Raw genomic sequence first — 121,896 nt, forward strand, 5'->3', positions numbered from 1 at the left:
TAAAAGGAAAGATTAGTGACTGCAGTGGAAGGACAGAAAACGCGATCTCCTAAACATGTCATGTCACCAGGCTCACGGAAAAGTTTCATTCAAAGAAACGCCAGACTCTTCTGCAGTGTGTCAAATACACGCTCACATTACTGGGGGGGATTGAGTATATTTTTGTCTCTTATAATGCTTCACTTCAATTCATTCTCCGCGAGATTGATGTGGCGAACATGCACCGAATGTTGAGCAGTTAACCTACATCGTGTTTGGACTAAAGGAAAAGTGGCAGACTCGGGTGTAAACGAATCACTTCTGCGAGTTCCAGTCCTAATTATTCTACAGAGGAACGGGATCTGAAGCAAATCCTGCGCCGCGTTCTCTCCTCCTGTGCGCACACCTTTGGTCACCGTGGCGGCGCAGACGGCAGCTGCAGCCAGATTGACTTCATACTGTGTACAAAACAATAACTTTGTTGTCATTCCAGCAGCCTATCTGTCTCGGCATCGTCGGCGTGTGAGGGTATAAGGAAGTTTTTGATACCTCAATTAAAGTGCGTCTGTCTCCTCTTGTCTCGTTTAGACTGTAGTTGGTATGATTGGCATAATCAGACCCGCTTGATTGGTGCCTCCCATTTAATTAATCCGTCTCACTGTATCATCACCTGTGGCTCATTAGTGTAATTAGAGCACATTAGGCAGCTAGAAGGCCTCTGTCTGGCTGCAGATGAGTGGGAAGAATTTCATTCGGAGGGATGAACGTGCACGCACATGCACCTTGGCGTCTGACGGCCAGTGGTAATGGGATTTGTACGGTGACCACAGCAGTAGGAGGCGGCTCTCTTTTCGTTTGGCCCAGCCCCCCCCTGCAAGCTGCGAACATGGCTCACTGTGCCAAATGCTGGGAGAACATGCTAGCAGACTTCCTCTTTTGAAAGGGAGTTCAAAAGAATGTGGAAAGACTGGGCTCCCCCAAGTTATTGCCGCGGCCCGTATGTGCATTCATGTGAGAGAGCACACGCGTGTGGAGCAGTACGCAGGAGGGCTTCCTCGCCAAGTCAGTGTTGAGGTCTCTCGAGGGAGTGTTGGCAATCTGTTCCAATCGTCTTTACAGCTGACCAGACGACCAAATGAACCAGGACAGGGACTGCTGCTGTGGGCCGGTCCAGCCAAGCCAAGCAGGGCTGTTAAAGCAATCACACAGGCATTACAGCCTACTTAATGCTTCCCTGCACACACCATAGTCCATCGTCTGCTAAACTAGATGGTTGCAGCGCTAACCAGCCATAGCCAGATGTAAAACAAATGGCACCGGAGCTAATGTGAGTATTTGAATGAATTGTCACCAATAATTTTGAAAGTAAAATGTTTCAAAGTCAGAGAAAGGAGATCCGGAAGCTTTTGACCTCAGACGGAGACCAAGCATGTTTACATTATGGTGAATCAGCAATACACTGCTGGTATTTGCACACCGACGGAGATATTGATTATATTTCTAGAAATATGTGCTCCTTTAAACATGTTTTATTCTGGGTTTTTTTTTTTATTGTGTTTCTTCCTGTCTTAATTATTTATTATTATTATTTTTGGGAGGTTTATCAGAGGAGCACGATGCCAGTCATTGATGTCAAACACGAGGAGAAGAACCTCAGTGGAATGTTAGATTGCAGAGCGTCCCGTAGAGCAGCAGTGCCTGAACTGAACAGTATTCCCCTACAAAATGTTTAGCTTGACCAAGCCAGCAAAACCGCTGAATCGACTCTGTTTGCCGATGATCCTTAATAAATCCCAAATGAGGGGGATGTACTGGTTTGGATTTGTTGGAAGCCTATATGGAAACAGCTTTCCATGGTTTAAAAAAAAAAAAATCAAATATCACGCTTGTGCTGCTGACCTTTGTACAAAATGAAACATGCTAAGCCCACTATTGTGCCCTTTCGGGCACTCCACGCAGTTTCCATTTGTGTTCACTGTCAGGACTTCGGATAGATAGTGACAGATGTCGCCATTCCAGTCGTTATAAAAATGAAAGGTCTTTAATTTAACCGCCCATTAATCTGGCTATCAGTTATCTTTAGTTCTGGCAGTAATAGCAACTGTGATGTCCTGTTAACTTGCATCGGGTTACTGGACCGATTGGGCCCTGACGGATCTCACTGCAAGACATTCCAACGAGTTATCCATAGTATCGATATCTACGGTGCGATTTAAGGGTAAATATCAACCAGTTTTAGCCAACCGTTACTCTCATACAATATCATTGACTTTAGAATATCATTAATATGCAATTGCATTTGATGGTCCCTTCTAACGATTGTGAAAACACTGTCAGAAGAAACCCCGGAACCTGTTCAAACCTGTTATCGTGTGTCCTCAGTTGTCCGATGTGCGCAGTGCAGGTAGGTGTGAATTCACCCACAACACACTTGGTCACACATCAGATCTGATCACTCGGACCACACCCAGGAGCGATCAGGGTCACTTGTAGCCGACCTCATTGTTTCTTTCAGTAGAGTGAACATGAGTCTGCGGACTAATTTGTGATAATTCTGAGCTTGTAAAGTCAGCAGATGTCACATCAAATTGTTTTTTTTCCCCATGTGACTATCCAGAAGCTTCTCACAAATGATTTCAGGCCCAGTGACGGCAGCTGATTGAGACGCTGCTGTCACAAATCAAACTTTGGTTTATTTCCATGAAAAATTCTTAAAACTAAATGATCACAAGGAAATGAAGACTCAATAAACTGCATTTGTTTTTCATTACTTAATTTGAAAGACGTTTCAACTAATATGTTACATGAGACTGTGTAATAAAAATTTAGGACACAAAAAATTTATTCACATGAAATCTTATATCAAATCGGACAAGTATAATATGACCACACAACTGTTAAACAAATCTGCCTCGTCTTCACATCCTGCGCTTTGGTTTGGCGCTGAAGTTCTTGAGCAAAATTGTGAAATATTTTTGGCATCCTTCCCATGCTTTTCGCTTCTTAAGTGGTTCCATGCTCATTAGATATTGTAGCTGATTTTAAGCCTGATAAACCCCTAGCATGGTGCAAACTCGCAACTCTGATTGGCCAGCTGCTGTTAGCTAATTGCTTAAATAGCATCATATTAGGTTCCTGGTTCAACCATTACAATCCTACTTCTGATCATCTGCACATGGTTACATGAAGCAGCATCGCAGTTAAATGGGGACACATTGAATATTTTAAAAATTGATGGAGACTATATCTAGCGTTTCTCCAGTTCATTCCATCATCACAGCGTTCATTCAGTAGTTCCTGGTTTGTTTGCTAAGGCCGTTTTCACACTGTCGCTGTTTGGTCCCCTTTAAACGAACCAGAATTTGTTTCCTCAGATGGTCCTCTCTGTTTGTGCAGTTGTGAAAGCTCATCCGAACTGTGGCGCGGTTCAAACAAGCGAACTCTGGTCCTGAAGACGTGGGAGTCGGTTCGCTTGCAAGAGAACCCTGGTTCATTTCGTTCGTTTCGTAAGCGGTGTGAAAGCTCACTGGACCAAACACAGGACCAAATGGTAATGGGTAACGCTACACGCAGTTAACGCTACACGCAGTGCATCTCCGGTAGAGGAAGCACAGTGCACACTCCAAGTGCGATTGCTCTGCAAGGGGAAGTGGTGAAATATGAACTGCTAGACTGAACGGTCATTGGATAAATGCTGGGCTTTGTCCCGCCCATCAGCGTCTGTGTGGCATGATGATTGGATGATCTGAGGCGGAATCCCTTTTTGATTGACAATGAAATAAGCGAATCAGCGATCTTGAAGTATAAAGTTTTTCATGCCGATGTTCTGAACTGACTTTGCCGATCCCCAACGACTTTGTCTTTGCTAGATACGACTAGCGTTGTTATGATGTAGGCCAGAAGAAAATAAGCTTCCCCTCCTTGAATGACCAGCAACCGCCACTGGCGCACTCCAAACCAAAACAAACATGGGAGAGGGAGGGACTTCCTCTTCTGCATTGTCCAATCGATGAGGGCCCCTTTAAACCACGGGATGCTGCTCCAAAAGTTTGCTTTGCATCAGAAATTGCAGTGTGAAAGCAGACCTTTTACCAAATTATAAATGCAATAATGTTGGGACTTTCAGCTCCCCAATCGAACCGAGTTCTCTTGGGCCGGTGTGAAAACGACCCAAATGGTGGCGGAGTTAGCCAGAGAGACACAACTGTTAACTGAGCGGGGCTGAACATGGAGAGGGACTGGGTGGGTCTGAGCTGTCACCCAGTGTAGTTTGATACCAGTTAGCCATAGAAGAAAAGAGTTGCAGAGGAAAAAGCCTGTCATGCACAAATGTTCACGCTATATGAGGAAACTGAAACAACCATATTGAACTCAGGAAGAAAAATTCCCTATACCAACCCTATATTTACACCAGGGTGTCTGAAAGGGCTGAAACCAAGACCAGAAACATAGGGAGACGACAGACATGTTTTCATGGTCATGTGTGTTTTCTGCACCAGCAGTTCCTAGTCTTACAGTTTTTTTCAGCCCACATTTTCAAAATTCAGGAAACCATATGCCAGGTGCTTCCTGTTCACAAACTTTCTTTATACAGCAAAAGTACACTAATGTTTTTCAGATTTTTTTTTAGCAACAATTAAGCAGTGGAGTAACGAGGCCTAATTTCATCTGCTCCGCCTTGCTGTTTATTTGGGTTTGGTGACACACCCATCTCTCGACTCTTCAAAATGTAATTTGTAGGTGGAACAGTAGCTCTAGTGTTGGCAAAGATACATAAGTTGGTGGGGGTGGGGGGCGGGGCTAAGAGTACAAGCAAAATTGAAAGTTCTGCGTTGTTCTTTTGTACATACTACCACATCTCAGTGCTACAAAGCTGGTCCAAGTCAGAAAAAGGATTGTGTGTGAACGAGAGGTAGGCAGCAGGGATTCTGCACTTGCGGATGTTTTGCCCCATCAGCAGAATGAGTTTAAAACCGGCCCCTGTCTGCTGATGTGAGCAGAGGGTTTGCTGCATAGTCGGAAGTTGACTGGATCTGAGGGTCTTTTTTTGTTCCAGACTGGGAGACCATGCCCATAATTACTTGTCCACTTGGCATTGAATCAATCCTCTTCCATGTGCGATGTGTTTATTTAGCTTATCTGATTTATTTATTTTGGAATGAGGATTTGGTTTCACTTTGGTACGGGCAGGGTTTTGGGAAGGGATTGGACAGGTCATCTGGGATTGGCACCATGACCTCCTAACGCAGCACCCTGGTGGAGGACGGCGGTTATTTCAGTCGGATGGAGTCCTTTGGACTTCCAGAAAACGGTCTTGATCTGACAAATGGATTTGACTGAAATGAACACTCATAGCATATCAAAGAACATTCAAATAATGCTAATAAAACATATTTGTTTATAGTTTATAGCTATTTTTATTTGACTTATTTAAACTGATATAGAACTATATCCTATTTTCTGTAAACGATGAGGCGCTAAAAAAACCCCTAATAAATAGAAGAGCTAGAGATTGCAGTGTTTCCACTGTAATTTTAGACCAATCTTTTTCCCCATACATTATGCTTTAATTAACAAAAAGTTTCTTCACATTGGATGCATTTAATTGTGTCCTGAGGTGTGACACGTGCACACACACACACACTACAATCAAAAGCCTGCACTCTATTACTCTCCATGGTATTTTACTTAAACAATCATTCAGTTCATGTATTCTCAGAGGGAGATTCTGTATTTTCACACAGAAACGGAGCAACTTGGATGATTAACAGCCCTATATCTTTGCTTTTGGGACATTCCTGAACCAATCCTGGCTGATGCTTAAATTTTGTGATGTCAGAGTGGTCTTTAAACGGAAGCCTTTCCACTGATAAATGATATTCAAATTAATAGGGATGGATCGATCGGTGCATCCCCAATTTGAATGTTTTTAGCAATTAAGGCTTTACGCTTAAATACGTCATCGTGATTAACATCTGGCGGCGACACACTAACTGGGCTAATCTTTACCAATATAATAATTACACTGCTAATCATGAACTGCTGGAGCATTCTTATTTTTTTTTATTTTTTTTGACAATTGATTTAACGTGATTAAAATTCATTAGGCCTCTCCTTTCATCAGGAGTTGCACAAGCTTCTGCACACGCTCGAATTCACTAACAGATAGTGCAGCTGCTCCGTGGCCGTGGGCCGACAGGCTGCTGCATCAACTGCTCCATGAGCAGCCAGCGCAAGATGGCATCTAAGCAAGTGAGCAGTAAAAAAAAAAAACAGACAATAATTTTAACGTCCTGTGCTACCGCGTAAAATCTATTGCAGATGATGGTCAGCCAACATTTGTCAAGTTTATATGGTCTGTTGGATAAAACGAGATCAGCACTGCTCAGGGAATAAAATGTAATGGTGATGGGGGAAAAATCTCCTAATTAGTACTTGATCGCACTATTTCTTATGAGGGCCGTATTTTCTTGTGTGTGTGTGTGTGTGTGTGTGTGTGTGTGGGGGGGGGGGGGCGCAATGTGAAGCAGTGGGCTGATGTGTACGTGAGTGTGTTCTGGGACCTTGTCAGCAGACTGAGCCACAAGGGCCCCTGTGGTAATGTGTGTATTAAATGATTAGTGTGTTAGTTAGCATAACGGCCCTTCAGCAGCATTTAATCACTCTCAGGGGTGGGCAGCCTCAGTGGGGGGGGTGGGGGGTGCAGACTGAGGGGAGAAGAAAGATTTAAAACCGGGGAGAAGGTACTGGCGGTTGGATGAGTGAGTGGATGGTCTGTAGCTAGTATGGAAAAATGAAGGGGTGGGGAGGGAGGGAGGGAGGGAGTGTGACGGAGGAGAAGAATCCTACAGAAACAGAATCCAACAGCACTCACACACTCAGCAGGGAGAGATCCGATCTTTACAAGGCCTGAACGTCTCGTTAATGTCAGCACTTGGCCCATCATCTGGAACAAGTCCCATAAATGGCTATTAATAACAATACAAAATGGACGTGGGTAAGGCAGCGCCTGCATCAGCCTTGACAACCCTACTGTTGTTGATAATTGTCCCGTTGCTGTAATGTGGCGAGAGGGGGAGCCGTCTGGTGCAGACACTCAATAATTGGTGCGTATAGCAAGTAGTGCACCGCGACAGAAATGGTGACTGATGGGACTGGCTTAGGTATTTCTTTCTCCGATATATTTGTATTTTACTGCTTTGGGTGGTTTTCCTGGGCGGGACCTCAGTGTTGTGGTTCTGTTCGCCGAGTTCAACGATGGTGAGTTCGCAGCCAGACCAGATGGGTCAGTGATTCTGCAGTTCAGTCATGAGACGGCCCCTGTCCTTTTAAGTACAAGTAATAAAACATAAGCTTATAATAATAATAATAATCTGCATATATTGTGCGACTGAAGCTAACTGAAGTGCCCTGTTCGTTTTACAGAAAGAACTAGACGCCACCGCCACGCAGCTTGCCAACAGACAGGACGAGAGCGAACAGACCAGGAAGAAGCTAATCGACCTGAGCCGTGAGTTCAAGAAGAACACGCCAGAGGTGAGGAAATCAGACATTCTCCGACACACACACACACACACACAGCCGTGAATTTAGCCCCGGATTCTTTTGACAACCCTGGTTGCCCCTGTTTCCACGCGTCTCTTCTCTTCCTGAATGTAGAGATGATCGTTGACTGAGAAAGCAGGAGAGGAGGAGAAAGTGCAGAGATGCAGCCTTGGCTCCCAAAATAGTCTCTCTATTACTTTCCCTGAAATCCTAAAGAGACAAAACAGAAACACCCTCCGGAGTTTGTACTATCTGACCTAGTTTTTAGCGAGAGAGATGGAGAGGCAAAGAGAGAGAGGGAGAGAGGGAGACTAACTCCTGGGATCAGGAGGGAATTCTGTCCTGTTCCTGTGTTCCCATCACTCCTCCTGGGAATATTTGTTTCGTCTCTGTTTCCAAGGCAACACATTTTAAACCACGCAGTGAAAACAAAGTATTGTTGTGTTGTGATTGGTAATGTCACCACGGTGAATTATTGATGCTGGAATGAATTATGTACGACCGGAGTAGACAGTGGATAAAGAAATAGTCAGTTCTGGAGTTGACAGTGGGGCCTGTTGTAGCTACCGCAGGATTAGGATGGGGGGGGGGGGGGGGGGGGGGCTGTTGACTTTTAGCTTGCAGCCCACCCAGTGTAAAGAAGTATGCAGCACAGGAAACCGTACCTGCATACAAAAGACACTAATTTGACATTCATCTCTAATCTCCTTTTCAAGTATGACCGCATAACTAGCAGCACACGGAGGCAAGGAAGGCAGGCCGAGGTGCACGCAGAGGAAGATCGCCGAGATCACAGAACAGGACACACACATTCATCGGTGTAACAAGGCTGTGATTTAGGAAGGCTCCTCTGGCGTCTGTGTGGCCCCTGGCATCTCCCTGGTATGTGGAGGAGGAATCTGAGCCAGGCCAGACGAGCGACAGGATTCATTACAGGGCTGTAACGGGCTCAATAGGAATCTGCACGAAAACTCCCAGCGTATAAGCATCAAGGCTGTCTCGCAAAGGGGCTGCTTCATAACATGTAATTGCCTGCGCTTGATTAAAAATGCACCGATCATCTCGTGTGCAATCACTGAGCTGTGTTTTCTGTCTCGTGTGTGTGTGTGTGTGGGGGGGGTGGGGGGTGGGGGGTTGACCGGCCTAGGAGCGAGGCTGTGGTCTGTACCAGTCAGCGGAGATCACAGTCACGTCAGATCAGACTGCATTAGGCTGAGCGGGAGTCCGTCTCTGATCCATTATTCAACGGCCAGGAGACGGCCCACGTTGACTGTGTCTCGTCTGCTGAGCTGTACTTGGTGTGAACTGCACTCATGGTCTGCATAATAGCACACACACACACACACACACACACACACGCACACGCACACGCACACGCAGGCCCGTGTAGCATTTTGGAAGTAGTGCAAAGAAAAGGCGGTGTGAAAACAAAGTTTTCATAATTCATTAGCACTGACACACCGGTTTATTTATTTATTTTTTATTTTTATTTTTTTAAGTCTATGTCTTTCCCTGCCTCCTAAATTGCCTGAATTATTCATCCACTTTCTTAATTTCCTTTTAGTTTGTCAAAACTCCTCCAGTTCTGAAGACGATGGTTGCAATAGTTGTAAAATGTCCCGAAGATAGCTAGCCAGAGGCAGTGGTAGTAAAACAACTTCCGTGCGTCCTCGTGTGTGTGTGTGTGTGTGTGTGTGTGTTTAGCTGCAGGGCAGACAGACAGCGAATGGGAATTCCATACTCTCTTGAGGATTCCTTGGGCTGGCCTGTCTGCTGTCTGCCGGCAGCTCACACACCAGCCATCCATCTCCCACTGCCCCCCCCCCCCCCCCTCCCCCTCCCCTTGACTACACACATGCACACACACTGATTGACCATGGTGTCTGTGTGCATTGTTATGTTATATGGTCATAAATCTTTGGAAGTGGAGGGGAAGCGGGGCGGAGCACCGGAGAGCGGACTGAAGGGGCAGAGCCTCGGGTCTTCCTCAGAAAGCAGCGGCTTGCCTCTGCATGTTTCTGTCGGCGCGGCGGCTAATCGGCTAGCCTGTCTGCGAGCTTATCAAGCTGCACCCCCAAAACGATAACATAAAACAATTATGACTGTTTAAAATACTGAAATTAAATGTAAATAATGAACGATTATTTACACCAACACACAGATGACAGAAACCTGACTGAACCAAGATGACATAAAAGCATTTTTTTGTGGTCATCTGGCCACTAAAATAAGGGCATCACCAAAATCTAAAGCAAATGACAGAACTCTCCTTTTGTATGCTTGAGAAGGCCTAGAGCAGGTTGTGGTTGTTGGGGGGGGGGGGGGGGGGCTGGCGGTGCTATTATCCTCGGCAGACAAACAGTCACAATGACCCCTGATGAGGTAACAATGGGGCGGGGTCACCAAGGTCGTGACCTGTCCTCAGCGCCAAACATGAGGCCTGTCTGGACCAACCAGCGATTAGGCCGGCCCCAGACGCTGGTCCCAGGTCAGTTAGGGATAGACGCTCCCTGCAGCATCAGCTCGGCTTTTAGGCAGAGGTTTCTAAAAGGCGCAGTCTCCCGAGCGCACATCTGTCGTTGCCCTACTTCACGTCTTCATTAGGCAGTTTTTGTGTGAGTGTGTGTGTGCGTGCGTCTGCAAACGGTGCAAATCAAATGTTCCCGTACAGAATGTCCTATTCTGCCGTGCTTTTTACTGTGCGCTCCAGTTCAGTTTGTCAGGATGGAGGCTCAGCTAACAGCATGGTGATTTGCATGTTCCCTTGGTATAAACTCGACTGGCTATCTAATCTGAAACCGCCGACTCGTACGGAAACGTCATGCAATGGGACTTTGGGGGGGGGGGGGAATGAAATGTTACTGCTTTATAGTTAAAACTCGGTTTGCTGAGACAATTTCGTGTTCACTGTCGGCCCATTCTGTGACTCGTTCGCTCTCCATGCACGCACTAGTGGCGCCTTTGGGTGGCCCAGGTGCTGCTGCACCTGTTCTGATGAGAAGCGCAGTCTGCCGGGGCACCTCGGGGTGCAAACCTGCCCTTCCTTCCTACCCCTGCGTTTATTGCTTGCTCACGCATTACTCATCATTAATTTGCTTTGACAAGAATGGTTGCTATTTTTGATTTTTAGTGGGGACTCATTTGATCGCGGTATTGTCTTGCTGTAAACTTCAGTTTTCATTGCCTCTGAATATCACGGCAACAACAAAGAAAAAGAATTATTGAAGCATTCAAATTCATCTGTTGTGATTTGACCATTTTTTAAAAAACATTTCTCTTCATTTCTTTTAGGATTTACGGAAACAGGTCGCCCCTTTGCTCAAAAGCTTCCAAGGAGAGGTGAGTGTTTGGGGGGGGGGGTTTCCACCGACATGCACAAACAGCATTTCAACAATGTATTTTAGAACGCCTGTTTGACATTTGTAGAGAGGTCTTGTTCCAGCTCTGTCCTCCGCTTCTTTTCATTTTCATCTTGAATCCGGTTCTCTTTTCACTTGCCTCTCTCCTCTTCTTTCTGCCATCTCCTTTTTTCTCTTGCCACTATCTCATTTCCCCTCTTTCCCCTCTCTTTTCTTTGCTCTCCTCTGCTCTTGATTTTCTGTCCTATTCATGAAGTCCTGTAGCCCGAGGGTGTGTTTAAATTGCATCCTGTAAAAAAAAAAGACAAATAAACGCCACTAAAGCCTGGCTCTAGCCAATCACAACTCACTGAATGCTATTTCCTCAGATTTTGTTTGCATGGTTCGATGGGGTCATTTGTTGGCTTTTGTTGATCTGGTGAATTACGGGCCATTTCTGTTCATTATGGCGCATTTATTAGCTCCGCCTCGGCGGAGGTTATGTAATCGTGGGCGGTCGGTCCGTCCGTTAGCACGATAACTCAAAAGGTTCTGGACAATCCAGAAGAGATCCTGGATTCTGGATCACTTTGTAATTTTCTGTAACATTGCAGTCAATGGAGTTTCAAAATTTGTTCCTCAATATCTCGGTTGTTTATTGACCGATGTTTATGGAATTTGACACGGTCGTGTTGGGTGGGGGCCTCTATCTCACCACCGTATTTCATCTGGATCAGATCCAGAGTGGACTCCCATTTACGGTTTCAAAAATCTGTTACAAATGCTATTAATTTCCACAATACGCCGTATTTTCCCGTCCGAAAATACGGTGAAACCGTATTAGCTGACAGGTGTGACACACCAAGAGCAATTTAGAACCTTTCGGTGCTGATCCAGATCACCATGTGGACGGTGTAAATCTAATTCGGAGGGGGGGAATGAGCTGCTCGGCAGAGGTCTGTGCTCTTCTAGTTTACTTTTTATGATTGAATGTCCTGCCTTAGGTTTTCTGGTACCCTGACCCATAAAAGGCGACTCTTGTGCGCGCGCTCCGTCATACTCCCACCATTCCCTTCTATCTCCTCCTCGATCATTTCGGCCTATTTCCATCATGACTCCTCCTTTTTGGCAGCCAACGCATTCCACTTCACTCCCAGATGTGAAAGTCAGAGGGTCAAAGTGGAGGCGGCCGGTTTAGACTGGGCCGTTATTCTGGGCTGGACTCGGTGAACGTTCAGCCTCACTATCTTCTCTCTGGTCTAGCTTGACCTCACAGAATCATCTCGATGGATAGTGACGGTGCTGCCGCGCTACAGGCCGTAGGATATTACACTTTAACCGAGGGTTAGTGTTCTTGTGCTAGCGCTGCAGCTGCTGCCAAGAGGCTGTGTCAAAAGGCTGTAATTTATAGTGGTTCGACCATGTTCTGCTGATGATCCACAGTCTATAATGAGAATAGAAACTGCAGCAACATAATTAGGGCTTTGTCAGCTGTTTCCACCGTCCTCGTGTTGACACACCTCGATGGCGCGCACACCAGAACACGCCGAGGCGCGTAGTGGGTGGTCGCGGAACTGAGAGACATTATCTTATGATTATTGCGATAATACTGTTCACCCGCGCCAGTCTTGGAACGGCCCCATCAATCAGTCGACTATTCTGCAAGCTTGCACGCCACAACACGCACAGCCCGGAGAATGTGTAGTTTCAGCCCGTCTTTGTTTGCTTTGATCAAGGACAAGACGGCAACAGGAACCAAAGGGGGCTTCCTTTGGAAGTCTCACAGTAACTCATCCTTTAAGCATTTAACCCAGAAGCCCGAATCTTTACTAAGTGAGTGACGGAACGATACAAAGTTTTAGCGCGGGAACTTTAAGGTCTTTGGACTCTGTTTAATCTGCCATTGAAAGGTGGACGCCCCCCGGTCACAATTATTACCAATAACACTACTGTTTCCACAAGGCCTCCGTTTGGTAAACGGGTTGTGTGTCTGTATTTGTGTGTGTATGTTGCACATTCAGTGTTCCTTGTTGGTCCATCGATCAGATAAGCTTTTCCATTATCCAAGGCTTCAGTCTCCGCTTCCCATAGCCTCCCCTTATCAGCCTCCACTGGGGGCCCGCGCACACGCACACTCAGACATGCGTGCACATGCATGCATGCACATTTGCAGGTCAGCCTGATGCCCTTCACACACTATGGGTTAGATAGGGGAGCCCAGGCGGTGCTGAGTGATGGTGGCACAAGATGCTGACGTATGGACGCGTGCGTGTTTGTGTGTGCGGACGCGTCAGGGTTACCATTTACAATCGCAAACACTCCTCATCGGTAACCGGCTGACGCTGGCGAGGTATCATTTGTGTCACTTCATTTGTTTTGCTTGGTGTGTGTGTCTGTGTGTGTGTGTGTGTGTGTGTGTGTGTGTGTGTGTGGGATTGGGGGGTAGGTAATAGCAGATGCCTCGGGATTGGTTCAAAGAGCTGCAGTTTGGAACAGCAGGGTTGTATTTGCAAATCCTGGGTGGTCTCCTAATGGCTCCGGTCCTGCAGTTAACCTGCCTCTAACTGTAGGGTGTGTCCTACATTAAATGTCTATTTCCTGCCTCCCATGTTGGACTATATAAAGCTGCCGTACCACTGACCTTGGCCCAGTCGGCGTACAGTCACGCAGCCTGCTCCCCTCACCGCCATCGGCAGATCGTTTTTCTGCGTTGGTTCACGAGCGTTGCTGCTTCTTTAACGTCTTATGTACACACACATGTACACACACATGTACACACACTTCAACATGAATGATCAGGACTAGTGCTGGTGTGTTGGAAGCATTAGTGTTCAACATCTGTAATCCCCCCCCCCCCACACACACACAGAGATTTGTGGGCTTGCATTTGAGGACCGCCATCGCTCACATATGAAGGGGGGGGGGGGGGGGGGGGGGGTTGCACATGATGCAGCATGACGTGAGAATGAGATGTAGTAGTGGGTCAGCGTGTGTGGGATGGACGGAGAGCGAGAGGGTGCAAAGCCGGAGCCCTGTGGATGCCAGATAGACATGAGTGTGTGACAGAAAAACATGTGAGGGAAAAAAAACGAGTCTGAGAACGTGGAAGTGATGAGAGAGGGAGAGAGAGAGAGAGACGGAGGAATAAAGGGGGAGGGAGGGAAGGGTTGCTGGCACCAGCGTACACAGGGCCAGATGTTTTGCGGCTAAAAAACTAGAGATGAATCAAAGCCATGTGAAGAGATTTATTGGGTTCCCATAGGAGCCCAGGCAGTATTACATGTAGCCTGCTCTGTTTACAGTGGCAGGAACCCCTTAACCACCTATCAACTACACTACTAGCTTGGCTGGGAATGTGAAGACTGTATATTTGGACTTATATAGGCTTTTGTCTTTATTCCCTTTCTCTCAGCGAGTGCGCGCTGGAGGAGCTGGAAGAGAAGCAGAAGGCTGTTTAGTCTGAGTGTGTGAGCCAGAATCGTCAGCTGTAGCTCTGCCCAGTACAGTAGCGCCTCCTAAATGCCTCAATATGTCGTGTTTCCCTCAATTTGAACCGGATTTCTGATGCGTTTTCACTCTGCCGCGGCCTCCTCACACAGAAGTGGGTCGTACAGAGTAAATCGGGGCCTGCTGCCTGCTCTGACGACAGTGTAAATGTAAAATGACTCCGGTATTAATCTCTTACGGATCCATTATAAGACTGTCCATTTCAATAATATCAGTGATGGAATGCGTGCCGTGCCCTTTTTGCGTTAATGGCGGCATCAGTCATGGATCCACGCTGTATTGCTGTGAAGAGCCGACTGAATAATCTGCCCCTGCTGTGGCTGGAAAGACTGAGCCAGCTGTTTAATGATGTCAGCGTACTGGAGGGGAAATGAACGCGCACACGCACGCACGCGCGCACGCACGCCGACCGACTTACAGACCTTGGCACATTCACTTTGAGGACAGAACGACGGTGACACGCACAGGCGCACGGCAAACGCAAAACATCCGTCATCGCCTGAACAGCTGAATCGACTCCACAGGAAGGGAGCCCGCTAACACAACCCCCCCCTCCCCCCCCCCCCGTAAAGACAGCCGTGATCACGAGCGACATATCGACGCTCCGAAAGTAGAAATATGTGCTGTGTGTGGACGAGGCTGCGAAATGAATGGGAGGATGTGACATTCAGATACGGGGCGACGTGACTGACGATGATTTTTCTCCCCTTCACTGTTCGCAGATCGATGCGTTGAGTAAGAGAAGTAAAGAAGCAGAGAATGCCTTCCTGAACGTGTACAAAAAGATCATCGATGTCCCAGGTAAGGCCGTGTCGAACGTCTATGTCTGAGCAAGTGTGTCCGTCTAGGACTTCATCTCTGTCACGGCACCCTGAACATCATCTGGGGTCAACCCAGTGTAAAATGTGTTTCCAACCTTCCTCTGAAGATGTTAATGGGGGGGGGGGGGGGACTTACTGTCAATGGGAGACATGAACCTGGGAGGATGCACACAAACCATTGGACAGGGTTTGGGGAACTACACCACCGATTGGTTTGGCACGTTTATGAATGTGTTTAGCAACGCACTAATGCAGTTAGGTGTGGATGGAGTTGTTTTTTTTTTAAGCAAGGTCGACACAGAAAAAACAAACACCAAACAAAGTGTAATCAAGCAAATCCCCTTATCCGTGTGGAAGAGGGGAAGAAGCATGGCACCGTCCCTCTGGTGCTCCTCCGCTGTGCACCCATGCACGTGCAATACTTTAATATGTCCCCACGTGATTCCATCCGCACTGGTGAAGCCTTTAGAGCCGTGAGCTATTTGTTATCGGGCCGCACAGAAAGAAGAACTAATTTATAACGTTGTATCGATTATTAGCGTCTAAAAAGGTGTTTTATTTTGAATTTTCTCCAACGTAACGTTCGCCTGTGAATTTCCTTGGTCACGTGATACATTACTGAAAACTGACGTGAACTAGCGAAAATTAATAAAAACAAACCAAAAAACATCTTTGAAGAGCTTCTTCGCTAGGGGGAAAAGTCCAACTGAGGAGGAAGGAGAAAAGAAAAGAGTCAGACTTAAAACACGGTTTATCAACAGCTGATTAGCTTTGTTAACGAGTCAATGAAGGGTTCAAACCTGCTTCTGCACAGAGACCAAGAACAAGACAAGAATGTGGAATTTATGAAACAAAAAACGTGAACACGAAGGACAGAAGTAATTATTGGGACCACAATTTATGGTGAGTAGATATTGGTGTAATACTTGTTTAATAGGTATTGCAAGTGCATAATATAAAGTTTATTGGTAAGACTATTTAATTACCCCCCCGGTCCGCGAAAAAATTGCCCGGCATGAAACCGGTCCGTGTCAGGAAAAAGGTTGGGGACCGCTGCTTTAGAGGGTCTTAACAGAAGGTGCGCCCTGATATGGATGACAAGTGCATCCCACGATTGGTTGTTGCAAAGTTCACACATTCAGCACACTGAGGCCATGGGGGGGGGGGGGGGGGGGGGGTGTTACAGAACACACTTACACAGTTGTAGAGCTACTGGTTGGAGATTTACAGCTGCATGGGAGCCTTGGAGGGCCCCTGCATATGGGGGGGGGGGGGGGGGGGAGTTCATCTATAGCGTAAGGAGGTCATCATATTCCCACATGGATGGACCTACAGTAATATCTTTGGATTGTACTGCTCCCAATAAGTCAGCGGCAGCTCTGACGGGGCTATTCTTAACTCGCAGCGAGACAATGATGTAATGCCTGATGCGCACACACACACACACACACACACACACACACACACACACACACACACGCAGACACACACCAGCCTGACTAATGCTGCAGTCTTGAAAGAGGAAACAGTGTGTTTTGTTCTGGCTTCTATCAGCTGAAGGCCTGGTTAGTCAGCCCAATGTGCTCTGCTTTAGATTAAAGGTGTCTGGCAAGAACGCTCGGCACCCATTGGCCCATGAGTCAAACTGCTTTTAACAGGCTGTACAGTCGATTTGGAGGGGGGGTGTGGGGGGGGGGGGGCGCAGGGTGCTGTGAGAAGGACAAAGATTCGATAAGAGGGCGAGAAAGTTGATTTTCAAGGGCACCAGGGGATATGGGAGTCCAAATTCAGGGCGACCGTGCGCTCATTGATGTTTGCACTGAGACTTCAAGTGTGCACGTGCGTGCTTGTGTCAAGGTGTGTGTCAGAAGTTAGCCCTGCACGGCGTGTCACCCCGACAGCAGAAAATCAGCATGAAATTCCTCATTTGTTCTCTGCTGATCTCTCATTAGCATCGTTAAGATATCTGACTGCATCCGACATGACACACACACACCGATACACACACACACACACGCACACACACACACACACACACACACGCATGCACGCAGCCCTCACCCGCAGCTGTAAGCTGTCAGTTCCTCTTATCTGTACAACGCACACAAACACACACACACACACACACGCACACACAAACTGCTCTTTTCGCCGGCATGCTGATGAGCGTCGCCTGCGTCTCTTGGCTGCCTGTCACCAGCCGGCCACCCATGAGCACCAATCAGATGTGATTGGTCTGACTGACAGGACTCTCTTCATCACACTGACAGTTAGTTAGCCCTGCTGCGTGTTCAGAGATGTGGGTGAAATGCTTCCGGGAAGTCGTCTTTCTTCCTCCTGTGTCTTTCTTTGATCTTTGGTATTTGCTTGTTTTAAGACTTTGTCTTTCTGTCGGCGCCCATGTTTCTTTTTTTTTCTTTTTTGATGCGACATCATAGCGAAACATTTCTACTAATCACAGCCCAGGAACATCTGTTGTTAATGCGTCTCATCTGCAGCGTCGTCTGCGTCGCTCCACAAGTATCAGCTCTCCTGCTGGATCAGCACAAGTTGTGTGACACTTCCTTTTTTTTATTTTCCCCATTAAAGTGCACGTTTATCTTTTAAACCTGACAATAGTCTCTGTTGATGCAGCAGCTGATAGCGTGTCATTCAGTAACCTTTACGGATAAGGTTGTTGATAGGGAACGTGAAAACGAGCCATGGCCTTTCAAAACGGGTTTTCTTACGTTCTAAAGATTTGTCAGTATTTCTAATAGAGCTCGGCCAATAACCTTTTTATTATTCATATTTTTTTCAGTTGATACTTATTTCAGAATCATTTAAGTGAGAATAGAATGCCCAGTTTTCAAATCTGTTACAAGTTCATGATGATGTGTCCAGGGTGGCATGTCAGATAAACCATAATAATAGAATAAATAATAAATACTAGTTGAAACAAAAAAAAAATGTCCCTTGATCAATTATTAATCTCTGTTGATCCATTATCAGATGATTATCAGACGATGGTTCTGCCAACTATCTGATGAAGCAGTATATTTACACAAAACTAACTTTAGCATAGTATTATTGGTGACTTTGTTCTTGGTCTTTACTGGCTCCAGTGATTCTTCATATAAAGTTCAAAGATCACGGTCAGCCCGAGGACAGTTCTCTCTGAGCTGCTAGAGATTCATTGCCTTGCTCAAGGACACTTCACCAGAGCAAACGCTTTCCCCCCACTGGACCTTGAGTGCGGTTATTCCTAGCTCACCTTGCCACCCCTGTTTGTGTAATTTGCTTTACGTTGTGTGTGTGTAACGCGGTGCGTTGTCTCCCAGATCCTGTACCTGTGTTGGAGCTGGCTCAGCAGCTGCAGCTGAAGCTCCAGAGGATGCACGACATTGAGACAGAGAACACCAAACTTCGAGAGACGTTGGAGGACTACAACAAAGAGTTTGCAGAGGTTAAAAACCAAGGTCAGAACCCAAATGCATGCAGGGAGCCACACGTTGGGACGTCCTCGCCTTTGAGCGGGGCTGTACAATTAATCACAGATTATCACAAGTTAAGTTCCCACCAGACTGTCTTTGTAGCGTTCATGTAGCATCATGCATTCGAATACTTTTCGGCTCCTGTATTAGTACCCGTTCCAACCTCTGAGCGTGCTGCGATGAGGAGAAACAAATAAAGTAGCTCAAAAGCACATATTGACATCAGCCTTTTTTTGACATCGATTTAACATAGCAAATAATTCAGACTTTTATCTCAATTAGGATGAAAGCAGTATTATTTAAAGTATGCTTTTTTTATTGTACACAGGACAAATGTGGCAAAGGAAGCATCGTTATTTCTAGGCATAATCGCGCTGTTCCCCTCCAGGGTTGCGAGCACTAATGGGTTGCAAACAAGTGACTGAAATTAGAATATGCTGTTTTCTTTAAGGACTGTCTTGAGGACATGCACGAGTATTCATTGAAGCAACTGGCATGAGAAAGATGAAGCTGGTTTTTGTGTATTTTCAGTTAATTCCTCACAGCTATTGTTCCGGTTATCCAACCAAGGTTTTTGTCACATGTACATGAAGTCGATCCAGTGCTCGTTGTCCCCATAGTAAAGGACAGAATGACCCGAACATGTACATGTAAATGTAGTTTTCATTGCTGTTTGATAAGTTTGGATCAATATCTCTAAGATTTTCTTCATGGGTTTTAATTATTTTTTTTTTTTTTTTTGCGGTATTGTCCTTGGAATGGTCAAAGAGGTGATTAGATTTTGAAGCAGGGCATTTTTGGGATACAAGTGCTCTTCCAGTTTTTATATGAATTAGAAATATTCTTTCTCTTTCTTTTTGTTTTTGCCTTTGCCACGGTGATACATCAGGATAACGTCGCCATTAAGTCTAGAGACGATGCAAAGGTCAAAGAAACCTTTAGAAGCCCTGTTCAAATGCAGAGCCCATATTTCAACATATTTTAAAGCTTCATGAATTTAAAAAAACAACAACAACTTTACATGGTTTTACATTTTGGTTTTCAGGGGACAAAAAAAAAAAAACGAGGCACAGTCACATGAATTAGAAATGTCAGGCTACCTCAGGGCAAAGAAAGGTGGAAAAACTGACAAAGGCAGAGGGATGAGTAAGAAGCCGTAATAAAAGTGGTGTCATTTCAGTCGAAAAGGAGGAATGAGTGAGCTCTCAGGGAATGTTGTGGAATCCCCTTTTCCTCAGCGAGAGTTAATTGGAACAGCTCGATAGCGGCGGGGTTCCATTCTGGTATTGATTTTCCTGTTCCCTCATCCTTTATCCCTCCTTCCTGCCTCAATAGATGAGGGATATTTAAACCCCAAAACACATTGTGGAACTCCCTCTCCTGTTAAACACGGACGCGGCCGTGCACTTTCACACACACACAGGCACACACACATGCTCACGTGCACATATAAAGAGTGCAAGGGGCATTGATCCCAGCAACCTAAATGTTTAAAGTTCAGTTAAGCAGTTAAGGGGTAAGAGGCCTCGGAGGGGACTCTCCTCTATTGATTATGTGTCACAGTGGTGAGACGGGAGTTTAAATCACACACACACACACACACACACACACAAGTGCTAAGAGCTTTCAGTCAAAGACAGCAGGCGGCAATGCTCTTTATCATTGTCTCACTCATATCTTTCTGGGAGAAACACACACACACACACACACACACACACACACAGCCCTATTTATTACCCCAGTTATGTGTTAGATTTATTTCAGGCTGCCCCATACAGAGCTCAGCTGTCAGCGCGTTATGCAGTTTCAGCACTAACGCAGCCTTAATGAAGACAACTCACCTACTGTTGGTGAATGTTGAATATGCTATGCTAGTCATGGAACGCAAAATTTAGGCTGGAGCCAAAGGGGCTGCGTCGGTGTTGGCAAAATTCACAAGCCGTTCATCACGCCTCGGAAGCCGCCATTGTTGTGTGTTTTCTTCACGGTTAGGAGAATGCTTGTGTTTTGAATGTTTCCTCTCAACTTTTACTGCTTTTACCTCCCGTAGAGGTGACGATTAAAGCGCTGAAGGAGAAGATCCGCGAGCACGAGCAGTCTGTGAAGAATCAAGCTGAAAACCTGGCCCAAGAGAAGCAGCTTCAGCTACACAACGACTATGCAGAGAAGGAGAGGTATAGCTTTTGTCTTTGTGTGTGCGTGTGCGTGTGCGTGTGCGTGTGTTGGACTGCAGCAGCTGCGTTTCAAGTAACAACCTCTGCATTATTTTGCCATTTAGTTATTTGGGTCACAGTGCCCTGAGGTGGAGCTGCCATTGATTCTAATCTTTCAGGGACAGGTTTAAGATTTCTGACCTTATTTAGCAGAGCTGTTCATGACTTAATCATTTCTTCTAAGGCAATGCTCCTTGGACTTCTTGGAATTATCAATTTAATCAACCAATTGTTGCTTACTGCTTCCTTGACATTTCCTGCCTTTTGCAAATGAATGCAGGAAAATAACCTGCATAAAACACACTACCAGCATTTCTGTCGTGTGCGTGTGCGTGTGTGTGCGTGTGTGTGCAATGGCTGTTCATATCATGATCGGAATGAACACCGCAGACTATTATGTACTTTGTTTTTGGCCATTTATGTTTGCACTTCATTTTAAACAGTTGCTTTCACAAACCTCTAATGTGTCTGAAAACATACCATAATAACCTAACTGGAAAAACTCCACTGTATTTTGATGCAAAGCAATATTCCAAGCCGTTCTCAGGACATTTTAAAGATCGTGCAACTTTCCGACACACAACAAAGCGTGCGACAACAATAAATAAGCTCAAACGTGCTGCCACATTATTGTTTAACTATTCAAACGATGTAATTAACTCTAACAAACGTGAGAATGAGTCACCCTGATGCTGTCTGTTCAACATAAATAAGCCTATTAATAATCGAGATAATTGATGTCATCACTGAAGGTGTGGCCAGTGGTAAAGTTGGTTCTCTTTCGTTCTCCGTGGCTCCGTAAACGCACACCAGTAGAATCTGCATTAAATGATGAAGAGATCCTGGATTATGGATCACTTTGAACTCTTCCTTAACATTGCTGTCAATGTACTAAGTAAGTAAATTCTATTTGTATGGCACCTTTCACAGACAAAGTGCTTTTCACAACACAATTTAAATACATACAAATAGAAAAAAGCAACATAGAATTTAAGCTGCCAAGACAACATCAAAATGTTGACTGAACACAGAGAGAGCGGAAGATCGTTCCAAAGCCTGGGAGATCTGTCTCCTCTGGTCCGAAAACGAGTGCGTGGAACCAGCAGCAGATGCTGATCCACAGACCTCTAAACCCTCACAGGGGAATAAGGCTTATCACATAATTTCATCCGGATCGGATCCAGAATAGTCAGTAAATATACAATTTTAACATTGAAAACCGCATTTATGGATTCAAAAATCAGTTACAAATACACATCGACTCAGATTCACTTTTACTTTTCATGGTTGGTGTATAAAGATACCAAGAACAATTTAGAACCTTTTCATGATGATCCAGATCACCATGTGGACGCTGTAAACCCAATTAGAATGGGAATGAGCTGCTTGGCGGAGGTCTGCGCTCTCTGAGCATGGTTTCCTAGTTTAAAATGTATTTCAAGAATTGAGCTGTCAACCCTTTATGTCGTTATTTTGGATAGTTATGCCTTCCAGTTTGAATTAAACACATTCATATACATGTTTACAGAGTGGTAAAGCACATCGGGCGGGGGGGCTTCAGTGTTGAAACATTCTCCAGTCATGTCTAAACCATGCTCCACCATCCAGATGTAATAACCTAAAATAGTTATAAGCTATATATGAATATTGTATGCCCCATCCGATGGGGCCATTGTGGATAATCCTCACCCCCCGTCTGTCCATAAACAACAGGGACATGTCCCTTCACTTCTAAAAACCCACCAGACAGATTATTTTCACACAGGCTTTATGGGCATATCAAAGGTGTGAACCTCATAAATGCTGTCTTCTATTTACAGTGTTGTACGTATTTGAGGTGATCCCTGCATTCCCAGCTGATAAGGCATCTTTGGCCTTGGGCACAAACTTTCTGCTCTAAAGAAGTGAAATATAATTGTTCACCCCCCCAACCCCCACCATATCAGTTTATCTGATTCCACAGGAAATTAATTTCTCTGTTGTGGCTGATCTTGTTATTGTAGTCTTTCTCCAAATTGTAGTTGAGACTACTTCTTTATAATTACATTATATTCTGCTTTAATTCCAGCCGACTGCTGTTTTTGCACTGCAGTCATTAAACACTTTAGGAGAAACCGCTCACTGATCATATTGATAAAAGTCTCTCGCCTGATTTCAGAAGTGCAGGATAGTTCTCACGTTTTGTCACGTGTCAGTCGACTTGACTACTTTGCTGCGCAGCTACGCGAGAGCTCACTCGCCCTCTCAGACATACAGTCGAAGATCAATTGTTCAACTGTATTTCCTTTACGTCAGTGTTTTATGGGCCCCTTCCTGTCTACGGAGAGCTGACTTCCTGTGTCTGAGAGGGGCAATAAATGGATGGCACCTCTGATACATTTTATCCTACAAGGAGTGAGGGAAGGAGGGTCGGAGAGAGATGAAAGGATGAATTAGAGGGCAGAAAAATAGCGACGACACGAGAGACAGATTGGCGGTGAAGGGGGGGGGGGCATCAAAGACTACCATAAAGATTGTCTGTGTGTGAGATTATTGATGTTTTTACACACAGTGGCAATTTCTCGTTAGAGCCCAACTTTTTATATGCTAAGAATGAACCTATTTTATCCTTGTGGTTTGTGCCCCCCCCCCCCCCCCCTTCTTACCCCAGCCATACTTGGGTGCAGTTTGCCCCAGTGGCCAGACATTCCTGCCTAATGGGGCTGCTTAATGAGGAGTGGGTTGTGTTGGTGAGGATTTTAGTGAAGAAAACACTTCAGAAATGGTGGGAAAATAAAGAATAGCTGCCATCGAGTGTGAAGCCAAGACTCCCTGACTGAGTATATCTACCTTTGACTTTCTGCACCATGCTTTTCTTTTTCTCCTCCTGTAGGAAACTCCAGGAGAGCCAAGACTCCATGTCGTCAAAGTTGGAAGAGGCTGAACACAAGGCCCAGTCACTCCAGACAGGTACCGACCTTCCAAAATCTCTGCCGATCCCGGCAGCAAGTTCAGGACAAATGGAAACCGTACCACTGAAAGGCTCTGAAAATATGTTCATGAATCTTTATTATTTCTCATTGAATGTTAACCTTCTTCATCTGCATGAGGTGGGTGTGGTTTGATTAGGCAGACGGCTCCACAACTAGACACGAGTTTGAAAAACACAAGCAAGTTCAGAAAGCGAATTCAAAGCAGTGACAATTATTGTATTAAATTATTCTGAAATAAGATATAAAACAAAGGTGACGTTAATTCACCTGTTTGTTCTCCTTTTTCTAAGTGAGGATCAATAAAGAACCGAATCGTTAAACGGAATCGAACGTGGAATTGGAATAGTTGAAAGCTCACGTGAAATAACACAATTTGTGCACATAGTAAGAAACAGTTTTCAGGACCTTTTTTAAAAAAAGTGGTGTTCATTGTTTGAAAGAAGTTCTTCATCTGACTGGCAACAGAAACAACAACCCCCTCCCCCTCCCCCATCTTTTTCAGCACTTGAAACAACTCAGGCCGAGCTCTTTGATCTGAAGACAAAGTATGACGAGGAGTCCACAGCAAAGTAAGTGGCGTAATGATTGATGCGTGTCGATGTGGGTGACTTCTCCCCTGGCCCCAGAGTCTGTCGATTGACGTGGCCGTCCTGTTTATTACGTCTCCCTGCGTGGAGCGACCTCGCGCACGAAGCTCAGCATGCTCCACATCCCATCGTTGCCCACGCTACCACCAGAACGATGCCTTTCTGTTGAGGCTGAAGACCTTTATGATTTGTCGGGGTCAGAACGGAGGAGAGAGGCTTGACGCCGGTTGCTCTGAGACCTCTAATAGGACCGGCACGATAAGGTGGCCTCAGTTACTCGAGCTGTTGGCATCTATCGTTATTGATCGCAGAGCGGTGGCGAGGATGAGAACGGAATCCTTTTCGTGTCATCGCTCCGTTTCTTGACGTGGAACTTAATGACACTCGCCCCCCCCCCTTTTTTTCCCCACGGGGATTACTCGTAGAAACTGGAAACACGAGACCGCCCAAAGCACATTAGGACAAGTTTATGTTCTGAGAAGAGAAACAAGGGTTTTGTTGATGTCTTTCGGAAGCTGGTGTGAAAAGATGGCTGCTTGAACCAACTTCCGGGTGCATCCACAAATGATCAGGGGAATCCTGTATGCGCCCTGACAAAGTAGAGTATCAACTTGCCTTTTAAGGCCCCCCCCCCCACCTCATCCGACACCATTTCCCATGGCCCAAACTCAGTGTCTCTCCATTAACCGAACTGTTGGGATTGATTGGCTGTTAAAAACAGATCGATCCCTCCTCTCTCTCTCTCTCCCTCTATTTCTCCCTCGCTCTGCTCCTTCCTTTTCTACCTCCCTCCCTCCCTACCAGACTTTGTCTTGTATCGTCTGTACTGTGTGGCTTTGTGAGTGAGTAAAGGCTACAGGAAAGTATTACATGCAGTGTAACGACACTAATCGATAGGTTTCAGCAATCTGAGCCCCCTCCCTTCAATTTTTCCAGAAGAAAGCCTTTTTCAAAGACATAGTAAAATACCCCCCCCCCCCCCCCCCATTTGCTTACAGAAGCCAATAAGCACATGCTAGCCCACATCCACACACGCACTCACACAGACTCGCTTAAAAACACACACACGCGCACTCATTGGCGAGCCCGAGGCAGGCAGGGTCCTTGACTATGTGGCGTGCTGTGATCTGAAATTTTAATGCAACGCTTTAAAGCACACACTAACCCTGCACCCTCCCAGTCCTTGGAGTCCTTCCCCCCGTTTACTGCTTGGCTGAGCAAATCGCCTGTATTTGGCTGAACACAACTTTTAACCCTTTGACTCCATATATTTTGGCGCTCCAAAACAGGAAGACCACACATATCATGGACTTTTCCCACACAAACATCGACACACAAAGGTTTCACTAATGAAGCCGTTGCGTGACAAAGCCCCCGTCCTCTCACCACATTTGGGGTAATCTGCCTTTTAAAAAAACACACACAAATTACACAGACGTCCACACACTCCCTTGGAATTTGGTCGATTTTTCTGAGGCCAGAGTGTGTGATCTTCAGCGGGAGGTGGGCCGGCACATGCAGCGTAGCCCCCAGTCTGTGTTAGCGCTGTGAGGGTCTGGCTGGATGTATTTTGCCCGTTTAGTCCCTGTTAAAGATTCATGATATATTGGCTACCAGCCCCACAGGATTGTGGTGTGTGTGTGTGTGTGTGTGTGTGTGTGTGTGTGAGATTGATCCTATTTTGGGGAAAGCATTTAATTGCTGATAATGAAGTAACAGTCAATAGGCTTTTAGTGTGTCCATTTCAAGCACATAAACATAAAATGGTGCACAGAACACACACACGTACAGACACACACGCTCAGCTAGCATCTTTTTAAGCCTCCCTGAAATCCCCAAGGTAACACGCTGTGAAAACGCAATGTGGAGAAAGCCAAGGAAAGAAAAGGAATGGAGTGATGAAAGCTAGAGGGCAAAAAGTAAGTCGGGCTGGAGGCTACGCCGAGGAAGAGGGGATAAGAACGTGACAGAGGAGGGAAATGAAAATCTAAATCAGGGGAATATCCTGCTGGCACCGAGGACAGAGGCTAAGGAAGAGGGGGTGAAAGATGAGTGAGGGGAAGTAGAAGGGGGGGAAGGGGGGGATGAAAGCAGGGAAAATGGAGGCCAATAGGAAGCGAAAGGATAGAGGCAGACAGAGTGGAAAAAGAAAAAGAGATGGGTTGAGTGAGGAGCAAGAGAGAGAAAATGATAAGAGATGAAAAGGCCTGTCTGAGATGGAGGAAGTCCAGTCGGGGCTTATGGGCTCTGGGCCTGTTTCTGACGTCCTGCGTTACTCACCGGTGTCACCCGTTGGCTTTCAAGCTACAAAAGACTGTGTGTCCTTCTTTTTGGTGCGTATGCAATTTCACGTACAGCTGTGCATCTACTCTATAGCTCCTCCATGTGGCTACTATTTGGAGTTTTGGTGGTCCGAAATCTCAGACTTGTAGGACCCTCCCTTTGCTGTTCCGTGTTTGATGAATTCATTCCACTGGGGTGCGTTGGGTGGCCACAGACGGCCCTGCCCACCAACCGACTGTATCAGGGCATGTGGAAAATCCCTTCCCTGTGATCTGCTTTGGCCCTCAGCCTCTAGCTTTGCCATTATAATTCTCCAAATACAGCCAAATCCAAAGGTTATTTAAGAAGACTTTGTGCATCTGTACTTTGATTAAATGATCACATTTGGAACAGGAGCCGTGGCGTATTTGGGTTGCATTACTATCCATAAACGCTCTCCATTACAAGCTTTTCTGCCTTGTTGGCTCTCTGACCTCGCATTTGTGTGTATGGGGAGTGTGATTGAGCGTGCACGGGAGTCCCGCACACCATAGCTTAAGACGGGATAAAAGCTGGTGAGGTAGTGTACTATTATGTTGCTTAAATGCACACTAGATCCTTTTAACTGTTAGGGAAAGAATAAAAGCGGAGAATGAAAAGCTCTCCCTCCCACATCTGATTCTTTTTTTGCTGCTTTGCCTGTGGCACAATGTTGACCTAATATCAACTGTGTCTGTTTTGTTAAACACATTCAAATCGGTAGTGCTCAAGTCTATGGGACACAACGCTGTTTCTCATACTGTGACACACAAATACAAAAGCAGCCGGGTTTATTGGGTTCACTATCAAAAGATTGCAGCAAAATCAAAAGGTCTTAATGGACCCAGCAGTGCACAATAGGCGCTCGTATCTTTGCTTTTAATGTCGCCTGTGTGTTCTTATCAACAAGTAATGGCTTAAATAAACACACATGAACGCACGCTGCGTCTTTGCACCACACTGAACTCCAACCAAGGAGTTTGGTCAGGACTTCATTGCATTTGTTTACTCTGGCTTCCTCATGTTTTCAAAATCTATGTCGCGTTTCCTTATCAATCTCCACATGAATTTCCCAATGACACCAATATAAAAATGCATGTTTAGAATGTGCTATTACGTAGTAGTAGTATTAAGTGAATAATAAAGAATTAAACATCCGTTGGTGCATCCTACGCTTCTCAATGCTTCTACCTGAGGCTGCCCCCAAAAAGTCGTTGTGTGATCCGTCAGTTCTGTTCTCTTTACCTTCTTTCCAGCGGCACTATACACATTATACACATCTGAGCAGCAGTCTTAGAAGTCATCAAACTGCATCCAAAAAAAACTTAAATAGAACCATAGCTGGGGTGAGAAATGGAGGGCAACGTGGCACCGGACAGCATGGGGATGGGGCAAAAGGGGTAGGATCTTAGTCTGTAACGATCTGAGTCATCACAAGAAGCAACAACAAAGACGTGGGAGGTGGTTTAGGAAAAGCCCCGCAGTATCCCAGCTGGAAACATGACCTGAACCCGAGAGAGCGTCTCTGAACAGATCTGAAATCTAACATAATAGTGTACATTATTAATAAATAAAAACAAAGCACTTTAGACACTCTGTCGTTGTGAATGATTTGTTACAAATTGTGTTGACAGGTATTCAGGTCAGTCAGAAAAGAAAGTTCCCTTACGTCCAGTGATGTGTGGCGTTATGTGGACGTCTTCTTCCTGCTGTCTGACCTCTAGCCAGAGAGGGGTGAACCACGGCTCCCATCCAGACCATTAGTCAGACACAATCACACAGCTTCATAGCAGATTAGTCTGCTGTATTAGGACTTAGAGCTCTATTAATGTAATCCCTCTGTTTTAGTGTGGCCTGGGTTTGGGTGCTTACATGTAACCACACTTAGTACATGTATACGTACACACACATGCAAGCTGTTTGGGTTGTGGAGTTCACAATCGATGGATTAAGGTGACATTTAGATCGTAGCTTAACGGGCACGGCGCTAGCATTCTGTGTACGCTGTCGTCTATTCGTCCTTTCCTTGTTTCCACTTGTGTGCTGTATTTCACTGAGCCTTTACAAACCGCCATCCAAACCTTTGTCCTAACATTGAATATCTTTCTCAGGGCCGATGAGATCGAGATGGTGATGACAGACCTGGAAAGAGCCAATCAGGTAACCCCTCTCAACCACCCAACCGCACCCTTTTTACAGCCCCCCCCCCCCCCCCCCCCCCACACACACACACACTGTCTGCCTTTCCAGGCCCCACCGTAGTTAAAATACAGAGAAAGGCAACCGAGTTCTCTTAGATGAGATGACGTGTGTGTTTGCTGATATAAGTAGAAGTGATTTAAAGGACCTAGTTTTCTGTGTTTGTCTCAACAAATGTATTAAACACTGAAACAGCCGATGAATCTACTCTGTTAACAAGTGCTGTTTCTGCATGCGGGCGTGATATATGGCACCTTATTGCACCGTTAGCTCTCCAGCGTCGTCCAAAAACTATTAAAAACACGTCGAGAAGCCACAAAGCTCCACTGGGTGACACGTTCCTCCATTACAATAAATATTGGCGCTGCACAGTGTTTGCCACAAGTTTGTTTTTATGAGACTGTGGTGAGGGGACCTCAGACTCTCTGGGGGCTCTACGCGCCCCTGGGGAATTTTGCACATTTTCAATTTCAGATTTAAAACTTTGAGAGCAGCGTCAGCAGGACTAGCTCATAGATGACATAAAATAATGAGAGTTGGAAAATAGAAGGCAGAACGAGGTGAAATGCAACTCGTTGTCTTTACAGTGGACTTTACTGTTCACTATAAACAAGCCTGTAGCGAAAGGTCAGTCATCAGTAGGCAACATTGGTTTTCCTTAGCTTAATCCTCAGCTGTAGCATGACCGGAGAGACTTTGCTGATGGCTGTTGTGATTTAAAGTTTTGCGTTCTGTCGTCCGGACTGTTTGTCCCGACACTGGTCGCTGCTGCAGAGTGTGCGTTTCATTTTGCGCGCGCCGACGTGAACGCACACTCATACAAGAGGTGCTGCTTTGACTTGGTATTTGTCAAACACGACAACTAGTTTTATTTTCTTAGGCTTGTCAGTCACACGATTTAAGAACCCAACCCTGACGGTAGCACAAACAGACGAGAGGCTGCGTGGCCAGTAAGAAGAACCGAATAAAGAGATGCGCTGCACGGCAACTCGTCGTCACTGTCGGTTACTGACGTCAAATAGAAAACATGTTTACTTGCCAATATCGCATCAGAATTATACTGCAGCTTCATCCTTTTTTATTGAAGCTGTTGACGTGGTGTATTTACGTTATCATAAACTGCTGTCTGATTGAAAAACTTGGCACCAAATGCATATCGATTACCGGTAGCCTCCGAGGAGTGCCGCATTTACTCTGCATTTTTCAAAAAGTAAACGACATGTTTTTGAAACATTGTACATCATCAGTCGGCAGATAACCAGGGAGGGAATCGCCATTTAATTCGTATTCAAAGGGTTGTAACGCAGTTGTAAAATAATTTCTAATGAATCTCGAGTCATCTACTTTGTTGTGTGTGACTACTCTTTAAACATATAGAATAGAAACAATGGAAAGCCTTTATTGTCATTGCATAGTGGATACACAGCGAGATTAGGAGTGCTGCCCCGTTAGGTGCTTAGGGACGCATGCTTATGTTAATAAAGCCATTATTTAAAAAACCCAGATCACTTTGCTCCTCTTCAGCCATTCTCACCTCGCTGCTTCCCTCGGATGGTAAATGCGATGCACGTATTTAGGACGGTTGTGTTCACGTTTCACCATCCGGCTGCCTCACTCATAAAAAAAACACACAAAACAGTCGAACATAATGTCGAGATGCTGGTTTTAACTTTGCTTTTATATTTTCTGGATTGAGATTTAGTCATTGAAAATGAGTCGGTGTTTCCCCACCCCTCGGATTAACACATATTTAGTGTATTTTGTTGTTAAATAAGATGATTTTAGAAAACCAAAACTACTGAACATTATCCTTAAAAACTCCTTTCCTGAGTTAATGAAATATATAAAGTGTCTTATATTAACAAATGAGTAGCTTTAATGTGAGGTCTGCTGTTTGCTTTACCAGTTTATCACACACCTACTAAACCAACAGAAATAAGGCCCCCAGCCTGCCCCCTGCCCGCCTGTCGTAAATATTCCTGTGGTATCTGGTAATGTCATTGTTGTTAACATTCATTATTAGCCCAACAGTATGATGTGTGGCTAAAGGGGTAGCATAGGCATGTAATGTTAATATTAGCTTGAAGGTTAGCGCACTATAATGCCACACACACACACACACACACACACACACTATTCACACTTCTGATTTGAGCTTTACGGAGGATGACAGCATGGCCTCCAGCTCAGTCACAGACTTTATACGCTTTTATAAGGAGAAAATGGAAAACAGGGTTTCTCTTTTGTGACTAGCAGTCCAACTCCCACCCAAGTCAATAGCAGCCCTCAATATGGTTGTAATTAAGTGCACCGTGGAATCGGCTCCCTGTAACTCCTAATTATGGCGAGTTGGCCCGATGATTCCCGACTGTAGCGCGGCAGCTCGGCGGGGCATCATGTCCATTTGAACCAAGTCATTTTCTTTTAAGGATAAATCCTCCCCCGGCCATTGTTCCTTCCACACATACTTTTCTTTCTCCATATCTTCATTCTGTAATATATGTTTGTTTATGCTGGAGGAGGAGGGGGGGGGGGGGGGGGGGCTTCCTTGCCTTGGTACATTTGGTACATTTTCCTCTTTTTAACAGAACATCTTTAGGTCTGGCATTCTCTCGTTGGTCTTTTCTCACCATCTACAAATATTAAGCAGGTTTTCAAGTGGGGAATACGACACCGAAGGAGCTTGTGACAGAGTCTGAATTAGCCGTTAGCTTCGCCATGTTGGGTAATATCAGACTCTCTCGTTCCTGATTTTCCTTCGTGATGGCAAAGTGGCCCTTTTCTCTTCCCAGCGAGCGGAAGCGGCTCAGAGAGAGGCGGAGTCACTCCGGGAGCGGCTGTCCTTGAGTAGCCAATCCCAGCAGCTTGGCAGCCCAAACGAGGCCGGCCCTGACACGGTAACACACTCCACTGCTTCACTGATTTACCGGTTGGCTGACGGAGATGTATTGATAAGGTAAAGATCAGCGTGACCTTTTTATGCTACAGGCGAACAGACGCTTTCAGCTTCAGGCACCGGAGTCTACAGATCAATGGGGGATTGGTGCATTGATCCCTTGATTGATTGGTGCATTGATTACTTGATTGATTGGTGCATTGATCCCTTGATTGATTGGTGCATCGATTACTTGATTGATTGGTGCATTGATTACTTGATTGATTGGTGCATCGATTACTTGATTGATTGGTGCATTGATTACTTGATTGATCTGTGTTTTGATTGTCATTTATTGGACATTGATCCCTTGATTGATTGGTGCATTGATTACTTGATTTATTGGACCTGCACAAGAAGTACAGAGCCTCACCGTCATGCCTGTGGAGGAGGAGGAGTCTTTCTAAATGATATATAACGACACGCAGCGCGGCAGCCGTCTTCGATAGGAACTCTGGGTGCTGTAGTCGTAATTAAGATAATCTGAAGGCAGGACTTTCATGCCGGTAGTTTTGTAACGACTTCTATAGGTTTCATTCTGTTTATTCGATGAAACTGCTATTGTCTTTGGCCTTTAGGAGCTAGCGTCAGAGGGCGCATCCCACTCGAGTCTGGAGGTGGAGCTCAGGGCCAAAGAAAGGGAGACCGCCCAGCTGGTGGAGGATGTCCAGAGACTGCAGGCCGGCCTGACCAAACTCCGAGAGACCACCAGTTCCCAGATCACACAGCTGGAGCAGCAGCTCAGCAGCAAGACCGCCACGCTCAAGGTATCCACAGAGTCAACGGATTAAGATTAAGACCAGTTCTGTGTTCTCGTGTTTGTTCTGCTGTTTGTGGACTCCGATCCCAGCTGTAGTTAGAGCCACGTATTTACTCGCTTTGCTCTGCTTATATGGTTAAACGTCTGAAATAAATACACGAAACATTCGGATCCAAGAATGGCTTTTATGATGATCATTTGTTCTGGTGTCATGTCATCTCTTTGTGATCTACAGGAGCTGGAGGAGAAGCTGCAGATGCAAGCTGACTATGAGGAGGTGAAGAAGGAGTTGAGGTGAGGAAGGCACACAGGAGGAGCGTGTGCAGCACAGGCCTTTATTTCGTGCGTTTGATGTTTTCAACGATGTAAACCAAGATATGCACATCTTTGTTTAATATTTGTAAGCAAGCTTCATAATGTGTCTCCTGCCCCTCCGTCCTTTCTACACTCTTAAAGAGTCAGATAAATTGGCTTGGTGTGTGTGTGTGTGTGTGTGTGGGGCGTTCATATCGACGTTCTCTTTGTCTCTCCTCAGTATTCTTAAATCTATGGAGTTTGGGACATCAGACTCTGTGCAGGTACATCCACAAGTTACCTTTAGGAATGTGGCAACAGCAGAAAGTCTTTCTTTTCTGACACATAATTTACTAAATATACTACATTTGTATTAATAATTGAGAGGTCGGCACAGACTTCTTTTCGGTTGGCTCATTTTAACTTCTGCCTCACTGGTCCCCCCCCCTCCATTAGGACTCAGCCAAACCTCTGGAGGTGCTGCTGCTGGAGAGAAACCGCAGTCTTCAGTCTGAGAGTGCTGCTCTTCGCATTGCCAACTCTGAACTCAGCGGTAAGTCTGTGTGTGTATATATATATATATATATATGTGTGTGCGTGTGTGTGTTTAAGTTAATAGTTAAAGCAACACACGCCTGACTGCCCTGGTGAAACCTTCTCAGTCCGGTTTGCCTGGGAGTTTAGACGAAGCTTTAAGCTCAGAAAAGATTACGGCAGGGGTATGCAAATTATGCATATATTCTTTTTCTCTGAGAATACTTAACAATTTCTTTGTGTTTTTTTTGTGATTTATAATATATGGTGATCAGTATACAAATAAATGCTCAATTATGGTAGAGGAAATGTTGTTGCTTTTGGAGAGGATGAAAATGTGTGTTTGAAATACCACAAAGTGTACAGAAATAAGGCCGGCGCACGACCGGCCCTGCGTCAGGATTCTGTCCATCTGCAACGGTGTTTATGGGTTGGAAATGTCATGGCTTAAGGCTTGAATAGCTGAATAGCTTTGAATTGATTAACATTCACAGAAAGGGGAGTTTACTGTCTTGTTCAATCATGTTAAATCTCAATGGTTATGCATTAGAATAACGTTTCTCCCAGCACTTAACATCAGGATGGATGCTCGTAGTAACAATATAGTTAATCCCTCCATTTATTTTTGGTGAATGTAAAACTTTAATGAGCCTTAACTATTCAGGAAGGCAATGAAACAAGGTCTTCACTCGGAGTCAGCAAACACTGTACAGGTTTTTTATTTTTATGACATGCGTCTGCTTCTTTGTTCAGCCATCAAAAACATCTTTTCAAGGAGTTTTATTGCTGCATTTCTGTTTCCCTGGATATTTTTTATTTTATTTCCGATGAACTTAAGTCTGTGAAATTGCGACTGCAATGGAATTGATCAGTGTTTAGGAACGTACCAAAGCAGCATGGAAGAGGACGCCCGTCGCCTGCTGGCTGTGTGAGGACACCGTTCCACTTCCTCTTTGCCTGCATCAGCGTGAAGGAGCCCTGGGCCGGGCTAATCTGCCGACGTGGCACAGTGTCCATTGCTTTTTTTTTGCTTTTTCAGGCTGTGGCTTACAAGAAAGGTTGAAATCACAAATGCATGGGCACTTTGTCCGGAGGAGGGGGGGGTTTGCAAAAAAGGAACAGTTCACCAATTTGACTTGATTAAGATAACTTCCAACTTATGTCAGGATTTTTTTTTTCTTTCTTTTTTTGGAACCCCTTTTTTGTTGACTCCCCCATAATGCATGGTGTGTTTGACCTTTCTTGTAGGGTCAGCCAGGCGAACAGGGAAAGAAGAGTCCACACCGAAGGAGGCGACCATGCCCAGAGACCCCTCTTCCTCGCCCCCGCCTCCCCCTCGCTCTCGTCCTGCCTCCTCCCAGATCCCCCTTTCTCGCACTCATGCAGACCCCCTCAACACTGCCACCACCACCAGCAGCGGCGAAACGCACCCTTTCACACCTACGGGCATTGGACAGGACTTTTACTCCCCTGTGTTCCCCCTGGTGGGGGGTAAGCTGGCTTTGAACTCCCTGATTCAGCGGCAGCTGCTCCAGACATTCTACTCCAAAGCCTTACAGGAATCCTCTGGTATCCCCAGTGGGGCTCTGCTCTTTACCCCCTTCACCCCAACCCTCAGCTCCATCCCTACTTCCACCCCTGGCTCTGGGTCTGCTGCCATCCCACTGGCAGCCAGCAGCCCCCAGCCACCTCCAGCCAGCCCAGACATGGCTCCTGTTAATGGGAGCAGCACTGCTGGCAGTGCCCCGTCTCCGTCGCCGAGTCACTCTGACGCCACCACGGGAAGTCTTTTGGACGGGGAGGATATGGACACGGCGGAGATCGCCCGGCAGGTGAAGGAGCAGCTGATCAAACACAACATCGGTCAGCGTGTGTTTGGCCACTACGTGCTGGGGCTGTCCCAGGGTTCTGTCAGCGAGATCCTGGCCCGACCGAAGCCGTGGAACAAGCTGACCATCCGAGGGAAGGAGCCCTTCCACAAGATGAGGCAGTTCCTCGCTGACGAGCAGAACATCCTCGCACTGCGCAGCATCCAAGGGCGGCAAAGAGGCGAGTCTGTGTATCTTAAAACGTGGCAGTGTGTGTGCGTCTGTGTTGCATGTGTGTGTTTGTGTGTGTCTGTATGTGTGTACAGCCCTGCACAGAGCCATTGATTAGCCTGTCAATATGAACTAGCCTTTCATTTTCCCCTCTCTCCTTTCTTACGCCCATCCTGTGCCCACACCTGTGTGTTTTGAGCCATTTCCGAGTCGCGCGCTGATCCCGCGAGCCGCTCCTCGCCATTTCAGTCGATGAAGAAACCTTTCACACGTCAATAGTATTGAACGGTGCGAACTATGTGGAAAGCTGGGGGGGGGCACTGTTAACTACGGGTAGATTCGATTACCCTGAACCTGCTTTTGTTGATGCATCAGGGCACTTATGATTGAAGGCGGTCTCACTGGTGCAAAAAAATAAAACTAAAACCTACCTCCGTAGTCGGTGTTTAAAAATACGGCTGCAGCCTGCATAGTACATGCTATTAAATATTTCATCTCCCGCCTCCCTGCGCTCGTAGATTCATGCCAGAGGTAGAAGTTTGATTTCCACTGGAGCCTCTGATGGCGAGGATCAATGCATTGGAAGGGAGCAGGGGACACATTGCGTATATACGCAGAGCATCACGGGGAGCCGTATAGTCTCCAGCTTTAAGGAAACACACGAGTGCTGTAACAGTGTGTGGTATATTGTGTTTAACAGAGGGCTCTGGCCAGCCCCCGCTTAGCCGAGTGTTTCAAGATGTTCCGAAGCGGAGAGCCTTCTCCAATACAGCTTCACACACAGGTCTGTCCCCTTCACACACAGAGATCGCAGCACGTCCTGTCTGTGTGGCATGTTTGTGTTGCTATGAGATGTATCTATGGGGGGGGGGGGGAGTGAGTGAGGAGAAGAGAGCGTTGCCCTTCGTTCTTCAGCTGGTAGGGACAAAGATGTCCTTGAGCCCTGAACGTAACGACACGGTGTCGGTGACCTGCGTCAGAGGGAGGAGCCAGCATGTGAACTTTAGGCGTCTTGTTGGTGGCGTTGCTCGGTGAGGAACGTTTGCTGTGAAACGTCTGCATGCGTGAGCTCAGGAGGGGCCGGAGTCCCCCCGGTGCAGCCGCCTTGTCGCTCGGTGGTGGGGGTGTTGTTCTTTACACGGTGTTATGTTGTAATTACTTGACGTCCTTGCAGGTTTTCTTATTGTTGGTTATCGCAGCGTTTTTTTAACGTGGCACACTTTTTTTTTTTTCCCCCCCTGCCCTCCCTCCCGTTCCTCCTTCATCTCCTCCCAGGTAACATTACTGCCCGCATCCGCACCCCCGAGGCGGGTTCAGATGAGGCTATCAAGTCGATTCTGGAGCAGGCCAAGCGAGAGCTGCAGGTGCAGAAAGCTGGTAAGTCATCTCTGGAGGAGGACGCTTTAAACATCATTTATAGTTTGCATTTCTCCTGATGACCCTTTTGCTATTCCCTCAACAGACTTGTCCCATGCCCAACCCTCGTATGCGGGACTGAAAGGAGGGGGTGGAGGCAGCACGGGTGGTGGGGGGGGCGGCGGATCGGACGAGGCCATCCGCTCCATCCTAGAGCAGGCTCGCAGAGAGATGGAGGCCCAGCAGGCAGCACTGGAGCCTATACTCAAAGCCTCTTCTTCGTCTTCCTCCTCCATGGCATCGTTTTCTCACAGGGACATCCTGAGCTCCTCGCTCACCGCTCCCCTCCCCCCTTACAACCCCCTGGCACTCTCCCTAAAGAAGCCTCCCAGCTCCCTCTTGTCCTCCCCCTCGTCCCCGTCTCCTATCCTGGACTTCAGCTCAGGCATCAAGAGGGAGGGCAGGGCTTCCACGGGGATCGACATGTCCTTGGACGGAGCCCTGAGACTGGGTCGCTTCTCTGAGGCGTCGGCTCGCTCCGGAGGTTCCGGAGGAGCGGGTTACTGGAGGGAGCAGTGGTGGAGCAACATGCCTACGGACCATCGCAGGGCCATAACCAGCCAGATAGGAGAGGATAATCACAACCAGGAGGACTCAAAAGAGGTGATGAGAGTGGGAACAAATACGTCGCGTCCCCTGCTCTTGTTTTTCGTATTCCGTTTTTACCGTTTGCTCGTTTGCTACGTGTCTGAGCCCTTCTCTGCTCGTGCGTTTCAGGGAATATTGAGTGACAGCCTGTCCCGACACAAACCGTGGAACAAGCTGAATCAGAGGAGCAGGGAGACATACCTCCGCATGCAGCCGTGGCTCAATGGAGACCAGGGGCAGAACGCACACAGCCAGCAAACGCAGAACCAAGGTAAAGGAATCGCGCACACACAGCTCGCAGTAAGTAGGGTCACACAACCGGGCTCCTTGGTAACGCCGGAGCATTACGTAAAGCCTGATTAAAGCTAGTGGCTTGTTGTTACCCCCCCCCTCCATCTTTAGTGCTGTGGTAGTGTCAGCCAGCAAGCTGCTGGTTCGTCATGTCACAGACAAGTTAGTGTTTCCAGCACCAGATGGCAGCTCTGCTTGTGTGTGCGTGCGTGCACGTGTGTGTATGCGTGTGTGTGTGTGTCTTTTTTCTCTCTGGGGGTGTAAACAGCAGCTAATGTACACTGACAGCTCCTCATGACTGCTCTCTTCCAGCCTGCTGAGCTGCACAGACAGGCAGGGAGACGAAGGAATAATAGGAACCTGCCTGCTCAAAACCTTTGCTGTTTGATTAGCAGGGATTAAATGAATTGATCGAGTATGACTGAAGTCCCTCCTCAAACCCAGTAGGGGGGGGGGGGGTGAGATGAAAGTCTTGTGCCGTGAAATTATCTTCTGACCTGTGTGACCCCCCCCCCCCTCCCCCCCTGTTATGCTTGAGCAGAGGGTACGCCCAAGACATCGGCCAGCTGCAGCCCAGCGCCCGAGTCGCCCCTGAGTTCAGCCGAGGAGTCCGTCAATGGTCTTGCTGGGGATCCTCTCTCCTTCCAGTCCTCCAGCCTCAAACCTCTGACTGACGATCCCTCTGGTGGGGAGTCTCTGCTCAGCACCTCGCTGCCTGTGCCTGGCCATTCAGGTCTCAGCATCCAGGAAATGGTTGCAATGTCTCCTGAACTGGACACGTATGCCATAACCAAGAAGGTTAAGGAGGTGCTGACTGATAATAACCTCGGTAAGTACCGGGGGGGGGGGGGGCACCTGCTTGATTTGGTTTCTCCTGGTCTTTGGCTTATTGAATGTTTTGAATCACTCCACCCCTCCGTCGCTTCCCCCCCCAGGCCAGCGTCTGTTTGGAGAGACTATTCTGGGTCTGACACAAGGTTCTGTCTCGGACCTTTTGGCCCGGCCCAAACCCTGGCACAAGCTCAGCCTGAAGGGCAGAGAGCCCTTCGTGCGTATGCAACTCTGGCTCCAGGACCCGCACAGCGTGGAGAAACTCATGGACATGAAACGCCTGGAGAAGAAAGGTGCGTTGAGAAGAGCGCCGTGTCTTTAGAGACGATAATAAAAGACCGAGGAAAAAAGATACGCCCTTCATGTTATCTAATTGTGTTTTTCACTGTAAGTATGTACGTTCACAAGAAGCAGCCTTTTAATTACACGTGCACATAGATCTGTGCACGCGGTCTCCTTTGTGCAGGACAGCAGAGCATGTTGTGCAGATCACAGTCGTCTTGGTGTGATGTCGGTACTAATCTAGACTGCAGACATCACATACTGTATTGGATGTGACAGCTAGGGGACTGCCGGGAGCCTGCTTTACTCAGTCATCAGCACTCCTCTTCATCATCGTCTTCATCGTGCTAATCACTAGTGTCCATAAACTCGTTTTTTTTTTTATCATTTGTTACCCCATGGCCCCCGCTCTGTCACTCCACCCGTCTCTATCCCCCCCCCCCTCCCTGTTTGAATGCTGCCCTTAAGGATCAGCCTCGTCCTCCCAGCTGCCCCGTGGTGACCCCTGACTGCTCACATTCTGTGCGCTCTACAGAAATGGGTTGCACATATTTGAACCCGCCAGTAGGCACAATCACCCAGGATCAGTTTTTACCCTCTTTATATCACAACGGTGCACAAGGGCAAAGAAACTGGAACAGAAAAAAACGGCGTTTGAGGCTTGGCTAGGTTGGCTTACCCACCATTCAACTTCACTTTGGATTATTGACCCTAAACTAATGCATCCAAATGCTAATGGAGGGGGGGGGGATCCTGTCCAGCAGCAGAGCCCAGAGCAAAGACATGGACCTGGTCTGGAGTTACCCTAGTTGATCTCTCACCCTTGTGGTTCGTGCCTGCTGGGCGGCACACAACTTTTCAGAGCGAGCTAACCTTGCTCAAAGGTTTTTTTTCTTGCAGCACTAATATATCTGGCAGCGTTTATTGGGGTTGAGGAAATGTCAACCTGCTAAGCTGCCACGAGCTGCTCATCTTTCAGCTGCTGGTGCCCAGAGTGGATAATACTGCTTGTTCCACTGTAAAATGGAAGAGAGGGCTTTCCTTGTTTGAATTCCTGAAACTACAGCGCCACTTAGTGGACAAGAATGGCCAGAATAGTGTGTTAGAATAGCTTTAAATCCATTATTCATTCACGCTTCTTTTTTGTGTCACTTCCAGCTTACATGAAGAGGCGTCTGAGCTCCTTGAGTGACGGGCATTCAGTGGACACAAGCTTAGTGGGGACCGACTACATCCAGGGCTCCCAGAGCCCGGGACACCAGCACCTGAAGAAGGCCAGGGTGGTGCTGGGCCCCGAGGAGAAGGAGGCCCTGAAACGGGCCTACCAGCAGAAGCCCTATCCCTCCCCCAAAACCATTGAAGAGCTGGCCTCCCAACTCAACTTGAAGACCAGTACTGTCATCAACTGGTTCCATAATTACAGGTCAGCTTTAGCAGAGGTTACGCTATTGAATATTGATCTATTGTTAGTTTGGCTTCACCCGCCGTGCAGCAAAAGGCTGGTTTGGGCAGCTGGTGTAGGAAAACGGTGTTGTGGTCATTATCTTATAGGTATAGGAGTGGATATTTATTTTAATGTATTTTCATTATAAATTGCCTTTTATAACATCTGATAGCGTGACCGTGTGTTTCTCTACCAGGTCGCGCATCAGGCGAGAGCTCTTCATAGAAGAGATCCAGGCGGCTGGGGGGATGGCGCCCGGCAACGAGCGGGGCTCCCCTTCCCTCCGCGGGTCTAAGTCAGGAGAAGGAGACAGCTGTGACGGGACAGAATCCGAGGGCACAGTGGAGACGCGCCAGGGATTGGGCATTGGACTGGAGGATCATAGAGGATCGTGCAAAGACCACGACATGGAGGCGGAGTCCGAAGCAGGGGGCTCTAATAACTCCCCTGCCGAGTTAGACTACACCACCTCAGGCTTAATGGGGCCGGGCTCCAGCTGCGGACAGGGTGGCATGGGGCTCTTTGGCCTCACGGAGGCATCCTCCAGTGGCTCCGCCTCTAGTACTAGCATCCCAGCCTCCGGCCCGGGCAGGAACCCCAGAGACAACAATCTGCGGAAGAAGAAAGCGGCAAACCTCAACAACATCATCCACAGGCTGGAGAAGGCGGCCAGTAAAGAGGATCCTTCAGAGTGGGAGTTCTAGCTTCCCCTGACCATCCTTCATTCCTCTCGTCTCATAACCTCACGACCTCTCTAACCTTGGACCCCCTCCTGCTTTGTTCCAGTCGGAGAGTGGACACAGCCAAAGTCAAGCTCAGCAGCCATTTTTATGAAATAAAAGCTTTCCGAAAAAGAGGAGAGAAAACAAAGAGCGGTTGGCAAAACCCTTAACAGAAGATTTACTGAAGACTTAAAAGAACAAAATAAGAGAACTTGTGTGGTCTCTTATCGTTTTGTTTTGTTTTTTAATAAGTTTTGTTTTTGTACTGAGAAAAGCACTTAGCCGTCCTGCTGGCCTCTGGCCCTGCTGTACCTCCCCCCACCCCCCCCCCCCCCCCCCCTATCACCAGCCACTGGTGCATGAGACTGGTCAATACCGAGCTGGGGTCGGAACCTGGACTCGGTGACACAGGCAAGGCCTGACACAGCAGCTGTCACAGTGATAGACACTGATCGATAAACAGGAACTCGTAGAAGGACTCTCACTTTCTTAGAGGAGATTCTTTCCGCTCTTCTTCTCACCTCCCAAGTGTCCACAAACCTCCCCTCACTCAGTGAGACGCCTCATTTTTCACACTGTAGAGTGACTGTTACAAACCCTTTGCCTTTTTTCACTCACTGCGTGTGTGTGTGTGTTTGTAAGTCGTAGGGGGGGGTTGTTTCGGCGTGTGTGTGTGTGTGTTTATATGTTTGTGCACACCCCGCAAAAGGGGGCGTGTGTTCTGTTTCTCAATGGCAGCATGTTTTCGTTCTAATCTCACTCCTACACCCTTCAGAGGGTCGTAGAAGGCCTGTCGGCTGAGCTGCCACGTTACTGACGGAAGACGTGAACTCCTGCCTGTTGTGTCCCGCATCCGATCCTGCTGACAGCCATGAGATGGCCAGAAGGGTCTCTTAACTCGTCACAAACACACACTCATCTGAAGAGGAAGGAAGGAAGGAAGGAAGGAAGGAAACCCTCTCTTTGCTTCCTGAAACCCTTCTTTTGAAGATGAAGGATGATCTCTTTCTTTTTTATAAATATTGCAATTTGGTTGCCAATAAGAGATTGCACAGTCTATTGACTCTAAAGAGTAAAAAATAGGGAATTTTAGCGAGCATTTTTAATTAGTACAAAAATAAGAACATAAAATAAGAGAATATCTCGTTACTGTTTTTAAACAAAAAAAAAAGAAACAAATTAAAATGGAATGATGATGCATTGTTGACATACTATACAATGAATCCACATAGTACTGTAGCTGTCTGACATGGTGATATTTTATATGTCTGTTGCTGTTTTAGGTTGTGCACGTCACAGCTCTACCCAGCACTGGACCTGCTGGGTGTGTGTGTGTGTGTGTGTGTGAGTGTGTGTCTGCACCGTCAAACAAATTTTCTCTATTCACAAAAACGCGTCTTTTTATAGGCCAAATCAGGAAAGAGTGCGTGTGTCGTGCACATTTGTATTTGCCTGCATGTAAGTCAGGGTCGAGGTCAATTCACTCCGAATCAAATTCAAGAAGTTGATCATCAATAGCGACATTTCTAACAGGGAAAAATAAATAAATAAATGGTTGTAGTGAGTAAATTGCAATTGTACAGATACCAGATGAATCTGTACTTTCTGTAGATTGTTGTCAAAGTGAATTCACCCCAACTCTGGTACAAGTAGTCGCCAGTCTCCTCAGCTCCTCCTGGATCCAGGGATCGAAGTCTCTTTGAATTCTACTGTATACACTACAAATTATAAGGCATATCACCTCCTCCCTGTCCCACACAAGCCCTCAGTGCCTGTCAGCCTACTGCCTCCCCTTTGTGTGTGTGTGAATGTGTGTGTGTGTGTGTGTGCACCGGGTGCAAGAACACACACACACGCCTGTCAATTACATGTGTGTGCAGTCGAGGAGTGTTCAGTGTTTCTAATGAGTTTGGTCATATTTCATATCTACTTGCACACACTACTTGTGCACAACTGACACCCTTCTTTAAGCTGTTTGATGCGTTACCATGACATTAATCTTCTCACAAAGTAGTGTAATACTATGATTTACTGTAGCTTGGATTCATTGCTATTTTGCATTTATAGTTTTGGTTTTTATTCTGCTTATTTATAGGTGCTGTATTTTTCATTTAATGTCTTATCATTTGAGTTGTCTATTTTTTAAGGGATTATACTGTTCCTGAGGGCAAGTAACATTTTTATTAGACGTGTAGACTGCCGGCAGTATTTGGTTAATATTTACAAAGATGTACTAGTTCTCATTTTGTTTGTATATTCATGAATCCTAAAGTTTAGTGTCATTTCAATAGGTTCTGAGAGAGAGAGAGAGAGAGAAAAGTAATGTGTTTGCTACAGTTCATGCTCCCATTAGCATAAAGCTTCTCCCACAACAGTTACGCTCTTAAATCGCTAGCTAGAGAGTCAAAGGACATATCAAGATCAGCGAAAATATGATCTCTTTACCTGTTTTCTATTCTCGGACGAGTTTTCTTTTTGTTATGTTTATTATTTTTGGCTGTTTCTCGGGCACGCCCGACACTAATGCGCGGCAGGGCATGCAGCTTTTCGTTTGATGGCGTTCGCCCACCCATTAATCACATTAAGGCGATTAAGCAGGTCCAAATGTGTACACTTTAAGTAGGTCAAAAGAAATTTCTTAAACTTGAGGAACGCATGCTAACTTGAAGGAGGTCATATCTGCCAAATTGAGATTAGAGAGGTGTTACCAGCTAGCAGGTGTAGCTTAAGCCACATTGATCAGAGAGCCAGCTTGTGATTATGCAGGATTTATATTGCAGTCCGTAACAAAGCGACTTGGACAGGGTCTGTAAAAACACTACGACAGAGTACGATCCCGGCATCCTGCTAAATGTATGCCTTTAATAAAAAACAAACGAGCACAGACTCCGCTTTCATATCCCAACACTAACATAAAACGGTTCGAAGTTTGCTTTGAGGATGAACTGATTCCTACGCAGCAGCCCCTTATTTCAAACAAAAAAAGGTTCATCGTAGACATCAGGAGTCCGTTTCAGTCCAAAATCTCTGACCCGCCCCTTTCTCTAAATATACACCAGGTATATTGAAAAACCCGCCAAAAGACACAGATAACCTCGTCGCTCGGTGGTGAGGTGAATCGGCTAAACCTGTTATCTCATCGCTCTAAGATTCTAGAAACACGGACTCCTCCGGTGGGACGGCTGGTGTAAAACATCCGTCTCTCGGCTGAACCTGCTCAGGCTGGACACCCTCAGTAGATTCCACGGTGACGAGAAGCTACCGTAACGTATAAGCACTTAACATTCACCATTACATAGCCGGATCCATCAGCTCACCCCCAAAACCACGTGATGTCATCAGATTTGTGCCTTTAACTGCCAAGCAGGGCACCAAACTAGTGATGTCATTGGACGCTGACGACCTCGCTCCCCATTTTGCTCATCACATATCTGCGTTTAGATCCAAGTTTATTTTGCCATCCGTCTTCCCAGCGGTACGCTCAAGTCGACTTGGTTTTCCCCGCTCTGCTGGAGCACAGCGCGCGTTCTTATAGCTGACCTCGGCGCATGCTTTGGTCCCAGGGTCTTATTTAACACAGTTATTTTTCCCATGATGCATTTCTTACGTTCTACAAAAACCTAACTAGCAGTGGAAGGCCAGAGCTTTGAATGAAGGAGGAAGCATGCAGAAACAGCGTTACACTGTAATAACACTGAATTTATTCATAGGGCATTTTGTATTGTTCTGTTTGTGTCAGGTTTGCTGTGACCTTTAAATAAGGGCGCTACAGGTATTGATGGTGACTGCGTGCCAATGCCGGCGGCTATTCGGAAGAGACGTGTAAATACGGTCGATCAAGTCGCCAACGATTCACTATTGTCACAGTATGCTTTTGTTTGAAGGCGGGAGGAGAGAAGGGACGATTCAGGACTTTTTCCATGATCCACAGATATTTTTCTACAAATTTAAATCAGATGATTCTATACACTGTTGAATAACATTGTAAAAGGTGTAACAGATGCTGTATATCGTATGTTTTCTGAAGTTGTAAAGCTTTACTGTGTATGATCTGTTTTGAAGTCGTGGTTATTCACTTGACATTAGTTGTAGTAATGGAAGCCTGAACAGCAGCACTGGTCACCGTATTCAGGAAAACGAAAACAGAAAATGAACGAAAGAAAGAAAAACCTCAGATGTTTTTTGTAATAATTTTAGAATATATCTTATGAAGTGGGTTTTGTAAGGAAACACTTTCTGAATCAGCGGTGCTGTATGCATAGCACACACTCAGTAATACATCATACACACGCAACGCAGCACAATACACTCATTCTTTAAACGCCCCCCCCCCCCCCCCCCCCCTACACTTTACGTGCTGTTTGCTTTCTTTTTTGCTTCTTTTTTTTTTTGCTCTCTTCTCACATTGACTTCAGCTCATTTTAAGTCTTAAAATATTTCCTCTTAACTGCCAGACTGTGCAGGTTGAATGCGCAGAGATCAACTTTGGAACAAAACAAAAGGATAGCAGACTTTAAAAGAGGAAGCAGAACGCCGAAGAGTGACGCCGTTATCCGTCTGTCAAAAGGCTGCTTCCGGGTTTTTATTTTTATTTTATTTTTTTGGCTACCTTGTGTCGTCACTTCATTTCACCCATAGCTTCGATGACAGAGTAGTCTGACAACCAAATGACCTGGGGAGATCTTCACCCCCCCCCCACCCCCACCCCTTCCCTTGTGGAAAGCTTTAAGGTGCTTGTTGAGGTTTTAGCAAGTTCAGAGTGTTTTTAGACAATTTGTCCAACCTGTCATCAACAATGTGGAAGTAATAATGCTCATAACTTTTCTCACTGCTTTTATGTGAGTGTGTGTGTGTGTGTGTGTGTGTGTACACGTGTGCTGTAGTACAAGAGGCTGCATGACTGTAAAGGGATGGTTAAGATGTTTTTTGAAAGCTGTTTCCCGAGCACTTCTGTCACTCCTGAGATGCTTTTTTCTCCTTCCGGGTCTCCCTCCCTTTCGTTTCTCCTCATGTATCATTGTTTCTTTATCTTTCTATTTACTAAACGTATCATGTTGTTTGTTCTCAGCACTGTAAAACAGTCCCTTCTACAACATTGAAAAGCAATATCACTGTATGAAACGTTCACAATGTATTTGTTATGATTGACATTTGATTCATCATCATCATCATTATTATTCACATGCACCCTAGGTGTGATAATTGAAGTAAATCTCTTTTATACAAATACTAACTGTGGTAGTTTCTTTCTTTCTCGCTTTGTCCGAGCTCCTGTTGGGATTCTGCTTTGTTCAAAACATGGATGATGTTTGTCGTATAAGTATTCTCAGAGAAAAGTCAGAAAGGCAGGACAGACTAGATTGCACGAATCACTTAATGTTGTGGATGTTGGACTTGCTTCTGCCATTTACAGCTTCCACAGGTGAGTTGTCATGGGAACCCGAAACAAAATATGACGCGAATCACTGAAATCAACAATCTAAAAATGATCCTCATCTCCCCCACCCCGCCTCTGCTCCCGTTAGGTCGCTACGCAGACCTGCAGGTGGAGTTTTCGTCTGCAGTGAGGACCAGCGCGGAGCAGGAAGCCCTCATCCTGAAGCTGGAGCGTGACCTGAGCACCGTTCAGGCCATGTCCTCCCTGCCACGCCCCGACGCCGACGGATCGGAGGTCGGCGACATGGGGAGCATCCCGGAGCCGATCAAAGAGGCCAGCGCCATGTTCACCGGTACGTCCACGACCTCGAGTCCGGTCAGACGTGGGCGCGTGTTTAAAAAGCAAGTCGTACGAGCCTTCTTTGGTTTCCTCACTTCATCATAGAGTTTTTAATTCTTAAATATAAACCTCAAATGTGTCCTCAGACATTAAGCAGTGACTTTTCCCCTCAATGACCGAGTGCAGTTAATCTGCTGTTCCATAAAGAAAAAAAGCAGCTATCAAAGGTCCTCGTTTTTTACTTATCACAAATTCTCAGTTGCAGTTTGCGAACAGAAATATCCAACGTCCCCTTTTCCCATCGGAGGCCCGCCCACTTCATACCTACAAGGAGAAGTCCAAAACAGAGCTCTAACTATAAAATAATCAAAACTCTACTAGATTTGACAGAAAGTCACGAGAAGAACCTTTAAGAGGAACGAACGCGTCCTTGATGAGAGACGCATGATAGGTCCAAGGGCTGCTTTTAAAAGTCCAAATATTCGGGTTAAATATTTGAACAATCTTTGTCTCATCTGAGTTTTGTGTTTGACACTTTCTTCAGAGCACGCCAACGTGTTGTCACTTCTCACAGTGAGGATGCTGATCATCTCTGAAGTCAAATAAACCTGCTGAGCCGAGGCTCTGTGGGGGGTTGGGGGGGGGGGGGGGGTCTGTTTAAATACTGCAAACCAGCCTGATTAGAGCCCTTCTGTTCTTCCATGTGACAGTCAATATGAGTCCTGTTCCTGAGCGTTCACTTGGCTTAAGATGGATGAAAACATCCAAACGGAGGCACGGTGTAAGAGCTGGTGACTTATGGTGTCTGTATGCTCTCCGTGTTATTTCCAGGTTCTGGCGTAAACCCCAATCCGGAGCTTCCTCAGGGGCAGATGGACTCTCTGCTCTCGATAATCTCCAGCCAAAGGGAGAGGTTTCGCTCCCGCAACCAGGAGCTGGAAGCTGTGAGTCATCGCCGCTCAAACGTCGTCTTCCTGTGGGTTTTACTTTTCTTTTTGGTCTGAACTCTAACGTCTCATCTATTTGTTTCCTCTGTGCCCCCCCCCCCCCCCCCCTCCCCCCTGCAGGAGAATCGCTCCATGCAGCAGACCATGCAGGCCTTGCAGAACGAGCTGGACAGCCTGAGGGCGGACAACATCAAGCTCTACGAGAAAATCAAGTTCCTGCAGAGCTACCCTGGCAGGGTGCGTGCGTGCGTGCGTGCGTGCGTGCGTGCGTGCGTGCGTGCGTGCGCGCGCGTGCGTGCGTGCGTGCGCGTGCGTGCGTGCGTGCGTGCGTGCGCACGTACGTGTGTGTGTGTCAGGTGATGTTCTTTTTTCTGATGTCCGGTTGTAAAAAAAATAAATTTGGAGTAGTATTAGTGTGTTTCTTTTTCCCTGCACTCTAGGCTGAAGGAAGTGACGACACTGTGATGCGCTACTCCTCCCAGTACGAGGAGAGACTGGACCCGTTTGCTTCTTTCGGCAGGAAGGTACAGGAAAACACACCGAGTATTTACACCTATAAAAAAAGCTTGATTTCCTTTTCCCTCTTTATGGACTCGCTGCGTTGGTTCAAGGGCTCAAACACACTTGTGTCATTAGAATTTGATAAAGGTGCTTTTGTCCTAAATGGGGAAAATGCACCTGCGATCCTGAGTATTTCATGCGTCTTGGGAACGGAGGAGCTCGGTAGAGGCTTAACAAACGCGTCACATGCAACCTCATGCGCAGATTTATTCTTTTATTCTATGTTTGTATCCATTACTTTCCAAATCCAGTGTTTTTGACTAGTTTCTGTGTTTACAGGAGCGCCAGCGCCGATACCTGAGCCTAAGCCCCTGGGATAAAGCAACTCTGGGACTGGTAACACACACACACACGCACACACAGACACACACACTTCTCTTCCCACAGTTCCTCTCGACTCATCCACCTCTTCTTTCGTGTCAGGGCCGTGTGATTCTTTCCAACAAGGTGGCCCGGACTGTCGCTTTCTTCTACACGCTGCTCCTGCACTGTCTGGTCTTCTTGGTGAGTCTCCTGAAGGGCTTCTCGTTCTGTTTCTGCAGCATCAGTGACAACTAAAACTGTACACTCTGCTTTTTCATGCAGGTGTTGTACAAGACTGCGTGGAGCGAGAGCATCGGCAGAGATTGCACTGCTTTCTGTGCTAAAAAGTGAGCGCATTCATCCTGCGGTTGAGGAGATGCTTGTTGTGGCGGCGGTTTTTAATTCATGTCTCTGTTCTACTTCCAGGTACGCTGACCACCTCCACCGCTTCCACGAGGACCAAAACCTTTAAGTGAGATTTAAGTGGTCCAAAGTCCATCTTGTTTTTACATCGTTGTTGTTACATGAAGAGGGGAGCTTTGCCTTTGTTCTTCTTGCAGTAGATAACATCTCCAGCAGGGGGCGGCTTAAAGCAGTCAAACGGTTCACTACTTGCTTTCGTTTACAAATTCTTTGATTTAATGAGGTGAAATGAATTTAGAAATCTAGTGAGTACAAAATTAAGGTTCCTTCTTCTTGCGTTAATAAATATTGACAGCCGATCACTTGGGGTTGATGAAGTGTGTGTCTTCTCACGCCGAAGGGACCGCCGTACTTTAGTGGAAGGAGGTCGCTGCTGTAACTGATTATATTTAGAGATCAATAAATATGGCATTGGTGATGTTATTATGGTTCTAGTTAATAATTGAGTGGGATATGAAGGAGGGGTGGACATATTTACAGGTTATGGTCACTTTGAATTGTTTCTTTCCGTTTGCTCCTCTCCTGATTGATGAGGCAGCCGCTATAAAATAATCGCTGCAGAGCGTGGGATTCTAGTATGGATGGAATACTGTGCATGTTTTACTTCTCTTTAATGATATATTCCAAATAAAGGCTATGCTGCCAAGTGTATTTGGTTTTTATTTTGTCATTCCATTTATATTAGATACAGATTTTATCGTACAGGAACGTTGGATTGCACATTATTCATTTTAGTCACATCCTCTGCTGAATCTGTGCTCACTGAGTTTGTCTATACTCTATTTGATGACTCTAAACCAGCTACCAGGTTAATAATAACAATGTGACTCCATGTTTTATGGTTAAGGGAGTCTCATTATGAGAATCAAACTGTTGGGGGACATAATGGGGACACTGAGTCGAGGCTTACGTCTCTCGATGATGTATGTTTTTCTTACTCTCGACCAGGAATGAATTTGTCCCGTTTACAGGTGTTGTCTGTGCAGCTCATTCCTGCTGCAGGTGCGATGCTTGGTGACCTTCTGTTCACCGTGGCACATGCAGGATGATGGATGAGCTTCCTTTTTCCACGCGATGACCATGCACAGTGTAGCCTTGTATTATTTTTCATCAGGATCAATCCTCATTTTGTTGCTGGAAGTACTCCGCCGTGCACTGAGTGAGATTCATTCATTGATAACAAAAAATAAAAATTACAGACTACAAATGTTTAATATAGAATATGCAGACTTGACCTTTAAGAAACGTTACATTAATATCATAATAGTATGTCTTGTATAAGTGAGAAGCGGTCTTTGTGCCAGAGGGCCCGTGAGGAGCGTTCCATTAATGTCTAGAAGCAGAACAGATTTGCTGATCGGTGGTTCCCGCTGGTGGCTGCTTGTGCTCGGGTATGACTGAATGCTGCATTATTCATGGGGGGCCTCTTAAAGAGCGCCCCCACTCTCAACCAATAAAGACTAGCGAGACTTGCAGACCACACACACACACACTTCCTCTTTCCTCTATTTCTAGCCCCTTTTCCTTATCAGTCGGTGCAGATCCCAAGATATCGGCACAATTACAGCTTAATTTTGTCCTCCACCTTCAACCCTAATTGGATGCGCACACCTTTGACCTCTCTTTATCTCCACCTCCTTCCAGCGACTATTCCCCCGCTCCTTCCTCTGTGTCTTCCATCTCTGCTTCTTAACGAAGCTGAATGGCCTGAGGTTATTTTATTTTTTTCCTGCGGTGTGGTTCGTTTCACGTGGACTGAGCTGTGCTTCAATGACAGCACACTGACAGGTCAGCATTTTAATTTGTGCACTGTCATGCTTATGTTGAGGCTATTCTCGGGCGTAAATGTCATCCCGGAGCGACCGATGCCAGGTGTACAGTAGGAGTTTGTAAAGTAGAGGTTTGGATCAGCTCAGCTCTGTTGTCCAGGGTTTTCATTTCTAGCATGGGTTCAGCAGAGGGCAGTCAAGTTTAGTTTTATTGTCGACATGAATTATTTAGCTAACACTCCTGGATGGAGTCCCTCTTGTCTGTTTGATTGCGTCTTCTTCCCGCATCTCTGAGCCGTTTTTATTAGAACCTGTAATGATATCTTTTTAATGCACCAACCCATTGTCCTCCGTAGCAACGGATCGAATCAGAGACCTTTTTAGAGTTGCAACCAATCAAACTTTCATTTTTATTTAATTGATCTATTCTTATTAAAAGCTCCTGCTTCCGATAGCTCATGCTGACATTTTTAATTTCCTTCCTTTGTCCAAAGACGGAAACTAAAGTCACGTTCTCTCTCTCATTTGTGTGATTTCGAACATTTCAGTCACATGCGTTCACTTTCTGTTTTTACTTTTATTTTGAAGAGAAATTCTGCTAATTATTAATGTTGAAATGTATTCATTAATAAACAGAAGCTAGTGAGTGAACATTTAATCACTGAATGTGAATTAAATGAGCATCAAGAGGTTAACTGTCACTAACAGGAAGTGTGTGGGGAGGAAAAAAACAACTTGTCAAAATAATTACTAATCAAAGCAATGGAATCATAGAATTTAACGAAATGTGGAATAAACCTGAGAACAAAACAACGTTTGATTTGAGGAAGTGTAAACGCTCCGTATGAATCCGTTGGCTTGGCATCGAATGCCTTTTCTTCCATTCACAGGATCGTCTTCATTCATTTCTCTGTGGCTGTGAAAACCTCATTCAGTGAACGAACGCACCATTCATGAGTTTTCCTCTTTGTGTTACTCGGTCCACAGAACAGTGAGGACTGTTGCGTGGAAACGGAGCGTGTGGGTGAAGGAGGGGGCTTTGTTATTTGTATTTATTTAATGCTGTATGTGCCTCCTTTTTGATTTGGACTGTATATATATATATATTCTTTCTTTTTATCTGCCCTTAGCTTTTCTTTCGTTTTCACGGAGCAGAGACACACACAATCTCAGTTCTCTCTGTGTGTGTGTGCACGTAGAATAAAGCTGACTTTGACTTTGTGTGTGTGTTTGAGAGATGTCTGTGATTTATTTTATGGATAAATCAGTAGCATACTCTGATGTCTCATAATCTCTGCTCTTCCTCTCTCTCTCCTATTCCTCTGTCTGCACGCTGGCGGTACGCCCCCTCCCTCTTTGGATGTTTCTATGGAAACAGGCCTCTGTCAGTCGGCTCCATGCTGAACGCCCTGATTTACTCTGACAAGGTCTGCCTGAAACACTCTCTCAGCTGAGTCCGATAGCTGAACATGGAGGAAACCGCCCTCCTGATTCTACTCTCATTCCTGCTCTGCTCCTCCTCTGAACAAGACGAGATGATGACACACAGTCCCATTATTTTGCGCGTATGGCAGGTGACATAAAGCCAAAGACAACATAACAGGCTTGCAGTCTTTTCCTGAATTTTGCTTCCTGCTGTTTCATCTCAATAAAAGTAATGTTTTCCTAAATATTTCAAGTTTTTGGATGTTTGAGCTTCACTGTACAAAAGAAAGGATTTAACACGGCACTTTGGTTGAATGCATGATTTACACATACGTGAATGACAGACAATTGTGTAGGACCCTTCTTGACCTCGACATCATTTGTGTTTGTATACAAGCTTATTTTGTTTGACATCAGGAACAGAAAACTGACAAACAGTTTACAGGTGATGTTGCTTTGACTTGATGTGTGTTATAATCATTTTACCGGGCTGGATTTGAACTTCACAAGATTGTCATCAAGCACAGTCTGCAAATCGCTGCATCCTGTTTTTATTTACGCTACGTTATTTATTTATACACAGCACTGTAATCTTTGGGAAATCAGGGCAGTAGCTGGTTTGGATGGAACTGTATTTGCTTTCTTATTGTTTGGTGGTTTTCTATAACTGCATCATATTTTTCAAGACCGTCTTTTCTTGGATTCGGCTGCAATAACAAAAATATTCTGATTAAATAAATAAATACAAATGTGACAAACCTAAGCATGCAGCATGCAAGTAAATGCGCATTCCTTTCACCTCCTCAGTATTTCGTGGATAGTGTCGTGGACCGTCTGGTTCGCTCTGCTATCTTGGGCTCAGCTCCAGAGTGTGTGTTTGGACAAATCGGGTATTACAGCAAACCCGTTCGGTAAAGAATTTTTTTATTTACTCTCTTTCACACACACGCGCGCACAAACACACGCACGTCAGTGTCAGTGGTGACTTATGGTAATAATAAAAGGGCGTGGCTCCTTTAAGGGCAGTCATCAATCAATGGCAGCTGAATTGATCATTGAGACACACCCATACACATGCAGGAAACTGCAGTCATTTAGCACACACACACCGGATATGGACGTACAAAGGCCATCCTTCAAAATAAGAGCCTGCAGAATTGCGTCAAAACGGCTCACGTCAACATCCATCCATCCATCCATCCCTCCATCCTTCCATCCATCCCTCCATCCTTCCCTCCATCCATACCTCCCTCCCTCCATCCATCCATCCATCCCTCCATCCATCCATCCATACCTCCCTCCATCCATCCCTCTATCCATCCATCCATCCCTCCATCCATCCATCCCTCCATCATCTTGTCTACAGCAGTGGCAGAGCCAGAACTTGGCTAACGGGTCTTCTGGTCTACTTGATGATGGTTTTGCTGCTATTCAAGGAGAGACATAGTTTTCTTCTGTCCACTGGACAAAGAGGACGGCTGCTCCCATCGTCCACCATTGGCTGGATCAATCGGCTGCGTGTCGCGCCATGGGTCCCAGTGACGCATCAACCAGTGACTGTATGAACGCAGACTGGAGTTGTGCGGGTTTTCGTGCCTTGGAACTTTATTGTGAAAGCCTTTGCAGGAAGTGCCGGCGTGTTCAGATAATTCCCGACTTGTCAGCAGCGCGTGGAGGAACGGAGTCAAACACGGAGCAGCGCACAGTGCGCACAGCGGAGCGATGGAGAGACGGCCTGGCGCTGCGCGTTTATAGAGGAGGAGGAGGAAGAGGAGGAGGAGGAGGAAGAGGAGGATGAAGAGGGGATACCCACGTTTCATCCACAGTAGAGCAGGTCCGCATCCACCGGAGACGCCGAGCAGCGCCATGAAAGCAGCCCCGCATTGAGGTGAGCGCCTTCCATGTCTTATCAGCGCGTCGTGTTGCGCAACAACAACAACAAACCTCCAGCTGATGGGAGGAAGAAGAAGAAGAGGAGGAGGAGGAGGAGGAGGTGAATCCGGCGTTATTAACGGGCCGGTTCGGGATCGCGCCTCGTGTTGAGGCGACGCGCACCGGCGAGGCTATAAACGGGATTTCTACTGGACAGCTCAGCGACCGGATGTTCCGGATGGTCCCGGTTCGGTTAACCGAGCCGCTCATGGCTTTCCATTCATCCGGTGCCTTCTGATCCAGGAGCTGTCAGCCATTCAGCAGGAGGTCGCTCCCGTTCCCATTCATGAAGTCCATTACGCAGCGCGCACGTCGGCGCACGTTGACTTTAAATAGGCTCCCTGGGCCCGCAGTGAACCCGCTCAAGGCCTGATATTGAATTTCTCTCATGTATCTTTATATAGGCTGGAGTCAGTTCATATGAGCCTGATTGTAAGGCCCAGATATACTTAGCAAATACTCTCATAAGGTTATTATACTGCGTTCTGTGACTTATATCTGTGTACCAAATGCAAACCGGGCAGTGTTTTATTAGAAAATGTTATTTTGCTGACACCTTTAAGCTGTAAAAACGTTTCAAATCAAGCTTTACGTAGACGCATTAAATGTTCCAATAAAAGTTCTGATCGTTAGAGCAGACTCCAGTCCAACCCAGCCGGACAGACACGCAGAATAACCAGAACACCCTGCAGTGTGATGCGGTTATAAATGTCACTAATAGAATGGGTTTGGGTTTAATGTCGCCAATTTGAATAATGTCAATAACAAAAATATTTAATGGATAATGGATGATTCAAATGCAGTTGGAGAACACGACACCTCCTCCAACGCCATCGTCATTAAAACCTGAACGACGTGGAAATAGATTCCATCAAAATAAAACCCTTTAGCAGAAAATCCTCATATCTGTGATATGTCACTGCGAGGTGGAGATACATCATCGAACCCAGGACATATCAAACACATATTGATGTCACCGTGATGACATCACATGACTCTGATCTACCTCATGCCGTGATTGAACAGCGTCCATCCCCATGTATTAAATCATCAGTTCGATAATTAGGCTGCGATTTTAGTTTTATTTTTTTATTTTCTCCAATGAACAAAAAAACAGTTTTTGCAGCAGGATGCTCACGCAGAGCGTAGAACACTTCTCCTCCCGGAGGCGTGTGGTCATCTGTGAAATTAGTTACACCTGGTGGGTGAGAGACGGCGAGGAAATGGAAGTCAGTGGCAGAATGTGTGTCTCCCACGCGCTACGTCCCTTATCACCGGCTGCCATATGGACGCCTGAGCTCACTCGGTGTTTACGTTGTCACAGCTTCCAAAATAAATCACCAGAGAGCGAGCAACAGAGAGAGAGAGAGAGAGAGAGCGTGCATTAATGAATATGTTTAATATCTGTGTAACAAGGCTCTGCTATCTACGCTGGATAAAAGAAACAGGCAGGCTGAGGAGAGGCAGTCGGCTACTGTTTGGGGATGTGGTGCTCTATCCTCTCATCGGGCTCCTGTAGAGAGTGTGTGTGTGTGTGTGCGTGTGTGTGTGTGCGTGTATCAGGGTCTGGATCAGCTGCATACCTAAGATCGTCTGCTCTGACGCATCGGCACGAACTCTCATCAGGGAGGGACGAGGTTATCAGGGTTGAGGTCAGAGGTGATCCGTTCTCAGTGAACAGATCTAAAGTTGGTAAAGAGGAGGTCACTACTGACGCCTCCAACCTCTGCCCCGTCTCCGACCGTGGCGTCTGGTCCCTGTCCCTCGTCTTAACGCCACGTTACAGCTGTAAATATATATTAGCAGCTATATCCACAATTCCTCCCCCCGGGGATTTTTTTCTCCGGTGTCTACCTGCCCTCTGCTTTTCCTTGCTCTTCTTCCATCAACCTTTTGTTTGATCACTGCTAAAGCTGTCTTACATAAAGCGCCACACTCCCACTTACAACCGGACGTCCAGCCTAATAATCAGGCTTTTGATTTCTGCCGATGAGTCACATTTTCTTCATGTGATCTCTGCCCTCCTCCGTTTGTTTATAGTAGCATCCTACACAGCAGCCGACGAACAGAGCATCATTGCAACATGTTCTTTTTACATTTGTGTTACAATTCACTTAATTTGATGACTATTTTTCATCAATTGGATTTTTTTTTTTTTTGGATCATCCTCACTTTGTGTTCTCCTGCTGTGTTTTTGTTACCTGCAAGATGTTTTTGTGTTTGTTTGTTGGTCTGTCTAATGACAAACGACGTATTTATAGTTTTATGAAACTTCACGGGTTACACATGTTTAAAGTCACAAAAACAAGCATTAACATGGCTATTTCCTGTTGAATCAGAATGTGCTGTCCCAGCCCCCCCCCCCGGGGTGGGTGGGGGGTGCTCACTATCACCAATCAGCTTCATCAGCCATCACATCTCCAAGTGCTGTGCTGCTGGCATGAAAGTGCTTGCAAGGAGCGTGGCTGTAGAAGCTTGTTAATGTACATGCATGCCGTGTTCATCTCTGCAAATACACAGAGGTACGTGTACACAGCTTTAAAAACACAAATCCCTTTACATCCGTTGTGTTTGGCAATGGTATCATTTCCTCAGTAGCTCTTTATTGGGACCCACAACGCCACCATATTAATCAGGCACATGTCGTTCCTGGCTCGGTGCAGTCAGGTCCGGCGGGGGCTACGTGACGTGAAGGCGTTTCCAGGCTGAGGTTGATCTCTCTCCCTGCACAGTGACGCCTTTTTCCTCTCCTCCCTGGCCAGTTTACTATTACAGACAAAACTCTCAACCATCTGACAGAGATATCAGCCCTGCTCCCCCGGGGTAACAGAAGCAGCAGGAGGAAGAGGAGGGGGCACAGCAGTAGTGGTTGATTTTCACAACAGACAGGGTCTTAATGGGGGAAAGGCTTGTGAGGCCTGAAGGATGGAGGTGCAGATTCCCTTGACACCCTTCATTCATTGTTTTGTCAGTGAAGAAAAGAGACTGAGGGGAGTTGTGTGGGTGTGAGACTCGGCGTGTTACCTCTGCCCCCCCCCCCCCCCCCCCCCCATCCTGTCAAGTGTCTTACTTTTTTATGGTCCCCTTGTCTCCACCGCCTCCACACAATCACTGATTGTTTTAGCAGCTGTCTTATTTAGCAAAAATATGCCCTTTTGCAATTGAGGGGGAAGGAGTCACATCCTCTGTGTAGGTGAAAGTACACAACAATGGAGATATAGTAGAGGAAAAATATTTGATTAAAAAACCTGCATGAGAAAAAAAAATCCGGCTTTTTAAGATAAAACTGTTAGCGAAAGCAACTCTTTGCTTCCTTTCTCTGGCTGAAGCTTTCAAATCTGTTTTACCTCGCCTCACCCCGGCCAGTGTGAAGAGATGCCCTGTCCAGGATCAACCCTGGCAAGGCTTCAGGTCCAGACAGCGTACCTGGACTCACACTCAAAATACTATGTTGAGCAGCTAAAAGATGTCTGAATAGATGTCTTCCTCACCTCTAATTCAGGCGTTTAGTCAGGCCTCAAGTCTGCCACCGTCACAGCTGAGCCAAATAAATACCCTGTACCATACCTGAATGAATACCACCCAGTAGCACCGTCAGAATGCTGTCTTTAGACTTCAGCTCGGCCCTGATCACCCAAATGCATGGCAGTAGCAGGGAAATCCAGGAACTGAGCTTTATCGTTCATTACCGAGGAAGTCAGTCCAAACCAGCAGCCAAATCCAGATAGGGGCAAGCAATGAGGCGGTTCCAGAAATCAGGCAGACAGATCCAAAGGAGCAGGCAAAGAAACAGAATCCAAGGGTCAGGCAGGGTCAAAACACAGGAGGTCAATTCGGAACGCCGGAAGGCAGGAATCATCATTAACAATCTGATTCATTTCAGGGGTAATAATTTGGTGTTTTGAAACATTTTCAATAATTTTACAGCATTGGTTAAAATACAAGTGATCAGCCATTTGGAGACCACAAATCTCTGGTGGAACTGCTAACCACTCAGAGAAATGGACTTAAACTAAAGGCAAAAAGGAACCACTGGATTCATTCATTTAAAAATACGTGCTGGATTACTATATTAATAAATATTTGTGTCAGAATGGCTAAAATGGAATTAGTCAAGGAAAGCACAAGACCCAAATATTGTAATTACTGTCCTCTGATCAGTTTTGCTGTATATCTCTGTCCTTTGCAGACTGTAATCTGCTTTAGTCTGCTGAGCCTCAGAAGCCTAAATGCTGTCCACTTCCTCCACCGTCTCGCGGCTTCAGTTTCATGCTGACTCGGACTTGTGTGTGTGTGTGTGTGTGCGTGCGTGCGTGCTTGCTTTCAGTTCAGTATTCCTGAGAGGCTCATCCTCATCTGTATGGAAGGGCGAAGTGTGAGAAAAACGGTCCTCGTCACGTTTTGTTGTTTTACTGCTGAATGAGTGAAAAGTTCAGTACAGCTTTTTAAAAATTATCTTTTATCAGGTTGAAAAGAGGCTTTGGATGTTGCTGACACAACGGTGGGAGGGAGGCAGCGCCGAGGACACACACACACACACACACACACACACACACTGGAAACGGGCCAGGTTTTCATAGCACATAAATAATGGAATTATGTTGTTTTCACAGGAGAAATCCTCAATTTTTATGGTGAAATAAACATTTTATATAGGATGTCTGTATAATGGATATTTGAGAGGATCTTTTTTATTATTATTGATAATAAGTTGTAGACAATCTGCATTGATGATATCATCAGGATGTAAACCTTGTAAAGACAAGCCGGCTAAGGAGCCTGCTTCATTCTCACATTCTTTTTATTCCTTGCTCCGTCACAAATGCAGGCTGTTGTATATCAGATCTAAAGCCAAGAGATGCAAATACATGTTGCACATGCTTTCTTCCATCCACACTAAGTCTGCTCTTCTTCTTCCCCTCCAGCCTCTCCTTGACGGGTTGGTATGGCCCAGTGATGAATGGAGCGGTGGCGCCCGGTAGCCCGGAGCTCTCCTCGTGCCCGCTGCCTGACTGGCGAGAGTTCTGTGAGCTCCATGCTCGAGCCTCCGCTGCAGACTTTGCTGACAAGTTCCAGCGCTTCCTGTCAGAGAACCCGTGCTACGATTCACCGGGCGCTGATGTGAGCTTCTCACAACATTTTGCTCACCACTTCTTGGAGTGCTTCTCTGCAATACTGTCCCAGGCTCGGGAGAACCAGGCATCTTCACCAGGGGAGGACAATTCCAACGTAGTGCCAAAATACACCATTGTTCCTTTCCTGGGAATCCAAGGCTGCCCGTTGTCCTATGGCCACGACCTTTACCAGAGACGCAAGGACGCCGGAGCTTCAAGTGAATCTCTAGATAGCATGGACAGTGGAGGGGGAGGGACAGATGGAGGCGGTAGTGGCACCTCCACCTCCAGAGGCCCACAACCAGGCCACAAGGTGTCTGCCCTGGGACAGTCCCGCAGCTCAGAGGATGTCTCTGTTAGCCACCCAAAGGCTCGCTTCAAAAAGGGCTTCTCTCTGAGAAACATGAGCCTGTGTGTGGTGGACGGCGTGAAGGAGATGTGGCACAGACGGGCGTCCCCTGAACCTGACGGTCCCTCTGGAGCCAGGAAAGCTAACGGGGGAGGAGGAATAGGGGAGGCTGCAGGAGGCGAGCGGTGGTCCCAAAAGCTGCGGCTCCCCCGGGGTTCCCAGAGCCACAAGGCTGAGATGCTTGAAATCCAGAGGGAGGGGGCTCTGAGGTACATGGTAGCCGATGACACAAACTGTATGGGCGCTGCACAATGGCAGAAGTGTCGCCTGCTCCTGAAGAAGATGAAGAGGGAGGAAGGAGGCGAGAGGTTCCTACTGGAATTCTACGTTCCCCCAAAGGTAGACAAACACTCACAGACACAGAGGGCCATTGGGAACAACTTTATTTAAAGTCTTGGCGCCCACTGCATCAAAGGCAAGCAGATAGTCAAACGTCATCAACACGGGATGGAAGAGGAAAGGATGAAATCCATCTTATTTCCTTTTTGGATTTGGGGGCAGAGTCCAGACCTCAAATATTGGTAAACAGTTCAGCAGAATTTTTTTTTATCATTGCAATTTTTTTCTAGTCACTTAAAAAATGCAAATTAGCAGATTATATGTAAAGATTAGTAAAAATAAATAAATAATAAATCAGCATAATAATAATTCTTGAATCAGAGATAACAATCCGACCCCTATGACCCTGAGTGACGTACCCTGCGGTGGAACACACACATGCACATGCATGCACGCACACATCACATTTGTCTAGATGCGATTTCCAGATCATTGCCTCTAACCTTAAGAAGGTCATGCAGGATTGTGCAGAGGAGTGTGTGTAAACCCGCCACTGGCCTTTGATCATGGCCGGTGGCGATGTGGGGATAAGGCGTGGGGGACGGGGAGAGGAGGGAGGTGTGGGAGGGAGAGAGAGGGAGAGAGAGCGAGAGACAGAGAAGCCGATTGCAAAGATTCCCTTTCATGTGTGAAAAGTAATTATTGATTGATTCGTTCGTCATCTTTGCCGAACTGTCTGCCGAACCTGAACGTTCCCAGAGTATTTCTTGTGAGTTACTTTAAACTTAGTGAGCGCCACAAGTGGAATCGATGCTAAATGACTCCATTTCAGCCTACGCTGTTATCGTCCACATGTGGAAAACTGCTGTCAGCCTCAGGCTAAAAGAAACTTCAGAGCAGCTATTAATTGAACGCACACATCTTGAGAGGCCTGCCATGCAGACCCTCTAGTCCTATCCGGGTCAGACCCAACAGTGTGAGAAGGATAAACTGATTGACTGGCTCTGACTCTGTCCCTGTCAGGACCATCAATCTGCCAACTGCTCAGTAAGTATGGCAGAGACCGCGCACTGCGGCGCGCTAACTGCCTGCGTTACGGCGCCGACGCAGGTCCTGAGATGACCCACGGAAATTCAAACTACTGTCTGAGAGCATGACATCTTTCTCACAACACAATGTTCATTAGAAGCCGACGGTACAGCGTCCATTTTTGAATATGATTTAATACACAGTTGTGAATTTGACACTTTCACTGCTGCCATTAAGTCTTTGAAGCATTTGCTGAGACCCAATGAAGACGCAACGGTCCCTCGTTTGGGCAGGCTGCTTTTAAGGGGCCACAGTTAGACAAACAAACACAACCGTAAGACACTGAAGGTGAAGGATGCTCAGGAATTTGTCAGAGCTCACCAATTCACAGAAGACACTCGCAAAATAAAGTTAAATCAATCTACTAATGAGAGCGTGAAAATTATTATAGTGGGTTTTTATCAAGACCAACAACAAATGTTACAGACAGTGAATCCTGGGATTGTACTGTACGGTGCATGGAGGGGCAGGAAATGGTCAAATACAGGAAGTGGTCAGATGGTATAATACAGGAAGTGGTTTTTGATATCTGATGCAGAGGGAGGATCGTGGGCGTGGATGGCAGCCAGCTGCTAAGGCAGATCAAGATGAGAGGAGTGTTGCTCCAGACAGATCAGCTGATAAGCCTCTGATAGACTTCTAGTCCAACTCGCTGCTCTTCCTCTCCCGGCACACACGCACACACACACACATATGTTGAGATTATGGTCTGGATCTGAGTCTCCGCAGAGGGCAGTCAGAGGCTGGGATGTTTTCTGAGTTCTCCCTCTTGTAAACGCTTCCTGTGTCGCTGGAGCAACCGCTGAGATATAAGAGGCTGCATCAAAAACCGAGCTGGGGGTGACATTTTTGCCGATGGTACAGATCCTTTCTGAATTTTCTGTTCTGTCCATAATGGTGATCTTTAATTTAATAACCTTTTATAATATAAAGGAAGATTTTGGGTGTTGGCTCATTCCTGCTAAATCCGTACCAATCATTCAGACTGTGTTTGGACCCATAATTAATGTGTCTGAAGGAGCCGTTTGGTCTAAAGTGGCGCGAGTCACTGCAGACCTACACCACTAATTTAAAGCTCCATGCCTGTAATATAAAGTTTCTTCTTTTACAAGTGTTGCAGTTACAACCTACAGGCTGCAATAAAGGATTAATTTAACTTTGGGCCGTTACTTATCGCTTATTTTGGTTTTTAGTGAGATTACATTTGTGCAAAATTATACTACCATTTGGCAGTTAAACATTATTCCAAGCAGAAATGATTGACATCCTCTAAATAAAGCAAATCTCTAGATTTGTTTTATGTAATCGCCCTTAACCTTGCTTTTTTTCGTCAAATTAAATATTCATAATGAAATAACAATTATGGTTTAAATTTAGAAATTACACCCACTGAATTAACCACAACAAGTTATGTTTGCAAAACTTTAATATCGATAAAGTGTCAATTAAAACAAAGGTTTTATATCTGAGTTGTGAAGAGCTCAACCTACAACTTTATATGTTTTTGACTGTTTCATTTGAATAATGCTGAACAAATATATAAATATCTGCATACTGTAGAGCTGCAGAAGAGTTTAATCCAGTATTTTTCAGCCCTATAGATTAATACGACCTTGTCTGAGTCAGGACCTGCAATAGCCTGCAGTTACTGTATGAATGCTGTCTTTGTGTCCAGTTTGCAGCGTTTCCCATATCATGAAAGTAACTTGGTTTGTCTGCATGTTCGCATCAGTCCTCAAAGCCCAAAGTGAGCATCCCTCTGTCAGCCATTGTGGAGGTGAGGACCACCATGCCGCTGGAAATGCCCGACAAGGACAACACTTTTGTTCTGAAGGTAGTAACCGCAACCATTCCTCTGCCACGTTAACACACCTGCCTCGGTTTCAGAATGACGGCTCGACAAAAACAGGTTGTTGAAAAATGAGCTCGCCGACCCCGTTCGGCACCCCCGATGTGGTCCTTTGAACAAGAGCACAGTGTGTGATTTGAATGTTTTGCTGCTTCCACAGGTGGAAAACGGGGTCGAGTACATCCTGGAAACCATTGACTCACTGCAGAAAAACTCCTGGGTAGCTGACATCCAAGACTGCATAGACCCCGGGTAAGCCATCAGATAAATATTTGCTGTTGCCTGAAGATGGAGAGAAGAGAGGGACGGGGAGAGGAGGGCGAAGGAGGGCTAACACACACACACACACACAGTCATTAATCATCAAATTAGTGGGATTTTTGACAGGTTGCTTTAACACAAACATGGCAGAGCTCACACCGCTGACATTCCCCCTCAGTTTCCTGGGTTAGTGGACGCTTGTTGTGCAGCTCAGGACGTAAACAGAAAGAGTATTTGTGCCCGTGTTTGTGGGACGTCGATGTGCATGGAGTTGTGTGTTTGCGCACGCGCGTACGTGTGTGTATGTTCTTGCGGTTTTCCTGACCTGCCTGCTTGTGTACAGTGACAGCGGCGATGACATTGAGCTGGCGTCATGTCCTCATGGTCAGGCCTCCAAAGACTGCTCCATGGTGGCCTCTTGCAGCTGCGAGCTGCTGTCTGAGGGTGAGCGAAACACCCCACGGTTACATAGCATTCAAATATCTTCATTTTGATTCAGATGGATGTGTTAAAAAATATATATATGTGTGTGTGTGTGTAGGTGTGTATCGTTCTTCGGAAAGGTCATGCCCTACAGCAGCAGAGCATTACAGCGCACCCTCGGTACGTTGTAGGGAACCCCCCTTCACTCAGCACCCGTCCCACATGCCGTTAGAGCGCTTCCTCCAGTCCCCGGAGGCGCAGGCCTCCAACTCCTCTGCAGGTAGGAGCAAAGACGTTTCATTTTCTCTCCAGACATGCAGGAGCACCACGGATTTGACTGATGATGAATCTGCTCAGGTGGCGAAGGAGCCAAAGAGTCCGACGGCGATGCCAGCCTGGTGGGCTACCCGTGGTTCCACGGTACGCTGTCCCGTGTGCGTGCCGCTCAGCTGGTGCTGGCAGGCGGGGCGAGGAGCCACGGGCTCTTTGTTATCCGTCAAAGTGAGACGAGGCCCGGGGAGTACGTGCTCACCTTCAACTTTCAGGGCAAAGCCAAGGTGAGGCAACCGGAGAGGAGAAATGTGTTGTTTGAATATGTTTTCTTTCCTTGATCGTTTATCTCTCCATTCCCCCCCCTCCCCCCCCTCCAGCATTTGCGTTTGTCGGTGAACGACAATGGGCAGTGCCATGTCCACCACCTGTGGTTTCACACCGTGTCAGATATGTTGAGACACTTTCATGCCCACCCGATCCCCCTCGAGTCTGGAGGCTCTGCTGACATCACACTACGCTCCTATGTACAAGTGCAGCGAGGCGCCACCGCAGGTACCAAACAATTTGAACTGCCATAGATGATGAGCTACTGTCGTAGTCGTTGGACACCTGAGTGAACAAGGGAAAGAGGATTTTTGTCTTCACTGCAAAAAAGACTGCCTAAAATGCCTCCCGACCCCCCCTTAACTTTGAGGTCATATACTTAAATAAACTGGCTAAGATAACTAAAATAACTAGCACGACTTTGTAACTCGCTTCTTTAACTCGCTTCTGTAACTCGATCGCCTTGTGGCACGCCTTCATTTTCTAAACAAATCTGTAATGGAGCTCATCTCCACAGGAGATCTGCAGGTGCAGCTCCACCTCCCCCCTCCCCCCCTGATGTGAACACCTTAGGTAAGCAAGGAAACCTGGCGAAATGATCACCAACAGGATCTTACAGATTTCCGAGTCGTACTGACAGATAAACGACAATAAAAACACAACCTCACCGACAGATACGACAAACAAATAAACATTGTCAATCACATAACCTACTAAACAAAACGCACCTCGGCTTAGTGCAGCACACCCCAGGGGTCTATCCCAAATGTCACTCCAAAAATAAGGGGCACATTTAAACGCGTGAGCTTTTTGACTTGCAGCGTTTGGAAACGCATCGTCGGTGGGTTTCAAAGAAAAGAAGCATCTCAGCTTGACAATCTCTCCTCGGGTCACCAGAGGATGACAGAGAATGATTACAAACTCTCAGAGTTTGGCGTCTTGATGGATAGCAGATGCTTGTCCTTAAAACTCAGCGAGCCCCCACCCCACCCCTCCTCACCCGTACTAACACTTCTCCTGCCCTCTGCTCTCCTGGCGTGGGATGAATGCCCTCCTGTACGGGGAGAGTGAGGGGGCGATTATACCGCAGGAGCTTTGCATGCAGGCCTAGACTCTGGCCCCAGCCCACCCTGCAGGCCACAAAGAGGCCTTCTGTTTTCCCAAAAGCCGGACCTACACACACTCACGCCCCCCCCCCCCCCCCCCCCAAACACACGCTCGCATACAGCGGAGGTTTGTTTCGGGGCGTAAAAGGCTTTACTGATAGGCTGGTCAGGCGTGTCTTTGGCTCCAGTGTTGTCGGTGTTATTGCCCACCAAGTAAAAGGACAATGAGAGGAGCCCCCCCCCCGCTGCCCGTGTTTACACGCTGCTCTATGAACGAGTCTGCAGAGTAAAGTACCAAACAAGTGTCAGCAGCACGAGTCCATTAATATTCTTACTCTGCTATTAAAATCATTTCTTCCTTTTTCCCTGACGACCTGCTACAGAGGTGAACGTGCCTCCGGTCCTCACCCCGCCCAGGGAGGCAGGCTGCCTGACGGATTCACCCCAGCCACCCCTCCACCCTCCTGCTATCACAGTGCCTGTAGTGCCCCCTCCTGATGCCCCGCTCTCTTCCAGCGCCTCCTCCTCCCCCACCGCCCTCCCCTCTCTCTCCCGCAGCGACCCAGGTGCTGGAGGAGGGGGGTTGCAGAGCCGGAGCAACAGCTCCGAGCGCCTGCTGGAGGCAGGTGGCGCCTCGGAGGACTATCACGATGCCGACGGGACTCGCAGGGCGCGAGCGGTGGAGAACCAGTACTCTTTCTACTAAACGATCCAATGAGGTGTTCACTTATGTAGTTTACAGGTTGGACTTAGACGCAGAAAGTTTGGAGCCGACACGGAATAATCGGGGAAAATGTTCCAAAAACCCACCGGATCAAACGGCCTGTTTGTTTTTGTTTGAAGGCAATTTCCTGTTTGCCTGATTTGAGGGAGGCGAGATCATGCTGATAAATCCCCTTGCAATCCTTTGGCTTCCTTTCAAACCCGGTTGTCGTCAGGGCCACCGAACCCAGACACAGAAGGTCACCGGAAGTAACTGGGATGATGAAAGGGAGCAGGAGATGAGGTCAGATGTGGGGAAAGTAGCGGTGGAGGTGAACGTAGGAGGAGAAGCCATGAGACGAGGCGTGTTTATGACTTTGATTCACATCCTCCGACTGAAGAGTTACTCTGAAGAAACGGTCCTTCCCCTCAGACCTCCTGAGAGCGTCCCAATAATGTTTGGAAAGCTGCTTTGAGTCTGTCCCGGATATCCTCACTGTCCCCGCAGGGTCTCCCTACGAAGTCCTGCCCTGGGTCTCTGCTGTTCACAAGCCATCAGGGGCGTGTTAGTGTTAGCTTGGAGATGTTTTCCTTTAAGTGTACAGCCTTAAAGGGTCTTAACGGGCCGTTACAAGAACGAGGATCATCTCACCAAACCCCCCCAAAATGAGACGCAGGTCATTATCATCCACTTCTGATCGGGACATGATGAACAAATTGGATTTATTTCGTTCCCATGTTTTATTGCAACACACACGCACACATCGGCGGTCACGTTGTGCTTAATTCTGTTTGACAACGCTGAAACGGAAGGTAAGAGGAAACCAGGGTAGCTCCCATTTTCACTAGCAGGCTGGATTATTTCTAGGAGTCTGTGGCGTCTTATTCGGTTTCAAGTATTTGTAAGCGATCGGTGTGCTACCGTAGTGTTTCTAAAAATATATATACAAATGTCCAGGTCCCTTCATCTGGTGCTGATTCTGGACTGAAAAAGCCCAACCTTTGAATAACCCGTAGATTAGACGTGCTATTAGCCTCTGATATATATCAAATCCAGCATTTATGTGACGGACTGGGAACCTGCTTTTAGGCAGGTGCTGCATCGTGCGCTGTTCGTGCGACCTGGAGCGGTGCAGGCACTTTGGGATATGGTAGCCCGCGGCGGCCATTCCTGAATAGAAAGATGTGATATTGCAGATTCAGTTTACACAAAGTGCTGACCTTAAACCTTTAAGTTAGTAATAGGAGGAGTCCTCATTGCCCGAGGCCTGCGTCGCAATATTAACCGTCAGTTTAGGTGACCTCTTAAGAGAAATGTTAGACGTTTCGGGAAAACACATTTATTCACCTACTTGTCAAGATTTAAATGTAGAAATATGATAGAAGATCACGGGCTTATCTCAGCACAAGGAGAGAATACACCAGTCCCAAAAGACCCCCCTAGCAAAGATCAAGGGGTCACCAGTGTGCTGCCGTTTAGTGGAGGTCATGTGTTTAACCAGATGAACAGAAACGACCAGTGATGCTGGGGCCCAGGAAGACATCGGGACTGGATCTGTTCAAAGGTAACCAAACCTGCCCACCAGAGCTAAATCAGCTGTTTCTTTTCATTCATCTCTCTACAAAGAGGTAAATGAGCGTTACCCCCCCCCCCCCCCCCCTCAAATCTAAACCTTTCGAGCAAAGCATAGTTCACACCTCTCAAACATTTGCAACATCAGTTGTACGGAACATATCAGTAGTCGACGTCTCTCTTAAGGATGGTCATTCAGCTTCGAAGGTGAGATTTCACTTTCAGTCGAGGAGCGGACGGAGCAGCTTAGTGCCAACTTGAATCCTATTTTTGAAACACGTTTATTCCTCAGCTGTTGTAAATGACATGTTTCCTATTGAGTCTTATTTATGTAGAATGGATTCTTCTTGATGAACCGTCTTTAGTGGAGCCCATCTGTCACATCCCCCAGAGTTTCCAAGTCGCCCTTTTATTTTCTTAACACTTCTCGAAGCTAACTTTTTGTTGCCTGAGTTTTGAAGAGTCTGTGCAATTTTGTACAAAGTGATGTACTTGACATTCTACTTTATATTTCCGTGAATAAAACGTGAACAAACTAGTGCACATTTTCTGCAGTTATTCACTACTGAATGTCACAAATTTGAGATTCAGCAAAGTTACAAAGGGTAATCTGGTAAAACATTTAAAATAACTGGCCGTTGTTCTACGGAGGCGATCTTTATTTATTCGCTATGCTGCACAAACTCACTTTGATCTGTTGCACATTCTTTGTGTTTGACGACTTCGGCTCATTTCAAAATTTGAGAGTCAATTTGAAGAAATTCTGCAGGATTTAGACAGCGGTCTCAGAGCGTGATTTGTATTCCTGCCTCAACATTGACCCACTTCGGAGAAATGTCCGTCTCCCAACTGAACGGCATTAATGCTCGGTTTTTAAAGGCCGTCGCTCTGGATACTGTATTTTAGCCATTACTGCCACTGTCAAACCCTTTTAAACCGGCCTTCTGCACACCTCCCCGATTTAAGTCCCCAAGCAGCCGTTTGTAGAACATTTTAGAAAAGGTCATCCATGCAAATAATTCATCATATGAATAAGAAAGCCTTCTTTGAGGAGTCTGGTCTCCGCTCTCAACACAGAGGTCGCTGAGACGGCACTCGTGAAGGTCACCAATGATCTACCGCTTGTAGCCGACGGCGACCGGCACTGCATTTAATTCTGCTCGGCCTCGATGCAGTGATCCAGAATATCCTAATCAGTGATGTCGCTATGAGATGGAGAAGCCTCCACTTCTGTTCCTGTACTTTATCGAGTCCCCTTTTATTCATAGTACATGCTACCTAGAGGTTCAGAGGTCATCCTCCACACTTTTGTTTCTTCCAGGTGAAATCATTGCGTTCGTGCCAGACGGTAGCCGGTCCTTTGCCCTCCGAGCCCTTCAGACTACTTCAGACGCAACTGAAGTTCAGTCGGACTGAGGAATGACATCAGATCAGACATCTCATTAATGCCTTCATCAGGCTGACCTCCGTAACATGCGTTATTAGTATTAGTAATCACACCTCACTGGCCCACCAGACCTCCAGCAGCAACCCAGAAACCATCTGATGTGTTCAGGCGCCCTCTAGCGGTCGGGTTCTATAACACCTTTATTACTGTTATTCCGTATGTTTCCCTTAATGGAGCGTCTTGTTTCTTCAGCGCATACACGTACGTGCACGTCAAGGCTTCACGTGTGCAATCATTATTCATTAATTAATAAAATCATCTTAAAACTGCCCAAAGTTTTGCATTCATGTGCGCATTTCATTATATTTATGGGACAACGAAAACCATTTCAACATAAATAGAACGAGACCAGTCTAAGTGTAGAATGTGACATGTTGTGATTCAGACAGCAGGTTCGTTAGAGGCTCTTTATACCGTCAAAATAAATAATCACATTCTATAGTTGGCTGTTCATTATTACTATCAACAGTAATAATCATAATAATTTGTCTGATCTCTCTGAATTGAAATTGTGCAACACTTGCAGAACCCCCCCCCCCCCCCCCCCCCAGTCATAAACCCATGGGGCCCCGAGGTTGCTGCTTCTATTTCAGGCCGAGACTGAATAGAACACAGCCCGCCGTGGCCAGCACCATCAGGACCGTGACCTCCACCATTCTGCCACGCTGCCACCGGCGAAGATCCTCCTGCTGCTGCTCTACCATGCGCTGCCTCCTGGCTTTCATGTCCCTCTCCCTCTTCAGTTGCTCGCCGTAGTGAGCCTGATAAAAGGCATCAAAGTCAAACATGGTCCTCCCCGCTGCCTGGGAGAACTGCCTGGCCCTGTGCTGATGCTGTGAGGAGCCTTTGGATCTGCTCGTGGTCTCCTTGGAAGACGGTCTCCCCGCATTCTGAATGTCCGAGTGGCTGAGGATGCCACGGTCGTATTTTCTCCTCAGGTTAGCGTTGGCCAGGACGGCGTAGGCCTCGCTGATCTCAAAGAAGCGATGAACCGCCCGGTCATTGCCTGGGTTCTTGTCGGGGTGGTGAATGAAGGACAGTTTGTAGTAGGCCGTCTTGATCTGAGACGGCGTGGCAACGGGGGACACTTGCAGGACGTCGTAATAGGCTGTCCCGTTTCTGCGTGGCGGAGGAGCGTCTTTAGAGCGGCTGTCGCTCCTCCAACTGTAGCTTCTACTGCTTGAATCACCAGCAGGATGCACCGCCAGCATCCTCTTCCTCAGCCCTGGCCTATCAGAACCCGGCTGGACCAGAACGACTACGACAGTACAGAAAGATCTAAGCTGCCGAGGGGACCTGGAGGTGTCCAGGTCCCGGCCTGCTCCTCTGCTCCAGGCCGGGGCCCTGCCAGGCAGCAGCCCCTGTTGTAAACGCCCCAGGGACGGATCCAGCTCCGAGGATGAAGCGCAGCGCAAACGGACATTTCCCTGTGGAAGTATCGCCGATATGCGTCGCTCTGCTGCGCCCTTCGCCACCGGCTGAAGTTCAAGTCGGCCCCGGGTTGACGCGTCTTCCTTCCGGGGACTTTCTCCGGTGGACAACGGTCGACCGAGGCTGTTTGTGAGAACAGAAAAACGACACACTCCGGACACCAGCCTCTGTCCGACCTCTGCCATTTTACCGGAACGAAACAGTTAGCAGGACGGACACATACGTCACACGCAAACAGCCAATAAGAGCATTTGTTTACAGGAAGTAGCTCAAGGTGCACTGCACATAATGTTTAAAAAAATACTCCTGCTACTCCTACAATACTAATAACAACAATATTAATGCTTGATTGTTTGTTCGGATATTATTGTGAGTATAATTTACGTAATAATATATTATTTATTCACGTATTACCTTAGTATTTTTGGATAACTACTGCTTGAACTGTAAAACAACTACTGTAAAATAAATAAATTAAAAAGCAACCGGCTTGTTAGCATTAACATAATGTTTATATACAGAACAGCATATCAGGGCTCAGGAGAAATTGTACCTCGTTGTCCAGCAGGTGGCGATCCTTACGTTTCTCTCTGGTTCAGGCATTTTCTTTTAAATCGAGAAAGAAGTAGGTCTTGCGTCGCGTCGCTGGAATGTGGCGTCGTAGAATCTAACATGTGTCTTCCTCGCAAGCACAACATTTAGCTTGTCCTTGGAATTGATAACATAAATTAATTATTTAGATACTGATTCTCACCAAGGACGAATATGGCTTCTAGCGGCCGACGGCCGGAACACATGGCTCCTCCGGAAGTGGTCAGTGGGTTGTTTCGTAGCTGCTAGCTAAGCTAACGGTGAAGGGTCTTTAAACGGCCCCTCCGCTGCCCTAACACGCAACAGAACTTCTGGACTGGACGTGCCGTTGCTGCTACGACAGCAATGGGCTCTGTTCTGCTAGCTTTAGCTGTCGTGCGGCGTGTTGGGGCTGGATATAGTGATGCATTCAAGTCACAAAAAGTCTTTGAATAGTTTCCTTTGAAGTAGTTATCTAATTTTGTCTCATTTCCACAGTTCTACAATGAAGAGGAAGCCAGTAAATACTCTCGGAAGTGAGTGTGGGTTTTAATGTAGACAGTTGTCTGCGGTTGTGATGTAAATTGACTTTTCTTTTTGAAGTACCACAATATTTTAAGTTCTCCTTCAGGCTGGTTAAACTCTAACACGTACTGAACTGCATTAAGCTGCTGATTCTCCTGCCAGAGAGACAGAGAGATTCACTTTTGTGTTTGAAAGGTCGACAAAATCCAACATCAAATGGTTCAGGATTGTGATTCTTTCCGGGCGGCGTCTCGTATTGAACACTGACTGTAACTTGCTCCTCAGTTCCAGAATGATTGAGATCCAGACCCAGATGTCAGAGAGAGCGGTGGAGCTTTTAAACCTGCCAGAGGGAGAATCGTGCTTCTTGCTGGACGTGGGGTGAGCGGGTAGCGCTGACTGTGTTCCAGTGTGTTGTTACAGTATTATAACTACATTAAATCGTACCGTCATTCCACTTTCGTATTGTTGCATCATCTTGATCTTTTAGATGCTAATCAAACTTTGACTTCAGCTGATTTTGCTACATTAATAATCCAACTTCTAATCATTTATCATTCTGATTATATATTACCAGCGGCTTCACTAAACTGGTTAACTACTAAAGCAAAAAGACAAATGTTTAAATATATATATATTAAACTGCATTTTAGCGTAAGTATTTGCAGGATCCCAACGAGCAGAGAAACCGTGTTTGATGTTGAGGACCGCAGTGACTTTCTGTGTCTCAGGTGCGGTTCTGGTCTCAGCGGAGACTACCTGTCGGAGGAGGGACACTACTGGGTTGGAGTTGACATCAGTACTGCAATGCTGGGTTAGCTGATATATGGATACTATATCATATATATGATATTATATACTTCATTTATATTGTATAATATATATATATATATATATATTAATATTGATGTGACATCAGCGTGTTGCTCCCGCTGGCTGTTTCTGGTTTCATTAATATACAGTTTAAATATTAAAGTGATGTGACTTCCACATCACCATAACTTTAAATTGACCTGCCATGTTTTTATAAACTTGTTGCACAACTTGTTATAAAATACAAATTAGCATTCAACTGTTGTTATTATAATTTCTTTACTTAATCCGTCTTCCCTCCGTCAGACGTCGCTCTGGACAGAGAAGTAGAGGGGGACCTTTTAGTGGGGGATATGGGCCAGGGGATGCCTTTTCGTCCTGGCGCCTTTGACGGCTGCATCAGGTGAAGAACAATGCTTGCTTTGTTAAAAACAACAACAATCTTTTGATTCATTTGTAATCATGTTTGATGCTTGGCTTCTTTCTGTTGAAGTATCTCTGCCCTTCAGTGGCTCTGTAATGCAGACAAGAAGACCCACAGTCCTCCAAAAAGACTCTGCACCTTCTTCAGTACACTTTACTCCTGTTTGGTGAGGTTTTATCTCTCGTCTTGACTCCTTCAAGAATGAAAAGTTTGGTGTTGAAGACCAGCTTCTCGCTCTCTCTTCATTTCAGTCTCGAGGCTCTCGTGCAGTTTTTCAACTTTACCCGGAGAACTCGCAGCAGGTGATGCAACGTTCTCAATATGGTGGACTGGACATCAGATGTTTGTTTTTGCAGATCCCTTTACTTATATACCATCTGTTTTTTCTCTGAAGCTTGAGCTGATCACAACGCAGGCCATGAGGGCTGGCTTCAGCGGAGGCATGGTGGTGGATTACCCCAACAGCAGCAAGGCGAAAAAGTTAGTACCCGTCAGAAGCTGGGCTTTTATTTTGACACGTAATACCAAGGTAATAGGAACAGGATGGTATCCTGTTGACCCGCCTGTCACACCGGCATTTTAATTATTATACAGTTAACATGCTGATGTGCGCATTGTGTTTGTGTCCAGGTTCTTCCTGTGTCTGTTTGCTGGAACAACAGGAGTCCTTCCCAAAGTAAGAAATAAGAAATGGGCGTTAAAGGATGTTCGGGCCTCTGCACCACATGACAATGTTGTTTTTATTTATTGTAGGGATTAGGATCAGAAACGTCAGACAGAACTGTTCCAAACCAGGTCCCGTTTTCAGGACAAAGGTAAAGGCGTTGCTTACTCTGGCTTAATCGTCTATTTCTGGTTCGATGCAGAAGGCTTAAATCCAGACTGTATTATTATATTAGTTACTAATATTTCCAAATAAAACATAAAATGCTGGTTTTTACTGTTTACTGGCACTGGAAAAATTATCCAACCCCTCATTGAGAAGCCTCTCTTTGATTATATGAAGCTGCTTTTTAATGCTAAAACCTCCTGCATACGAAATTCATAGCCAGACTCCAGCAGTGCTGAGGAGCCTCAGCCCATTTCCTCGTGGACAGGAGATGCCAGTTCTGGGATATTCCTTCCAAGTTCTTCAAATGCCAAAAGAGATTTTCAATGGGCATCAAGTCAGGACACTCGTAGGGCCGCTCTAGGATGATCCGGGGCCTTTGAGGTTTGTTTGGGATCAATGTCCTTAAAGGACGTCCAGAGACTTTAGGTTCCTCACGATGAGACATTTCCTCCCACGACCTTGGTTTCCTCTCTCCACACCATCAGCAAACTGATCGACATGGATTTGAGCCACTATTGAAGCAGTTTGGGAACGATTTGTTTATTGTAAACAACTAATGTGGTTTCCATAATCCTCACGTGCTGCGGGAGATTAATCATTTTGTCGTAGCAGAGTTTGTTCACTGAATTTATCTTTATCAACATAGCAAATCTGGTCAAGTTGCAGAGTCCTTGAAACCGTTCCTCATTAAAATGTCTAAACACGACGGACCTGTGACACATTTTGAGTCGTGCACTTACGTTATTCCCAACGTTTCTAAATCCAGAGACGCCCATGGTTTTATTAAACACAATTGCTGCTGCAATAAAGGCCCAAGATAACGAGGAGGAAAGTCTTTAAGGGTAAAGAGAACGTTAACCAATCATCCGTGACTCCATTAATTATTTAGTAACTACTAGAATCCCAGCTACTGATGTCCTTTACTAATGAGAGGCCTGGAACTACGGAAGCTGATCATTCTTTTGGTCGTCGAGGACGTCTCCCTCTCTCTGCTGGTCGGAGCGCTGCTCTGTTCTTTCCCCCCAACTCTTTAAAAAGGATGTTTAAAATGAAAATGCATTACTCGTCATTAGTGTAGAAAACTGGTCTGGGCCATAAGCGCAGGCTCAGTCGTGCCTGTTCTGATGAAGCCGCTTGACCGACAGAAATCTAAGAGGTTGTTGTCCTGTCTGATTTAAAACCCAGTCAGGCAGCTTTTCCTGCCTTTTACATTCTGGTGTTCGTGTTGTTCCTCCTGTTCACACTGTGTGAAACATGTTTGAACCGACCTTCTGGATGCTGGCTACCAAGTGACGGGAACTAATCAGGGAACTAATTTTGTCTGTGGGAAGATCCCGGTTCAAGAACATGAAGGGCAAATCGGCAAAGAAGGGAAGAGATTGGATCATGGAGAAGAAGGAGAGGAGGAGAAGACAGGGACGGTACGAGCACGGCTGCGTTTAAACTCATTATGGTCGCGTGCTAAAAATAGCCATGCTGTAAATAATGTAATGCACCTGAATTTAGATGAGCTGTTCTGCGGCACGTTCTGACACCTCTTCTCTGCTGTGTTCGTGGGTCTGCAGGGAGGTTCGAGCCGACACAAAATACACGGGACGGCAGAGGAGACCTCATTTTTAGCTGTGACTCATCAGCTCCCGGGACGCGATCACCTCTGGAACCCCCGGGCTGTTTGGACTCATTTAATGTTTCAGAGCTTTATGCAAGGAAATGAGCTGTGAGAGTAAAAACGCTATCGCAGCCAGTCGCTTTTACGTTTGGTGGATTTTGTGATTTTGTTTCTCGTAAGTTGTGAGAGTTTCTCTCTCCATGTTAATAAATAGAGAAACAGACGTCTGACTGGTGACATAATACTCAGCGGAGACAAAGTAGGAACAAACAATGTCATAAATGTTTAAAACGAGAGACTCGGCTGTGCCTCTAAATGAAGCCCTCAATTCCCGTTATATAATAACATCATAATATATTTAATTTCATCCATATCATGAGATCACGAGGCTTCAGGTGAAAACCAAATTTATTATATCAGGGAATCTCAAGGAAAAACGGAACACAATTATCTTCAATGCTGGTCTAAATATCTAAGACGATCTGAGGTGTCATTTTAGCCAGATGTAGCCAGATGTTGGGGGGGGGGGGGGGCTTGAGGGCCCTTCTCCGTTTGGTTGGAGCCGCGCGTGCGGACGGCAGAGGTCGCTGTGCGCTAAAGTTTAACGCAAACCACCAGGGCGTTCTCTCTGAAGCTGCTCTGCCGATAAACAAACTGTCATGTCGACCCGGCTTTCAGTCAAATAGACCGATTTAGACAAGGAGCCGGGATTCATCTCCAACAGATCAATAATCGGCGCGCACTGAAGAGGAAGTTGCTGGAGTGGAACGGGTTAACGGCTGAAGGCCTGGCCCCACTTTTCGGTGCGCGTCACCCGCCTCGGGAAAGCGATCCAACCATCCCGGTGTCTGGACGGGAGCAATCAGCGCCTCTCCGCTGCTCGACGCGCATCCTCATCCCGTCGACCTCTGCGCCGCCGCTCCGTGACTCAAACCCAGCGCTCAGCGGGACCGGGAGGATCAAAGAGCGGCGACCATGAAGGACCGCATGCAAGAACTTAGACATGTAAGTTGTGGATTATTTTCAATGGTCACTGTTCACTGGTTTCACTCTGACGCGCTTCTAGATGATGCGTCCGGAGTTCTCCGCTGCGCGCATGGAGCAACAGTCGCGACTTTAGGACCGGAGGAAGGGAGGCGCAGAATTCACTTCATGTTAATGTGCGCTTTACTTAAAACAGGATAATACCAGGTTGATGTTGCTTTATGTGTGTGTGTGTGTGTGTGTGTGTGTGTGTGTGTGCGTGCGTGTGAGAGAGAGAGATAAGTCTGTCTGTCTGTCTCTGTCTGTCTGTCCAGTGAAGCTGAGGGGAACGAGCCAACAATATAAAGCTCCTCAGCTTTCTGTGAAGATTTAGCTACGAATTGGCCATAAGGAAGAAAACCCAACCCTTGTGTGTGGTGTGCGTGTGTGTGTGCGTGTGCGTGTGTGTGGCTTGCCACGCTGTCTCCTTCCAGTGCTGGAGGGATGTAGTTTGGGGGCTTTTTCTTAAATTGTCATCAGCTTCAGTGAGAAAATTCAAACAAAAGTCAGTCCAATTGTCGTCAGAAATTCATTTTAATCTGCTGATTCTAATTATTATTTTTAAACTCACTTGTGGTACGATATATTTCATGTCTGAGAAATGTCTGCAGCCCAAGTCAGGTAATAAAGACTCAATAAAATTGAAGTGCGAGTCACAGGCTGTTATTTCCCATTAGCATTAGGTTAATATTGCTTTTTTTTTTATTAACACGCTGCAGGTAAAGCAGCTCCTCCGCCCTCATGTAGACGCTCCAGTGGGACTGAGCAGCATATTACAGCTGAAGGGATGTGATGTGTGGAACAACTCGCATTAACAGCAGGGAAAGTGAAAACATCAGACAGACCATCTGCAGGAAGAAAACACACTTCCGACTTTTAACCGAGGTGGGCTCGGACCCAGACCCCAAGTCACATCGTCACACATCTTATTTTGCCCGAATAATACAAATCAGAAGACATTTCATTTGGTGATTGAAAGAAGAAAATTGATCATGATTTGATTTCTTCAGCTCAGTTTGTGACGCTGAGAAAAACAGAAAGGGATTCAGTTCTCTTTGTGACAGTGGCAGCAATTATGATAACACCACTTGGAAATACATTGAGGGGGGGGTTGTTTCCCATTTAATAAATGATGGGAGGAACCAGCCGCGCAGCAGCACACTTGCGTCCTCTGTCTCCGTTGTCTTGCTATAGTGGTGGAGGATTTATGGGTTGGATCTCTCAATGAAAATCATCTTTGGTGGGGGGTCCAAGGCATTTTAAGGACTTCTATGATGGGTAATCAGCGACCTGGGTAATCAGTGGCCTGCGTGGCGAAGGAGTGTCGGGGACTATCGGCACGGCAACCGCTGCAGACGTGGGCAACGACTGATGGAGACCCATAACATAACAGGTGGACTGGTGCCAGAGTTGTTATATCTGCTTAAAGCGATTTAGATGACATGATCCATGTAAAGAAAATCATTTTTGACACATTTAGTAGTTCTTGGGGAACCATGAACGTTTCTGTCCCGAGACTCTGGGCCTCTGTGGGCGTCCAGCCTGAGGACACGCGGCTCTGCAGCCGGCTGGACTTCATGAAGCGTGAACATCTACACATTTTGTTGAGCCACTCTGCAAGTTCCCTCTCCCATGCGTGTGTTGGTTTGTCATTCTGGCAGGAAACTGAGTTTTGCTCATGTGTGTGAGCTTGCAGGATTTTTCCCATATGCACATGCACACTACTTTATGAGCTCAACACCTGTGTACTCTTTGGGCAGCTCATTAGCATGCTGCCTAGAACTGCCAGTCCCGATAAGTGAAGCGGCTGTGTGGCCTTGACGCTCCCCTCACCTCATCCCGTCACTCCCAGCTGGGTGGGAGATGATTTAGTGACAGTTGGTGCAGGGAAGCGATTGCCAGCCTTGTTCATGCCCCGGAACCTACAAGAGAAACATGTTGATGAGGTTATATCAGATTAGAAACATTAATGACTGTCATCAATCAAAGTTGATCTTTTGTCTCGATTTTTCTCCGTGATTTCTGCGCTCTCTTTCACCCTCTTGGTAATGTTGAATTCCTGCATTATTGTTCTGCACTCTGTCTCTCTCGGAGCTTTATCCGATGGCTCCCTGTCCTCTCCTACATTCCTTTTGATTCCCAGTCTGTCCTCTCTGTGCAGCCTTGTTAGCGGTAGCATCGGCTCACGCTGCCCTTTGTGGTTGTGTGGCGACTCACTGTGGCTGCCTGTGGGGCTTTAGAGTCGGAACTAGTAGGAAGGCTGTAGAGGATTGACTCTGAGTTTTTCTCCTTGTTCTTCCTTTGCATCCGTCTCCCTCTTATCCCCCTTAATTCCACGCTCTTATGTCTTATTTCTCAGTCCTTCACCTGATCCTGCCTGCTTGCACAGCAGCAGTGATTAAAAAAAAAAAGAAGCCACGTTAGGCGTTATTGAACTGGACACCGATCATGGAGGATCAGAGGTTTTATTTTTCCTCGTTTGAAGCCTTGAATCTTTGGAAGCACCTCACATCTGGGATGGCAACACCAGCAGCTTTCTAGTTCTACTGGTGAGCCTTTATTATGATAATCAGTGGAGGAAGGAAGAAAGAAGCAGGACAATCATCATCATCATCATCCTGTGTAGTGACAATTAATCATGAGAAGGGGATATACACTGAAAAACACATTATTCCTCCACACATGGAGGCTGCATACGAGCCATGCAATGAGTGTGACTGATCTGCTCTTTCACCAGGGGGCTTTCTGACGCACGACGTGACAGTCGCACTAAATCCAACGTTTCAGCTGATAGCAGCTCTGTACTGATGAAATGTGTAAGAATACGGCCCATTGAATTGGCGTGCTTGACACCATTTTCACACTCGACAGTAAAGCATGAATTGAGAGCTCGATTCAGGACTTCTTTGAGATGTCTTGTGCCGGGCTCTGAAACCAGTGACTGATGATGGTGTGGAGACAATTCTGTCATCACCACCTCTGGGTTGTCTTTGTCATATGTTTTTTAATCTCGTGCCTTTTTTCGCAGACATGTTTTGGGGATTTCTGCGACCTGTCCTTGACACAGGACTCTGTGTGTCTGCTAATGTCTCTTTATGATAGGGACATGCTTAATGCCGTCAGCATGAGGCAATAATTTGGCTCAAAATAACATTTCGGCAGTTGTGAACCTTTAAAGTTGACAACCCAAACATATCGGTGAATATATTATTCATGCATCTGGGAGAATGTGGAGCGACATCGGTGTACTCCATGTACTCCATGTATTTGGAGTCGTGATGCAGAGAATGCTTAGTTCGCTATCCACTCCTACTGTTAGTGCTATTTTTGGTACCTACCAACCCTTGAGGGAATTATAGGACTCTTTATCTGCTAAATGCTCCTCTGTGTTCAGCAGCTTGTCTCTAACTGTGTCTGTTTGCCTTTTGGGGCTGGTCATGTGTACGTTGGGCTTTCGGAGAGAATAGCTGCCTGCTGAGAGCAGAAATAAAGCTGCTGAAGCCAAAGAGCGAGGCGTCCAGCTGCAGCGCTAGAACAGCAGGATGATGGTCAATGCATTTATCACGATGTATTTATGACTGCACTAAATTCATCTCTTTCAATATAACATATTAATTAGATGCATTAAGCGAGTGTTTGTGAATAAAAGAAGTACATTTTGTCTCCTGGCTGTGTAACAATGGATAATCATAGAAATCTATGAAATGAAAAATGATGTCTTCTAAAACGATTTAGCTCTGCTGCTCAGAATATCAAGACAATTTGCAGACTTCCCCTTTGACTTTTGGAAATTATACAAAACTTTTTTTGCGTCTGGCATTTAAAAGGTGAATGTAAATGGATTGGAAGAATCTTTATTTCTGTATTCCTCTGTCTTGCTGTTTTAAGGCTTTGCCTTGATTCTTTTTCTCCCCCCCCCATAGCTACAGCATTAATGTGTTAATGGTGTATCGGTGCTGTCATAATACTTCATGGTCAGGGAGTTACCGACTGAGACGATTTGCATACGTATTTGTGGGTGGGAAAAGCCGGCGGTGAAAGCGCCTCAGTTTTCCCTTCATATAATCTATTTATATATAAATTGATGCTTTATGACTGTCAATCATTCATCCGACTCGGAGCACTGGCTATCCATACGCTCAGGCCAGACATCCTCATCAGTGTAATTTAGGTGCTTGTACCTTTACCCATCAGCCAATTATTTGTTAACAAGCCTAAATGGTAATAAGCAGCCACTATTTAATCTGAAAGGTCCTTTCATCTCATCTGAGTCTCTGTAGCAGCCAGTAAGCGTTATCTCTGGGCGAGTCGGAGGCTGCAGACGTTTGAATTCTGACTTGAAAGTCATCTTTGATTTGTGGAAGCGTGTGTTAGTATCCCATCAGTGTTTAACCTTTCATCGCGGTGCAGTTTGTAAAGTTGTATTTAGGTGTGCTTTAATGGCGTCGCTTTGATTATTGCATTGCTAAAGGTCAAAAGGATGTGAGGGAGGCAAGAGGCTGGGCGGGGCTGAAAGGCAGAGAGGAAACTGGAGGAAGATTCAAACATAAAAGTCATGGAGGAGGAGGAGGAAGAGATTCCATGATGAAGATCAAGGAGTTTAAAACGTTCCTGCCAGGACCAGGAAATGGGAGGGACATGGCATGAAAACTGAAAAAAGGGATGTTGATGTGATCTAGAGAAGGCGTGAGGAGGGAGATGGAGACAAAGGTAACTCCTGTTTGTGTGGGCCAGCTGCTGTGATGAAGATGAAGTCTGGAGGAAGGAGGCGAGAGAATGATGGACGGGGAGAAAGAGAACGATGGAGGACACTGAGGAGGATCTTTAGGAATAGAACATTGTTGCTGAAACACGCTGGAGAAACGGCGGCGCTTCTGCTGCTCTCCCTCCCACATGATACTCACTCATGTGTCACCTGAACTGTTCTCGTTGCAGACGGGGCTCATCCGGCTTTTTATTTATTTCTGACTTCATGCAGATTCTCAAAAGCCACTACAGGCTCACACCATAAAGGTAGTCAATCACAGCCATTTGCATCAGGGTTCATTCACTTCTCCTCTGAAACCTGAAGTCGTTTTACACACTCAGTGAACAGCAATAATTTGAAAATGGAACCTTTGATTTTCATTTTATTGTTTATGTCTATGCATTTATGTACTTTAGGAAGCGTGAATATTGCATACAATGTCCAATTGTGTGTGTGTGTGAGAGAGAGAGAGAGAGACATTCCGAATGAACGTTAGCTGGTTGTATTATAATAATCAATCCAGCGTTCCTCCGTGCAGCTGACAGATTTTTATTAGTATTCGAACGAGACTGCAGGAAGCTTCTTAAATTGGCTGCAATATACAGATGCAGGAAATGGGTTTGCTTTAATGTGGAAATACGAAAGCAAAATAAAAAAGGTTTCCATCACTTCTTAAATTGTCTGTCACTGTTCTTCTATTCTCTAACCAGTAAATGGACTGAAAGCATGTGCTCGACAGTATTCTCCCCCTTTCTGTTGCACATGAACACACACCCTGAGACCGGATGTCCCTTCATTGCACATACAAGTACACGTTCACAGTTTTGCATTATTGTTCTGCGACTCTGCGTGTCCTCGTTTCGCTTCTGTGAGGACATCGGCTGTGCTTCCTGCAGCTGCTGCTCACTAGATGTCTGTTTTGTATTTCCGGCTCCCTCGCTCATGGGCCTACTGTTTGCACTAGACGTGCAGGTACTACCTCTTGTCTTTATGAGATGAATCCCTGCTGGCACAGTGCCCAGACAAACTCTCTAATCCAATAAGCAGCATAATCAGGCCACTGCTCCTGCCGGGCCGTATCACCCCCAGGGGCAGATGGAATTGGAGGGTTTTCACCTCCCCTGAGACATGCTTGCATATTCCCTCGTTCTCTCTTTGTGTCGTCCGTCTGTTGTATATTATCAGTGTGTCAGCTGGAGTGTGTATGTTTGCGTGTCTTGCTCGGAGCATCTGCTGTTTCTGGACAGTCAAGTCCAACCAAGTCTGCAGACTGAGTCATGAGTGTATTACTGAAGTCCTCCTCAGCCTCTTCATGGCTCAGCGGGAGTTTTAGATCTAGGTGGGAGGTGCGGGTTAGGGTGCACTGCTGTGTCTCCTCTCCCCCCGTCCACTCAGTCGATCCTCCACTCGCTGCAGGAGATGCAGCATCTCTGTGGAGGCAGAACACAGTACTGGTGCACTCAGCTTATTCTGATTCGTTGCGTGTCCTCCTCCTCCTCCTCCTCCTCCTCGCCTCCCGCTGCTACGGTTGCCTCTTTTTTTCTCTGTTTCTAATATTATACAGTTTATAAATGCACCACATTGCCAAGCCACTATTAGTTTATACCATGTGGACCATTTTGTGCCAAACTCAGGAAGAAAAAATGGCTATAACACGCAGACGTTTGTCACGATGTACGGTATTAGGTTTTTAGACAACGGTAATAAGATCACAGTGTATTTCCCCTCAGATGTTTTTTCTCTTCTCAATAACTGGTTCCTGTCCCATTTGTCTTCTCCCCATTTGATGACATTTGTTCATTGTTTTCTTTGTCACGTTTTAACTTTGCTTTGCGTTGTTGTATTTTCTCAATCTGCATATCGTTCCATATGAAGTAAGCAGGGTACATTTAAATGGATCCTTTATGTCTACCAATGTTTCCTGATTTTCGACACTGAACAAAGAACTCGTTGTTTTATTTGAGAGTCATGCTGGTTCGATCTTTTGGTGCGCTCTCACGTATCAGAGTAAAAGCTTTCCCTTACAGAAAGTTGTCGGTTTTGGACTTTGTAATATTATTTGATGATAGGAACGCTTGAAAAATGAAATAAACTTGTTTCAATAACTTTGAACTATCACTTAATTTGATAGAGCAAATGAGCCAATTGTGTGACACGGAATGCCGAAGTGAAAGGACCTTCCGGGATAAATTAACACCCCCCCTACACAGATAACTCTCAGCAGCTAAATATAAGCAGGAAAAAAAAATTGCAGGTGTTTGTTTGTTCTTAAACCGCGACTATCATCCCCTTATATGTGCCTGGCGTGCTGTATAACAGGACAGAGGAAATCCTTCTTAGATGGGATTATTGAGCGTCACAACCTATGCAAATGAGAAGTGTTCATTAGTGAGGTTTATAGCTGCTAGACAACACACACCGCATTCGACCACGTACAGATAAATTGTCTTCTTCTCATTCTCGACAACAAATCAGATAAATGTATTTCCCGACATGCAGAACTCTCCCTGCAAACAAAAAGATGTAAATACAGGTGAATGAATCTGGAGACTGAAGTGTGTAAAAGTCAATGTATTCTCACCCCCCCCCCCGGTCCTCATTTAATAATAACGTACTAATCACTGAAACCCTGGTTGTAATTACTCAAGTGTTTCTTGTTTCTAATCGGTTTACAGGTGGAGGCATCGCCCTGCTTGTGTTACTCCTGAATTAGACATCACAGTCAGGACCAATGTTATAGTATCATCTTCATCATCATCATCAATTCAATCAATCAGTATCTGTAGTTACTGTAATGATCTTTTTGGTGCTTGAAAATGAGTCCTAACTGTATGTCTGTCTGTTCAGGGCAAGGAGACGACGGAGGAGGAGGATGAAGTTGCCGTGGGGATGGAGAAAGGCTTTATGGATGAATTCTTTGAACAGGTTTGTTTCTCTCACTCCCTCCTTCCGTAATTTTTCTTTCAGTAATTATTTTTCCCATTGCTCTTATTTGTTTTTTACATCCCAATCCACCTGCTGACTTTGTCTCCTGAAAGAGAATATAGCTGTGTTGGTTTCTGTGACCAGCCTCTTCTCTCTGGGAAACAATGATGTGATTGAAAGCATGAATGTTGCATTGATCATTGTTTTACTTTATTTCTTCACATGGCTTTTATTGACTCTGCAGCGCAACAATGTTCATCAGCTCTGAGTAACAACACTGGTGGGTTCACGTATTCCTATACTGGTGCGTTACGTGAAATTCTATATCTATGGATGCAGGGAATCCATTCTTCTGTTCTCGCTTTGAGCATCGTCTGATGACGGCTGCAGGTCTGTGGTGGTGAGTGGGTAGAGGAGAGCGGTGGGTGGGTTTCTATATACCTTGTCATCTTTATTTTATCCCTCATAGCTAAAAATTTGTCTTGTATTTATGCGTTTCTTCATTTGATTGATTATTTGTTATTTGATACCGATGAACCTTTGTTAGTGGCAGATCCTGGACGCAGATGCAGATTTTATATCTCTAATTAACTTTCATCAACACGGTGACATTGGTAGGGCAATGAACTTTCCAACTGCTTTCCGGTTGATGATGCAGTCATCAGTTCTTGGAATATTAGTTGTTGTGTATCCATCAATTTGCACAACAGCAACACAAGTACACACATACAAAACTCATCTGTTTCTATCAACTGTGTTTTTTTAACATCTCCACCAAGGTTAAAAAAAAAAGGAGTTCAGTGTTTCACTAGTATTGTAAGGGTTTATTAATTATGGTTAAGCTCTGAGCAACGTTGATTCTGCTTTCATTGTTCTGCCGCTGATCGTTTGCATCCATCCCAGATAATAAAACATGCATCCCTTCCCTTTATCTGACTGTTGATTCCATCTCAAATGGGAAAGCGAGGAAAGATCTTGTGAAGTGTGCAGACAAGGTGCCAGCGGCATAGTTCGATGGATATGACAGATGGAGTTACAGATCGGGGATGGAGCCGAGGGAGGGAAAGTGTAATCAGGCTCTCACCCAGTCGGGGCTTCTTCATTAAGCTTTCTGTGGCGATGTGGGAGGAAAGCAGACGGTGGACACAGAGCGCCGCAGCCCTTCACTCACAATGTGGCCACCACCCTCACTGGGTGGGACATGGATTCTGTTTGTGGCAGAGCAATGAACCACATGTGTGTGTGTGGATGTGTTTGTGTAGATGTTATCACCTTCATGAGAAATATTCAGGTACAAAAAGATTAATAAAAAAATGCAATAAGGTAGTTTGATTTTTATTATTTAAATGTTAAATATATGATATTCACACCCAGTGGATGAAATCCACGTGTGATGCATTTATTACTCAATAAAGATATCTGAACACATACTGCTCAAAAAACTCAAATGTGAATCAAGAGCTTGCTGCAATTTAAATTACGTAAAATAAGAAGAGCCATATTCCACTGTACTGTTTAGCTCTTTTGTGTCTTACTTGGAAATAGAGGCTCACATATCTCCCATCAGACTGTAAAGTTCCACAGCACGAATTAAACATGAATCAATATTTACTTTATAGCCTAATTTTCACTTGAAGGTTACTCAGATTCACATTTTATCATACTTTTTTATTAAATATTAACAAATCTGACGGCTGACAAAACCTCACGTCACACTTCTATCTATCTATCTATCTATCTATCTATTGTCCATTTTTCTATCTGTAAGAAGTGCTCATTGTCTATCTACCTACAGTACCTGTCTCATCTCATCTTGGAATTGATAATAAGAGTACCGGTACTAAAGACAAATAACAACCCTCAGAAAGCCAAATGTAAAAAAACAAACATCTGAAGAATAAAAATGGATTGAAAATGGATTAAAACATTTCAGACTTATCGTTATCGTTCACATTCTGCGATGTATACAAGCACCCTTACTTCTGTCCGTGTTCTGTTTTCGTCCCAACGAAAGGCTCATGACACATTTCCAAAATCCTCCAGTGGATGATGCAAGAATGAAGTGAGCAAAAGCAAGACGAATTCAGCCTCAATGCTTTTTACCAATCTTTGGTAAATCTGTAGGATTTGGCTGATATTTAGGTTCCTATATACACTACAGTTAAACAATAGATGCACCGAAAAATGTCTTTAAATGGAATAAAGTTATAAAATAAGTCATCCTATGAGACACTATTACACTGTTTTTATTTGTTTCTGCGTGTGCTTGATCTCTTGGATTTGTTTTTCTCATGCACAATATAATTAGCTTGATGTCTTACCACGGTTCGCTGGGAAACAGAGTGGTTGCATTCCTCTCTCTCTCTGTATAACTTTTTGATCTCTGCATCGTTCTGTCTTTCTTTATTAAACACACATTTCTGTCTGGTCGGTCTCCAGTGATCTTCTAGAGCCAATTATGTTGTTATATAAAAACAAAACCCAGATCCAATAAGCAGCTAATTAAAGAGATGATGGGAAAATAATGACACATGTGAGGGGGGGGGGGGAATAATGTATGGACTGAGAACTGAGAAGGGGGGGTAGAGCGCAGAAAGAGAGACCTGAGAAGGGGGTTACAGAGCAGAAAGAGAGACCTGAGGGGGGGGGGGGGTTGTACAGAGCAGAAAGAGAGAAAAGTTATTGAACTGACACATCAAATTCCAGGCATCCATGGGGACAGAAAAACAGAGCAGGCTGAGCTGGGGTGGTGCAGGTGTAGCGGAGGAGAAAACCATTAGCAGTGGATAACAGACGGAGATGAAAGCAGCGGCTGATTAAGCGACTGACAGATGTGACCCTCCTGCTGGTCCAGCTGTTGTCTGAAACAGATGCAGCAGTGCTGTAGAGGGAGGAGGGTGTGGTTGGTTTGAACGTCAAACCTGCATCTTGGTGGCAGATGATGCCGTAAAGTACGGCATTAAGAGGTGGTCGATCAATAATTCATTTCATTAAATACCTGTTTCACTTTCTGGACTCTTTAGCAAAGTTAATGAAATATTGTTTTGGGGTTCATTTGGTGAATTTAGTGTGAAAAATAATTATTTTGAGCTTTTAAGTAAAATTTTAATAATAATAGTAATAATTAATTTAAATGGAAATCTTTTAGTTTTTCCCAATATTAGCGTTGATTTGAATGTTTTTAAATGGACGGCCCGAACGGATTAAATTGTTTTCAGTTATTTTCTATATAGTTCTATACTAATAGGAGACGACAGCTCAACTACTTTGACAATATCCCTGCTGGTGAAGTATCTCTGTGGGGTCACAGAGGACCTGTCCAAAGTCAATCTGGTGGCTCCACACCTGCAAAAGGCTCAGGGAAAGGGGGGGTAGTTGTTCATGTATGTTCACATTTTGGGGAAGGGAAAATGAAAAGTCAACGCACATAAAACTATTGCATATATTTGACCCGTTCTGTTGTGGGGGAAAAAAAGACTTCAACTGAAGTGTCTTCAGGCTTTTAATGTGAATATTCCCCGATGCATGTGCAAATCCTGATCCATGAAGAAACGGTATTCTAAGTCAATTTTCTTTTGGGGTTTGGACAACGCCTTTAAGATGAACTGGAATGCAAACAGTCTGCCGAACCTTGTTACCCAACATCTTATCCACCTCACTAATGCCCCTTTGGCTGGATGGAAATGAATCCCTGCAGCTAATACTCCAAATCCTAATGGCAAGTCTTCCAGGAAACGCGGAGGCCGTTAAAGTGGCAGATTAATGCTTATGCCTTTATAATGAGATATTCAACGATCAAATATGGGTGTAATGTTCAGTTGCCCACATGTGTGAAGTGTAACTCCTTTTTCCTCTGTGCATTGCCCATCAATAGTTGCTTCACAGGTTGCACACAGAAATGGAAAACTGTCAATTGTGATTTATAAAAGCTGTATTTTAGATAAACTCCAGTCATAGCTGTGATTGTGTGTTCTTCCACTTCAACCTGCTTCCTTCTGCTACTGTTGATCTTTTCTTTATCAGACTAACAACCGGTGGTGTTTCCTCCATCAGCAGTGAGGGGATCTAAACTCTCTCCCTCTCTCTCTCTCAACAGGTAGAAGAGATCCGCGGTTATATCGAATCTCTGGCAGAGAAGGTTGAGGAGGTGAAGAGGAAGCACAGTGCCATCCTTGCTTCACCTAATCCTGATGAGAGTAAGGCTGTGTGTATTTTGGTATAGGCATTTTTTAAATTATAATAAATTCTAGGACTTTCATTGAAGAAAAATTTCCTATCAAGGAACTCGAGGCACCGCTAATATTCAAATACAAAATGTGTATGTGAGACACATGCAAGGAAATTTGAACTCACACGAGAGTTTGGACAACAAGCTGAGTGCCTGGGAATGAGAAAGACGGCGCTGCCGTCGCAAAATAATGACGCTTAGGGAATAGTTTGAAGAACTATGTTGCAATCAGACGCTCAGCCACTCATCCATCTATTTTCTAAACAGATTCTTTTGTTTTCATGTTTTTCCTCTGACTCTGCATTTCTCCTCTGACTAATTCCTTACACCACACATGATGCCACAGTAAACACAAAGGACAGTCAGCAAATGAGTCCAACATGTCCTCGGCACAGATGGAGTCTTCCAGAAGGCAGACAATTTCTTCTGGATGTAGATGAGAAAATAAGAGATGCTTACTCAGCCATGTATAATAATAATAATAATAATAATACTGACCCTACATTTCATATTAAATCTAATTTGACTTTATGATGGCATCTATCTATCTGCAGTTGGGTTGGTGCATACACTCTTCTTTTTTATTTTGGCAATAGATTTAACCAGTGACCACAAGCATCAGCTAATCCATAACAACCGAATTTTTCAATTCATTCATTAACATTTTATTCTGCAATGACTCAGTAATGAGTCGGACAAGCTGTTAATGGAGAGCAGAATAAGAAATAGGGCCGCGTCGCTATTTTTGTGCCGTCATTTAACACTGGCGGCAAATAGCCTGGTAATAGTGTCAGAATTCAGTGAACAAAAGAAAGAGAAATTATTCCATTCTTTAAGAGAAATCAGGGAAATGAAAGGAAAGTTTGTCCAAAAGCAAAAAGCCTGTCTTTTGTTGCAGACTGAGAAGGAAAGTGGACAATCTTGAGGATGTTGACAGCTGTTGTCTTTCTACCACTCAGTCCTTTTTGTCTAACATCCTTTTGTTCCCATGCATTTTCTTTACTTTACTTACCTCGTGCCCTGCTGTTAACTCAGCTTGCCTTATTTATTAGTTTCCCTCTGATCCCTTATCTGCAGATTCTACAATCCGTCTCTCCTCTCTTTCTACTCCCCATCTCTGTTCTCTCACGCCTCTTCGTCTGTCATGTATCTCACGGTATTAATCTGGAACCCCGTACTCATGGGGAGTGATGTTACTCACAGCAGTAGCATCTCTCTCTCTCTCTCTCTCTCTCTCTCTCACACACACACACACACACACAAATCTCTCCTGACTCGCTATCTTCCACCTACCTGGAAAATAATCAATCTGATCGCAGCAGCAGGCGTCAGATGAGTCTCACAGCACTACACAGAACACAAACTAGGCCAGGTGCGGCATTTCAGATACAAATTCTTCCATTGACTGTGCTTTTTGTGTTTGTAATCAATGCCCTGTGTGTGTGTGTGCGTGTGATAAGTGCACATCAATCGGCAGCAGATGCAAATGTTAGGGTCATTCATTGTACAGAGGTCAGTGTGTTGGTTGCTCTGTGGCCACACCTGAATATCCTGTTCAAATCAGCTCCTGTGTCTCTGAGCAGCATCTTATATTATGCATGTGGAACTATAATAGATATTTTTAACATCCAAAAAAGTAGAATTTAAAACTCCTAATTTTGAAAATGTTCATATTTAATTTATCTGCAAGACGTTTACATTCTCTTTGGTGACAGCATGTGCTCCTCACACTTGATATATGATGAATGTTTTCAGGCAAGTTGCATAACTCCAGTATCAACTTGTTTACAGACTGAAACGTCTCAGCCACTAGTGATGCAGTGGAATAAAATCTGGGACATTTATCAGGATGAAAAATGTGTCGCGACATGCAAATAAGCAGATCAAATTTCAGACGCTGCTCGCCAAGAGTTCTCTGTGGGGAGAGTTTCTGAACCTTCAAGCATCTTTGCTCTTTTCAAATCAAACATCATCTCCTCCCTCATGATAAAAAGTCTCCCCCACTTGTCCTCTCATAGTAGATAGATTCTCATCTGGTCTCTCAGTCTGTCATACAGGTTTGAATATTAGAATGAGACTTCTCCAGTCTGCAGAAAAAAAGTCTCAGCATGGCACTGTAAGGCGGTGAGTCTTGTTGCTGTCACAGTTTACCAGTGTGCCACCCCCCCCCCCCCCCCCCTAGCTACCACCAACCTGGTCAGCTTCACTTCAACCCCCAGCCTATTCCATTCCTCCTCCTCTTCCTCCCGCTTCTGCTGGGGATGCTTCTGTGTTTGCTGACTGCTCCATATTAATACCCACACAGACTCGGCCTCTGTAACATTACCATTACACCATATCACAGCTCAGCCCACCCCCCCCCCTAAATGAAGCGCTGAAGATGCCACAAAGGAATTGCAATGCTCAGAGTGTGTGTGCTTGTCTTTGCCTGGTGTGTGGGCAGTTAACAATAGTAGGTTGGTGATGATGATACATTAAGCCATCGGGTCATAATGGGTATCGAACTCATGCTTCATCATGAGCGCATTCCTCTAATGCAGGAAGGGAAGACGCAAAATGCATTTTAAATTTAGAAGTATGATTGAATTTGCATTGGCCATTAAATAATTGCATTATTTGTTTGTTTATTGACCTTGTGCAGCACTTTATCACATTATTTTGATCGATGAGACTGTACATGATCGACCTCACAGCAAGAAGGTAATGTTGTTTTAATGGTTTCCTTTTAGTCACAGGTCAGTCACTTTGCCACGTCATTTATCAGCAAAGTCATTATCTGCATATATGGATACATTTAACATACATGTTATCATCGTTAATTAAAAATCCACTACAAATGAGGATCCATGTAAGACAAAACAAGATTTGTGATGGATTATATGTCACCAAATCTCACTAAAGGACAGTATTATCAGTGACGTCTGTGTTTTTATCGAAACTGACAATCTCAAAATTGCGCAAGTTTATTTTGCAGCATTTCTCGGCCTGTTTTTACCACCGCTGAGTGTTTGCTTGCATCTTTAGCATCTAGCTTCTGAGGAGCAGCTCTCCTCTGACTCCTGCAAGTCCTCGGTTTGCAGCTCTAGAGATGCTGCTTTTAATTGCGGCCTGTGAGTGTTACTATTTCTCCTGCCATTTTGGCTGAGTGTGCCTCCTCTCTGGGTGTTCTTTGCCAAAGCTCCTCCACCTTCAACTAAAAAGTGTTGTTTAAGTTCCTCCAGCTCTCTTTATTCCCTTTGTTCTTCCTCAGTCATCTTTTGTCTTTGTTTCACTCCGTTCTCCCTTCTTACATCTCCCTTGCAATAAGTTACTGCAGTATTATAAAATAATAGTAGAAAGCTCTGCTTTTTACTGTGGTATAATAATATCCATACTGAAGTAGGTTAACACAATGTGAAGCGGTAGCATCCGAGGGCGAGGATGTACAACAGAGGTCAAACCTGGTAAGATATCTCACCCTCAAAGGGATAAATCAATTTTAAGATCCTTCTGTTCTCTAGACTGAGCAGAGACAACCTGTGATCGTGGAGACAGAAATGTAACGCAGGTTCAGAGTAACAATAATAACATTCATGAAGAAAATGGCTTTTCAGCATTAAATAATGTGAATAAAAATACATTCAGTGTAATAACCATTAAATAACTATTAACTAACTAATAACTAAAAACCTAGGTTATATATACAAATTGATCTGGTCAGTAACACAGATTTTAAAGAGCTGTTTTAGTCCATGACTGCAGTCAACCTGTGAATTCTGTCACAAAGAAAAGGACGAGTGAGCTGTCTGTCGTTTAGTGGTTAAACATTTCATTTAGTCCCTACTGTATCCTTCCAGGAAAGCAAATATTAGTACTGTTTGAGGAATGAGCTCAGACGCTGCCTCTCTGAAAACATCAGACAACTGGACTCTAGACGATCAATAAGTGCAGTAAACACACAAAGACTGGTAATACATTTACAGAAAGAGCAGCGAGACAGAGAGATGCTGCAAGATGTGAGAAAAGATAAATGGTTGTAAGTTAGATATTGGAAAGGCAGACACTGACCCCCTAGTTTCACCAGTTTCACTCGAGAACTAGAGAAGCGTTTTCATCCGAGTGACTGAAAGGAGCGGCGTCCTCCTCCCAGCACCTATAAAGTGTAATCATTAATGTGCTGTATGTATTCTAAGCCCCTTCAGGCTGTCCAGTGTGTATGATCAATAAGCATGCTTTGTCTGCAGCTGTCAAACATTACTGAGCTCCCTAAAACATTCACGTAATTAAAATCTGAATAACAAGCTCAAGGGGCTGTGTCCTTTTAATAGTGATGCTCATCATTATTAGGGTTTATTCACACAGCCTATTCTTTCATCATTTCTCGTTGCTGTTTTGCTGCACTCGTGTGATTTCTTCCGTGTTACTCTTTTATATTCAAAATCATTCAATAGAGAAATGTTTGGAGGGCGCAGATCGATACAAATTAAAACATATAAATTATTACTTTTCATTAAATATCATGGAACGTATATATTCTCCGTACACTTCTTACTTCTACATTTCCTCCATTTTTTCTTGCCTTGTAGCTTCTCTCTCTCTCTCGCTCTCTCTTTCCCTCCACCACTTTGAAACAATCTGAATCAGGCGAGAGGACTGACTGCACATATCGCCATAGCAACACAGTCTTAACGATGGCGACTAGTGTGACCTAAAGATTGGATTTCAGAGCGTCTGGAAGAGGGATGCGGTGTGAAGCCACAGCTCAGCCGACTCCCCGGTTTTGCCCACTAATTTGCTTTACCTCCCACTTCTTCTCTTTATTCATCAGTGTCTGCACTCGTGCTCTTCCCAGGCTGAATTGACACTTGATCAGGCTGGTTGGCCCCCTCTGTTTGTTAACCATGGGGGGGGGGGGTCCAACTCCTTGACACACATAGCCACACACACTCAGTGGTCACTTGGTTAAAAGCTGAGCTTGACTTTTATGTGTCTGTGATTTCAACGATGCTGACCTCACAGCCAGAGGTTCCCGTGGTCACAGGGAGGATCGGTAGTCTTTGAATAGACGTACAGTTTCACATCTTTTTTAGATGTGTCCAAGTATGCAAATGGCGCAAAGATGGCAACACAAGAAAAATAAAACATCTTACTATTTTAAAAGAAGAAGACGAGCTCCAGTGATCTTACACCTGATCTAGTGATCTTCTGTTCCTCATCAATATAACTCTCTTTGTCCACTGTTTAGTCCTGCCTGGTGTTCACTGGTGTGTCTGTTAAGCAGATTAAACATTTGTAGTACTCTGCTAATCGATGTGAAATGGGTTCTTTATCTCCAGTGAGCTGCTGCAGTTTAGGTTATTATACAAGGTGGTCAGAGGATTTATGGTCAGCAAGCATTTGGTATATAAGCTGCTGATTAGGATTCATATGGCATATGTGAATGCAGTCTGAATGAAAGGATGCCATATGAGTGGATGATCCACTTTTTTACTGGGTGGTGGTGTTAATGAGCTTTCAGCTCAGTATGCTAGCTGTGTGGGACTCTTCTTTGTCTTCAAAGTGCCTCAAACGGGCATGAAGAGCCTTCACATAATGCAGATTTTCAGTGCCGTTTTCATCTTTGTCATTTACGCAGCTTTCTGAAAAGTAGGCAACAAGCAGAAACAGCCTCATAAGGAACAGCACTGCAGGGAGTTCCATTCATTTTTAGCTTATGAAGTTTGTATCTGCAACCCGGACCCGAGCCGGATGAAATTCTGTGGTGAGATAGAGGCCCCCACCCTACATGACTGTGTCAAATTTCATAAACATCAGTCAATAATCATCCGAGATATTGAGGAACAAATTCTGAAGCTCCATTGACTGCAATGTTAACAAATATTTCAAAGTGATTCAGAATCCAGGATCTCTTCTGGGTCATCACCAACATTTGGTCATCTGTTCCGTGTAACATTGCCAACATTTCCTGAAAATTTCATCAAGATCCGTCCTTATCTTTTTGAGTTATGTTCCTAACAGACAGACAGGTTGAAATGAAGACAGTTGGCTAGTCAGATAAATAAAGGCTGCTCTAATCGCTATAAGAAAGGCAAAGGACAGGATTCACTGCTCCGGAGTGAAGAGCGAAAGTCATTCTTGTGTGTCAGTATTGATTCTGTTTGACGCTGTCGGGTATGCAGGTTGTAAATGGGTGCTTTAGGGTGGATGTAAACCTTCAGTCTCCTCTTCATCTCTTGTCCTTTATCAGAAACTAAGGCAGAACTGGAGGATCTAATGGCTGACATCAAGAAGTTGGCCAATAAAATACGCTCCAAACTAAAGAGTGAGTACAGTTCTTACAATTTCTTCTACTCGAGCTGAAAGTAATGATTGTTTTCTGCATCAGTCGTCAATCAAACCCTTTGTTTCTGTGTGAATCAAATAATTGCATATCCACGAAAAATGTCAGAAATGTGCAAATTGCTAAAAAGGTTTTGATGAGAAACAAGATGTGTTTGAAAATGCAACTAATTGATGGTTAATCATTTTGTGATATCAGCTCCCCTCTGAGGGATATTTCTGCTTGAGCTGAAGAAATTAGTTCATTGTTAACCATGCAATATTTCACAGAGGCATAATCAGCAACTGTCATGCGATCATATCATACATACTCTTTTTTTGTCAAGTGAAGTTAAAATTGAGGTTTTCATCAAGTGGGAATGGCGGAATGTTGTGCCTAAAACACAGTGGGATTTAAGTTTTTCCCAGAAGCGCTGGAGACTTGGTAGTAAATGACATAAGTTCATTTTTGGCTGTAGCTAAAGAAAATGCCTCTGATTGTCTTGAATCATTGGAGGCCGACAACAGTCAAGTCCAGAGCAGAGCCTGTTAAATGTGAATTAACAGGCTCTTACTTCTCTGTCTCTGTCAGTCTGTCTCTGATTGAACATCTCAAATGCTTCAAATTGATGGTCTCGTCTGTTATTATGCTCTTCGGCTAGGTGAGGTGTAAATTTAAAGTGGTTCAAACAAAAATTATAAAGATGGGAGTATGAAATGTGAATTTTTAAGAGATTCAATATGTAATCTAGTGGGCTGCGTCTGGAAACGACTATTGAAAGAACATTTCTAGTGTACTTACGACCCTGATTTTAAGCTTTGCACATTTTCCCAAGGCCTGTAAAAACACAATTTTGTGGAAAGCTCTATTGTGGCCTGCGGTAAATTGGATTTGAAAATTGCTGCTTAAAAATATTTCAATTCAAGTTATGGTCCTTAAATGGAATTTACACATTAGAAACAAGCATCATGTGGCACGTGATGTGATGCTACGTCTTCTTGTTGAATGTATATTTTGTGCATCTCTTCAGGTATCCAGCAAATCATTGAGCAAGAAGAAGGACAGAACCGGTCGTCAGCTGATCTGAGGATACGCAAGACACAGGTGCAGCTCAGAATATGTAGTAGAGATATTCTATTATATATATATTGTAGAGTTCCTATTGTCCAGCTGTCCTCTAGGAATTCTAATAGCAATTTATTCCCCCTAGAAAAAGCAAACTCTGCATAAATGTATTTTTTGTTTGCTATAATCTTGCTGGCATTTGGCACTGTTATACTTAACTCACTCAAAAACCAATTTGTCATTTTACTCTTGGCTTTGAGCAGCTCTCTTTTTGGTTTGCATTTTCCGTGTGGATTCAGTGCTTGGAATTAGAATGCCCCGTGGAATGGACGTGCTGCTGCACTTAATGACTGCTTGCGCCGGCTCACCTCCTGCTCTCCCGTACCATTTTAATGACTAATTCAGTTGTTTTCTACCGTCGCAGTGAAATGCTTTCTTTCTCCTCCCTGCGTCTACAGCACTCCACACTATCTCGTAAGTTTGTGGAGGTGATGTCAGAATACAACACCACCCAGTCAGACTACAGGGAACGCTGCAAAGGACGCATCCAGAGACAGCTGGAGATCAGTGAGTAGAGCCGGGGAGACTAAACGCTCTGCTCAGTCTCTGGTTATTTTGCCGTTTTGTGACGATTTGGCAGACTATACCATCAAGTCTTGAGAGGACCCACTAAACATTCACTATATACCCCTAATCCTAACCCTAACCCAGGTCCAGGAAATGTTAGGAAAAATATCATGTTACCTATTATGTTATATCATGTTTTCATCCTCAGCCTAAGCACGGCCTTAATACTTTGATGTCTGTCCCCACATCCTCCATCATATCGTAAAGTGTCAAAATCACGACACCTCTGCAGGATTAGAATCACTCATTTTTGGTAGAGCATTACTGTCACCGCTTAAGTCTTAAGTCTTTGCTGGTTAATTCTGATCAGCAGAAATCCTCACTATGGCAACATCTTGTTCACACCAAAACATTAATGGGTTCATGTTACTTATTCAGCATCACATTTATATTTCCACAAAGTGGACGGGTGATATTGCAGTGGTTCTGTCCATGTGCAGCTCAATGACGTACCGTCAGCATGTTTCAACATGTTCCCCTGCATAGCTAACAAGATAAACTGTATTTTCATCAGCCCTAACAAATCTGGCATATTTTCTATACAGACAAAAAAAAATTGCACTTGTTCTATCAAAATATATTCATTTTTAAACCACAGCGAGTAGAAGCCTAAAAGTCACTTCCCTTTGATTTTGCTTCTTGAGGATCTCACTTCATTTGTCTTCTATAGCAATGGAAATGAAATAATGCTGCTACTGGTAGCAACATAGCATGAATGATTTAACAGGCCATAAATGCTATGGGCGAAGTGAGACTTCTTGGTTTCATGTTAGGCTTCTCGGGGTTTGGGTCTCCATGGTAACAAATAAGAGCCTCCCTCAAAGGCTGTCAGGCTTTAAAACAGCCAGAGTGTGTGTGTGTGTGTGTGTGTGTGTGTGTGTGTGTGTGTGTGTGTGTGTGTGTGTGTGTGTGTGTGTGTGTGTGTGGTGGGGGAAGATAGGCTGGGGTAATTAATGCTAGAGTGTCTTATGTTTCATTTTTTTTTATGTTTCATGATTATCCATGACTCTCTGTGTCCTTTGACTCCGCCTCTGACCCTGTTCAATAGGGTAGGTTTTACCGTAATGATAGAGGCATTATTTATCATCAGAGGGGTTTGATCACAGTGCAGAATGTGGTTTATCCCTTCTCTTTGTCCCCTTTGTCTGGCTGCAAAAAAAAATATTCATGAGCACAAGCAGATTCTTAAACAAGGTAATCAAATATTCCGACCACTTGACCGCTAACTGAAATTCATGGTTTAATATTAGATAATACGTTTGGATTAGACATGACTCGCAAGTGAATGTTCATGTTCCATGGTAAATGACATGGAGAAAAGAGAAAATGAGTTCCGTCTTGTTTTAATTACGCTTCGGACAGACATGAAGGATTAGGAGAGATTAATTACTGCTGCCGGTTGTGGTTTTCATCTGCTCTTCGGAGAACCTTTAAAACCATTAGCGTTACAATTATAATGCTCGCTGTCTGGGCATAAATGTCAACTGTGTATGAAATTAAGGCGAGAAAATGGGTATAATATTCAGGATTATCTTTTCATTCGTGACTTATCACCTGAAACTAAGATGTGTTGTGTTTTCAATACCCTGAAACAAGCCTTACATTCAGGTTAGGGTTACACTTAGTTTCCACTGAGCCTATCGTTTTGCACTGCCATGTCTCTACAGTAGCCCAGAAAGGACAATCCAACAACAAACATGACCCTTTGCATTTTCACAGGGGAGGGTGGCATGTGGGGTGTTGTAGATGCCACTAAATCCTCAGCACACCCGACCTTTTTTTACACACACACGTACTAACTCTAATCAAGGCCTACTCTGACGGGTGTCTTAACCAAATGTGTGTTTGCCCTTTTAGCTGGGAGAAACACAACAAATGAAGAGCTGGAGAGCATGTTGGAGAGCGACAACCCCGCAATCTTTACTTCTGGGGTAAGTGAACCCGCGCACCCATCAATACAGAGCAGGTTTCTAATCTAATTCTACTCCTGTGTGGCCCCATCCTTCTGTCGTTGCCATCTTAGATTATTATGGACAACATCACAGAGCAAGCGATGAATGAGATCGAGACACGGCACAATGAAATCATCAAGCTGGAGAACAGCATCAGAGAGCTTCACGACATGTTCATGGACATGGCCATGCTGGTGGAGAGCCAGGTGCAAACGTCGATCCGCTTTCAGCTCCTCCAGCTGTGGGGTTTGGGGCTCAGCCAAATGCACCAGGAAACAAACTCACAGATGCTGAATTCATTCATAAACCACAAATCCATCTGCCAATATGATAAGAGCTGCAATCCAAGTTTTGACATTCAGAATTCAAATTTTAGTTGCACTCTGTGGTTATGATGCTAAAACCGCACACGCTTGTAGAGCATCAAGTGAAGCTGTGCTTCGAGCCTAGACACCTGGATGAAGGTGATGTTTTCAGCAGCAGCTGCTTGTCTGTTTACAAAATATCTTTGGAAATGTACACAGAATTTGGGGCAGAGATGATTATCGTTTTAAAGATCAGTCAATTAGAATTTGCTGATTGTTTATATTTGGGATTTCTGCCATTGAGCCAATCTTTATTCATAATTAACATGCAGCGTTCACATGCTGAGTGGAAAATCTGCTATCTGATTCTTCAAATTGGCATCAAAACACTATGTTGTTATTATTATTATTATTGAACTATAACCAAGCCAGACATTTATTTAAAGCTTAGATGGTTAAGTTCACACTTACCCAGGGTAATCTTATAGGTAACAAATCCTCATACGTCTGTGTCGACCTCCAGGAAGATCTTTAGGCCTTGCTTATGTGAGGGATCAAGTGTTTCCCTAATAAGAATAAATGCTGAATGACTCATGAATGTAAACTATTGCTTGTAAGTCACATGAATTACAATCATACACAATCCATCAGCAGGCTTCCTCTTCATCGTTTATTGTAGGAGTTATACATTGTTATGTGTCGACTAATTCACAAGTATTGCATTTACTTTTGTCTGCTGTAATGCATATAAATCCACTAACAATTATTTACTAACTCTTCCTTCCAGATAATTTGTAGTCAGTTTTATTTAATTCTATTTAGCCACTTTCAGCTTTGCGCTCTCTTTTTCCTCTGTTTTTCATTTCTGCAACATGGCATTGTCCCCACCGTAATGACTCTAAGCTCTAGAAAACAGAACAGCGCTTCCAATCCAGAAAGGTAATCATTTATGAGATTCCTAATTTTGTTTTTAATTATTGTTGCAGTGCATGCATGAAGTCTGATTGACTTTAATCGTCACTTTGATACAGGGTTTGTTCTTCTTCTAAAGTCACAGATTGATCCTTTAAGTTTGCATATCAGGCGACTGAAACTGATTTAAATATGTGTACAGTAATTACTTTTGATGCTTCCCCACATTTTCTCAGTCAGAAGGAAAATGTTAAGCCGTTAGTATCTCATTCTTACGTATTTCACGAAGAGGCTCATAAAATATTTAAGTATTGTATGAAGTCAGGCCGCATTGCAGAAAAATAGAATACAATTTGATAAATCTTCATCAGACTCTAGATAAATTTTGAACTTAATGAGGTTAACGCTGATTTTGCATGTGGGTCTGGGTGTATTTCTGCTGTCACTACCAAGACAGTGACCGCCTCTCTTGCCTTAATGCAGGGCGGACTGGTGAACAACATTGAGCGGAGGGTGCTGGAGGCTCACGAATATGTGGAGCGGGCTAAGGAGGGCTTCCCAAAATGCAAAAAGATTAAAAAGACTGGCAAACGGGTGAGATGCAAGATGCACATATTCTGCGTAGTGACTCATTATTTCTCTTTTTTTCCACTTTCCTTCCTCCATCTCTGTTTCCCATTCTCCCATTATTCCTCCCCCTTTTCTTACCTCCTCTCCATCTGTATCCACTCACCCACCTCCTATTTCCATACCTGGATCCCTCTCTCTTTCCTGCCCGCATGTCTTCCACTCCTCCTCTGTAACTAACCTCTCCTAGGGGGAAATGATAGACCGCATAGAGTACAATGTGGAGCACTCTGTAGACTATGTGGAGAGGGCGGTATCAGACACTAAGAAGGCGGTTAAATACCAGAGTAAAGCCCGGAGGGTGAGTCACACATGCAAAAAAAGAAAAAATCAATCAATGCATGTGCACAAACATTCGACAGCATTAAGTAATGGGTGTCTTCAGAAGCATTGCATGTGTTACATTTTTCAGTGTAAGTGTCTGTGTATGCTCGCCTGTCATGTGTTCTGCATGTGGAACATCTGTGGTGTGTGTACATGGCATATTCTACAGCATTGATTCCCAACAAGGTGCACCTTCAGGAGAGAATCTCCAGCTATCGGCAGATAGCATTGAGAACTGTCACAATAACCAATTAGCTCTCAGCTCGACTGCACTGGGCAGTGCTGTCACACCTGAAAATGGCCTGCTGCTGAGTGAGAGAAGGTAATCTGTTAAGCACACATTTTATTATCTCTGATAACAGGCATGCTGTTTCCCCCCTACTTTCAGTCTTAGTGCTAAGCTAAGCTAATTTTACCAGCCTCTGGCTCCAGCCTTGAGCATCCTGCACAGTAGATGATTTCAAAATGTGTGCCATTCCATGTGGCAGCAGAGAAAGCAGCAAACGGATCGACTGAAAAATGTGCCAGATCCTAAAAATTGATGAAACCAGCATCACCATGTCTTGCATTAACAAACAATATTCAGTTTCACATATTGTATGATGTTAGATTTTAAACGAGTTAAATTACAGGCTGGTGAGTCTGTAAAGCTAATTAAAAAGGCATATGAAAAAACTCATTCAAAGCAGCATAAATCCACCGGCTGCTTTAATGGCCATCCTTCTTTCTCCAATCTTGTCCACAGTGGAGCAACTCTGCCATCTCTTGTTTGATAATTAGAATATCACTCAAAGGCAGAGTAAATTCGTGCATCACCCCAACAGGCTTCTACATGATTTTCTCCCCTCGTAATCAAGGAAGTTTCTGTCTTTCCTTATCTCTCTTATTCTTACTCATCCGACAAGCGACTGAATCTTTGTCTGACTCTTTGCCCTCCTTGTTTTCCATCATCTTTCTCCATCCAGAAGAAGATCCTGATAGGATGCTGTGTTGCAACATGTCTGACTGTCCTCATTATTTCCCTCGCAGTTGGACTCAGTTAGGAAATCCCTACAGAGCAAACAGGGCAGGAGGTGAATTCTTCTTCTCAGGGCCATGTGATCAGCATTTCAAATGGACAGTACAGTCGGTACCTGCTTTAGAAACAGGAAACGGGCTTGTATTACTGCCCTTGGGGTCATTAGAGTCTCTCCCAGCCTTTTTTTTTTAACCTTTAAATTATTCTTAATGCATTTTCTTTTCTAAAGCAAACTCTCAAAAACCTTGTGGAACGAATTCATGCTGCGTCTCTTTGTGTCATGATTCACATTTTGTTGCATGTTCTTCTGTACTACTGTAATAGTCAAAGTAGTCACCCATTCAAATACAGTCATATCTAACATTGAGAACCCTGGCTATGTTTTGATTACAAAATTGTTTTTCAAAACATACATTTAATAAATACATTTATTTGCTTTCTTGTGTCTTGTTAGATGAGAGGAGTGATGGAAATAGTCAGTATTTTGTCTTGAACGTACCTCTGAAGGAAACACATTACTGCATTGTCAGTGCCACTGCAATCCAAAATATCATATATGATTGTGGCATCAATCCTCACCTCTAACAGCTGAAGGCAGATAATTAACCCAACTATTCCTTTACTAGTTGGGTTATTGAGGGTTAAAATGTTGGACATGGTCTGTTTATGAACTCAGATGGAGGAATGCATGCTCATAAACATTTTTGTACAGGTTTCCTTCATTTTAAAGTCACTGTCTATATTTTATACTCAAAATTAATGTCGCTGAATTATGAAGCTATACTTTGCATGTATTTTGGGATGGAGTGCATGCCTTCCGTCTGCATCCTTGTGAGCACTAGATGGCGCCTTTGAGGACTTGCATATTTTATATGCAGTGGCTTTAAATATGAGGATAATGCATATTCATGACTTGTGTGATTGTCTGTATGTTTAATATGGTGTGAACAAAATGCAGGAGCCGGAGATTTGTGGCTTTCAGAAGTAGAACATGTGGAAATGCTTATAAACCTTTGTCAAACTCCAGCAACATCTTCAGATGACATTAAAAATCAAATCAACATGGCACTGAGACATTCAGGATTTCTTTCAAACTGCATTTTGTTCCTATCATTCTAATGTTTCAGAATGTATTCCTTTATTTCTAACATATTTTCTCCGTTCTCTGTTTGCTGCCTTGGATAACTGTTTATCTGTTTCATATATATATAGAAGAAAATAATTATTATCATATGCTGTGTGATTCTGGCAGTTGTTATTGCCTCCATCGTTGGGGGGACACTAGCCTAGTCTTCCACCACATTCACACTAAAAGACACACAAACACACAGCAGAGCGAAACGCAACAGATTCCTATCTTAAGTTTCCCGTATTCATGAATGCATGTAATCTATTACATGTTTAGCACAAGGTGGGTTACATAGGCCTCGGGCCAGAGGTCTTTTTGCATGAGTTACTATTTTGTAAGTGTGGTGCTGCAAACTGTTTATTTGAGTGTTGTCTGAGATACGTTTCCAAAAAGTCAATCCTCGAATGAAAAATGTACTACATGATACGTTACACTATACGATACATTCCAACTTCCAAATAGGAAACGTCTGTAAATGTCTGTTATTTGTTGTATAGGCAAAGTGACAGGCCACTCATCAAAGCTCATTTCGACCTCTCTTAATTTACTCTTGCTTTTCTAGTCATTTTGCTTTGTGTCTCTGACGTCCTCTACCTGCCAGGGAGAGGCGCGAGACACACGTTAGATCATTTGCTTGTAGAATCGCCGTCATCGAATGTCACCTCTTGCAAGCGTATGAGAGCAGTGCTACTCAACTTGGTCTGGCCTTACCAGTTTTGCAGCATTCATCACCCTTGTTCCAGTGTTGAATGGGAGTGCATGCATCCATGTGAAGGAGGATATGTTGTAGCTGCTGCCTGTTTGAATGTGCCGAGTGCCAGTCATGGGATGAGAACATGGGTGTTTGTTATTTGCCATCTGTGTCTTTGTTTTGTATAAAGTGAAAACTGATGTAAAGCTGTCTAACACTGCCAGTACGTTCAAATCAGCTGTTAAATTGAAGTCTTGTGTGGTTTTATTGATAATTCTGGTTTTTAAGTGGCAACTCCTTAATTTTTGTCTTCTGATAAACTCCCGAGCTTTAAAACAGAGCATATCTTTTTGTCAAGTATATTTCTCTATATCTGTGAGGGAACCTGACGAGTCATCACTTTAGCATGAACTCTGTAAAAGATTATTTTCGGATGACACACGAGACATGAACAGGCTGCAACCATGTTAGTGTTGCCTACAATAACGTGTTGCCTTGGTGTTGTATTGCAATGACACAGTTTTGTTCAAATATTTAGCATTTTGTGTTTTGTTTTTGTTTGCTTGTTTGTTTTTAGTTTTTCCAAGTAAAGTTTGTCTGAAAAAATCAGTCGGCATTTGTGCAATGCTTTAGAGAAGTATTTTCAAAAAAGATGGGATGTTTCTGGAAATCCATTAAACATTAACTTATTTCCACACTGCAAAAAATACAAATAAAATTGGAATTTAAATATTATTTTCCTTGTCCAACCGCAAAATCCATAATTCCTAATATCCGTTTTCCCAAGTTTCTAACCAGGAGATGGCAGAAACACATTTATTTACACTTGTTTGCTGTCAAATGTACTTCATCTTTAAAAGTTACTCAACAAGATCCTGGAAGGAACCACAGTATCCAACAAACATTTTATTCCCCAAAACAACAATCACAAAACTGGGGCGCTTGAATGAATGTGTCTATATAAAAGAAGAAAAAATTTAAATTGTGATGCGTTCATTTGGACACAACGTTGAAATAAAAAGCAAATGCCCACTGAAGTTACAACTCAAACTTTTCCCCATATAAAATAACTGAAAACAACTGAATCCGTTCCGTCTTTCATGGATGACTAACTTCTGGGGTTCAGGAGCTGGGAACAACGGAATATTTCAGTTCATATTCAGCCTGCAGTCCAGACGAATATAAAGGAGAACCACCTTAAACACAATAGGTGGTGGCTCACCCGGCGGAACTGGTTGATCAAAGGACAGATCCAGCTCCGACGAGAACACGGGGTCTCTGCGTTGAACGTGATCGATCATCTACTGACTAGCTGCGTTCCCTTTCGGCATCACCGTGCCATATCTTCTCTGAGATTGTCCTTATCAAGTATGTAGTCCTTCTCCCCTCTGGTCACCACTCCATCCAGCAGAAGGTCATCCAGGAGCTGACCGATCAGAGGTTTGGACACCTTGGTCACAAATTTGGGCCTCACACCGGTGAGCTTCTCCTCTGTGACAATGTGAAAATAAAAGTTACAGAAGAAAACAGCAGATAAATCACTAGGATTTCAAACTCTGGTTTATACTTGATTAGGAATTATCTGGTTTAAATGTACTATGTTTAATAAAAACCGGATATTATGTTGGAAGCAAAATCAAGCTGAGAATGTTTTACACACCTGTAAATTCGCCGATGTAAAAGAAAAAATCCGATCAGACTCAATTCCGGTGATTAGTTTTCAATCACAAAAACATCACTAACAGGACTTTAGAAAACCTTAACAATCAAATGTATTTAATGAACAAACTAAATAGAAATGTAAAAAAAACAAAAAACAAGGGAAACACAATTTGAAGAAAAGAGACCACGTGACGAACGTGAATTTGGAATTTGGATTATTGCTCAATGAATAACAAAGTCTTATCATTTAAAGCTTTCATGCTCTAGATTTATTTACTTATATTTATGTATTTGTTTATTTTTGCCGTTTCTGTAATGCTTTTTCTTTTATTTGTCGACCTGCTTTCTGCGTGAATAATAATATAGTTCGATAAAGGTAACGTCAGTTTGAAACGTCAGTTCTTACAGTTTGAGGACTACGTATTATGAGCAATTACAAAGCAGAAACGCGAGAGGGCGGTAGACCAACAGGAAACGAATCAAAGTAGAAGAAGCAACAAACAAAATGTCTGTGACGAGGCTAGCCGCTTGGCTACAGTAAACATCCACCAGTGGAATCCTGGAGCCGGAACGACGATAAGGATATCGAAGTATTTTAAAGCTACGAATGAGAATGTACGTTGATACGAACAATTCCAATTGACAAATGGGTTGTTGACATCGTATTCACGCATATAACAACATTAAATAAGCTAGTTAGCGTAGCTAGCTATGTTAGCTCTGCAATTAGCTTGTGCAAACACTGATAGATGGCTGTAGAATCGTATGCATATTTCGCGTTTTTTTTCTCTATATTTAACGTCAGAGCAATATAGTGAGCGATATTTCACAATGTGAGTGAGTAACAGTTTTCGCTATTGTGGAGTACGACGTGTTTTAAAGCTGCTGCTTTGTCACCCGTACAGTGAGTCGACCGCGGACTATTTGCAGAGGTCAAAGCTTGACGCATTTCAATTCAGCAGGTGTTTTTCCTGTCTTAAATAAATCCAAACCCAGTTGTCAGCGCGGTCATTGCTGTTGAACATGTTTGGCAAGCTTGATTTAAAAAAAAAAAACGTAATGGCTTAATAAGGAGAAAGGCGTGTGTTTCTCACTTTTCAGTTACTAAAATACAAGTTCTACGACCTGTTTTGCTTGTTGGTGCTTCCTATCTTCATTCAGAAGTCTTCTGAACTCTTGTGAAGGATGACGAGCCAGCGGCGCGGGATCCGTGTGGACCAATCTGAGCTTCTCTGCACGAAAGGATGTGGTTTTTATGGCAACACTCGTTGGCAGGGTCTGTGCTCCAAGTGCTGGCGAGAGGAAAATCAACGAGAAAAGCAAAAACAGATTCAAGAAGACTGGGCTCTTGCTGAGAAGTATGTCTGTCTCTCTAAGGCACATGTCCTGTCCTGTTCTATTACCGCCTCATTTGGTTGGCTTGCTATTGTCCGTATGTATCTCTGACACCAATTACTGTCTCTTGTCTTCAGGCTGCAGAGAGAGGAACAGGAAGCTTATGCAACTAGACATCAGAAGGTCCAGTCACAGTCTACCATCACACCGTTCAACAAGTTCGAGGAAAGAAAAACTAAGGAAAAATCCAGCAAAGTACACACAGTTACAAAGTTCTTCACTCCATCTTCAAAAACACCATCAAAAAAAGGTAATCGTTTTTATTTATTTTGTGAAATGTGGAGATTTGCTTTATTTGCTGTCCTTGATGTGTATGCTTATTGTTGAACTTTTCTGCCTATATTTTTGCAGGACTGATTCTGATGGCCTCTTTCACTGGAAAAATATTAAGAAACTAAAGCACAATGAGGCCATCAACATGTTTGCTCAATAGTTTTGATTTTTAACCACTTCTCTAGTTGTGTAATCTGATAAAACTACCAAATGTGTGGTTATAAGAGGATTCAGAACAAAGCACGGCTACTGCATTTCCCAAGGGAGAATTAGAAGAAAAGGCAGCAGGTCAAAGACAACTGCCCTAAAAAGAAGCACCTTCTATTTGTATATCTGTAACAACTTAGCCTGCTACTACATGTGCCGCTGCTAGCTGCTGCTGATTTTGGTGTGTTCTCCAAGATCCTGCTCCAATTGATGCACATTCCAGCCCGAGTCCCAGCTCTTCTGCTGGCCGGCACGCCTCTCTGGACACTGACCATGCAACACGAGAGTTCATCGACTTCCTCAAGCCTCTGAAGTCTGGTAGGGAGATCTTCAAACAGTGCCGGGCCTTCACCGAGAGCATGGTCTATAAGCGGGTGAGCCATGGCAGATTATCATATATTTCCTTTTTGTTGGGTTAACGGAGCTTAAAGGGAAGTGTTGCGTGTGAGTAGCTACTCAAGTCATTCACCTGCTAAAAACTGCTTTCTGTATTCAGTTCAAGATTTGGGTTTTACTTGGTGTGCAATAGATTTGCTGAACCATTTTTTTTAATGTTTAATATATGTTTACTTGAACTGATTAATTACTACAAATGTAATTCCAAAAAGCTGAGATGCTCTATAAAACATTAATAAAACAGAATGTGAAAATCTCTGTCCCTTTTTGACATTCGGTTCAACTGAAACCTGAATTTCATGTCAACAACACAACAATAAATAAATACATTTACATTGTGTATATTATATTTAAACAATGATTTACACCATTTCATTGTGGTTTTATTGACATGTAGAATAATGCACCAACATTTTTGGAATTGTTTTAATTCACTTCTGTTTCCAACATTAAAATCCATAAAGCTGACATTAATTCAAAATTCGAAGGAGAAAAAAAACTTTGAACGTAGAACTTTTCTTTAAATTAATTCAGATGCTGACTCTCAAAACTTGGTGCCTTCAAGTAAAATTATTGTTTGATCTTTTATAAAGATTTGCAGCATTTCAGTTTGTTCACAGTTAAGTGCTTATCAATTTTAAATTGTCATGTAATTACATATAACAAATAACACAATTATGAGATGCTCATTACATGAGTATTAGTTTTGCTGAAGCTAAAACCCATTTGAATCTGATGTGGTTTTGTTCAGGACATGGCTGCTGATGAGCTGTCGGAGTGCGTGCAGGACTTCTATCAGAACCTCTCTGAACGGCTCCAGACTCAGTTTAAAGGTACTGCTTAACGCTTTCATTGAAGAAGGGTCAGATATGAATATCACAAATAGTACACGGTGTATAATGGGTCTTTGTATGTTGCTCCTTGTGCTTCTGTTCCAAGGAGCAACAGAGCAAGTGGACAGTGTTATGGATGAAGTAGAAAAGTACATGATGACCCGTCTGTATAAGGAAGTGTTCTGTCCTGAGACCACCGATGATGAGAAGAAAGACTTGGACATTCAGAAGAGAATCAGGTGATCAAACACAACGTATCCAGTCTGCAGCAAGCACAGCAGTTAAAACGATGGCATCACAAACGCTTCCTCTTTCAGAGCCTTGCACTGGGTCACCATCGAGATGCTGTGCGTGCCCGTGGATGAGGAGATTCCCGAGGTGTCCGACAGTGTAGTCAAAGCCATCACAGGTAAGACCCTCGTCATATCCAGTGAGAATATTTAATACACAGAGTGTTATCTACTCAAATCTCTTTGTTATTGCAGATGTGATTGAGATGGACTCAAAGCGCGTGCCCAAGGACAAGCTCGCGTGCGTCACCCGCTGTAGCAAGCACATCTTCAACGCCATCAAAGTGAGCAGGAATGAGGCTGCGTCTGCCGATGACTTCCTCCCGACACTCATCTACATTGTGCTGAAAGCAAATCCTCCCAGATTGCAGTCCAACATCCAGTACATCACTCGCTTCTGCAACCCCAGCAGGCTGATGACCGGAGAGGATGGATACTACTTCACTAATCTGGTGAGAAGATTCTACATTTGTCTGGTTTGTTGTTGTGAGAACAATAAATGTTGCTAATGTATCAATCAAACAGGAAGTTGTGTTGCGGATGATTTACATGTTCTCGTAATGACGGGTATTTCTTTTGTTTGTTTGCTTTATGAGTGTGCGTATGCTAAATTATTAAAGTAATAGTGGAATACAGTCCAACGGTAGTTTAAACGTTCTCTTCTGGAATTGGAATCATCGCCTCTCAAAAATAGTTCAAAGGAAAACGAAACACTACAACATTTGCAAAGGTAGAATTATAGCGGTATATAATTGTGTTTAACCCGTTTCCTTGTATTCCTGAGTCTTCCAGAAGAAATACCCCCCCCCCCCCCTACTCTCCCTTTGTCTTCTCTTTGTCTCGTGTTCAGCGCTCCGGTGAGGCTGAACAATCTTCTGCGCGTCTGTCTGGCTCTTTCCTCATAATAATTATGACCCATGTACTCAACTTCATATTTTCATCCAGCAGATCCAGATTTGTATTTAAATCTGCACCACTTTAAATACATGCAGAGATATTAATATCAGATATGTTTTGGGGGGAAAAAAAGCAGGTTATTTTGCAATATTAACAAAAGCGAGGCGACAAATGTATCTGCTGTCGCAAACTACAATCCACAGTGAGGGTTTCTTCTAATGGCCTCCCACACCCCTTCTGCTCAGTGCTGTGCAGTCGCCTTCATTGAGAAGCTGGACGGCCAGTCTCTGAACCTAAGCTCCGAGGAGTTTGACCTCTACATGTCGGGCCAGGCGTCGCCCCATTGGCCACAGACCCCTGGGCCGTCCTCCAGCTCCCCAGGCAGCGGCGCTCTCAACCAGGTTCAGAAACGGCTCGACCTGCTGACGGGCCTCGGAGAAAGGCAGGAGCGGGTGATGGAGAAAGCTCGGCAGCTGGAAAGCGACCTCATCGACTGGACGGATGAAGTGGAGCAGAAGGTGCAGAGCGTCCTGGAGAGCTTTCCCCCAGAGAAAGAGAACACTGCTGCAGCCACAGCCAATGGGACAACGCCTGCAGCCACAGCCAATGGGACAACGCCTGCAGCATCATCAGCGATCGACGCCGATAACGTTGAGAGTGAGCTCCTGCCCCCACCGCTGCAACCGCAAGTGTTTGCTGGTTGATTAGAAGAGGTGCGCTCCATAAACGCTCCCCTGTAGGCTTCACTCCACCAGCCCTCTTTTCCCTGCTGGTAAACTCACCTGTTGTTTGTACCTGCAGCAGCCGTCCAGTATGGATGATTTCTATTTCAACAATTTCTATTCCATCTATTTCTCTGAATGGGCACTGAACAGTCACTGAAATTTTGGATTTAAGGAAAAAAACTGTATTTTGTGAAGCAAATACTTTTATTTGTTGTTGTTTTTTAGGAGAGACGTAGATGAGAAGTTGGTTTGAATGGCTCTTAGGTCTTAATTTAGAGTAAAGGCAGCATTCGGCTAATCTGGCTCCAAATCTAGATCCTGCTTAATTCATTAATATGGAATCCTCAGTATTTGTTATTTTTCTTGTATTTATAATAATTTTATTGTTTAAAGTCTTGTATAATAATAATATTTTCCCAACATCCTAGAAAAATAGTACACTGAGTGGTTCACAGGATCGTCTTTACAACATGTTCCGATTACCTCATCAAGCTTTTGACTGAGTCAACTCCACATTCTTCCAAATGGCCAACAATGGAGTCTCCATCACTTCAGTACATTATTTTAAATGTTTGGATGTACCCCTTTGCAGTGCTTCTGTCAGTATTAGCATCATTCCACACAACGTTTTGCCACAATGTTTTCTGAGGGCTTTAAAGCCTGACAGGAGTTTTCAGCAGAATCTTTTTCTGCTGTAGAAAATTGTTAAATGAGAAAAATGTACAAATTCCACCCCTTATAAGCACCTTCCAGCTCATGCTCATAATGTCTACCGCATTTACTGTGTATTTCGCTGTCTTAAATATCCGGAGAGGGGGGGGGGGTGTCTGTGTGTTGCATGCAGGTAAGAGCATGCGTGTGTGTGTAGTGAGTGCATGGCTGTGTTCTGTTGATGTCAACGGACCTCCAGTTGTGTGTGAGGATATTGTCTTGTTTCGTGCCGGATGTCTCACTCCAGTCATAGAATGGATGTACAGAGTGATTTTATTTTTCTATGGAGTGGCGGGTCTCAATTCTTTTGGAATACAATAGGATATTTTAATCCTGTAATATTTACAGTAGTAAAGAACATTTGTTGAAGACATGTTACATGAATTCTGATGATTGGACTGGCAAATTGAAATGGAGTCGTAAGCTTTTTGGGAGGGGGGGGGGGGGGGTAAATATATTCTTTGTCAGGGTTGTAGGAGTGATGAAGACAAAGATGAGGTTTCCACACAGACACAAGAAATAGAATCAGCTCTGGTGGCCGGTAGTTTTACTCGTGCAGAAGACTACAAGCATTATAATTTATTTTGAAGCACTTCCCTTTTATTTTATATGATTTTATTTTTAAATCTCTTAATTTTGAAAAAAACATTTAATGAAGGAATTAATGGTTATATTCAGATGAAATGATTAGATAAATGATGAGGTTTTGTGGGCTGTTGAACAGAGATGTAATTAAACTGTCTAATATGTAGTGGAAGAAATGTTTGAAAGGCTTGGTCTTTGTTTTATTTCAATCAAGATAAGATTTCCTCATGTTTCTAGATTTGGTATTATTTTTATTTTCAACAATAGTTGCTGTCCAATCTCAGTTTGGATGTTTTTTAAAGTAAACTTCAACAACAGCTTGAATAATTTCATATTGCACTATATGCAGAAACCTTTTATCAGGTATTTTAAAGAAATTTAAAACATCTTTGTAACATTGTAGTTTTATTTATCACTTTAGGGGAAAGTCAATACTGTCTTTTATTTAAATGTAACTTATTGGGGCAGTGTTGGGGAGGGGGGGGGGGGGGGGTTGCATCTATGGATGTGTGATTAATAAAAATTGAAAATGCTTGTATGTTCAGTTTGACTCACGTGATTCCTGATTTCGCAAGCTAAGATGAAATGGAAAGAGAACTGAAGTATGGCTGCACTTCTTTTTTTAAAGTGTTAAATTAACAGGATATAAATAGTATAGCATATATACATGTATATTACACATACACACTTTATTCATCCCTAAAGGGTACAGAAATGGGAAGAGTAGTTATAAAAAGTACTGACAATGAAAAGTTTAAATTAGAAATAGAAAATTACTTTCAAAAGATAAATTCAAACATAATACATTATATAACTACTACTATCTTTAAGGCATGCTAATGCAGTTTAGTTAGTCTGTGTTACTCAAATATATGTTCAGAAACCTAATCCTCTTTAAACTATACAGACATTCACATTAAAGCGTAGATCCACTGTCATCGTTTGTTAGGCTTCAACAGAATTATTGTCCTGATTGTTTCAAAAATAAGGTTTCGATGACATATCGACAGAACAAAAGCTGTTCTGACGTTCTCTCCCATTAAGTACATTTAAACCGCTTGAGGAAGAGAGATTCTCACAAACATTACTTTCTCTCCACTATTTTTTTTCCAAATTAAATAACGTAAACTAGTTGGAAGTGAATAGACATCAAATGCTGTAATTCTCTTATTCTTGTTAACGTAATCATTTCTACACTTGAATGTTCGTGCTTCAGGATGAAATATTACGGCATGTCAAATATGATGAGTTGTTGCCAAGAAAGGGGATATGCTGCGTGATTCATTCAAGCCCAGGACAAAAAACAAGTTAAGTTTCGCTTCCTTCTTCATTGGAAATAAAAGAATCCTGCGCAATCTATATTTCTCACAAGCACAACATCCAAACTGAAGATGACCGTTTTTCTACTCAGTGAGTTTTTCTGCCGTTCATTCACAATACTCACTAATTTATTTAAAATTCAACCTGTCTTATGCTTCGTTTGTTTTTCAGTTCTTTCAACGCTTTTACACCTTGTGGTGGCTCGGGGTAAGTACAAAACCATCTGACAAATACATTTAGATATGAAACAACTTTACAAATCGTTATAAGCATATATTTCTGCTGAATAAGATTCTAACTGCATGTTGAAGATAAACTTTCATGATGACCGGTCGCTGAATAATCATACAGATGGCTTTGATATTTCCTCCTATAGCGTTTATTGTATTTGTCTCCATAGTCTCCGGGACCTCGTTACAACCTGTACTAGAGATGGTGTCAGGGAATTCAAGGATATTCTCTGGGGATAGTGTAAAGCTGAAATGCAGTATTCCCGATGTCCATAAATCTTCTTGGAGTTACCTGTGGTTCAGAGGATCTGAGCAGCTCCCAGGGAATCAGCGGCACCTCATTTTGCGAAATGCCCACATTGAGGAGAGTGGGAAATTTTACTGCCAGGGGGTGAGGGACGAATTGATGGGAAAAAGAAGCACCCTCCATAGTAATCCTGTAGAAATCGCAGTGGATGGTAAGATCCTGTTTGGTATCAGAATCACAAGAAACATCTGATTACACATGTCAGGATCTATTTTCTTACGTCTGTTCTTCCACTTGAAGTCCAGTGTTGGACCCAATAGGCAGAAAAGGAACATAATTTTTAGTATTCACTGCTGGTTAATGTATTATCTATGACTTGTATCTATGACTGGTTAATGTATTATCTATGACTAAAGAATGTGCTTCATTATGTTAGAATATGCCTTTTCTACACATCATTTTTACCAGCTAGAAGAGACAAACCTAAGAATGGCTCTTTAAAGTGCCACTGCAGACCCTGCATGCAAACCTATCCATGGGTGTCACTAATCCTTACACACTGGACTTTTAACACTTAAAAATGTAAACACTTGCTTTCCTTCACTTCTTTCATTCACTGTACGATGTTACATGTGTGTTTGCTGTTTATTTTCTGATATGAATATCAATATAAGACAACAAGATCCCATTTTGACACAACTGTTCCTCCACAGGAGGGTGGGCTATTTTACAGGTGCCACATCATCCCAGCCTTGTTGGAGACACGTTGAAGTTCACGTGCCATGTCAGAGGAACACCCAAACTTAATGAAGTGATTCTCTACAAAGATGGTGTTGAAATTATGAGCGGCCGAAACGCACATTTACACCTGACCAATGCGACTTTAGAGGACCAGGGAATGTATTCCTGCAGGGCTTCGTGGGATAAAGACATGCTTACACACTCTGTAGCTTCAGTCAACACTCCAGTGCAGGTCTTAGGTGAGTAGTACACGGCTTCAGGTCAGATGTTAAAACAATATGGAAATGCACGTTGCCTTTTTGATATGATGAAGAAAAAAAAATCCACTCAATAAGTAGATTCCGTCATTTGAAGCTTAGTTTAGCAAAACAGGGAGAACATTTTGCCTTCCAGCTCTTCTAACGCTCACTCATAATAATATAATAGTCTCTCTCTCTCTCTCTCTGTGTTTCACCTGGTTTCTAGTTAATGCTAAGCTAAGCTAACTTGCTGCTTGCCACACTAACACGTATGTTGTGTGGCTACAGACCTGAGAATGTTATCAGTGTTTTCATGTACCAAGAAAGTGGAACGATGTCTTTAACTGTTGCCATAGAGCTGATTCAGCTACCAGCATACAATATAAAATATTATTATTTACATTTATCCAACGTGTGAAATTGAAGCAAATTTTTTCTCTTCTTCTGTTCTTAAGAGATTCTTTCACAGCCAGTTTTGGAGCTTGACGATGAAACCCTGTATTCATTAAACATATTGATTCTCACCTGCCACCACCAATACAACGCCCCTGCTCCTGCCCCGCCAATAACCTATTACTTCTATAAGGACAACAACCGTCTCGGAACAGCGACCTCCGAAAACAACGCTAAGGCTAAACGAACTCCAGGCCGGTACCGCTGCAAGGCCAAGGTGGCTGCTTTGGGTCTCCTCAGGTGGAGCGAGCCCAAAAGCTTTGAACCAGCGTCAGGTAGGCTCACCTCGCTGTGAATGCAACCCGCCATTTGTCCTCCACATCCAATTTAGACTTGAGTTCTCTAACTGAATAGTCATACTTGTGAAATGTTGCACGGCTATTTTGAAACTTCTGAGGTCAACTTATCTCCGACCCAATAGGACCGCAGACGACGACACCTTCAGGTAGACAACGCACAGACTCTTGGCCTTTAGCTCCTTTCCCCACATCCCCACACTCCCCCAAGGAATCTGCTGCTGACACGTCCGGAGAATCTGGTAGTACGTCCTTGGAACCTGGTGACATGTCTGAGGAATCTGGTGACATGTCTGAGGAATCTGGTGACATGTCTGAGGAATCTGGTGACATGTCTGAGGAATCTGGTGACATGTCTGAGGAACCTGGTGACATGTCTGAGGAATCTGGTGACATGTCTGAGGAACCTGGTGACATGTCTGAGGAATCTGGTGACATGTCTGAGGAACCTGGTGACATGTCGGAGGAATCTGCTGACATGTCTGAGGAATCTGCTGACATGTCGGAGGAACCTGGTGACATGTCTGAGGAATCTGGTGACATGTCTGAGGAACCTGGTGACATGTCTGAGGAATCTGGTGACATGTCTGAGGAATCTGGTGACATGTCTGAGGAACCTGGTGACATGTCTGAGGAATCTGGTGACATGTCGGAGGAATCTGCTGACATGTCGGAGGAATCTGCTGACATGTTGGAGGAACCTGGTGACATGTCGGAGGAATCTGCTGACATGTCGGAGGAATCTGCTGACATGTCGGAGGAACCTGGTGACATGTCGGAGGAATCTGCTGACATGTCGGAGGAACCTGGTGACATGTCTGAGGAATCTGGTGACATGTCGGAGGAATCTGGTGACATGTCGGAGGAATCTGGTGACATGTCGGAGGAATCTGCTGACATGTCGGAGGAATCTGCTGACATGTCGGAGGAATCTGCTGACATGTCGGAGGAATCTGGTGACATGTCTGAGGAATTTAGTAGGTTTGTTTTGGAATCTGGAATGCCTGAGGAATTTGGTGAGTTGCTTGTAGAATATGATGGTATGCCTGGAGCGGTTGATGACATGATAAAGGACTTTACTGACATGTCTGAAGAATCCGGTGACGTACCTGATGAATTTATTGATACCTCTGAAGAATCCGGTGACGTACCTGATGAATTTATTGATACGTCTGAGGAATCCGGTGACGTACCTGATGAATTTATTGATACATCTGAGGAATCCGGTGACGTACCTGATGAATTTATTGATACGTCTGAGGAATCCAGTGACGTACCTGATGAATTTATTGATACCTCTGAAGAATCCGGTGACGTACCTGATGAATTTATTGATACCTCTGAAGAATCTGGTGACGTACCTGATGAATTTATTGACATGTCTGAGGAATCCGGTGACGTACCTGATGAATTTATTGATACCTCTGAGGAATCCGGTGACGTACCTGATGAATTTATTGATACCTCTGAGGAATCCGGTGACGTACCTGATGAATTTATTGATACGTCTGAGGAATCCGGTGACGTACCTGATGAATTTATTGATACGTCTGAGGAATCCAGTGACGTACCTGATGAATTTATTGATACCTCTGAAGAATCCGGTGACGTACCTGATGAATTTATTGATACCTCTGAAGAATCTGGTGACGTACCTGATGAATTTATTGACATGTCTGAGGAATCCGGTGACGTACCTGATGAATTTATTGATACCTCTGAGGAATCCGGTGACGTACCTGATGAATTTATTGATACCTCTGAAGAATCTGGTGACGTACCTGATGAATTTATTGACATGTCTGAGGAATCCGGTGACGTACCTGATGAATTTATTGATACCTCTGAGGAATCCGGTGACGTACCTGATGAATTTATTGATACCTCTGAGGAATCCGGTGACGTACCTGATGAATTTATTGATACCTCTGAGGAATCCGGTGACGTACATGATGAATATATTGACATGTCTGAGGAATCCGGTGACGTACCTGATGAATTTATTTATACGCCTGAGGAGTCTGGGTACATCTCTCTAGACTCTCCATGATAATTATTCAGCATGTATGCAGACATTTAGAAAATGATTAACCCCTAATCTATTATTTATAGATAAATATAGTGATAAATAGTCATAAATATAGTGTTATTGTTTCCTGTGATAAAATGTGAACTATTCTTGCCACATGTGTCATGATCTCATCTGTATAAAACCGTTTGAATCTAATAAAATATTACATGAACAGTAAGTAGTACTGGATTTTATTTTCAATCATTCACAGTAAATTGTTACATCCCTATTGTACAGAAATACTTATTAAATTTTAGAAATCATGGTGGGATTACATTGATAGAGGATTTACAGAAATAAATAGTTTTTTCTATACTGTATTTCTAGATCTCATTTTGTGTATTGGATATAGATACCCTTTTTTGGGTCAGGCAATTGAAAAAGGGTACACAGCATTTAATAAATAAATACTTCATCCACAAATACTTGTTCAAGAATGCTGGTTGGAAAGGATAGATAGATAGATTTTTATTTTTATTTAACAAAGTAATTAAGTCGCATCAGGAGACAGAAGATATTGGTGCAGTGATAATATAATAAATATGGCCTTCATATTGCCGGTCCTTAAATTGTCAAACTAGCGTGCATTCCAGCTTTGGAGCAGTCCATAAATGATGAGCAGTGTAGTACCACCCCTCCTGGTATTTTACCTTGTCATGGATGTAGGCATGTTGGAACAGTCCAGAAGCTATTTTCGTAAGGATATCAGGGCTTGTCTGAGTAAAGCAGGAATCCAGAGAAGATGCTGTCGTCCTCACTGCTGGCGTAAGCCCCATTCCAGTCTCTGAACGTCTCCATCCACACCTGATCACCCACTGCCAGCCGCAGAACTACCAGAGTGGAGGCCTGGTCGATGTCTTGACCGTACAGAGAGTCCCGTGTCCTTACCCGCCGTGACCCGTTCACCACCAGCGTGGCTCGCAGTGGCTGATTGCGTACAGTGATGTGGAAGGAGAACACGTAAACCCCAGCATGGACGCATGTGAAGCTGCTGGAAGTGAAATTAAAGTGGTTCTCCTCGTTGTAGAAGACTTTGTCAAAATGGATCGGGAAGCCAGAGGGAGGGAATGACTTCCTTGGAGAAATGCCTACACTGAAGGCTGAGCGTTTTTGAAGAACCCATGATCCCCTTGACCCTTTGAATCCACGGAAACCCCTGTCTCCTCTCATCCCTGGGTAACCTCTGTCCCCTTTTGCTCCAGGTATCCCTCTCATGCCCTCTGGTCCCTGAGATCCTCTAACCCCTGGTTCTCCTTGTGGTCCATGAGGTCCAGGATCCCCTCGGACACCAACAGGACCTGGGGAGCCATGCCTACCATTCATTCCTGGAACACCCATTACACCTGGGATGCCCTGAGACCCAGCATCCCCTCGCTCACCTTTCGGTCCTCTATCCCCGAATATACCACACTCCCCTTTATCCCCCTTTTCTCCCTTTGGACCTGATTCAACAGCAATTCCTGGAGGTCCAGCTGGCCCTTCTTTTCCCGGTTCTCCTTTCTCACCTGCAGTTCCATTCTGGCCAAGTTCCCCTTTCTCCCCACTCCACCCCTTGACACCTGTCAACCCTGTTTCACCTTTCTCGCCTTTCACGCCAATGTACCCTGTAAGGGAAGGGAAACTGTGTCAGAACTATTAAAACAAATGTGAATGTAATTAATTTATTCTACGGCCACATGTTTATACCTCTCTGCCCTGGTTTCCCTAGGACTCCGGGTGACCCATCTATCCCACTGTCTCCTCTCTCACCTTGTTCACCTAAGAAATTGACAAAGTAAAAATCATGTTTAAATCACCGTAACAAAACTAAGCTAAATTATTTTTTTAGCTTGTGTGGAATGAGGAAGAACCCTTCTCAGAAGAGAGTCTACCTTGAGGACCAAATGAGTCGCAGAACTCCAAAACCTGGAATTGTTCAGTAAATGTAACATTTGAACACATCTTTATCAACAACTTCCAGAGTGAACAAACCATGCTCGATCCCTTTTCATCACTAACTGATTCTGTAGAAGCGTCGTCAGGATAGCTTGGATGAGCAACACCATGCATGTACTACTGAGTCAGTTAGACACTATAATATGTTGTAGTAAGATTTAAATGTGCATTATATCAATGACATTTACCTTTGTCTCCCATAAATCCTGCACGGCCACTTACTCCTGGGGGTCCTGGTAAACCAGCGGCTCCAGTAGGTCCTCTGTCACCTGGCAACCCTAGATAAGCAACAATATGGAAATGTTGTAAATGCTTTAAAAAACACACACACAAATTACTTGAATATGTTTGCTGCATTTTAACAATGACCCTTGTACCTTCTGGGCCTCTGTCTCCCTTTGGCCCCCTGGGGCCCCGCTCTGGTGGACAGCACTCACAGAAGTTGAAGTAGCACTCGTTGTAATCTAGGGTGAAGTTCTCAGGGCCGCCACCAGGGGTCTCTGTGCTCTGTGGAATGGCATGGCCTGCATAGGTGATCTTCTCCGTCTTGGGGGGCAGAGGGGGCTCCACAGGTTTCGGGTTCGGTACTGTCTTGGTCGTGCTGGTGGTCAGAGGGCTGTGCAGCGTGATCTTAGGAATGGGCTTTTTGGTGTACTGGTACTTTGGTTTCTGTGTTGCTTTAGCTTCAATGCAGGACACCACAGCAAGTGTCACCACGGCGACAGCCACCAGGGACACCTGGCAGGAAATGAGCCTCATGCTTGACTGGAATCTGAGAACAGATGAGTTTGCCCATGACACTTTCTGTCTCATTGTCTGCACTCGTTTTCTTTTCTACAAGAGTTAATGCCTCGTTGTTCTCAAAACAATAGATGCTCAGTAGCAGTTTGTTCACGGAAAACACAGCCAGTAAAGTTACATTTATTTTCACCAAACTTACTCATTTTTCACATTGTTTCTCCATAATCTTCTTACTATGCTTGCAAAGTTCGGGTTGCATTGTTTCTCAGTCATAGATGTCATATGTGACTTTGTGAGTCTACATTTAGACCATTAAAGCTGATTTTACGATTGATGATTACTTTAGTCACTACCTGCAATGGTAAGTGGCCTCTAGATCTGATAGCGCATCCCTGAAGGTCAGGATGCTTCTAAAATTGTGATTCTTTAAACATGAATTATTCATTTCAGAATAGGCTAGCCGCTATGCTGACGCTCATCTTTTGGTGCAAAATGCAGAATTTAAGAGAACTGATAAGACTCACCCAGGTATGCATAAGTGGTATGGTCATTTATCCTCTCTCGTTTAGAAGCAGGTCTCTCTGAAATGACTGCCAGACTTTGGCGAAAGAACAACCCTACCAATGAGAGTGTTCGCTGGACACACGGGTGGGTGGGGGGGTCTGAAATCCATCTATGGCAGGCTGGAACCAACCCAAGAAGAACCAGTGTGCTGTGGACCATTCTCTGTACCCAGAAAGTGCAGAAAGGTGCTTTTGTGACACGGGATACAGCAGCTGAGGAGCAGTCTCTCGTTCTGGGCTAGGCGAGGAGCGAGGGCCACGGGGCAATGGGTGACCTGATATAGAGGGTATTTCTTTAACATCCAACCTGCGACCAAGGCTCTGTGACAGGGGACAGGGTCCTACAACTGCCTTGGTTTTGTTTTGTGTTTTTTTATTCAAACACAGTATTCTTTATGCAGCTCCAACAGGAAAGACCTCTGTTACAACATTTTTACATCTAAACTTAAAGTTTAAGATTTGCAAAGCACTTATAGATGACCATATGTGCTGCATTTAATTTAAAAAGACTTATTTCTAAATCTTCAACCTGGCATGCAGCACAGGGAGCTAAGTAGGCACCATGTCCTGGTACTTGGTAAAGTCCCAGTCTCGAGAGCACTAATAATCTTCTCCCTCAACAGTCACTCCACCTGAACGTTGTTAAAGGGACCAGCTAATCTCCATCAAATCAGTGCAGTTGTAATGCTTGCCTGATCGCTGTGACAAGCCTTCTATATATGAGCCCCAGAGACTGCTGGCATCTATATTTGTCAAACTGTGTGGCTGGACAAAGATTCATTCTTATCGCGTAACAAGATAGCCTCAGGTTTTTTGTCGAAAAAGTGATTTTCTGGTCTGTGTCTGTTCAAAACTCTTGACTTTCCTGTGACAATTAGTGCCTGAGCAGCGGACATGCTTCAGTTGTCACAGACTTCATGTCCTCAGAGGGATCTATGACCAGCTATAAGAGAGCAGGAAGGAGAGACGTGAAATCTGGTAACTAGAAGGGGTTGCTGGGATGGAGGAGAGAAGCATTTTTTTGTTTTCAGCAATCATCTGTTTTTATCTCTTCACCTTCGCGTGCATGCTGTCCCTGCCTGCTGAAGCCTCCACGACTTTCTGCCGAAGTGTCCACGATGTTCCTTTTACGAATGACAAACTGATAGAGTGTGAGATATGCACTCAAGCCCTGTGCAAGAGAGAGAGAGAGATGGGTTCCTCTGGGGTTCTCCAGAGGGTTCTCTATGCCCTATTCAGACAACACAACAGCACCGGTCATCTTACAGCACCCAGCTGGTCACGGAGGACCCAGGTGCCGCTCGCCTGTCCGTTCATTCAGCATTGGCATCGGCCATGCTTTCAGTCCACATCCACAGACTGTAGACTGCAGGATCAGGAAGAGTTAACTTACTCAAAAGGTGCAGCCGAGCAAGGAGAGCACTAAAGATGACTCGGATGGATGGAGGTGTATTTCATTACAGTCACCCTGTTCATGAAAAGGAGATCTTCAAGCCGCAGTGAATGTGTTTAGACTAGAGCGAATTAGGGAGGCTGAGAGTGAGAAAAATATAATATAGATGTATGTAGTAATCAGCACAACAACCAGTTGTACAAATAGGATTACACACTGCTTTTAATTGTATAAAAGTCTAAGTCCTGCAGAATTATCAGCTCGTAGCTCTGGCAAGAAGAGATGTGCTGGAAGTGCAGGCATATCCCAGATAGTCAGATCCAAATGCGCAAATCCAGACAAGCCACTCTAAAGCTAGGGATCACTGTTAAAGGCTTCGAGGTTGGTTGAGTCAATGGGATGCCCTTGTCCATGAGACAAAAAGCTGTTTACATGAGATTTAAATATGTTTGCAAATTCTCAAAAGGGGTCAAGAGAGACTTGATTGTCCGGCAGTCGTACAGGATCTAAAATGTTAGCGAGCAGTGATTTATAGGAGTGAATCATTTGAAGTCTTTAAATTGAATGTAATTGACATGGATGCAGATTACAGCATAATGTAAAAATAGACCTCTATTTTTGT

General features: G+C 44.6%; 8 protein-coding genes across 8 annotated transcripts in view; 6 read left to right on the forward strand and 2 right to left on the reverse strand.

Moving 5' to 3' along the window:
• Positions 1 to 41,053, forward strand: part of cux1a (cut-like homeobox 1a) — a 53,012-nt gene extending 11,959 nt beyond the window's left edge. The window contains exons 2-23 of the mRNA XM_068745132.1: positions 7,405 to 7,515; positions 10,816 to 10,863; positions 15,092 to 15,170; positions 18,511 to 18,648; positions 20,714 to 20,837; positions 23,749 to 23,825; positions 24,351 to 24,417; positions 28,848 to 28,896; positions 31,728 to 31,832; positions 32,449 to 32,637; positions 32,866 to 32,924; positions 33,166 to 33,208; positions 33,381 to 33,477; positions 34,707 to 35,507; positions 36,198 to 36,281; positions 36,773 to 36,874; positions 36,960 to 37,516; positions 37,631 to 37,772; positions 38,334 to 38,621; positions 38,728 to 38,916; positions 40,064 to 40,328; positions 40,546 to 41,053. Of these exons, the coding sequence (XP_068601233.1) occupies positions 7,405 to 7,515; positions 10,816 to 10,863; positions 15,092 to 15,170; positions 18,511 to 18,648; positions 20,714 to 20,837; positions 23,749 to 23,825; positions 24,351 to 24,417; positions 28,848 to 28,896; positions 31,728 to 31,832; positions 32,449 to 32,637; positions 32,866 to 32,924; positions 33,166 to 33,208; positions 33,381 to 33,477; positions 34,707 to 35,507; positions 36,198 to 36,281; positions 36,773 to 36,874; positions 36,960 to 37,516; positions 37,631 to 37,772; positions 38,334 to 38,621; positions 38,728 to 38,916; positions 40,064 to 40,328; positions 40,546 to 41,053 (4,122 nt within the window). The remainder of the gene's footprint in view (positions 1 to 7,404; positions 7,516 to 10,815; positions 10,864 to 15,091; positions 15,171 to 18,510; positions 18,649 to 20,713; positions 20,838 to 23,748; positions 23,826 to 24,350; positions 24,418 to 28,847; positions 28,897 to 31,727; positions 31,833 to 32,448; positions 32,638 to 32,865; positions 32,925 to 33,165; positions 33,209 to 33,380; positions 33,478 to 34,706; positions 35,508 to 36,197; positions 36,282 to 36,772; positions 36,875 to 36,959; positions 37,517 to 37,630; positions 37,773 to 38,333; positions 38,622 to 38,727; positions 38,917 to 40,063; positions 40,329 to 40,545) is intronic.
• A 12,924-nt stretch (positions 41,054 to 53,977) lies between these two features.
• LOC137901527 (SH2B adapter protein 2-like) lies at positions 53,978 to 66,139 on the forward strand. Its single transcript, XM_068745564.1, has 9 exons — positions 53,978 to 54,103; positions 59,073 to 60,009; positions 62,771 to 62,872; positions 63,048 to 63,139; positions 63,492 to 63,592; positions 63,690 to 63,851; positions 63,929 to 64,128; positions 64,222 to 64,396; positions 65,658 to 66,139. Exons 2-9 carry the CDS (start codon positions 59,104 to 59,106, stop codon positions 65,978 to 65,980), a joined length of 2,061 nt encoding a protein of 686 aa, XP_068601665.1. The 5' UTR covers positions 53,978 to 54,103; positions 59,073 to 59,103; the 3' UTR covers positions 65,981 to 66,139.
• Positions 66,140 to 69,558: 3,419 nt separating this feature from the next.
• dnajc30b (DnaJ (Hsp40) homolog, subfamily C, member 30b) lies at positions 69,559 to 70,612 on the reverse strand. The gene has a single exon (XM_068745750.1). It carries the CDS (start codon positions 70,610 to 70,612, stop codon positions 69,581 to 69,583), a length of 1,032 nt encoding a protein of 343 aa, XP_068601851.1. The 3' UTR covers positions 69,559 to 69,580.
• A 466-nt stretch (positions 70,613 to 71,078) lies between these two features.
• Positions 71,079 to 75,437, forward strand: bud23 (BUD23 rRNA methyltransferase and ribosome maturation factor). Its single transcript, XM_068745492.1, has 12 exons — positions 71,079 to 71,240; positions 71,496 to 71,533; positions 71,808 to 71,903; positions 72,254 to 72,336; positions 72,642 to 72,738; positions 72,829 to 72,925; positions 73,011 to 73,061; positions 73,154 to 73,239; positions 73,390 to 73,435; positions 73,513 to 73,574; positions 74,923 to 75,012; positions 75,157 to 75,437. Exons 1-12 carry the CDS (start codon positions 71,193 to 71,195, stop codon positions 75,209 to 75,211), a joined length of 849 nt encoding a protein of 282 aa, XP_068601593.1. The 5' UTR covers positions 71,079 to 71,192; the 3' UTR covers positions 75,212 to 75,437.
• A 738-nt stretch (positions 75,438 to 76,175) lies between these two features.
• On the forward strand, positions 76,176 to 102,541 carry stx1a (syntaxin 1A (brain)). Its single transcript, XM_068745089.1, has 10 exons — positions 76,176 to 76,205; positions 83,818 to 83,895; positions 87,992 to 88,091; positions 94,350 to 94,424; positions 95,452 to 95,525; positions 95,945 to 96,053; positions 97,971 to 98,044; positions 98,137 to 98,271; positions 100,100 to 100,210; positions 102,464 to 102,541. Exons 1-10 carry the CDS (start codon positions 76,176 to 76,178, stop codon positions 102,539 to 102,541), a joined length of 864 nt encoding a protein of 287 aa, XP_068601190.1.
• Positions 102,542 to 105,918: 3,377 nt separating this feature from the next.
• rabgef1l (RAB guanine nucleotide exchange factor (GEF) 1, like) lies at positions 105,919 to 109,728 on the forward strand. Its single transcript, XM_068745317.1, has 8 exons — positions 105,919 to 106,091; positions 106,206 to 106,378; positions 106,804 to 106,982; positions 107,756 to 107,837; positions 107,944 to 108,076; positions 108,155 to 108,246; positions 108,323 to 108,579; positions 109,270 to 109,728. The coding sequence occupies exons 1-8, from the start codon at positions 105,919 to 105,921 to the stop codon at positions 109,726 to 109,728; spliced, it is 1,548 nt and encodes a 515-aa protein (XP_068601418.1).
• Positions 109,729 to 112,716: 2,988 nt separating this feature from the next.
• On the forward strand, positions 112,717 to 114,570 carry LOC137901708 (low affinity immunoglobulin gamma Fc region receptor III-A-like). Its single transcript, XM_068745752.1, has 3 exons — positions 112,717 to 113,053; positions 113,556 to 113,822; positions 114,278 to 114,570. Exons 1-3 carry the CDS (start codon positions 112,717 to 112,719, stop codon positions 114,568 to 114,570), a joined length of 897 nt encoding a protein of 298 aa, XP_068601853.1.
• A 2,777-nt stretch (positions 114,571 to 117,347) lies between these two features.
• On the reverse strand, positions 117,348 to 119,336 carry otol1b (otolin 1b). Its single transcript, XM_068745754.1, has 4 exons — positions 118,955 to 119,336; positions 118,766 to 118,855; positions 118,329 to 118,400; positions 117,348 to 118,246 (listed from the first exon to the last, which is right to left on the reverse strand). The coding sequence occupies exons 1-4, from the start codon at positions 119,334 to 119,336 to the stop codon at positions 117,348 to 117,350; spliced, it is 1,443 nt and encodes a 480-aa protein (XP_068601855.1).
• Between the last annotated feature and the right edge of the window lie 2,560 nt (positions 119,337 to 121,896).

This window comes from Brachionichthys hirsutus, chromosome 11, assembly GCF_040956055.1.
Source record: "Brachionichthys hirsutus isolate HB-005 chromosome 11, CSIRO-AGI_Bhir_v1, whole genome shotgun sequence".
Lineage (NCBI taxonomy): Eukaryota > Metazoa > Chordata > Actinopteri > Lophiiformes > Brachionichthyidae > Brachionichthys > Brachionichthys hirsutus.

What these genes read in the sequence shown, in the direction of transcription:
- LOC137901527 (XM_068745564.1), top strand. Translation starts at nt 59,104, where the DNA reads ATGAATGGAGCGGTGGCGCCCGGTAGCCCGGAGCTCTCCTCGTGCCCG. An exon ending in GGCCTCCAACTCCTCTGCAG is followed by an intron (nt 63,852 to 63,928) that starts GTAGGAGCAAAG and finishes GAATCTGCTCAG; the next exon opens with GTGGCGAAGGAGCCAAAGAG. An exon ending in ACTTTCAGGGCAAAGCCAAG is followed by an intron (nt 64,129 to 64,221) that starts GTGAGGCAACCG and finishes CCCCCCCTCCAG; the next exon opens with CATTTGCGTTTGTCGGTGAA.
- dnajc30b (XM_068745750.1), bottom strand. Translation starts at nt 70,612, where the DNA reads ATGGCAGAGGTCGGACAGAGGCTGGTGTCCGGAGTGTGTCGTTTTTCT.
- bud23 (XM_068745492.1), top strand. Translation starts at nt 71,193, where the DNA reads ATGGCTTCTAGCGGCCGACGGCCGGAACACATGGCTCCTCCGGAAGTG. An exon ending in TGCTTCTTGCTGGACGTGGG is followed by an intron (nt 71,904 to 72,253) that starts GTGAGCGGGTAG and finishes TCTGTGTCTCAG; the next exon opens with GTGCGGTTCTGGTCTCAGCG. An exon ending in GCCTTTGACGGCTGCATCAG is followed by an intron (nt 72,739 to 72,828) that starts GTGAAGAACAAT and finishes TTTCTGTTGAAG; the next exon opens with TATCTCTGCCCTTCAGTGGC.
- stx1a (XM_068745089.1), top strand. Translation starts at nt 76,176, where the DNA reads ATGAAGGACCGCATGCAAGAACTTAGACAT. An exon ending in CCATGCTGGTGGAGAGCCAG is followed by an intron (nt 98,272 to 100,099) that starts GTGCAAACGTCG and finishes AACCTCTCCTAG; the next exon opens with GGGGAAATGATAGACCGCAT. An exon ending in ACCAGAGTAAAGCCCGGAGG is followed by an intron (nt 100,211 to 102,463) that starts GTGAGTCACACA and finishes ATATATATATAG; the next exon opens with AAGAAAATAATTATTATCAT.
- rabgef1l (XM_068745317.1), top strand. Translation starts at nt 105,919, where the DNA reads ATGACGAGCCAGCGGCGCGGGATCCGTGTGGACCAATCTGAGCTTCTC. An exon ending in AAAAACACCATCAAAAAAAG is followed by an intron (nt 106,379 to 106,803) that starts GTAATCGTTTTT and finishes GTGTTCTCCAAG; the next exon opens with ATCCTGCTCCAATTGATGCA. An exon ending in TGTAGTCAAAGCCATCACAG is followed by an intron (nt 108,247 to 108,322) that starts GTAAGACCCTCG and finishes TTGTTATTGCAG; the next exon opens with ATGTGATTGAGATGGACTCA.
- LOC137901708 (XM_068745752.1), top strand. Translation starts at nt 112,717, where the DNA reads ATGGCTTTGATATTTCCTCCTATAGCGTTTATTGTATTTGTCTCCATA. An exon ending in TGTAGAAATCGCAGTGGATG is followed by an intron (nt 113,054 to 113,555) that starts GTAAGATCCTGT and finishes GTTCCTCCACAG; the next exon opens with GAGGGTGGGCTATTTTACAG. An exon ending in CACTCCAGTGCAGGTCTTAG is followed by an intron (nt 113,823 to 114,277) that starts GTGAGTAGTACA and finishes TCTGTTCTTAAG; the next exon opens with AGATTCTTTCACAGCCAGTT.
- otol1b (XM_068745754.1), bottom strand. Translation starts at nt 119,336, where the DNA reads ATGAGGCTCATTTCCTGCCAGGTGTCCCTGGTGGCTGTCGCCGTGGTG. An exon ending in AGGATTTATGGGAGACAAAG is followed by an intron (nt 118,401 to 118,765) that starts GTAAATGTCATT and finishes TCAATTTCTTAG; the next exon opens with GTGAACAAGGTGAGAGAGGA. An exon ending in AGGGAAACCAGGGCAGAGAG is followed by an intron (nt 118,247 to 118,328) that starts GTATAAACATGT and finishes CTTCCCTTACAG; the next exon opens with GGTACATTGGCGTGAAAGGC.